We start from the raw sequence: 144,179 nt of genomic DNA on the forward strand, positions 1-144,179 counted from the left end.
AAAACATCTATTCCCAGTCTGGAGCCAAACAGAAGGTATGTGTTTGACCTAGCTATTGAATGAATTAAATAATTAAAGGCTAGAACTGCTTGGCTCTTAGGATCTTTAAAATTATGAACACGAATCATGAATTGTAAGAGTAAGCATCTAAAAAAATGAGAGAGAGAGAGAAAGAGAGAGAGAGAGAAGGGGGAGAGAGAACAGTCCCCTTGAGATACCAATTAGTCCATCTCTTTCCGAATCCATACGTTCTAGACTCTTTTTTAAAGCACCATCAAAACAAACCTTTCAGGACCTGCTAAATGAGGCAACCCTTCAAAAGTGTATGTAAAACACGGTTGTAAATCTAGGTTTTATGAGAGGAAATGACAGAAAGATAGTGTCTGTGAAGGCTAGACTTTGCAAAGCTGTTCTGTAAATGCTTTTTATTTTATGGACCAGTTTTATAATCTCCATCAGGCACATGCCTACCCTGGAATTACTCATGTGTGTGTGCATGTGTGTGTGTGTTCCAGCCAGTGGTTACCTGAACCAGACTGTATGAACTCATTAAATGATTAAATGTCTACCCGAGGAAAACAAATGCATTACTGATAGATGACTTTTGGGTCCATCTGGCAAATGCAAAAAACATCTTGCTCCTAAGGAAAATATATTTCTTTTATTCAACTTATATATTTAGAAACTACTGGGTTTTTTCTTTAAGTTTTATTTATTTATTTTTGAGAGAGAGCGAGAGAGAGAGAGAGAGAGAGAGAGAGCAAGTGCAGGAGGGGTAGAGAGAGAATCCCCAAGCAGGCTTCACACTGTCAGTGCAGAGCCCAGTGTGAGTCTCAAACCCATGAACCTTGAGATCATGACTTAAGCCAAGGCAGGAAGCTTAACTGACTGAGCCACCCAGGCACCCCACTACTCTTTGTTTGTTTTTTAATTCCTTGAAAGGGAGGAAAATGCACATTACAATATTTCTAAGGCCAGCCACACCTTCCCCAGGACCTTGCCATGCAAGTCCTCCTGGGAACATACTAAGATTCTTCCCCATCTTTTTTTTTTTTTAACGTTTTTTTTTTTAATTTTTTTTTTTTTTTGAGACAGTGAGAGACAGAGCATGAACGGGGGAGGGGCAGAGAGAGAGGGAGACACAGAATCGGAAGCAGGCTCCAGGCTCTGAGCCATCAGCCCAGAGCCCGACGCGGGGCTGGAACTCACGGACCACGAGATTGTGACCTGAGTTGAAGTCAGACGCTTAACCGACTGAGCCACCCAGGCGCCCCAGTTCCCCATCTTTGATTAATTTTCTTTTCAATCGACAGAGGAATTGCAGGAGGCTGCGCTCACGCAGACGACAGGCAAGCATCTGGAACCAGGTCACCTATTCTCTCCATCACTGTCCCTCTCCCTGGAGTACTGGGGCTTCTCACTGCTGCTATACATCTGATTTACTATGGGTTCTCCGGGGATCAGGCCAAAAATGGCTCCTCCCAGCAGCAGCTTCGGCCTATAGCTAAAGGCCCAGCTAAGGCACAATCCGTTAGCTAAAGCTTAGCCTTCAGCTAACTGACCGTGGCTTCCTATTTGCAAGTACGCAGCTGGAGAATAAGAAGGACAAGGCAAGGGCTGGCCAGCCTCTATATTTGGAGGCAAGGGAGCAGGCACTGGGGCCTCTGAGGCAAGCTCTGGGGACCAGGAAGGAAATGATTGGCATCTCCAGCACAGAAGCCAGTGGACACACACTCAGATCCTATCTCCTGTCTCTGGTTATACAAACGGAGAATGACTTTGTTGAGAGAAGGGCTTAATTTTCCTTTCTTCTCTGGCAGGTAACTCCCCTGCCATTTGGGGCATAGAGATGTTTGTGATGTATCACATTGCAATTGACATGTTTGTTTCAACAGTAAATTAAGTCATCAGACTTGATTAATGGGCTTGGGTTGAAGACTTGAGAGTCATGGAGCTCACCTGACATCCAGAAATAGCATAAGGATTTGCCCAGAAATTTCCACAGCTACAGACACAGCGCCTTCCTAAAGAACTATGATTACAGATGGGTAGGAGGTGGGGCCCAACCCGCCTGGGAGAAAATAGCATTTTTGTGTAATAATGAGCAACCTAACTTGCAAATCTGTGGCATTCTTCTTGCTTTGTGTCAGGCTTGGATGTGACCTAGTTACTTTTTCACACTGTGGGCTCTAGAAGTTTGTGGGAGTGCCAAAAACCACACATGGGGACTTGCTCAGGTCCTGCACTTACAACCCAGAACTGGATGGAAGGAAACAACTGTAACTCCTCCCCTGGCTTTTCCACACCTTCAGCCACCCTTTCTCAGGTTTTCACAAGCCTTCAGGACAGCCACGCCCTCAGCTCTTACTGGATCCCACTCCATCCCTACATCTGCTTTCATCTCGTGAATTCTCCCCTTCCTCCTGAGTTACTTTGTTCAGCCTGATGTCGCTGAAAGAACAGAGACATCAGTACCAATTCTAGCACTGTCATAAACCAGCTGTGTGACTGTAGATAAGTTGCTTAATCTCTCTGGGCTCCACTGTTGTCCTAGATAAAGACGAATCCTATCAAAAGCAAAAGTCCTAGTCCTAGGACTCTGCTCCGTCTCCCTTGAGTTGGCCTCAATTTGTACTTTCCAGAATCCTCACTTCTAATGCTTTCTCCTGCCAATTGCTGGAGCAGGTGGGCAGAGGGGCAGGGGTGTGTGCGTGTGATATTTTGATATGCATTCATGAAACATCCATGTCTTTCTCACCCTCATCCTAGTCCTAGTTAATGGTGTCTGAGAGGATAAATGATTCGCCAAGGTGTCATGGCTAGGAACTGATGGAGTTAGAGGGCTGGGGTTTGAACGAAGCCCAGAATCCAGTCCTCATTTAGAAACACACAGCTACTTGCTCCATACCAAGTAAAACTGCCACGGCCCTGTTAGGGGGAAGAAGAACGATCCACGTGTCTTTCAGCCATTATTTCAAGTTCACCTGCCACTCTAATGAACTGGATGGGGTTTGAAGGAGCCAAACATCATCACCATGAAGATTCAGAACCACACCATTGCCATTTGGGTAAAGGCTGTTGCTCCCAGAGGACTGAGGTCTACTGTGATCAAACCCAAGCATTTAGTTCAGATTGGAATCCAGAGGCTGCAAAATTCCCCAAGGGCTTCATTCCCACTGATCACCCTGCTGACGTGGGTCCAAACCGCTGCATCTGAAGGACTCCAAGCCTCAGGGATGCCTGCCACCAACAGCTGCCTCACATTCCTTGAGGGTCTAGTCACTGTGGTTTCATGACACGTCACACCAAAACTTAATGGCATAGAACAACCACTTGCTGCGTTCATGGATTCTCTGGGCTGGAATATACACAGGGGATGGGAAGGTGGCTTGTCTCTGATGCACCTTGTCTAAAGCTTCAACTGGCGAGACTCAAAGGCTGGGGACTGGAATCACCTGAAGGCTTGCCCACTGAGAACTCCAGCACCAGGACTAGGAAGACTCCAACAGCCAAGCTCTTGGAGCATCTCTCTCTTTCCCTCTAGCATGGTGGATTCAGTGTGGCTGGACTCCCCATAGGACACCTCAGGGCTCCAAAGGCATGTGTCCCAGCAGAGCCAGGCCGGGTGGAGGCTTTGGCACCATCTATGAAGCAGCTCCAGAAGTCACACAGCAGCATTTCTATCACATTCTATTCATCGAGCAGTCACAAGGTTGAAGGGGGCAGGCAAGGTGGCAGAGGAGCAGATAGGATCCATTTTTGAAAACTATATTCTGTTAAACTTCAGGATTCTCTGAGCCTGGCCCTGATCTCTGGGAGAGTAAGCCCTGGTCATACGGGTTTTGACCAAAGTCAGTTGGTACCAGTGGGGCCTTGGGAATGAAGTGAAAGCAACCGTTTTTGACTCTGCACCTGGCTGGATGTCTCTAGGCAGTCTCAGTGGTTCCAGCCCTTTGTGCAGGCACAGACACACACACCAGTCCAGATCATCTCAACTCCCACTGATTCTTGTTCCCTGACATCTCTCACACCACCTCTCCTTTCCTTTCCCATTCCTGCCACCCTAATCCCAGTCCTTTGATTTGTTGCCAGTGGCAAAGTCTGCTAATCGTCCCTAATATCCATTTTCTCTTTCTCCTTTTGAACACATCTCTCATTTTTAGCTGGACATAGGACCCCAAATAAAGATTACATTTCCCAGCCTCCCTTGCCAGTAGCAAGGTTTCTGAGGCTAGGCTCTACCTAATGACATCGTTGGTGGTTTTAAATCATGACCCCAGAATTCTTTGGTGGTCCTCTCTTTGGGAGGTGGGGTCTAGGTCCCATCCCCTGAATGTAGGCACTGTGATTACTTGACCAAATGTGATTCTATGCCCATCTCTGGATCTAAGTCTTAAGAAATGGGCAGTTTGGGGGGGACCTGGGTGGCTCAGTCGGTTAAGCATCCAACTTCGGCTCAGGTCATGATCTCGCAGTTTGAGCCATGACCTCACATCAGGCTCTGTGCTGGCAGCTCAGAGCCTGGAGCCTGCTTCAGATTCTGTGTCTCCTTCTCTCTGCACCTCCCCACATTCATTCTCTCTCTCTCTCTCTCTCTCTCTCTCTCTCTCTCTCTCTCTCTCTCTCTCAGAAATAAATAAAACATTTTTTTAAATTAAAAACAAAGAAAGAAATGGGCAGCTCCCACTTCTGCTCTTGAGACACTGCCCTCAGAACTCAGACACCAAGCTGGGAGGAAGCCTGGCAGCCTCACCGGACGTCCACACAGACATTTCCAACCATAGCGTCGTGAGGAATCAGGTAACAGCATTTGCCCTCAGGTGTGCAAGTGACCAAGCCTGCTGATGGTTCCAGATCTCACCTGTTGAGTACCCTACAGCCTTCGGGCCACCCACGCTGCTGCTGTCACGGGCAGAGACAGGCTGTCCCACAGCATCCTGCCTACATTGCAGATTCTTGAGGAAAATAAAGGATTGCTCTGTTTTAGGCCACGAAATTAGGGTGGTTTGTCACGTAGCCATTGATCACTGGAACAGCATTAAACAGATATGTGCCACCCTCCCTGCACGGACTACTGATCTCTGAGCTACTTCTTGTGTCTTGAGGACGGAATGAAAATCTACTTTGTTTAGGCTGTTATGTTATCTGCCACTCATAGCGAAACTTCCTCCTACAGGATATACCACAGCAGTCTTTTACCTGCTATCCTTGTGTCCACACACTTCCAATCCAGCTACCACACTACTCTAACATTTGGCTAATGCTCTATCTTCTGTACTGTGTCCCATTTCCAAGGGAACTCAGTCCAAATTTCTTTGCCTAGCACTCCACGGCCATTGTTATTCTAGCTCTCCTGACCTCTGTATCTCCTGCTACTTGTTTTATTCGTATTTTTCAAGCCATGGTATTTGTACCTCTGGGGATATGGGCAGGGTGCCAGGGGCTACTCAAAGCCCCAGGATAATGTACAGTATGGGGACTATAGTTAATAATACTGTACTGAATATATGAAAATTTCTAATAGATCTAAAAAGTTCTTGTCACAACAAAAACTACTTTCCAGAATCAATTTTACAATGTGGAGGAAAAAGGACTTTTAATTCTTTTCTTGATAACAATTTCAATATTTTTATAAATTAATATAACTGTCCATATATTAAGAATATTGTGTGTGTGTGTGCATGTGTGTGCGTGTGTGTGCGTGTGCGTGTGCGTGTGTGTGTGTGTGTGTTTCAGGTAAAATCTGAAGCCATTTCTTGCTGATGGAAGGCTAATTTGAGCTATACTGCAATGCTCCAGGTCATTCTACCTCTACCAATAGGGGTACTTTGATATAAAGTTTGAGAAGCATGCTTTTGTCACTTAGAAATGCATTCAACTGTGGGGCGATTAAGACTTAAAGTTAGCTTACGCAGTAGTAACTGAGGAGTTGGCAGTTGACTGTCCCTGATTCAGGCTGTCATTAACGTTGGAGCCGGGGACTGTGGGATTCCCTCACCCCTTCCTTCATACTTGTCCACAGGTCATTTCCTGGGCCTTTCCTTTCTGCTGTCACAAAATGGTTGCTGTAGCTCCAGACAGCAAATCCATGTTCAAGGCAGTTAAAAGACAAGAGGATAGAGGGTTGCTAGTCTCATATTCCATTCCTATTAGGCCAAGCAAAATCCTTCTGCAAGCCCCTATGAGATCTTTACTTAATTCTCACTGGTCAGAACAGTTACAAAGTCACTTCTGGATGAAAAAGAGGCTAGCAACATGAGTCCACCAATCAGCTGGGGCTGGGCAGCTTGTGTCATTCCTGTCACTCCCTCCCTTCAATTAGTGTTCTATCAGCAAAGAGGAAAGGGGACTAGATGTGGGGGAGGCACTTAGCAACTGTCACAGTACCCTTCTCTCCAGCCAAATTGGCTTTCTGGTTGACCCTAGAGCCTGACACGTAATAGGGGCCAAAGAAACAAGCCACTATCATTTGGGGGAGCAGAAATGGCAAATGTACAGCACACATGGTCTCCCCTCTCCCAAACGCACCCTTAGTCTCAGGTGGAGGGCCCCTTGCCCGCTGGAACCCAGTATTATTGTGAGCCGAAGGGAAAGCCATGTCCCTCCAGACACAGAACCCAGCATCTGGGAGCGACCGAAAGAACTCTCTGTCCAGGTCGCAGATCCATTTCCACTCACCCCCAGAGAAAAGGGGAAGTGTCTGTGAGGGCATTTCTCGAGGACACCACCTCTCAAATATTCAGCAAAAGTAGAGATTTCGACCCAGCCCAATGAACACCCTACTCGTGCAGCACAGTTTTCTTTGCATTTGCAGACTGAAATCAGAACTAAGGACTCAGAGCAGTTTGAGCTGTACTTCAATTACCCAGTCTGTTGTGTTCAGAGCGGCTGAAGACTCCTTGGAAATGGCAGAGGTGCTGCCTTAGAAGTAAGACGGGCTTTATTTTTTCTATAGGTGCTTTTTGAGACGACTCCACGGTCTGTGGAAGAAAGAAGTGAGACCGGAAGGGCTTGTAGTTTGTCACCTCCAGAGCTGGCCACTCGGCCTGTTGCTCTGACTTGGCACCACGAGAGAGAGGGAGGGGCCCCATGGTTCCTTTCCAGGTTTTCCCCATGCCTTCCCTCTGCATACAGGAAGGCGCACATGGGGCCAAGACACAGATCATTGAACTTGAGAAGGAAAACGCAGGAGCCCTCATCCAACCCAGAAGTCATAAAGGAACAGCAGAAAAGGTCTCTAATGTACGGGGTGGGTTTCCGTAGTCGTCTGCCAGGCCTACATTTCTGAATCATCTCTTAACACTTGGCAAAGAGGCTTAGATGTTGAAAACTCCCTTTTTGGCCAGAGAGCTGGAAGGATCATATCTGTAAACAACAATGGGTTTTAACTTTTTTGTATTATAGTAACTTTCACTTTAAATTAGTCGATGTTTTAACAGGAACACTCTCTTAGGTTGAAGTTTTTACCTATTCCTCAAGTCACCTGACCAAGCAGGTTTCCAGAAGTAACGGGACTTTCTTTAAATCCTTAATATTTGGACTCCCTTAATATGATGCTTGTAGGTGATCAGACTCTGTATTTTCTTTTTTTTTAATGTTTTTTTTGAGAGAGAGAAAGAGAGAGAGAGAGAGAGAGAGAGAGAGAGAGAGAGAGAGGGAGAGAGAAACAGAGCACAAGCAGGGTAGGGACAGAGAGAGAGGGCCTCTGAAGCAGGCTCCAGACTCTGAGCTGTCAGCACAGAGCCCGATGCAGGGTTCGAACTTATGAACTGTGAGATCATGACCTGAGCTGGAGTCAAACACTCAACCGACTGAGCCACCCAGGCACCCCCAGACTCTGTATTTTCTGATGCTCTCTTGGTGGTGGTAGCAAGTTCATTGGTATTTTTTGAATACTAACTTTGTGCTAACGGTGCTGGCCCTGTGGAGAAAAGAAAGGGAGTCTATGAGTCACCCACCTAATTGCATAGAATATAATTTCATGCTAATTATTAGGCTGAATTTCTTAGACCTATTTAAGATTGATTAAATAAATGATGATTAAGCATTCAATGGGTACTTCGTACAACTATGAAATGATACTGCAGATCTATAGAGATATGGATAACTGTGTTTATATCCGGGGACTGCTATAACAAAGTACTTGTCACAAATTTTGGTGGCTTAAAGCAACAGACATTTATTCTCACAGTTATGGAGGACAGAAGTCCAAAATTGAAGTGTCAGAAAGAAAATGAAAACAGTAATTCAAAAAGATATACGCACCCCTACGTTTATTGCAGTATTGCTTACAATAGTCAAAATATGGAAGCAATCCAAGTGTCCATCGATAGATGAAAAGATAACGAATATATAGTATATATATCATGGAATATTAGTAAGCCATAAAAAAGAATGACATCTTGCTGTTTGTGACAATATGGATAGACCTAGAGGGTATTATGCTGAGTGAACTAAGTCAGATACAGAAAGACAAATACCATATGATTAAACTCATATGTGGAATCTAGAACACAAAAATAAAAATCAAAAGAAAGCAAAAAGAGACCCCAAAATACAGAGAATAAACTGATGGTTGCTAGAGGGAAGGGGGAAAAGGGGAGGGGCAAAATGGGTGAAGGGGAGTGGGAGATACAGGCTCCCAGTTACAGAATGAATACATTCTCTGACACTCCCCCCAAAACAGTGGGATCTTTGTCCCCTCCCCTTGAATCTCAGTGAGCTTGTGACTTCTTTGACCAATACAGAATGGCAGAAATGATGCTATATGACTTCCATGGCTAGATCACAAAAGGCCACACAACTTCTACCCTGTTTACTCATAGAACCTCAAGGCACCATATAAGAAGTCTGACTACCCTGAGGCCACCATGTTGTAAGGAAGTCCAAGTCATGTGGAAAAGCCACAGGTAGTCAACAATCCCAACTGGGCTCAAAACTCCAATGAACTCAACCCAGGTGCTAGCTCTGTGAATGAAGAAAGAAGCCTGCAGTTGTTTCCAGACCCCAGACATTCCAATTATCCTCAGCCATTTGCGTTTTCCCAGCTGAGGTCCCAGCCTTCAAAGAGCTGAGGCAAGCCATCCTGATATCTCCTGTCCAAACTCCTCGCCCAGAGAATTCATGAGCCATAACGAGGTGGTTGCTATTTTGCACATTTTATGTCTTGTGTGGCAATAAATCATGAATAAACATTATGTACAGTATAGTCATATTTTTTAAAAAGTATGGATGTATGTGCATGCACAGGAAATACCTAGGACGTTTGACCCCAAACTGTTAACAGAGATTATTTGGGGGGGAGGGGTATACTCTTATTTATACTTTTCTCTATTTTTAAAGATTTTATTTTTAAGTAATCTCTACCCCCAATGTGGAGCTCCAGCTCACAACTCCCAAGACCAAGGGTCACATGCTCCACAGACTGAGCCAGCCAAGTGCCCCTATACTTTTGTATGTTTTTTAAATTCTTTAAAATGAGGTCATATTACTTAATCAGGAAAAAAGAAAATGATTTTCATGTAGAAAAAAAGATACCACTGAAATATGGTGGTTGTGTTTTCAGCCACAAGCAATGAAAGACTCCTGGTGAAGGCTGGGGCATCTCTGTACTGTAACCATAATCGACACACCAATTATTTTGCAATCAAAGCTTGTTTTAGCTAAGTAAACTACTAATCACAGGGCTGAGTCTAGTCTCTTCAGAGCTGTGCCTCATGGAAGTAGCAGTGACTGAAAAGGAGGTTCAGGCACTCCTCTGGCACTCTCCTTCTTCAGGGCCCAGAGCTCAGACAACCACCTTGTTCTTTGGTAATGGGGGAAGGCAGTGGTTATGCAGCGGTTTAGGGAGGGGAGCAGGTGGAAAGCACAAGAGAAGTGGGTGTGAACAAAGAGCCTAGAAGATGGAGACGGGATGCTGTGGCTTCCGTCTCCTGTTAGGGAAAGGGACAGTGTACACATTTCCAATGGCTTGGCATAGGGGGTGCCCCCACACGCCACAGAGCTGGGGCTGTGTGCTGCTGACGTTATGTCTGCCACTGCTGACGACGTTTCTAACATAAAGTGTGTCACTGGAGCACATCCTTTTCCTTCAGAGACGTAGTATTCAAAGGTTAACAACACATCCTGCCAAGAGCACAAACCCCACTCTTGGCATGACAAATGAGGCCTTGGCCCTCTTGAATGGCCACACTTTAGAAACCGAGGGAAAGCAGAGAGAAGCAAAAGGCCACAATTGAAAAGAACAGTCCTTGTGACTTCCACAAAAAAATGTCAGAATGGAGCCAAGGGTGAGTTAAGTATTATATGCACAGTTTCTACGGAAACTTGAAAAGCAAATAGTGCATCAGGGAGGAAGGCACTCATTACACAGATAAGTTCCCAATCCCAGGGACCAGCCCTCCCTTCCAGCTTCTATAGAACGCTCCATGGCAAGGTTCCCAGGCACAAAGACACCCAGGGGCCTCCATCGTGGTAGAGGGAATCTCAAGAGACCAAGAAAGAAGTGGGTGCCAAGGTGGTTTGCACTCTGCTGGGCCAACATGAGACACTTTCTGTGTAGCCCCCAAGATGCTATCACTCTATTAACTCTATTAACAGCCAATAGCCACTTCTGCTAAAATTGTAACCTTACGTGTGCCCATTTGCCCATCAGCAGGTAGTCTGGTTAACTAGTAACTAAAGTTAACTACTTAACGTGGCTCTGGTTTCTAGAGAGGAAGACACACAGTGGAAAGCAATGCAAGTACTCCCAGCTCCCTCCTTTTGTTCTTTCCATCGCATTGTCTTGATGAAATGAAACCTCTTCAACTCACAGGCAAGGCAGTGGGTATAGGGAAAGCCCCAAACCTACCAACTTTATAATTTATATGATATGATACTCTCTGCCTGTTCTGAGGCCCCTCTGATTGGCCTTCAGTTATTTATACATCTCTGACAGTTTCACACTCCACCCTCACTAACCTTTCTGGGGCCAGAAAAATCTCACTCTAACTCATTTCCCAGTGACCTTTGTTCTCACTCACAAGTCCTGAGGATCACAGCACACCCTTACCCCACCCCATTTTAGTGCATATGTGGGTGTATTCTCTTTCTTTAATATCCTTATGAAATTTCATAGCTTATTTTATATATATTTAATGTTTATTCCCATGTGTTCATTTTTTGCTATTAGTGTGATGGTTTTTTCCTCTATGTTTTATAACTGATTATTATTTGAATATAAGGAAGCTTGATTGAATTTCTTTGATAAATAAGATTTGTTTTCTATCTACAACTATTACCTTCCAGAACACAGTTGGGGAATGCTACAGGGGGTCAGAATGTTATATGTGGTGACAGTGTAATTCTTTATGAAAATATGAATTCATAGTAGTGAAATCTGCTTTATTCTGCATTTTGATATATTATACTACAAGTTTCTCTCCGATAGAAATAGCTCCTGTTTTCTCATTACAGGACACACTATCTATTTTCATAGTGCAAACACAACGTTCAGCTTTAGTAATGGAGTCACATATGTCTGTTCAAAGATTGAACTTGTTTCAATATGCCTTTGTCCACTGAAACTCTGCATCTATGAAACGTAAAATCCCTAATGCATTCATGTTTTTAAGCAGAAGATGAGAAGGCCTCTATGTGGTTCATCACTCACCAAAATAAAATAAATCATAATTAATTGTGGCTATTTTAGCACATATAGAATCTCTAGATCAGAGATAGTATAGTTATTTACCCATACCAACCCTCTTTCAAAAACCTATAAAGAGAACAATGGGCAAGAGAAGTATATCACCATCTGTGTACAAAGGAGTAAGCGACACATCCATACGTATAGAATAGCTCTACAATGATATACAAAAAACTGTCATCAGTGGTAGCCTCTGGGGGGGAGACTGGAAGATATAGGCAAGCAGGAGACTTACTTTCCATGGTGAACTCTCTTGCACTCTCTGAATTTTCTATCACACACAGGTATTGTACTACTAATAAGCTTCTGTGTCAAGAAGATACTGAGGAACAGTAATATTTTATGGGTAGCAATGGTATGGTGAGAATGAGATGGGAATTTCTTAAATTTGCAAATGGGACATAAGTTGGTATGATTGCATTTGACATGTCAGAAGCCTCAAAAAGTTCCTTTCTCTGCATTTCTGAATCTTTATGTAGGATAGACTCCTAGAAGCAGAATTACTGCCTGTGGTAGGCATAACAATGGTTTCCTCAAATGGTCCCACATGTCCAAATTCCTGGAACCCATGAATATGTTATGTTACACGGCAGGAGGGAATCAGGTTGCAGAGGGAACAGAGGCTGCTAATCAGACTGTTTTGAGATGGAGAGGCTATCCTGGACTATCCAGGTAGTTTCAATGTAATCACCAGGATCTTTATTAAGTGAAGGAGGGGGACAGAAGAGTCAAAGTAATGCAGTATAAGAAGTCAATCAGCCATTGCTGGCTTTAAAGATGGAAGGGGCCATGAGTTAAAGAATGTGGGCAGTTTCAAGGAGCTGGAAAAGGCAAGGAAATGAATCTTTCCCTGGAGCCTCCAGAATGCATGCAGCCCTGGAAATACCTTGATTTTAGCCCAGTGAGACTCATTTTGGACTTCTGCAGTCCAGAACTATGCTGTTTGTGGTTTAAGCCATCAAGTCTATGCTAATCGGTGACAGCAGCAATGGAAAACTAATACACTGTGTCAAAGAAATACTCATTTATAAGAATAAAAATCTGGAGAGAATCTAAATGTCCATTAACAAAGAAATAGAAAGTAAATGGTGCCATATTTATACAAAAGAGATTTTGAAAATTTTTCAAATGTTTATGAGAGCATATTAAGTTGAAAAAGCAGTTTATAAACCTGTATCTGATTCCAGTTATAGAAATTATATACTCATATATACATCACTTCAGTCAGGGTTCAGCTGCAGAAAAGAGAAATTACTCAAGGCATTTTGAAGAGAAAGAGACATAAAAAAAATCAGATCCATACAAAATCATGGGGGAAACCGTAGGAGAGGGGCTCATGAGGCCTCTTGAGAGGTCGGCCAAGCTACGGGGGTCCACCCAGATCACCAAGGGGAGTGCCAGATGGAGCCCTAGCCTGGAGTCACACATTCAAAGGCAGTGGAGAGATGGCCCCTTTTCTTCCCTTCCTTTTCTCATAACCACTGCATTCTACTCATATGGTACAAAGAATATTTAAGTGTAATCCCACATTTTTCTGCCTCCATATTTATAAACGAGAAACAAATACCAAAGAATCTATTGTTGTTAAGAATGCATGCTCTGACTGATGAATGGATAAAGATGATGCGGTTTATATATGTGATGGAATACTACTCAGTAATGAGAAAGAATGAAATCTGGCCATTTGCAGCAATGTGGATGGAACTGGAGGGTATTATGGTAAGTGAAATAAGTCAGGCAGAGGAAGACAGATACCATCTCTTTTCACTCATATGTGGATCTGGAGAAACTTAACAGAAGACCATGGGAGGAGGGGAAGGGGGAAAAAAGTTACAGAGAGGCAGGGAAGCAAACCATAAGAGACTCTTAAATACTGAGAACAAACTGAGGGTTGATGGGGGCGGGGGAGGGGAAAAGGGTGATGGGCATTGAAGAGGGCACTTGTTGGGATGAGCACTAGGTACTGTATGGACGCCAATTTGACAATAAATTATATTAAAAAATAAAAGAAAAAAAAGAATGCATGCTCTGGAGTTAGATGACCCAGATTTAAATCCAGCTTGATCTTGGGGTGCCTGGGTGGCGCAGTCGGTTAAGCGTCCGACTTCAGCCAGGTCACGATCTCGCGGTCCGGGAGTTCGAGCCCCGCGTCAGGCTCTGGGCTGATGGCTCAGAGCCTGGAGCCTGTTTCCGATTCTGTGTCTCCCTCTCTCTCTGCCCCTCCCCCGTTCCTGCTCTGTCTCTCTCTGTCCCAAAAATAAATAAACGTTGAAAAAAAAAATTTAAATCCAGCTTGATCTCTGCCTACATAACCCTCACTCTTGGTGCCTGAGCACCATTGTCAGTAAAGGGAAAGATTTCAGTGCCTTCCCCACAGGGTTTCCTGAGGGTCCAACCATATTGGGGAGCCAAGCACTCAGCAGAGAGTAAGGTGAAACTGCTCAATAAATGGTAGCCATCATTTTTATAATACTTTCCTATACTTATCAGGTATTATTTATCATGTATTAATTTTATCATCATAGAAACAAAAACCCCATTTTGGGAAAATCCAAGCTGGATGTTAAACTTCCAAAAATAATCATGGTCTGAAGAAAAAAATAGAAATTTTATTTTATGTTATTTTTTTTAAAAAATAGAAATTTTAAAACTTGTTGCCTTGCATCAGTTTCTGTCCACTGTATATCTGCTTCCTGTTGATAAGGGAAATAATAAAGACACAGGTTCTATTTAAAAGTAGAGAGTCCATAGACTATTTTCATTCTCAAGGCTATTCATTCTGGATGGCAAATGTCACTCTCAATCTTTTGCATAAAAAGAACCCTATTTTGTCATTTGACAATGAGTGAATACGTTTTGGGGGACAAAGGGAAGAATTTGTGATAATAAAAAGGGATAAAGAAGATAAATGGTTTTCGGTTAAGATTGATTTGCTACTTTGACCACTGGTTATACAGCCATCTAAATATGGACATTTATAACTGATTAAATGTAAACTCAGAGGCCACCCAGTCTGGTCCCCAGATTCAGGCACCACTATCTCTCCTTATGGGACAGGGATCCTGAAGGAATATGTTTGACAGTTTACATTTTCACATATATCCTTTGTCACTTGGTGCCATGGTCTGTCTCCCTTGGGTTAATCAGCTCCACATTCTCCTGCCAAAATGAGAATATAAATCCGGTGCTCTTAGCATTGTCCTCTGTTGCAGAGGATATCATCAAAGAGCCACAGGAGATGATTTAGTTTATAACAGCCATGCCTTTTAATTAATGTTAAAACTTCCATGCTCGTATGAGTCAGGTTTTACTCCTTCCAAATCCTCAGCACGTTTGTGAGTTGGAAATACATTCAGCAGAACATAGACAGTAGGTAAACCATGACTCTCACTGAATTTCAGCATGGCATATTTTATGGCTTGTCCTTTTCCTACCTCAAACAACCTCATGGTCTCCAGAGACGAAGAAGCATCCAAGTACATGAACTTTAACGGACTTAAGTATAAACCCCAATAGGAAGTGATTTTACTTTTATTTCCAAATTCCATTACACACAAGTAAAGGAAGTAAAGCTATTAATTTGGTCAGCATTACAGATAAGGACCAAGCAGGAAATGACTTCTCATATGACATCATCCAGGGCCCCGGTCAGAGCAGTGATGGGCGGGGCCTATCCTTTGGCCCTTACAGATCTTTCCCAGCCTTTTCTGAATGAAATGGTACAGGCAGGGCCAAATTTAATTAAGTTACCTCAACATGGATTGTACTGCTCTGTGGGACTGTAATGTAGACATTGATAATGAAAGAAACCAAGAATGAGAAAAGAGGAAAGGTGGGGGGAAGAAGTTAAAGCCCTAATTGTTTAGTAAGATAAACCTTAGCTGGAGAAGCCAGTGAATGTTCCTAGGAATTTTATATTCTAGTTAAGTAACTGTGTCCTTGTGTCATTTTTAATAAGAGCATTTCAACCTTAGAGAATACTTGAGATGGTGCTCGATGGAAATCACATTCGTCTCACACCTGCACCATTAATTATCAGGCATGAGGACGCAGGAGAAAGACAAGCGGACTCAAATCCCAGTTTACATGACTCTGGGCAAGTTACTTAGTTTCTCCACCTGCAACATAGGTCAATTAACACCTACCCCCACCCCTCCCCGGGGTTGTTGGGAGAATTAAATGAGACGATGCTGGGAAATGCCCAGCACACCTGGACCTCTATAATGTTTGCAGTTTCTCCCATGGCTGCTTAGTAGATAACCAATTGGTTTTTGTGAGGGTTTTTTAGATTTTTTCTTTAAATTGTGGTAAAAAAATATACATGACATAAAATCTGCCATCTCGCTCCTTTCTAAGTGTGCAGTTTAGTAGTATTAAGTACGTTCCCACTGTTGCGCAACCGACCTCCAGAACTCTTTTCATCTTGCAAAACCCAAACGCTATACCCATTAAACATCTCCCATTTCCCCCTCTCCCCAGCCCCTGGCAACCGCCATTCTATTTCCTTTGTGAATTTGACTACTCTAGGTACCACATATGAGTGGAATTTGCCTTTTTGTGACCAGCTTATTTCAGATAATCAGTTTTTTGGATCACTTGTTTTGACCTGACAAATACTGATGCTCAGACAAAAGTTTTGGCAGCTGCATGTTATATTGCAATATTGCACGATTATCCAACTATTTAGGCAACACGTGACTTTTCAAAAATAAAGGTGATCCATTATGAGTTAGACCGTGTAAGTTGCATGGATGGATTTTACACTAGTATGGTCAATTCCCAAATCACCTGCTACCACTTGTGCCTTATCCCTTTAACTGCTTTGTAAATTTCTGGAGGTCATGTGGTGCCTGGCATGTATTAAGAGTATGGTAGGGGCCCCGGGGAGGCTCAGTTGGTTGAGCGACCGGCTCTTGATTTCAGCTCAGGTCATGAACTCACGGTTCGTGAGTTTGAGCCCTGCATTAGGACTCTTTGCTGACAGTGTGGAGCCTGAGATTCTCTCTCTCTCTCCCTCTCTCTCTGCCCCTCCCCCAAGTGCATGAGCATGTACTCTGTCTCTCAAAATAAATAAATATTTTAAAAAAGAGTAATAATGGACTAATAAATTAATAAATCAATGGATTCAGGTCCAGTTTTATGAACTGTTAGCAAGAAAATGTCTGTCATAGGGTATTTCCTTTACTACTGATTCTGTACCACATCTTTACTCAACAACTGATGTTACTTACAGAATCCAAAAGAGATCAACTTTTGGATCATGGGCACTTCTGTGTCTCATCAGCTTCTTAATGTCAACACATGTCAGATTTGTTTAGTTTTCAAATTCTGTAGTACTAATTGATTTTTAACAGCAGGACTCGCAAAGATTTAAAACATTAAACTATTCAGAACTGGCCAGGGTGAAAAGAAATAGGGGCTCAAATACAGTGCTAGTAGAAATGTAAGCCTTTAAGAGGGCAATTCAAAACTTTTTGTAACTCCCTCCCCTCCCCTTAACTCTGCAAGTTAATTTCTAGTTAGTTTATTCCACAGAGATGGTCGTACAAATGTTCACAGATATATGACTGCGGTAAACTGAATAATGGTCCCCGAGAAACGGCTACATCCTAATCCCCAGAACCTGAGAAATTGTGAATATGTCATGTTCATGACAGGGGGTAATAAACACTGCAGACAGAATTAAGGTTGCTAATCAGCCGACCTTAATATAAGGCCCTGCTGGACTATACCAGGCAGTCCTAGTACTTAAATGTGTATTTAAATGTGGATGAAGAAGGCAGAAGAGTCCACGTAGGAGTGATTCAATGTTCGTGTGAAAAGACTCAGCCAACATTTGCTGGTCTTTAAGACGGAAGGGAGCCAGAGGCCAGAGGGGATGTAGCAGCTTTTAGAAGCTAAAAAAGGCAAGAGAAAGGATTATCCCCAAGAGCCTCCAAAGACAAAGGCAGCCCAGCTAACACCTTGATCTTAGCTCAGTGAGATCAGTTTTGGATTTCTGACCTCCAGAACTGGAAGGCTATAAATTTGTGTCGCTTTAAGTCACCAGGTTTGCGATAATTTGTTACAGCAACAATGACCAACACGATGACTATAGATCTTCCGAGTAACATCATTGTGACAAAATTTGTAAGCAACCCAAAGCCCATCAATAAAATCCAAATAAAATATTGTGTCATTACTGTGGATGCCTTTTAGCAAAGAGACAACTACTTGAGGTAACCTCTCTCCCTGGTTTTGGCAAGTGCTTGCTAATCAGTTTAAAATAAAAGAGAGGGGAAATAGAGCAAAGAATTCAGTTAATAAGTGGCCCTGCTTGTAAATGCACAGCAAATATAACACAACACTGAGATGATAGTACCTTTGGGTCAGCCAGTCTTATCTCATCCTTACGATAAATCTATAAATATGCCAAGCACTGTGCTAACCATGCGAAAGTACGGAGAAAAGAAGCTGACTGAGTAGAGAGGGGGGAGAAGCAGGCAAGAGAATTCTATTAAATGCAAGAAATGCCAAGGCAGAGGAAAGTATGGGCACCTCGGGAGCACAGGGAGGCGTACCTAACTAAGTCAGGGTGGTAGGTGGGACAGGGAGAGCTGCCAGGAGGAGGAAATGCCTGAACCCAGTCCCACTGGGGGAGCGGGAGTCAGCCAGACAAAGAAGACTTGGAAGGCCTTGCTGGCAGAGGAAACAGCTTACAAAAGGCTAGCTGGCATGATGTCCCGTGTGGTGTGTGGGTGGGGTGGCACATGAGAAAACCAGTAAACTCGAAAACGCTACACAAAGACGTTTACAGAATTAGCTGTTTTGCATTCTCTGAACCTCAGTTTCCACGACTTCATAATGGAATCATAAAACCTTCCTTGCAGGAAAGGATTCAGGGATCTGCCCAGAGTCTCGGGGCCAGAATAGGAAGAGCTGGCTCGTGGGGGTCCCTGCCCCACACTCTTTCCTCCAGGCCACGGCTGCTCCCAGGACAAGTCCCTCTGCCCAGGCAGGCTGGAACCATTTCTGGTTCTCTAAAGCCTCAATGGATAAAAAAATGAAAGACATTTTGTGGTATATTTTAATCATTTATATTTAACAGATCACTGCTCTTAACACATACAAAATACAATGAAATAAAATTGTGTTATTCAAATGGATGACCAGACTAAAATTATACTAATTCATAGTTCATTGCAGGCCATGTGTTCTGGTAATGGAACATTTAAATTTATATAATGAATGTTTTCTTCTTTCAATCCCTTCACTGATTGTCTCTGACTCTCCATAAAACCTCATTTAGAGAGAATCTTTGAGCGCCTTGGAGAATGAGAAGCCTAAGCAGCCTGCCAGTGCTAGGCCCTGTTTATACTGCCTTTAAGAAAAAAAGCAAAATTGTGCATCAGAATTAACGGGGCGGGGGGGGGGGGGTGCAAGATAGGGGGTGGCAGAGTGGAGAGCTTTTAAAATATACTAAAGCCTGTGCCCCACTCTCTAGATTCTGATTCAGTTGGTTTAGAGTGTGGCCCAGACACCTTTAATAGTTTTGGAAGTTCCCCAGGTGATGCTCATGTGAAGCCAGGGTGGAAAAATACCATAGCTGAATGTAGGAATGACTGACAAAGAGACTGACAAAGGAATCCTTTAAAGTTTTATCAACTCATTTGCAGGTATTTGTTAAGAGATAAACAATGGGAAAAAAATAGATGAGCAAAAGGAAGTTTCAATAAAAAGTCTCATGGAGGACAGACAATGGTACAGGCAGAGGAACCCTGGCCAGCAGGCAGAACACAAGGCACAATGGAGGCCCAACCACAAAGAGCAATAGACCAGATGTTTGCACATTAAGAGAGGAGAAGGAATCCAGAAGAACTGGGAAGTCTGTTAAAGTTTGCCCATTCAGTCTGCAGATGTCATGTGGCAGCATCGTGACCAGGCTGTGATGAGGTCCCCGGGGTGGATAGAGAGGCAACCACTGGGCCCTCAACCCGTGTTGGAGGTACCAGCGCTGGGCAGAAGGAGCCACTATGGCAACCAGGCAGACATAACTGCACTGAGAGAAGAAAAGATCCTCAGACCCTGACCAGGATGGCCAATCTACAGCTGAAATATGGGTAATGTGGCCCTAGAACCGTAGAAGTCAATTTTCTGTGTCAGACTTCTCTAGTCAGGCTACCATACCTCGGAGGCAGTGATGAGGTGGCCCCTAAGAACTTAAGAGTATTCTTAGAGCCGAGTTATAAAATTAATATTTAATAATCGAAAGAATCACTCTAAGGAGAACAAATGGCTCTTAAATCAGAGCAAGATAGATCATTAAACTATTAAGTAGGAAGTTTTCCACCAAAAGGGCAGTCATCAGCCACGGAGGCGCAGAAAACAAAAGAAGACACTGTTCTTAGGCTTGCTAAGCTCTACACTGGGCACATGGTTCCCTGGTCAAGGCACTCAATTCGACTGTCCTCAGTCTCCACTGCTTCCACTTTAGTGTGGGCCCCCATCATGTCTGGATTATCATGAAGTCTCCTAACTGGTCTTCCTGTTTCTGCCTTAGCTGCCTCCATAGATCATCCAAAGTGACCCTGTCACACATGAGTAAATCATGGTTTTTTTCTGCTAAAACCCCCCAGGAGCTCCCCATCTCAGAAAAGAAGCCAAAGTCCTCACAACAGCCTCCATATATAACCTTCTATGACCTGGATCCTCCCCACCTCTGGGATTCATCTCTTCCTGCTCAGCCCTGTACCCACCACCTCCTCTCCCCTCTGCCCCCATTCCACAGTACCTCCCTGATAGGCTTCTAACATGCCAGGTATGCTCTCCTGCCTCAAGTCCTTTGCACTTGCTGCTGGTGTTCCAGAATGTTCTTCCCCTAGGTATCCACATGGCTCAACTCTTGAGTCCTTCTGGTCTTTACCTCAGGTTAGAAGCCTATCCTGGCCACTTAAAATAATAAATTCTCCCACTGCTCACTACCCATACCTCCCCTCCCCACTTTATTTTTTCCCATGTCACTTATCACTACCTATATATTACATATTTCATTACTTTGATTATTGGATCTCCTTTCCTGGAATGTAAATACATGAAGGCAGGGATCTGGGTTGGTTTTGTTCACTGCTGTATTCCTAGTGTCTAGACCAATGCCTGGAAATTAGGAATTCAATCGATATTTGTTGACAAATGAACAAGTTAATCGAGCCAAGTGTCTGGGGTATCTCTGCTGTGCCGGTGGCTTCATCAAGCTTTTGAAGCAAAATGACTCAAATGTGAGTTGATGTTGGGCAACTACCTTTTCCACAGCAACCACTCAATGATGATACTTTCCCATGAGGTAAAGCAGGAGAAAATATGCTGGTCAGAAGACATGGGGTCTGGTCCCACTCAAAGGTTCTGCACTGAAGGAATAAGAGAACCAGCATGACAATTTATTAGTTTTTTGTCTCACTCAGGGCTTCAGGCTCCACAAACAGCTTTGATGGTGGTGAATCCCCGGTCTTGACCTGTGAGACGCCTCAGCCATCTGCTCAGAGGCCAGCCTTCCTCATGATTCGTGGAGCTCAGCTTGCGCTTTTCTTTCAACTCGCCCAGTTGTGTTGAGGGAGAGCAATCAGCAGTAACCGGGCATACAGGGATTTGACACTCAAAACGACAGTCCTTCACAACTGGCTGGGCAGGGCGTGATGTGCGGTCATGTGCCACGTCGCCGAGGCACAGATTTGAGTCCGGCAGGCTGGGGCACCGAAGCAGGCCCACAGCTGAACAAAGCCGGCACTGTGGCCCAGCTGTTGTCTCCTCCTGTGGCCGACTCCTCTGGCCGCTGGAAGTGTAACAGAGGTCTGTCTGTGGAAAACTGCCCTCGTGAGCAGCCCACTGCCGGTGCTGATGGTGCAAACATGGAGGGCTAGCATTTTGGCATTTCGTTTCCTTCTTAAGATGTGGTCGGTGTCGTTCAAAAACCTGGTGAGTCACCAAGATTGTCTGTTCTCCAGACCACAGTTTTTCGGTCTTCGCGGCCTGTGCCTAGCCCCTCCCAGGAAGGAGGAAGTCAGGAACAGGGCTTGTCCTCAAGGGGACTACCACACCGCCTCCTTGGTGCTCCAGCACGTCACCCTGTATTCTCAAGTAGGTTGTAGAGTGGTTAATAACACACGTCGCGGAGTCAGGTGCCCCTGGAGTCCGGAGGCCTGGGTCCAAATCCCAGCTGTGCCCCTCTCTGGCTGTGTGACCATTCTGTAATGTCTATAAGCCTGTCTCCTTGTGGGTAAAGTGGTTTTGCAAGAGAGTTCCCTAGATCAAATAATGCAGGTAATGGCAGGTTAACAGAACCAAACCTGGCACATGATGAACACTTAATGTCTAAGCGGTAGGAAGAAGAAGTAGATCTCAGCCCAGGACCTGTGGGTACTTAGCTGCTACATGCCAGCACCAAAGTGACAGGGGTGTAGACAGGGGATCAGACACTGGGGTTGGAGCACGGTGGAAGGCTTCGCAGGACAGGGGGTGAGATGAGGGGCTCTGATCTAGAAAAGAACAGCCCGCGCCACAGACAACAACAGACTATGGTTTCCCAGACTATCCCTCCCCGTACAGTCTACACGTTTTCCTGAACAGCACACATCCTAACGCTGCGGCATTTCAACAGGGAATAACACAATGAAGACTGACTTGGCCGTAACTGTGGGTCCACTGCCCATACGAGACTGATCCTTCTATGCTTGTACAATTTGCTTCCAGGTCTGGAGGTGTTTACAACTTTTTTTTTTTTTTTTGCTAATGCCTCTGTCAATTTTAAAATTTATCTTTAGTTATTTTTAATCCAATATTTATTTTTTAAATGGAAAATACATTCATTCAAATTCAAAAGATACGAAGGTATACAAGAAAAATCTTCTGCCTACCCTTGTCCCCCAAGCCATGTAGTTCCCAGATCCCAAAGCAAACAACATTACCTTGTTACCAACTGTTTCCATCTACTGACAGAAACAATCTATGAGTACATAAACAAATATATTTATTTTCTCTTTAAGTTTATTTATTTGAGAGAGAAAGAGTGCATGCAGGGGAGGGGCAGAGAGAGAGGGAACGAGGGAATCCCAAGCAGGCTCCATACCATCAGCACAGAGCCGGGCTCAAACTCACAAACTGTGAGATCATGACCTGAGCCCAAATCAAGAGTCGGACACAACCAACTGAGCCATCCAGGAGCCCCTATTTTCTCTTTTACTCAAGGTATAGCCTATAAAATATTCTTCTGCTCTTTTTTTTCTTGAAAAAATTCCATATTGGTATATAAAGAGCCTTCTTGTCTTTTTTTTTAAACAACTGACACCTACAGCTTTTAATCCTTCAGATAACTATGCAATTTATCATGAAATCACCTGTCAGCATGAGTACCTAAAAGGCCAAATTTTCTTTTTCGTGGATCTCAGAATAGGAGCCATTAAAAAGCAACATTTTTCAAGAAAGCCCTATTTCTGGGATTACAGGTTTCACTCTCCCTGTAAATACTTTGGTTCAGATGAAGAACATAAGCCCGTGGACTTGACAGCGTCCCCCAGGTGCAGCCGGGGGAAGATGTGGCTGGCCCCTGCTAACTCCAGTTGGCTCACAAAGCAGTTCACAAAGGGACCAGGTGATAAAGAATGATCAAAACTAGACTCGGGATGCCAACACATTACACTGAAACACCATCGGTTTTAGGCTGAATCTAATTTGCTACATCCTAACCTGTTCTTTTTTTTCAAGATTTTTCTCCCCAAGGGAACCATTCTGAATCAAAAACAAAAATTGTATTTTCTAAAACTGCTAGGTTGAACAAAAGCAGAACCAAGTGGCCTGATCAAACTTGGTCTAGGCCAGTATTTTATTTGATTCAGGGCATGGTTACTTCAACAGCCACCCAGAGGCATTAAATTCAACTTCCCAGACTGAATGCATTGACCATCAGTTAGAAATGTCTGTCAGGGGCATGAGGTCAGGGCTGAGATACTAAACACTGAGCATGCTGCCCTCAGAGTCCTAGGCGTATTTTTAAGGTGTGAAAGCAGCAGGTGTCAGTATAATCGCGATTCATCTGGTGAACAAAAACAGAATTCTGAGCTGTCCCCGGCAGATATTTCTGGTAAGAGCTCCAGGACAACTTTCTAAACCTACTGGTAGTTAGCTCTTTGGGACCAAGTGGAGAGCGGTATTGAAAAGAGGTTCCCTCTGGAGAGCTGAGCTCCTCACCACCCTAACAGGAGGAATTTGAGGAGTCTGGAAAGTGGTGAAGTAGGCTTCTAGGCGGAATATGCCAGGACGCTGTACGAGGGTTCTGGGAGCAGGAACCCGGAGAGGGGTCTGGACCTGGGGCTGGGCTGCATGGGGGCAGAGCGAGCCAAAGCAGGTAGAAGGTGGAAGAGCTGTGCCGAAGGCAGGATCTCCTACCTGAGAGCCATGTGTGGATTCCTCAGTTCTCCACAGCAGAGCTGATATGGCTAATGGCTAAAATTCTAACAGCTAAAATCCACCTTACCCCTTCTCACATCCTCACGGAGGATCTTTATTGTTCTTACACTTGGCATGCCTTGGGCTCAGGGATTTTTGTCACTCAATTCTCACAAGATTTCTGTGAAGGGGATACTATATCCCACTGCAGATAGAAAACGGTCACAGAGAGATTGACTAGCTCAAGGTCACACAGTGTCTGGGAACGTGGCTATCATCATTAAGTACCTACTTGCAGAATTTTTGTCACTTCCCATGTTTGTTATTTAAAAAGGGAGTACTGAGAAGTGGTTGAGGACTTTACATACTTATTAATCTAATACTCTCAATAATTTGATAAAGTCTAAGTAGGCCTATCCTACCCTTGAGGAAACGGAGGCTCAGAGGCGAGTTGGGTAAGCTGAGGTCTTTCGGAGTGGAGAAGCTAGGCTGTGACCCCTGGCATCGCCTCTCTTACTGTAATGCTGGGTCAGCTTCCCCACTGTGCTTGCAGATAAGTCCACTGACTCAGCAGTTATGAAGCCCTAAGAGACATTTCCTGGAGCAACTGAAAAGTTAAACCTCTATTCAAATAAGGTCTGATGCATCTGGGCCCTCAAAGTTAGAGAGCATTTCCAGATAGGCTTATGGGGCTCACAGAAACAGAACACCATGTTTTCTAAGTCCTTTTGAAGGTAGCTTCACAATTGGAGCTCGGGACAATTGGCCTTGTCCTAGGCAGACTTCTGGTACAAATTCACCCGAGGAAGTTAAACTGGTCTCAACCCACGTAGGCCCCTATAGCAGTTTTGGAAGCTCCATCTCTGCCACAGGCATGATGGGATTGAGACATTCTGGGAATAGAGCCAAGCGGGGAACTTGTGATCCCTAGAAAGGCTGTAGACATGACCCAATCCCAGATTCACTGCCCCCCCAAGCTCAGATGCCTGGGACAGAGGTAGACATTTGGCTGGTTTCTCCAGGTTTCCTGCTCCTAGGTCCCTAGCATAGCATCCTTCTGTACTCTGCCCAGAAGTCTCTTCCATTACTTCCCAGGCCTTCCTGCATGCAGCATTCTGTTGCTGCTACTTGTGACCAAGCGGAACTTGCCACAGCTAACTGTGACCCTGGCCAACTGGAATTAAACATTTGACATTAGTTCCTATGGTTCTGCCAAGGCCATTTTTATGGCAACTGAAACCTGTTTATGTTTGCACAGAGGTGGAGTTAGAGAGAGGGGAAACCATTGGGTTTTGGTTCCTTTTCTTCTCTCCCTTAATATCACTAGGGAAATATTAATACCTTGCCTGCTTCCCCCATTGAGACAGAGCAGAGCGGCGCATCGACAGCCAGGGACGCAGTGACAGGACCACAGACTCTCATCTTTCCCAACAGAAATGACTCCAAAAAGGAGACTTTCTAAGCCTCCCTTTGCGCCTTCGAGCCCAGGGCACAAAGAGCAGAATCCCTGTCAGTCCAGCAGTGGGTGGGGACCTGGGAAAGTGTTGGGGTTCCTGAAAAGCAGGGAAATGGCATCCAATGTAATCCAGTTTAAATTAGCATTGGCTTAAACCAGATCCCCATCTGACTCTCGGCTCCATCACTCAGTTGATGTAATCTTGGGCAAAAGATACGAGGTATCTCTGACCCTTTTCATTAATCTATGAAGAGGAGATGGAATCTCCAGGTTTATTGTGAGGACTACCAGATGAAGTCCGTATTGAGAGGTCCCAACCATTTCCTTTCTTCCCTCACACACACTTGCAGAGAACCCATCCCACCACCAATCCCACAGGTGATTTGTCCAGCTTGGGTCAGGTGTCCCCCACTGGCCTAAGGAACCCAAATAGATGTCTGGGCCATTTTAGACATACTGGAAGATACTGAGAAAGCCAAGCCACGGGAAGGGAAAAAAAGAATAAAACAGACTCATAAAGAAAAGAAGTTGACAGATTACAAACCCCGCATAGAATGCAAGCTTAGTTCCAGAGGGGACTTTGGCCTCATGTGGGATTCACCAGGTACCTGTACTCATCCATCCATGATCCTTTATATCTTGAATTAGGATGGTTTGAGCTGGCCTCTTTCTGGAAACCAACACAACAGACCCCAAAAGAGACTGTGTGAATTACTTTACTCATGCACTTATTAGGTATGTGTCAGACTCATACTCGCTATTATTTCAAAATGATTCACTCACCGTTTACTGCTATGTGCTTAATAGTTACATAAGATACTAACAGAAGCAGACCCAGTGGGACGACAGGGATGGCTTATGGTTTTAAACTAGTCAAACTAGCTAGTTTCACAAACATTTTCTATGACGGGCACAGATGGAAGCTTAAGACCATGAACACACTCTTCTATTTTTCTGTATAAGTCTTTCACATTAAGTAAATGCCTCCTTAACTACTGGAGAAAAGATAATTATAATATTCCACTGAAGCTGAGAAATAAAGCAAACTTTGTTTATTTCTTTAAAAGATAAGGACTGATCTCTACTAATCATAACATTTTGAAGGAAAAAAAATGTTCGACACTTTTAGTCTATAAATAACTAATACCCTAATTTTTACTTCTTCTGTTAGCCAAAGAGAAGGCTGCAAACGAGAAAACTGGATAATGCTTATTGATTTAAAAGTACCAGACATGGTTATTTGTTTCTGAGGAACTGAAAACCTAAGTGGAAAAAAAAAAAATACCTATAGCAACGAGCTTGGTAAAGAATGACATTTAAAGGTTGACACATAAATTTTACATGCTTGACTTGACAGACTACATTTTTCAAGTCCTTAATTATGAGAACAGCAGCAAAACTTAAGACAATTAAAAACCAGCACTGAAGAATCTGCTGTGTTGTTACAAATACACATAGGACATCTGTGTCAGTGAAGCCCAAAAAACGAATCTATTCTCAATAACAGGAAAACCTCAGATTACGAGTAACTCATTCTGCGAGTGTTTCACAAGACAAGCAAACATTCCTAATAAACTTTAACTTGATAAACGAGTGATGTCTTGCAGTATGAGTAGTCCGTGATGCTGAACAACACATGCTCACCACTGAGTCAATGGTTCTTGAAATTTGCTTTGATATACAAGTGCTCTGGATTACAAGCATATTTCTGGAATGAATCCTGCTCGTAAACCAAGGTTTAACTGTACTGTTCTATTTAAGCCAAAGTGCACGGACTCTTGTTTCACTTTCAAACGTGTTCCCTCGTTCTGGGTTTACACTGTGCCCTTAGGTACAACAGACTGGGCGAATAATGGGGGTTGTATATAATGCACGGCTGCAAAACCAGTCTCACTGCATGACAATCACAGCACATCAACAAGTCCGTCTGTAATTAGAATAGCAAAACCAGCTCAGGCGGACACCCTCATGTCATAAATACATCACGTATCGAAATTATAAATTATAGAAATAAAGACAAATAATGGCATGAAGGGCATGATAGTTTATTTTTTAAAAAATTGTACCACACTGATCATAATGACCAGCATACACATTATGATGGCTTTTCTCTTGGGTATTAACATTGCAGTATTTTTGTATACTGAAATGTTTCAATAGGACCAAGAACGTTAGAGAAATAAAGATCTTAGATGAAAATGAACACTAATAATTCTGGTGTCCTACCCCACAGAATTCATTTAAACCCCTTATGAATCAGTGGCATTATAATGTTATGTAGTTATGAAGAACAAAAGTTCTCTTCTAAGTAGGCAGCATGAACTTATACCTCCTTGTACTTTAATTTTTAGTTTTTATAATTTAAGCTATGTCCACCCTGGCTAAAGCACAATCATAACAAGACACCTCAGATAATTTCCATGCTACCACTGCACATCTTTAGTGACTTTACTTAAAAAAAAAAAAAAAAAAAAGAATCAAACCACCATCAAAATAAAGAGGCAAATAAAACTGATTTTCAAATCATTTGAAAAGCATAGTGCTTATCTGTCCAATACAGACTCAGATTTAAATTAAATGCTATAATTATAATCTCCAAACTTCTGCAATAAAATTAACATAGATATATGGGTTTTTTTTTTTTATAGAACTATATTTTGCAATCAACAAGATAAAGTTACTTTTTAGAGAACAATATATTTGGTTACAATTCCACAATTCCACATATCTGTAATAGAAACAAAGCCACATGATGTTAAATCTGGCTCTAAGTTACCTAAGGTATAAAAATTTCATCAAAATTACAACACTCTGATCTTAAAAATTCAACCCATATGAGATTATTTTTTTAGAATAAATGTGCTGTTGAGTAATTATTTCAATAACCGTTTCTTTTTTGAGTGTCTGAAAACTGACCCTGTCTTTTTTAATCAGTGTGACTCACCAATATTTCAAATTGACCTCTTTACTTCTGTGTTACCATTTCAATATCCAGGGATTTGTGAGGCAGCATAAGTTTGACTTCATAAAAACAGTAGATACTTTGACCTTTCAGTGACACTTTTTCAATCTGTAAACTCAAGAATCACATTACTTATAGCTCAGCAACTATAAAAACATGGAGATTTTGGCATTTGAAGCCAGAATCTCTTTGTGCTTTTTAAATTAAGCTGCTTTTGAATCTTTTTGGTATTTATCGGCCATTCATATTTCCCTTATAATAATAGAATATATTTAAAATAATTTTTAAGGTTAAATGTCCTGGGGGCTTACAATATGAAAAAAAAAAACACATTTTTTTTTTCCTTCAGCATTTGGAATAGTAATTATTTCTGGTCCCTCCTTAGATCAACCAACGCTACTTTCAATCACGTATAACACTGAATTTTACAGACATCCCTGAAAAGTTTTTGATTAAGTAAACGAGTGAATCACAGTGGAGTCTCAATCAGTTAACAGTGTAGATCATTAAAAAAAAATAATAACACACACACACACACTGAATATTAAAATCTTCAAGATAAAAAAAAAAAGAAAGAAAAAGAAAAGAAAACCCTCTTAAGAATTAAACCAGGTATGTGTCATCACTGATTCTGTGCTTGTGTCCCCAACTGATTAGACTCCTCCTTCTCTGTGTTATAAGACATGTTGGTTTCGATCTCCACGCCAAGTTTCTAGGACACTTGTGTGAAGAGGCTATGCTACTACAGCATCTAAGGAACAGAGTGGCACCATTTTATTCCCTAATAGACTTCATATTCCAAGATGAGCATCAGGTCTCCCTCGGTTGCCCTCACCAGAGTGTGTCGGGAGACAAAACTTGCCAGGCAAACTGATGACAGCTGACCGCCCACCCCGCCCCCAGCGCCAATATGAGGTTACCAACAGGTTTGTCATTGTATGCACTGCTGGCCTTTCACTCTTTCAATCAAGAAAAGTTGTGGTTACTTACAAAAAAAAAAAAAGGGAGGGGGTGGAGAAATGAAAAACCAAGAGTTTAAAGGCACAAAGTCGCATAGCTGCTCTAGTTGGAGTTTGTAAACAGAGAATAGGTTGAATTTAGGTAATCCCAATCTATGAGAGTAAAAAGGCATCCGCAGCAGGCTTTTATCCAGCCAGCTTCTTTGAGACCCTTCATGGGTTTTGAGGTCTACAAAGTATGCACTAAAATACCCATACTTCAAAAAGCAATAAGGCAAATAGTATAATCATTATTCCAAAAGTTACAATGGTAGTGTAGGCATACATAGTATAATTTAGTTACAATGTGTGGTACTGTTTCTATTATATAACCATATTAACTGTTTCTTTCCTACGTAATTATATATTCAGCAGAGCTTCAGTTGAACACAAAACCATCCTTGTACCACCACTGATAGTTGGCAATAGCTCTTTGATAGCAGTTTTTATTCTGCTGTAGAAATATCCTTGAACTGAAAAAAGTCCACAACCCAATGTCCAGTCATTAAACACTATCATATTTGTGAAGAGCTTCTTCCAACTTCTGTGTCACTTTTTGGAAAAATATTATTTGCTGTTGTAAGAAATGCTGCATCTGTGATTTAAAGTCTCTTACTCGAATTTGATGGAAGTGGTGAATTTCAGCCAAAGTGGCAAAAGAAATAGTGTTACAGCGATCTTGAATGCCATCAGCCTTTTGGACCTCCATCTTCCCTTCTTCCACGTGTCGCCTACTCTCCTTTACTTTGGTAAGAGCTCCTGTAGTTAAGAAAAAAAAAAAAAAATTAAATACACACACACACACACACACACACACACGTATCCTAACAACATAGCTACATAGCAAACAGACTCCTGCAGTATAAATACTTGCCTACACTATTTCAAGCCTTTTGGAACTTAAAGGGATGAGTGTTATTACTTATTAAAAACAAAGGAACCTGATAGGGTTACTGAAAACACCACCGTTGCTGCAATTTCACTTCTCAAAACTAGCACCTGCCATTGACCAAGTACCTATAACAGGTTTCATCTCTTCCAGGGAGAGATACTATACGGAACAGATAATAAACTGCAAGTAATGGTCTCTAAAAATACAAACCAAGAAACTGCGATTTTCATTTAAGAGAAAGGGTGTGACACCATTGCACACAAATATATTAAGAAAGCTATCTATAAACACAATGCCCCACAGAAGATGCAAATCTACTTCCTCAGAAAGTCTCACTGAAGAGATACCGTATAAGACCCTAGAACCACACTCTGAAACTTGTTAGTGCCAACTTGGGTTGTATTTTAGAAATTATTCATGTCATGAAGGGGACTTGGAAATGCGGACAGTGTACAACTGGAGGCCACCCTCACTGGGGCTGGCCAAACCTGTGTCTTATTGGCAATGAGGGGGCCATTCCGTGTTCTATCAGGAGACCCACACCTGGAGCATGAGGCCTGTGAAGTAAGAATTTGCCACCTTTTCTTCAGGGCTGTAAGGACTAATGAGTTTTGAGTCTGCCCTAATGATGATCTGGGAATGAAGCCAGAGGTGTCATAGCCTCTTGTCAAGAAATGTCACCAGAGGAGCACCTGGGTGGCTCAGTCAGTTGAGCATCCGACTTTGGCTCAGGTCATGATCTCACCGTTAGTGAGTTCAAGCCCCGTACTGGGCTCTGTGCTGACAGCTCAGAGCCTGGAGCCTGCTTCGGATTCTATGTCTCCCTCTCTCTCTGTCCCTCTGCCACTTGTGCTCTCTCTCTCAAAAATAAACAAACATTAAAAAAATTAAAATTAAAAAAAAAAAAAAAAAGGAAATGTCACCAGAGTATGTCCAAGGGAGAAGGAAGGGGACAATCACTCTGGCAGGTGCCACGTGAAGACACAAAAAGCCAAGGATATTTAGGGGTAGGAAACAAAGGACCTTCATGGGTTCTTGGAAAAGAATGATGATTAAGTTCAGATCATTTGCTCATGGCCACCTCAGGAATTCGGCCTTCCTGGCTCCATCTAGCACTTATTCTACTAAACCATGATGAAGGATGAGAGAGAAACCTCTACCACACCTGGCTGGGCAGTCTTCACCATGATGACACCAAGGGGGACAAAAGAAGGGAGCCTGTTTAGGAGGAGGTGAGAAAGCTGAGGAATTCTGTTTCAGAAATATTCAGTTTTAGCTAATGATGAAATACACAAAGGGAAAAGCCCTGTTTCTAAACTTCTTCAAATCTCCTAAATAATACAGAGTTAAACCTAGCATTACATAAAACCCTTGGAGGGTAAACAGTATGTTTGTTTTGGGGGGAATTTTTTGACACAGCTCAAAGACCTGAGAAATTAAAACCCAACGACAAGCGTCACACATACATATGCAGGTATGTGTATACATTTTCATTTATTTATTCTACACGAGGTCTTTAAGTGAAAAGCAGTAGAGACCCCACTTAACCCCATGGCAGAGACGAGGGGTCTCCTCTGTAGAGAGAAGTCATGGGCATTAACACGGCTTCAATTCCACCTGACCAATTCCACCAGGAAGCCGTCCCTTTAAAGTGTGGCACTTTTCACTCTTCTGCTGTTGCCCCCTGGCAGGGGAGCAAAGCCATAAAATCCGCCTGCTTGTCATTTATATCAAAGAGAAAGAACTCCTCCCCATAAAAGAGAAAGAAATCATTGTTCATAGCAAATTTATCTTTCTTGTGTGTGTCCATCTCTCACAAGTTACATACAAAAACTGAAGTGGAAAAGACCAGGAAAGCATAATGAGACAGAATTAAAGGAAACATTTTTTAACAAGACGACTGAGAATATGAAATTATGAAATGCATGTTTAAAATGGCAAAGAGAGAGAGAAAACAGGAAGTTAAGAGAAAAGTCTCAGGTAATTTGACTATTTTATGATGATTCCACTCGCAGGTGCCCAAGCCCACGGGGCACACACCAAGCACATGCAGCATCCTACCCTGTGCCTCCGTGACATGTCTGTGCACACGCTGCCACACTGGTAATATGCTCCAAGGATCACTCGTTCTAGTCATCAGAGCCTGCAGAGTAGAGCCCTGCATACGGGGGCTCCGAAGCCTGGCCCAGAGCTGGGTGAATGTCCAACTCTAAATGACAACCATATTCTTAGAAACTACCCCCATGATATGGCATTGCACATCGCGCATCTCTAAAAACCAACTTAAAAGAGAATGAGTCTCAGGTGTTTGCAATTTATCACATGGGCATACATTTTCAAAACTCCTGGACCCAACAGCAAGTATTAAATCTTGCTGAGGCCTAAGGACCTTTTGCCATTTAACACCTTTAAGTGTTTTAAGTGTACATCCTGAAAGAGCCAACGGGAATTTAAGACTCGTTTTTCTCCCAATTATCAATTTAGTAAGTCACACAAATGTTCCTACCTTCAAGTCCCAAAAGGCTCAGCTCTGGGCAAGGATTTGATTTAACAAATGTTTATGAAGGACCTGATGTCTACAGAGCACATTGCTAAAACAGAGAGATTCAAACATTTCAGCATCAAGTCCCTGCCCTCCCTCCCTTCCTTCTCAAGGAAGCCACCTGGCAAAGCCCACGGAGGACAGGCACACAACCAGGACATGAAGTGAAACAGGACCACAAAGTATGTAATTCTGCATGGGAGTTAAATATGTCTTTCTCAAGATAACATGTGAAATCGTGTCACGAGGGAAAATGCTCAGAGGGCCTACTACATGCCAGGCACTGTGCTGAGGACAAGGTTGGGCGTGGGAAGTTGGCAGGAAAACAGGTATATAAAAACAATAAATAGTAGCTTCCCAAACCAGCAAATAATATATGCTAAGAATTATTCTAAAATTTGTATGGAACCACAAAAGACCCCAAATAGCCAAAGCAATCTTGAAAAAGAAGAACAAAGCTGGATATATCACAATCCCAGATTTCAAGACATACTAAAGCTGTAGTAATCAAGAGAGTCTGGTACTGGCATAAAAATATTCACATAGGTCAAAAGAACAGAATAGAGTCCAGAAATAAACTCACATTTTTATGGTCAATTAATCTATCACAAAGGAGGCAAGAATTTACAATGGGAAAAAGACAATAGCGTTGGGAAAACTAGACACCAAAACAATGAGACCGGACCACTTTCTTACAGCATAAACAAAAATAAACTCAAAATGGACTAAAGACCTAAATGTGAGACATGAAACCATAAAATTCCTAGGGAAAAAAAAAACACAGGCAGTAATTTCTTTGATATCTGTCAAAAAATTTTCTAGATATGTCTTCTCTAGCAAGGGAAACAAAAGCAAAATTAAACTGTGACTATACAAAAATACAAAGTTTTTGCACAGCAAAGGAAACCATCAACACAAAAAAACAACCTCCTGAATGAGATAAAATACTTGCAAATGATATATCTGATAAGGGGTTAATATCCAAAATATATAAAGAACTTCTACAACTCAACACCAAAAAATTAAATAATCCAATTAAAAATGGGCAGAGGACCTAAACATTTTCCCAAAGAAGACATGTAGATGTCCAGCAGACACATGAAAAGATGCTCAACATCACTAATCATCAGGGGAAATGCAAATTAAAATCACAATGAAATATCACTTCATCTGTCAGAATGGCTAAAACCAAAAACACAAGAAATAACAAGTATTGGTAAGGATGTGATGAAAAGGGAACCCTTTTCTTGGAAGGAATGCAAGGTGGAATGCACCTTGGTGGAATGCAAATTGGTGTAGCTACTGTTGAAAATAGTATGGAGGTCCCTCAAAAAATTAAAAATAGAATTACCATATGAGCCAGTAATTCTACTACTGGGTATTTGCCCAAAGCAAATGAATACACTAATTTGAAAAGATATATGCACCCTTATGTTTATTGCAGTATTATTTACAATGGCCAAGATATGGAAGCAACCCAAGTGCCCTCGAGAGAATGGATTAAAAAGATGTGTCTCTCTCTCACACACACACACACACACACACACACACACACACACAGAGGAATATTACTCAGCCATAAAAAAAAATAATGAAATCTTGCCATCTGCAATAATATGGATGAAGAAGGTATAATGCTAAGTGAAATAAGTCAGAGAGACACAAATACCGTACGCCTTCACTCATACATGGAATTTAAGAAACAAAACAAAGGGAAAAAAGAGACAAACAAAACAGCCTCTCAAATACAAAGAACAAACTGGTGGTTACCAGAGGGGAGGTGGGTGGTGAGGATGGTGGAACAGGTGAAGGGGATCAAGAGTACACTTATCTTGATGAGCACTCAGTAACGTACGGAATTCTGAATCTCTACGTTGTACACCTGACACTGTAATTAATTATATTTGTATAAAAAATATATATAGGGCATCTGAGTGGCTCAACTGTTTGAGCAACTATTAATTTCGGCTCAGGTCATAATCTCAGGTCGTGGGATCGAGCTCCGTGTAGGGCTCTGCACTGAGCATGAAGCCTGCTTGGGATTCTCTCTCTCTTCCTCTGCCCCTCTTCCCCTAGGCACTTTTCATATACTATCACTAACCCTACTGCAATTTTACAACAGACATTACTCTTATTTTCACAAGGAAACTGAAGAAGCTACTCCACCTCTTTGAGCATCAAATTTGCCAGGTAACCAGGTAAGATATGGAGATGGGATGTGAATGCACGATTGACTTCAAAGTAAATACTATTTAGAAATATTTAGAAAAGAAATTAAAGCCTGAATGGGCAAAAAAGCCAGGTGGACCTAGGTGAGCAGGATGCTGGGGGATAAAAGTGGGCAGGTGAGGATCAGGTATTTCTCCTTCTTCTCTCCACCCACTTCCCACCCCCCCACCCGTGGCTGAGGTTCCTGCACCATAAGCCACCTCCCTTATGAAGTCCCTGGCTTCTGTTTTGATATACAATTCAGAAGGCCTTGTGAATATGTAAAAGAACTATATAGGTTCTGAAAATTTCCTTCTGGAATCTTATTTAACCACATTCAATTCACTAATTATGCCTGTAAAGCAATTTAATATTTACAAGATGTCTGATCTTCTTGTCTTGGTAACAACACTTAGGTGCCACAAAACATTGAAAAAGCAGCACATATTTCATGATTTTGAAAAATCTAAGCCCAAATATACACGGGCGGGGGTGGGGGGGGAAGGCATCTCTTTCTCTCTCTTGTTCTATCTGCCTAGATCGTATAAAAAGATTACATAAATTAAGAACTACAACCAGAAATAGTAACATACAATCCCTTTAAGGATATATAGGCTTTGCTTCTTTGCTCTGATGTAGTTAGTCATCCCAGAAAAAAATATTTATTTGGCAAACTAGGAAAGACAGAACAAATCACTGAGGAGAGTAAGTACCCAAAGGCCAATTCCACTTGGAATTCTGGTTTAACCCACTTAATGCAATTCAAATCCATTAGCATAATGTATCAGGATTACAGCAGCAAGATGACAGGAGATATAAGTGACTTTTTTTAAAAAAGAGACCTAGTTCCTGTTTTAGGGAGCTCAAATTATTTTTTAAGGTGACTTATGTGCCTAAAACAATGAAGGACCTATACAAAGTGGCATATATTAACTTCACAGAAGTACAAACAGGAACTGGTTTGTACACTCACTATACATAGTGAGTGCCATGTTTAAGCAAGGAAGATTAGTCTCCACAAAACTGTACCATAAATTTACAGCAAATTTATTTTAAAAAATATTTTTAATGTTTATTTATTTTTGAGAGAGAGTGAGCACAAGCTGGGGAGGGGGAGGGAGGGAGGGAGGGAGGGAGACACAGAATCCAAAGCAGCTTCAAGTTCTGAGCCTTCAGCATAGAGCCCAACAGACGCGGGCTTGCGGGGCTTGAACTCACTGAGCAGCGAGATCATGACCTGAGCCCAAGTCAGCCACTTAACTCACTGACCAGGCACCTCTAGAACAAATTTTAAAACAACCTCTTTTAATTGAAATGTAGCTGACTTACTCCCAGATCTGCCTTCAGAAGAAAGAAGATTAACAGTAAAACAGGTTGACAGCAATATACTTTTTAAAAAATCATTAAGAGTTCCTGAATATATCCTGAGTTGAAGTGACAGCAGCCTAGTTCCTCCTCTGAGTATACAGCAGCTGACTGTTAAAGTTCAGGATGAAAACAACATCCTAAACCAATTTTAAAAATAATAATAAAGTTACCTTTTGTAAAATATTTTGCAAAGTTTAAAAAAAATATTATTTCTTTTAAGAAGAAAACCATTTTGGTCTTAAATATTCATCTCACAACCTTCCAGCTAGTTTTTCCATAGACATTTAACACACAGGAAGGGTTTAGTGTGATTTCTTTCTTACAAGAAAGATAAAGTCAAATTACTCAGTAAACTAATTGTATAAGTTAACTGACCAGTTTACTGCCTGAGAATAAGCGGGAGAAAAAAAAAAGTGACATCTTTTAAACAGCTCAAGCTGTCCATGTGAACAAATTGCAAGGGTGTTTATGTTTAAATTCTTGGGGACTGACAAACAGAACTGCTTTCTGAAGACCCCAGAAGCTTCCCTCTACCCTATCTCTACCCACTGTGCTTGTAAACCCTGGGTCCTGTCAAGATGAACACAGGAACATATTTTTCCAATAGAACTGATATTACAAATACTGGTTGGAGGTGAATGAAATAGTATTATTAGAACTAGAATTTGGGTTTTGTCATAAGTAGCTATGTTCCCACAGCTGATTTGACAATTCTCAAACTGGGAATTATCTGTACGTATTTCTACACTTCACATATTTTCATATTGAGAATTTTAAATATCACAAGAAAGGCAGAAATAGACAAATTTTGAATCAGGTGTAGTAGCCCCTAAGGAGTGAAAGTTTGGAGAAAAAAAATATTGGGACAGAGTTAGATCAGTATACACTTGCTACTTTTAGGATCACTTTAAAAATTGGTTTGTAGCTGCTTAAGAAGCAACAGCAGAGGTTCGCTGTAACCAGCTGCGAGCTGTAACGAGGCATTACTGCATCATGTAAGCATTCTCTCAGCTGTACTGGTTTTTACCAAACCCAAGAGGAGCATAAATAAAAGCCAAAAGCGTTGCCCAGAATCTAAAGAACAAAGCGAACACACATTTTTATCATAGAATAAATATAAAAACAGGCAAAAGTTTTCAAAATCTCTACCTTTTAAGTGGCTGATTTAGGAGGAATCTGCCTCCTGCCAGCCCCCTCCCTCATAAACATCACACCGCCACACGGCTTTCAAAACAGAAAAAGGAAATGAAAGAATACAGCAGAGACATTACACAATAAAGTCTAAGGTACAAAGTGGTCACTGCTGGATTAAACAAGAGACCTGGTAATATTCATGGTCAGGACAACAGTTTTAAAACAAAAGAAAATTTAAATAGGAGTGATCAGAGGGAAAAACATTTTAAACTGGGGAATAGAAATACATCATTATGAAATTGTTTCTTGGGCTAACAGACATAGGTAGTTGCGTCTGGAATATGCTATGAACTGAGTAAGATTTTATTATGAAAAGAGAACATAGGCAAGTATTAAATTCTGAGATTAAATAAGAAGGGGCTGACCATACGGAGCAATGTGAGTACATTCTTCCCAGAAAATAAATAGCCAGTAGAATGGTAACATAGAAGGAAATAAACTTGTGAGAAGGTAACACATGAAACAGTGTATGTTCTTCAAACGTATTTTTAGGATAGGAAAAAGTTATTATTGAAAGCAAGGCAACATATTTCAACCATTCCCCATTACTATGCTCCCAAACAGGCAAGGGTAAGCCAGCTGCGCTCCAGGACAGGGGCTGAGTCTAACACAGTTGTTTCTCTCCCTCAGGGAGTGCTGTGGAAGGAGGCAGGAAGGAACACAGAGAAGCCTCCTCCCCAAAAGGCTTACAGGTTAAGAATGAACTTTCAATTGAGCACTCAATTATTAAATTAGCTGGGTGAGTATTAGAATTTCTCCACAAAACGGAAAGTTCACTGAGGAACCAATAACCCTAAGACTTGATTGCAAAAGGGGGAGCAGGAACCCTGAGGACTTCCTTCTCCTCACTCCACCCCTGACAAGATACCCACTGGAGAAGTCAGTAGGGCTGAGTCTGAGGTGACAAGGGCAGAGGCGGTCCCCAGAGTTTGTGAGTGTGTGTGTGGGGGGGGGGGGGGGGGAGCTGGCTTTGTTTTTATTGTTGTTGTTGAAGAGCTGAAAGGACCTTAGAAGAGTCTTTGGTACAATTTCTCTCAATCTTACCAGTAAGTGGCTAAGTGGTTTGTCCAAAGTACCACAGCTAGCTCATGACAAAGAATCCCCAACCCCTACCTGCCAGCCAGTCCTGCCACTTTGCATTTAACATTCCCTGCAGGGCCTCTGCTGCACTCCAGTGAAGAGGGTCCGTCCCTTTCCACACTGGGAGTGATAAAAGGAAAACTAAACCAGTATTTTTTCACTTTGCTTTGGGACCTGTTATTAACAAAATCTCCTGGACTTCTTTGGCATTGTTATCTACCTCTGCACATGCAAAATTCCCAACAGATTCATGCTTATACTTACTGCAATTGCCCAGGCTCAAAGAGAGGCACTCTGTCCCCTTCCCCATCGCCAAAGTTCTGCAGAACTCAGGTCCTAAATTCAATCCCACCCCTCTCTGACCATTTTCTTTGAATCTTACCAGTGTGAGCCATCTTGCACAGTTTTAAAGCACGCTCAGGCTGGAAAGAGCGAAGCATGAAATAACTACATCCTGGTTCATAATCCATATGTACTCAATTTCCAAGGGATTACATTATGCATGTTTCTAAAGAATACAAAATAATTACAACTAAGGAACTTAATCATATGACAGGGCTCATTAATATTATAACTCTAAAGGACTCCAACTCAAACAAATTTCATTTCATAGATTAATTATGATCCAGGAAGTCAGCACTATTTTCAAAAGCATCATATTATTTACATAGCATTAAATTATTTCCATCAGCAAAAACTGCTTAAGGAGCATTTCTGTGTCATTTTGGTGTTTGTAAAAGAGCAGTGAAGGTCTGGTGTCATCCAGCCAATGAGCACGAATCAAGGGCCCACTGCAGGCTGAACTAAGCCACCAGCAAATGTAGTCAGTCATAGTACACTACACTGTATTATCTCCTTCTGATTTCCAGAGAGACATCACTTTCCTGGCAACTTCTGACCCAGCAAAGTGAGATGGGCATGTGGGGTGGGGAGCCTCTCAAACACTTCCCTGCTTCAGGCATTTTAACCTGGGAGAGCCCTCAACTCAGTGGTAGAAGTTGTGTGGCCTCCTTTCAGCTTCCCTCTCTGTGTCCCTCTCTTCCACCTCCTGGGCCCTTAGGAGCTTGCTGGCTGCCCCAGCTGCCCCCCACCTCCAGCTGGGGCCAGTGTCAGCACCTGAACTTTGCCTTCCTTTCCTCAACCAAATCTCTTACACTCAGGATGTTTTGTCCCTCCTAAGACCAATTATACAAAAGGCCTAGTCACTAAGCAACAGGGATCCAAAGGCTACATTTTCTCCCTTTTAAAAAAAACAAGAGGAGGAGGAAAAAAGAAGCCAGCACTTTATTTAATTTTGAAATCATGAATGTGGCAAAAACATTAACTAGATTTTCTGTCTTCCCAGGGCCTTGCCCCAGAAAACCAAAGCCACGGTATGGGGGACAGAACAGGAGGCGGGCTGAAAGGCAACACAGCAAAGTAGAAGTTGCCCAAGACTGGACTAGGCCTGTTTTTCTTCATTCCCTCCAACACATAAAACTTTGAAAGAAAATGCTAATTTGGTCAACGTGGCCAATTTGCTCTTATTCTCTCATCACTGGTCCCCACACCCTCTCATCCCTGCTAACTCCCCATTAGCTTCTGCCCCACCCCCTTCCTTCCTCCCTTTAGGTCTCCACCCACCCACTGGTTGATTACTCTCTCCCCTTTCTGCTCCAATATTTACTTTTTGGTATTTTTTTTAATAAAACATCTCAAAAAATAAAGGCCAATATGCACTTAACAGAGAGAGGCAGAATGGCTGTCCATCCAGGCAAAATAGTCTGTGAATCATACCACTGTGCAAATCTATGCTCTGCACTTTGCATATCTCTTTTCCTTCTATTTAACCCCGAAAGAAAAGCAATTATCACTCCCATTTTCAGAGGTGGAAAGTGAAATTCAGGAAAAGTAAATAACTTTACTGAAAGTATCGGGCTGCATGTGACCTGGGTCTGCCCAGCTTCTCAACCCAAGTAGTTAGTTCCCAACTGAGACTGCCCCACCCATGACCTCAAAGACCCTCAGAGGAGCCCCAACACAATGCACAAGGGTAGCTCAGCGACAGGCCCCTCAGAAGCCACATCTCAGGGATAAGCAACCCACGAACCATCTCCGGGTTCTCAAAACTCGATTCCTGAGTCAAATCATCCCCAGTGGGCTCCTGGTTTAGAGGACAATAATAACCTCCAGGGGGTGCCAATAGTAACACTGAACTTAATTCAGTGAAAGCAATTTTCTGAAGGGACTAAAGGTCCCTACAGCTGAGAACTATCAAAATCCAAAGGTAAAATTAATATAAAATTCACTTTCAATTCATAAATATAATAAATGGCAAAAAGAACTTTTGAGTAATTTTTAAAATGAGGCTTCGAAGAGAGACACAAGGGTAATGAACTGCAAAAAGAAAAAAAAAACTGGCTGCCAGATGATGTAAGAATCAATCATTTAAAGAATCTAGGCCTCTGAGTTTGGTCTGTTCCTGAGATAGTTTGTTCTAGGGAAAAGCCTTGTGTCATGCCGACGAAGAGGCCCTTTCAGCTCAGCTCCATGCAGCAGTCAGCAAACGTGGGAGGGAAGGAATATGGCAGGAGCAATGGGAGCACTCACTTGAGTGCTGCTACTAAGCACATACCCCTGCCGTGCACCCTGCTCCAAAACTGAAGGGGGAACCACACGATTATACCTCTTGTGGCTTACTTGGCAGGACAGATGGCTCTTTGCGAGAAAATTTTATATAAAGCTTCTTGTGTTTCAGCTTATATAGAATATCAAATATATGACAAAGTTACCAGGGTTGTAGATTCAAGAGAACTCTGTAAACATGGTATGTTTTTACTTCAGAAGAGTCTGCATACAACAGTGAAAATGCTGACTTGCCTCTAGCCATGCAAATATAAATAAACACTTTAAAATGTGAGAATAGGAAAAGAAAAGCATGTATCGTTTCTTTTTTTTTTAAAGATTTTATACCCATAGAATCCTCACAGATAGAAAGGGCAGGCTTGATAATTATGAGCATACAATAAAACTTTTTAAAACAACCAATTTTGTAAAACAAAATCCATATGATGGTTTAAATTCAGAGAACACAATCGATGCCTACGGGCTGCAGCTCATAATCCCTAATTTCCTAATTCTTTTGTTACCTGATACACATACATGGATGTACAAATAGGGCAGCATTAGGTATGTTTGCAAGCTGCCAGCACTTTGGGTTTAGATGGCCTTTGACCTATGATAAAACATACCTGAACCAGGGAGAGTGAACTCTGGAAACTACCTTTAATAGTTGTGTTTTTTTTCTAGGAAGATAAAGGGAGACATAAGCTAAAATATCTAAGAGAAGCTGCTAAACAGACAAGCTGCTCCGCACAGGGCAGAACGGCGGTGAAATGGCATCAGCTCTTTACAGACACTGAGGAAGCGTGAGCCCCAAACTCAAAGCCAGGTCCTCGACCGGATGAGTGCCTCTGAGAGTGCCACAGTTAACACTGTACTTGGAAGAGTAATTTTAAATAACTGATTTCTTGCTTTCAAGTATTCTTCCCAAATAACGTCTCGTTTTTAACTTTAGAATTCTAATTGTAAGCCACAGTGTTACAAACTGCCACTCAGCTATGGTGGCACTAACTGGTGAGCAAGCAGCACAGCATTCATCACCGTCCTTAGTGCCATCCACTGTGGCCACTATGTGTGAAATGGGGTCACTTATGTCAAGGGGTTTTAAGGTGGAGCCAGGAAGCCATTAAGGAGAAGGGCCTCCTGCACGTCCTCCCGCCCTCACTGGGGGGAGCCATGAACTTGCGAACTGGGCCAAAGGGCCTGCATTCCAAGGACTCAGCCCAAACACCTGTGGCATGCTCCAGTGAGGCTCTGCTGGGTGACAGCCTTAGCAACCAATTATATTCAACCCAGATTTAGTTTTCTGCCACCAACACCAATAGAAATTCTTTGTAAGCCACATTTATAAGCATTCCTTTTTGATTTAAAAACCCTTGATTTTGTTCTCTGGGAGGCACTGTTTGGTTGCTGCCCAAATCTGTGTTCATGGAACTGTAATTCTGGGACCCCAAACAAATACTTTTGTTTTTATTTTCAGCTCAGCCTCTTTCTTCAGCTGACATCTAGCAGTTCACATCGCTTTACGATCACTGAGCTTTGGGGACAATTCCTAAATCAGCTGTTTCAAACTTAAAAACACCTCTGACCCTGGAGTTTTCCTGCTTCCTCATGCTGGCAGGGATCAGGTTTCCAGGGGTGACAAGTCTTCACTTGGTCTGTATCTGGGCTCCCTTGAACTAGACCATAAATAACCATCTGAAGACAAAACAAAGCACTCAGAAATACATCCTTTTTAAAAAGACCTGAAACACAAGTCATAAAACATGAAAACTTACAGAGGACCCATGCTGACACCCATGTATTTAAAGATATCTCACTGCAGACAACAGGTAGCTTTTGTGATTTTCACAAATGTCAATATACCTAAATACAATAAAGGCCCAGAAAATAGGATTTAAGACTCCCTTCAGCCCTGTTCCTTCTCTTTCCTTGTAATCCTGCTCATCTTCTTCACCTGCCTATTTCTCTTCCTGGCATCACTCCTTTCTGTCACCAAACTTAAAACGTGGAAGGTAAGAGTACATTCCTCAGGAAAGCCACTCCTCACCAAGTCTGGCCACTCTACTTGGCAGGTATCTCAAGCTCACCTGCTACTTTCCAAAACCACCCGCATGCCTGGTCTGCCTCGACTACTCCAACAGCCCTCTCATCTCCGCACTCAGCCAACAGGAGGATCTTCCGGACGGCCTGCCCTGGGGCCACGCTGCACAGCGGTGAGGGACACTTCTAAGAGCTCACAGTTAAATTTTGTGGCTCATCTCCTGTCTGCAAAATGGGGATAATGAGGGTATTTACCTCAAGATCTCCTATGAGGTTTATATGGATACAATGAACGTAAACATGAAGCATAATGCCTGGCACATGATAAGCCCTCAAAATATGTTTTCTTTTTTTTTTTTTTTTTTAATTTTTTATCATGATTCAGACTTCACTTTTCAGTTTCAAACCTTTAGTGGCCGTTGCCTGTCTACAGAATACAAAATGTTCTAGCAGGCATGCTAGTTACTGCAGCATAAAGAACACTAGTTTTCAATCAAGGCAAAAAATGAACTCAAATTCTGGCCCTGCTATTAGCTGTGCAATCCTGAAATTCACTTAACTTTCCGGAGCCTTAGTTTTCAAAGGTCTCACATGGGGATAACACCCCTTTGGGGAAGATAATAGCTGTACTGGGTTGAACAGTATCCCATCACCACCACCCAAATGCACATCCACCTACTGCCTGTGACCTTACCTGGAAATCGCCTTTGCACATATAATTAGTTTAGGTGAGGTCATCCTGGATTAGGGTAGGCCCTAAATCCAATGTGCCTAGTGTCCTTAAAAGGAGAGGAGACAAAGAGACAGGCACACAGGGAGAACATCAGGTAAAGATGGAGGTGGAAAGTGGAGTGGTGGGTACAAAGGCCAAAGAACAGCAACGATGGTGTAGGATTTCCCCCAGAGCCTTTACAGGGCACGTGGCCATGCCAACACCTTCGTTTGGAAGGTTGTCTTTTTAGCCATGTTACAGCAGCCCTAGGAATCTAATACAATAGCTAGGAATTCACGCATAGAAGTATTTGGCATGCAAAATGATGACCATGTTATACACGAGGAAACTGCAACCAGTTACACAGTGAAGCTGGTGGGAACTCCACTCCACCTGTTTGCAGGATGCATGCAGTCAGACCCGCTCCTACATGGAATTAGACACAGTGTATGTAACTGCCCAGAATACTGCTACTCACACAGTAAGTACTCAAAAGATGGTAGCAACTACTATTACTACTCATACCCCAGCTCCCTACCCTGCCTGACCTCCCAGTTAAGGGTAAACAAACATTTTCCTTAAGGGTCAGATAGTAAATATTTGAAGTTTTGTATGTCAAGGCAAAACCGAGGCTTTTATACCCATTAAAAATGGAATCATTTAGAAATGTAAACACCACCCTTAGCTGAAGTGCTGTAAACATTGGGTACATGGGTAGGTTTGCCCACAGGCTGTAGTGCAGACCCCTGCTCCAAGTATCTCTGTTGGTAGCTCCAGTCCCTTGTCTGCAGGTCATTTTATACCCCTCCCTGTCCCTTACCCTCACTCCTGCAGGCACACAGCCCCTTCTCTCTCCTCCTCCCCAACCCCACACACATGGCCACAGTTGAGGATTTCATCATGTTTTGCCTAAATCACTAAGAGCCTCCCATCTCACCTCACCCACATGCCACCCTTTACACCTGTCACTAGGACCTGTCCATCTAAAGTGCAGGCCTGAGCGTGTCAATACCCTATTTGATCTTTCCATGACTCTCCCCTCTATCCCCTCCAGCACGAGCTGTAAACCGAGTGGCACATTAAAATCCCACGGGGAGCTCTTTAAAGAACACCACCACTGTCTAGGCCACAGGTCCCTAACATTCTGATTCATTAGATCCAGGGTGGGGCAGCTGTAATCACTCAGGGCACAATCTGAAAGGCAGCCAGGATCTAGTCCCTGATTTTTGTACATGATTGATTCCCTCTGCCCAGAATGCCTTCCTGCCTCTGACTGCTAGGCAAACTTCCAATTTATTTTCAAAAAACTTCTTACAGTGAGACTGGAAAAAGCCACCCGTGAACTCTATCCTCTCCCCATAGTGGATTACTCCATCTTCTGTCCTATTTCACACCATGGCACATGCCCACGACTGCACATGCGTCATACTGTATGGTGACAGCTACTCAACCTGTCAGCTGGCCTCACTGACCTGAGCACTGGGCATGCAGCGTATCAGCTATTATATGCTTATCCTAAAGCATGTCCAAGATCAAGAATGCACTTTCTGACTATTTTCCTCTGAAAGTCAAAATATGACCATCTACTGAAGCGTACAGCTGGCTCAGTCAGTTAACTTTCTGACTCTTTTTGATTTCCACTTAGGTCATTATCTCATGGTCATGAGATCAAGCCTCAAGTTGGGCTCTGTGCTGACAGTGTGGAGCCTGCTTGGGATTCTTTCTCTCCACCCCTCCCCCACTCACATGCGTTCTCTCTCAAAAATAAACAAACGTTAAAAAATATATATCACCTTCATGGGCACTGAGGAGGGCCCTTGTTGGGATGAGCACTGGGTGTTGTATGTAAGCGATGAACCATGGTAATCTACCCCCAAAACCAAGAGCATACTTTACACACTGTATGTTAGCCAATTTGACAATAAATTATATTTTAAAAATACATGTATATATATTACTTACATACATATATATATCCCACCATCTTTCAGAGGAAGAAACCAAATGCTACCCACCTAAGCTCCTAACACAGTTGACAATGATTCATCCTCGGGACTCCTGTGCACTCTTACGATAGGCACTAAGTTAAGTCGACCTCCTGTCTCCCAGTTCTCTGCACACACATCCTATTTCCGTTATGGAACTGCACCTTCCATGAGGGCAGGCACCTACTGCTCAACATCTAAGCTCAGTGCTTTGTGAATCCAAGTCATTCAACAAGATGAATGTGTGCTCTAGATCTTGTGCTTGGAACTATGCGAAAAAGGGACCCCGACAAATGTGTTAAAATGAAAGCTTACCAAAGAGGAAAAAGTGTATACATACAAGTTTAAACATCAAGAATCAATACAAAGTGAAATCATGAGGTACATAATATTAATTTTTCTGGCACATAAAATAAAGCATTTTAAAACTTCCTCTCTTCTCAATAAGTTTAGGAAAGTTACTTCATAGATACTAAAGTTGAAGACTTTTTGTCTTCTTCATTTATTTATTTTTCAGAGAGAGAGAGAGAGAGAGAGAGAGAAAGAGTGAGCATGTGGGAGGGGCTGAGAGAGAGGGAGAGAGAATCCCAAGCAGGCTCTGCGCTGACACAGAGCTTGATCTCAGGACTGTGAGTTCATGACCTGAGCCAAAATCAAGTTGGGATGCCCAACCGACTGAGCACCTCAGGCACCCTGGGTGCCTACACTTTTAATTAAACAAGCATTTAATAAGCACTTAAATTATGCATGTAAAAAATAGTGGAGCTACATACTAGAGGAACATAAAAACATGACCCCAACACACTACCCCACAACTAAGTAATATATAGTCTTTGGCATACCAGTTAGCATTCTCCCAGCCACGCCTCAGAAAGGACTGGGCTCCAAGTAGGAAACTCCAAGGAGGGAACTAGATTTAAGGCTTGCCTGTCCATGCATGTATTGGAGTGGGGAGATGTCAACAGAATGTAGGAGCCCATCAACCTAAAAGGGTTAAATTCTAGTCCTGATTCCCATCCTCACCCCTGTTCCACTCATAGCCTTCCTCATTTCAGTGGCTGGAAACTCCATTCTATTGTTGGTCAGACCAAAAACTGCAGTTACCCTTGATGATTCCTTTAGCTCTCACATGCCCCTTCGGATCCCTTAGGAAAACCTGTTGATTCTAATTTCAAATTATATCCAACATGGGATATATCTCCTCGCCATCTCCGTTGTCTGCACCCTGGTCCCCACGTCCATTGTCTCTCACCTGGATTACTGGAGTGGTTTCCTACTGGCTCTCTGCTCCTACCTTTGACACCCTACCTTCTCTCCATTCTACTGTCAACCAGCAACTGGAATAAGTCTGTTAACAGGTCCAGGTGGATGTCATTCCTTGGCTCAGAGTCCTGCAATGGCTCCTATCTCACTAGGGCTTTTACTCCAAGCCCTGACAGTGACGTACAAAGCCCTACTAATTGAACCTTGCAAGACTTCATTTCCTACCCAGATCCTCTTAGCTCCATCACCTGGCCTCCTACTGCCTGATGGCACATACCCACCCCAACACCTTTGCTCTAGCTGTACCCTTTGCCTGAAAGGCTCTCCCCCCAGATACCTGTTTGGCTAACTCCCTCACCTCCTCCAGGCTTCCATTTAGACCTCACCTTCTCTTGGGATGAGCACTGGGTGTTGTATGGAAACCAATCTGACAATAAATTTCATATTTTAAATAAATAAAAGCAAAAATAAATAAATAAATAAATAAACCTCACCTTCTCAGTGAGGCCTACTTTGATCATCCTTCTTCATTCATTCATCCTTTTTCATTTACACTTCCTTCTGCCTCCCCATGCATACTTGCTCTGCTCCACTTTTATGTTTTCCCCTACCACATACATTATAATGTACTTACTGTGCTGGTTTTTCACTGTGTCTCCACCCTGCCAGAATCAGAATGTAAGCTCCACAAGGGTGGTGATCTTTGTTTTGGCCAGTGATGCAATTCTAGCATCTTTAAGAGTGCCTGAACTATGATGGGCACTTGCACATTTGTTGAATACAATCAGGTTTATCTCTGAGAGTTTATACTCTGAATAAATCTAAGATCTTGGCTCCCCTCCCTAACTGCTGTCTCGCTACCTGGCAAATAACACATAAAATTTCCTTGTCAGGAGAGGAAAGTCCAATCACAGTGACAGATAAAAACTTCTACGGAAAGGAGTAGAAATGACAAATGAACTAACACTCATTCACGCTAAAGTTTAATCACGCTACAAAGACGAGACCAACAATACAAGATTGTTTCCACCTTTGGAGAGGAGATAGTATTTTGAACTCAAAGTGAAGTACACTTTACAGGAGGAAAAACCCACCACAATTTCTCTCTCTGGTGGCCCTACTAATTACATCCCTTGTTCTCCAGCTGTCCACCACACCTCAGCCTCAGCCTCCAAACACCTGGGAGCTCTCACCAGCAGGTAGGAGACCAGGTATTTATCACTTTCACATTCCCAGCACCTGGTAGGCTAAGCCCTCTCAATCTATGCTTGTTGATCTGAACTAGAAGTGCACAAATTTTCTTTCACATCAGCTGATAAAGAATTTTCATGCTCGCAGGTTACAAAGTAACATAAGCAGATAGAATGCTATTGAAACTCGTCTGAAACAATGCCTACATGTTCATCATATATTTTCTAAATATTCTCTTTTCAGTGTACGGATGTTACTTTTTTTTTTAAGTCAATTAACAAGCAACACCTAGGAGATCATGAATCTCATATTGACAGGTGAGGGAATATAAGCTCAGAAACGTCAAAGTGATTTGTGCAAGGACACAAGTAATTTAGAAGAAGGGAGTGGCTACTGATAGGAAACGATTTACACAAACTCTTTAATGTGAACCACAAAAACCACTGACTCCAAGTAACACTGGCCTTTATTTCTGTTACCATTTCTTCTAGTGTGCAATGCAGGACAGCCATGTTAAAATGTAATACTTAACTGCTATACCAATGACTTCTTATAGTTTTTATACGTTTGCCTGCAATTCTGGGGGCAGGAGGCTACCAGAGGGAAGAGAAGATTACTGGAACTATCTTTTAATTTTTTTTTTCAACGTTTATTTATTTTTGGGACATAGAGAGACAGAGCATGAACGGGGGAGGGGCAGAGAGAGAGGGAGACACAGAATCGGAAACAGGCTCCAGGCTCTGAGCCATCAGCCCAGAGCCTGACACGGGGCTTGAACTCACGGACCATGAGATCGTGACCTGGCTGAAGTCGGACACTTAACCGACTGCGCCACCCAGGCGCCCCTGGAACTATCTTTTAAAGAAGAGTGTTTCCCATTTGAAAAGTCCTTTCTATTTTTCAAATTAAGCATTTAGTAATAAGTACTGAGAACCATAATATTTAATCCTTATGACCTTAGGAGGGAGCGTTCCCAGTTTACCAATGAGAAAACTGAGACATAGAGGTTAAAATCATTGTCCAAAGCTCCCCTCACATCCACACACTAGCCCCCCAGATTCCATACTGGCCCACAGTGAGGAGACTCCGAACATGGGCTCTTGCCTTGACATGGGCACCCTTTGTTTGTGGGGCTAACTAAGCTCCCCTGAAAGAGTCGGGCCAGCCCCGTCTCTTCTGCATTGCCTTGGAGGGCTCTCAGTAACCTGGCACATTACCTCTCTGCCACCAGTCAAAGAACGCAGTGAGGATCTAAGTCCCATCTGTCCTTCCTGCAGATGTGACTCTAGTCTGTGCTCTATAAATAGTGACAAATGGTACAGGTCCTTGGAGTACAGTCTCTCTAAACAAGAGCTAAGCATTACTGTGCCATTTTATTTGTGACAATCATTTAGTTGGTGGTATCACAAAGTTTCAGAAATAGATGGCAAATTAAATCTAACTTGGTATTAAACTTTGGTTTTAAAATGCTTTGGGACAATATGGCAGGAAATTTTTATTCAGCCTGAAGAAAAAGATCATCATTTAAAAGAAGTGTCATGTTCATAAGGGAATTGACACCTTCTCCCAGAACTTCTTCCTAGTTTGGGTTCTGATCTTCATGTTTGGAAATCCTAAGATGACCAGACAGGAAGCTGTGCGGATGACATTTCCTAATTAAGAGGGAAGTCCAACGAACTCCAAGAGTTATCCGAGGAACATGAGTGGGAGTGCAGGTTCCTGCCTCCTTTTGATTCTGCCGTCATCAGCCTAACAGACTGGGATTCCCCAGTGTAATTTCAAGGATTCATGCCTCAAAAAGAAGTCTGAGAAACCAATGAAAGGGTGATCTGAGCAGTATCCCTACCTAGCTTCATGACCAAGACCATCTGTGGCCAGTCACATTGTCATTTTAACCAAAGAACTCAGGCATCTATTTCAAAAGCCCCAAAGGTAACCAACCTCATTTTATTAAGAAAATACAGACAGGGACAAAGGTTATGGCTAGAACTGAAGTCTCCTTAAAAAATAGCTGGAGGTGTAAGTAGGGGAGAGGAGAAATGGGTTCAATTAAGACGGGGCTAAAACAAAACAAACAAAAAAAAAATGAATGACCTCAATTTCCAGCCCAGAAGTTTCAAAACAAGGATGCATTTGTAAACAGCCCGCTTATTAGACCTTTTCTCTATATTCCTGGCACCACCCTCTCAGTTCTATTTTTAGCCACAGGAGAATGGGGAGCAGACAGGGAAGGGCTAACTGTGGCCCAGCCTTACCTTGGGTGCCCTGCCAGGACTCTAGCTATCTTTAATTAATGTCTGAGGGACATAAGACGGACCCTACGCGTGGTGAAAGGAAGCACAATGGTGAAACTCTACCCCACAAGACTGATAAGGCCCACTACTGGTGTACCATTCCTGAGGTCCTGGGGCTATTTTTTGTTGAAAAGAAGGCGCCATCTGGAACGTTTACAGAGAGCAATGTGGACCCTGCATATTTAATTTGAGAGTACAGAAAACAGGACTGCCTGCCTGTTTGTTACCTACCTCAGCCACCCTCCTTCTCAGACTCACACGACATTTTACCAACAAATCACTTTTACGTAACATATCTCTTCTCAGGAATCAAGAAATTTCTCTTCAAGTGCTTCCCTCCCAGTACCTAGTCCATATTCATAAATAAAGATGAAGCCCACACTTTTCACCACACTTTCCCTTTCACAGTATTCCCCAGGAGATAAGCCTAAAGCTTTTAAACCACAGCAACTCACTGCCATCCAGAGTAAGCTTTATTAAACATTAGGGATTAATCATATCTTTGGAAACAGAACAGAATAAGCTAAGAAACTGACAGTGAAGAGATTCTCTGTACCACCCAACTCACCAACATCAGCATTATAAAAGCATACTATGGCAGGGAGGATAAAGAGGAGATAAAATGCTACCATTTCAAAAAAAGAAAATCAGACCACAGGGTTACAAAGCTGGGCAGTGACAGACATGTGACTAGACAGGAATCAATGAGCGGCCTATGAACAAAGAATTTAAGGGACTCCTGTTAAGACAGAGCAAAATATGAGCAACATTCAAACATATTCTGAATTCCCATCTACTGTACTTCAGACTATAACAAACTGCCTTCTTCCTATGCTTGACTCCATTAACCAAAATTGTCTGTTTACCGAAGACTCTGTTAGTTGATGAAAAAATATTAGAATTCTAGAATTCTCTTTTAGCTAAAGAAACCATATGGCTTTCTTCGCTTTTGCAGGAAGCGCTTACACTAAAACCATTATTAAGTTTAAGCAATGGTTTCAGTACTAAGTATAGTCAGAAAAATGCCAGTCCACCACATTTAAGAGTATCTGAGTTTTCCACCCTCGTTCTGGAGCTGGTTCCTCCCTAGTCTCAGACATCCACTCTGATACCAGTTAAATTTTCTGAATGGGAGATGAAGGCAGGATGCAGAGCAGATGAACATCCTCACACCACAGAAATATTACTCACTGACTGAGTGCCTGGGAAGTTCTGTAGAGAGGGGTCTAGCAGGGCCTGCTTCCCCTCCCAGTTTTTATTACTTAACATGGAAAGGACGGGATGCCAAGTAAAAAGAAAACTATCTGAAGAGTATGTGCAAAGATCATCAGCTTACTGGAGAAATTTGAAAGGACTCACAGTTAAACCACGGCCCACTGTTTAGCACAACACTGTCTAATAGAACCTTCAGCAGTGATGAAAATGGCCTGTTCTGTATCTGTTGTCTAATGTGCAGGCCACTAGCTACAAAGCACATGAACCAGAGCTAGTGTGATTAAGGAACTGAATTATACTATTTTATTTTATTTTAATTAAATTTAAATAGCCATATGTGCCTCACAGACCCAGCATCGAATACCACAGGTTTGGAACACTGGAAAAGCTGACCACAGCAGTCTCCTGGATAAGAAAAAAGCCCAGAGGAGACTAATGTTCCTGTCCTTTCCCCCCAGGAATTAAGGGGGAAAAAAACTTAACTCCCCTTCTTAACTGTGTTAGTAATTAAAAAAGCACTTTCTAATCATTTCTGTCTCACCTGAATGTGGACCTAATATGACTAGAACGTGTAAAACGTAGAACTGAAACTGCTTTTCTCTTCCTGTAAACAATGAGGGCTTAAGTGTTGAAATAATTATTTTGAATTTTTAAGTTTCTCCCTAGGTTGAACGATGAACTTTGAACCACATACTTAAAACAAAAGACTGTTTAAAACTGCTTAAAGATTTTTATCATTTTTTTTCTTCTTTTGGTTCTCCTCTCAAAAGTTACAGTAAAATCTTTGATGTGATTATACTCTGAGACCTTAGAGGGGGAAAAAAGAAAACCAACCTGTAAACAAAGTCCCCAAGTGCTCAGACTAAAAAAGACTCATTCCAACAGCAACTGTGTAGTTAGGGGAGGGTTAAGCTGCTTTTTACAGCCACAAGTTCTGAACATCCAGAACATGTTCAAAAAGCTTTAACATGACTTAAGAAATTTGTCTCATCTGTATTCCTAAAAATTGCCAACACTAGCATCCTTGATACACAAGCATCCTTGATAAAAACTGGTCGTAAGCAAATGCTTTTTAGCCTCCTGCATCGCACACTATAGCTTTAAATAGCAGTACATTCTAAAGACCTGCCACCTAGGGACACACATTCCCTGTACGTTACACACGAAGGCTACAGCAGAAACAAACTATACTTACTAATATTAACTGATTTTCTTTCTGAACTTCCTAAGGATTATGTTTAGTGCCCTTGAATCTGTTTAGACAACATAAAATGGTACTGGTTTTAATGAAAAAAGTTTCTCAAATCCCCAGAAGTAGATTACAATTTTAATTCTAGGATTTGAAAAAAGTAAACTATAGTTTGATAAACTACAAAAACTACTGCTGTAAACTCATAACAGACCTCAGAACAAATACCATACCTTTTCTAATAGTTTCAACAGCAGGGCATTTGACAAGGCTGTGTGTGGTCTGAAGGACAGTAAAGCCAGTGAGTAAACCTATGCCACCCTGTAGCAGCCAGTCACCTGGGTCCGCCTGCAGATGACTGTACCTGCCTCCACCCTTTCAACTATTTACCAACAATTTGCATAAACTCACAAAATATGTAAAAAGGCAGCATGGGTCCAGGTTGATATAACACAATGGTATTTAAACATAAGGTCTTGCACGAAAGGCTCAAAGAGTCAGTCCCACCAGCACCAGCCAGAAAGTCAAGGATTCACAGCAATTTACACACAAAAAAAGGCATAAGGAATATAGATGCAGGTTCAATATGGTTGTTCAAATAGCTACCTCAATCTTAGATTGCATTTACAAAATGTAAATTGCCAAGAAAGTTACTATTCTCTACCAAAATCAGTACTGCAGATGTTTCAGAATACTGCATTTTAGCAGGACCAAGGACAAATTCAAGGATTTGGAAGGATCCCCTCCTTGGTGGGTGAGAAGACTAGTCACACACTTGGAAGGCGGCGGGGGGAAGAACAGCACAGGGAAGGGAAGGAAGCAAGACTTCTGTCTCCAAAAGTGTAAAAGGCCAATATGTTGAGGAATAGAACAACTTTCTGTGGGTCTAGGGAACACAAAGACAAACAAGACAGGCAAATTTTAGTTCAAAGTAAGGAAGAATATGTCAAAGATCAGGGCTGTTCATAATTGGACTGGTGCACCTGGAAAGGCGGTAAGGACCTCCTTACTGAAGGCCAGACCTCATGACCCAAGGAGGTTTCCAACATCACAGGAAGTCAGATTAGGTAACTCCCTCCCCGCCACAAATGCCACACTGAACAGAAGATATTTACCGGCAAGACCACCTCCCTAACTCCAACACCTCCCCATTCTCTCACTCCAAGCTTGACGATTCTAATTTATTTTCTAAGAAAATAATCTGCAAAGGTTAGTGCTTTAACAAAAATTAGGGACACTAACAACTAACAATAATGAAACAAGCTCTGAGAGTTGGGCAGCTAACTCACTGGGAAACCAGGAACACCGCCCTCAGACGTGATACTCAGATGCTGTGCATTCTTTGTAGTTTCCCTACATCGTTTTCCTAGATAATACTCTTTTACCTTTAGTCGGTTAATAGACTCCGAATTCAAAATGACTGAGCTTAAAGAGATTTTCGTAAAACTTCCTGAAATTAGGGGCACCTGGGTGGCTCAGTAGGTTAAGTGTCCGACTTTGGCTCAGGTCATGATCTCATGGTTTTGTGGGTTCGAGCCCCACATCGGGCTCTGTGTTGACAGCTCAGAGCCTGGAGCCTGCTTCGGATTCTGTGTCTCTGGCTCTGGGCTCTCTCTGCCCCTCCCCCACTCACACTCTGGCTCTCAAAAATGACTAAATGTTAAAGGGAAAAAACTTCCTGAAATTAGAGTGAGCCTTTTTTTTAAACCTCATTCTACAAAGGTTGCAAGAAGCCTAGGCAAGACATTCTTAAACTGCCCCAGCTAGAACCCTCAGAGAATTAATTATAATTCCTCTACCCAACTAGGGATTGAGAGGTGTGGAAGGAAGATACAGGGCTTACTTTATTTGCAGATATCCGTTCTTCCCCCATTATCTCCATGCTTCCTGAAACCCATCACTAAGTAAGTGACCCTGCAGTGTTCAAATGGATGCCTAACATGGTTTGGGTCCTCTTCTAATTCTACCCTAGGTACAAGATTACAGATCCCAGAAGCTCATTACCCAACCATTCAAGTCGAAAATGATAGCACTGTCATAAAAAGTACTCTCAGAACTTTCTCTGAAGAGTACCCACTCACTGTCTGGAATTTCTTTAAGGAGGCAGCTACCTGCCCACAATCCATCATACACTCAGAAAAACAGGCCAGCTCTCCACATCTCTTCTTGATTCCCAACCCAGAGAACACCAGTCTGAAACAGAGACTGGTGTTTCTGTCCAAATCAGAGGCCCTTTCAGCCTCAACAACACATTCCAGACCATCTGCTCTAACGGCCAGGCTTTACCTTTCTGAACGTGGATGATGTCGGGGAAGTTGGCCAGGTGCCCCTGATACAGCGCTAACAGGTCCATGACGGGGTCCAGGTCCTGCCTGGGCTGCTCGGCAAAGAGCTCGCCGATGGCGTCATAGGCATCTCCGGTGAAGGCGATGGCCTGGTTCAGGCCGGCGGAGAAGGCCTGCTGGTCCAGCTCAAAGGCCTGGCTGAGGCCGCGGAAGGACTGGCCCACCTTCTGATACTCCTTCTTGAAGCCCGTCACCTGCTTGCGGGCGAACTCGTTGGCCGTGTGGTTGAGCTGCAGCGCGCTGTCGTCCATCTTCTTGGTGAAGCACTTGAAGCCATCAATCTTGCTCTCCACCTCCTGCAGGTCGAGGGCGGCGGCGGGGGGCGTGCTCAGGGTCAGGAAGAAGTTGGCGCCCACCATCTCATCCTTCTCGGCCTTCCTCTTGCCCTGTTTCCAGGCCTTCTCATCCGTGCTGCTGGGGCACGTCAGGAAGTGCTGGAAGACGTCGCACTGCGCCAGCACCGGGTGGCTGGCCATGTGGTTCATCCACCAGATCAGGCCCTTCCTGCGCTTGGAGATGAAGTCCTCCTCGAAGCGGCCCGTGGCCTGCTTCTCAGGCAGGTGGGGCACCGAGATGACAGGGAACTTCTCCGCCAGACGCGCGTACAGCCAGTCGAAGTGCTTGTAGCGCCGGTGCACCGGCACCTGCGTGTGCGTGGGCACCAGCTTGTAGGAGATGTAGCTCTTCATGCCCTTGAACTTGGTCTGTTTGGTGGGGTCGTCGATGGTGCACTGGAAGGGGTAAGGGTTCTCCTGCCACTCTGGGCCGTAGGGCCCCAGCACCACGCACAGCTTGTCCCCGTCCTTCACGAAGCCCGATGCTTCGCCCAGCACGAAGGCCTCACCGCCCGACTTGACGAAGGTAGAAAAGCGGTTGAGATTGCGGCTTACAGTAGCTGAGCTCTTGGCCCCCGACGGGTGGTGCTGCGGAGGTGCCGGGCCGCCGCGGGAGCCCAGCGACAGGTCGGAGCGCGTAGACAGGCGGTAGCGGCCGGCCGCGCCGCCCGCGGACGACGAGCCGTCGAGGTCCGGGTACGCGCCGCTGCCCAGCGCGCCGGGCTCGTCGGCCACCGTGGAGCTGTCGTCCCACTCGTCGTCCCAGTCATCGTCGCTGCCCTGGCTGGCCTGGTAGCCGCCGCCGTAGAGCTGCTGAGGCGACGGCTGCAGGGCGCCCCCGCCGTACGGGAAGCCCGCAGCCGGCGGCTGGAAGGTGCTCGGCGGTGGCGCCTGCTGCGGTTGCAGCAGCGGCTGGAAGGCGTCGGGCGGCGGCTTGAAGGAGGCGGGCGGCGCGGCGGGCAGGGGCTCGAAGCCGCCGGGCGGCACGTTGGCGTAGCGAGCTGGAGCTCCCGGACCCCCGTCGCCCGCCGGGCCGGGCTCAGGGGCGCGGATCACCTGCACGTACGAGGCCGGGAAGAGGCCACGGTCGCCGCGGCTGTTGACCCCCTCGAGCCAGCCCTCGATGTCCTGTTCGCTGCACAGGCTCAGCACCTCATGTTCCCGCAGCGAGATCTCGCCCGGGTTCTCCGACCTAAAGTCATACAGCGCCCGGGCGCGCAGCGCCATGGTCCCGGCGTCCCGGCGGGCGGCCGCCGACTCCCGGCGCCGCGAGCCCGGGGCCGGCCGAAGGGACCCGCGGTGTCGCCCGCGCCCCGGCGCGCGAAGTGGAGGCCAAAAGATAGCGCGCAGCTCCGCGCCCCGGCCCGCCGGTCGCGCCCTCCGCGTCGCTCGGCTCGCAGCGCCGACTGCCGCGCTGGGCTGCCGCCGCCGCCGCCGGCCGGGGGCGGGGCCCGCGGCCTCCCACGTCCCCAGCTGCGCTAATCCACGGCCGAGAGCCGCGCGCCAGGCGAGAGCAAGCGATGGCCGAGCCGCCGCGCCTGCCGGCGGAGCCCACTCGGCGGCCGCCACTGCCCCCTTCAGGCGGGCCCTGAGCCGTGAGGCGCAGGGCGAAGATTTCCACTCAGAAAGAAAGAAGTGAATTGTCTGAGATGTTTAGGCTCTTAGGTAAAAAAAAAAAAAAACAACGTATCCTAGAAAGTAAATTAATATTTGCGTTCCTGACGAACGTTCCCACTCGGAGCGCTCAGTGAATGCTTCTAGAATAACTGAACCACACATCTAATAAAGGAGTTTCAGTGAATATTAGCGACGGCACTAAGAAGAAGACAAGATGCTTGTGCCGGGGGCTGTCCGCTCCCTTTCGTCTTCCACCCGCTGGAACCTTCTGGCAAGAAGGGGAGAAGAATGACAAGAGCAAAGTAAGGAAGGTGTTGTGCCTGACAAATGAAGAGGCTAAGGGTGGTGTGGGAAGAGAGGCATCAGGGCGGGAGAGTTTTCAGTAAAATACGTCTGCAGGGAGAGCTGGCATTTTGCATATGTCCCTTCTGCTCCCTGAGCCTCACGTAGTGCGGGGAATGAGAGTTTACACTTCCGAGTCAGGCTACTGGGTTCGAATTCGCTTTCTGACACTACCTAGCTTCTGACCTTGAGCAAGTCACTCACTGGACCTCCCTCCCTCCTAGGGTTGTTGTGGGGATTCGATAATCATGTAATCCCTACTTTACAGATGGGGAACATGAAACAGAGGGATTCATATATGGCGAGTACTATACATGGGGAGCACAGTCAGGTGTTTGTTGCTGCTGTCGCTAATGTTACTGCTGTTGGGGAAAGCAAAAACCCCGTTCTCCTTCATAAAGAGAATGGGGTCCTAAAACCACAATCCCAGGGCGTAGCACCAGAAAGGACCCTCATGTTCACACCCCTACTCCTAATCTGAGATCAGTGACCATCTGTGTCCATTCATCTGTGTCTCACTGTATTTATATTATCTTTAAGATACGTAGATTCAAAAAAGAAAACTCACTTCCCGAGATACTAATCAGCTCCCATCTCCGAAGTTGCCTTGTTTCACATCTTTTCCTTCAGTGTATAATTTGCCCCAAGTTTTTTCTTCTCATAGTCCCCTTTTATTAAGTCTAGCCTAATGATTCCTTTAAAGACACCTCTAACTGGGATTCAGCGTTCATATGTCATTAATTTCAGCCTGTCCTCTGACCCTTTTCAAGCAAATCTGGGAAACGGGCCAGAAGAGTTTACAAGTATTGTGAGGAAGGGCTGTGGTATTCTAAGCATCTTGCGCAAAACCACCAACCCAGTATACCAGAAGTACTCCCACAGTGTTTATCCCTAATGCAAAAACCTTTATTCAATTCTGTAAGCAAATTCTGAATTACAACATTTTTAGTTGAAAACTCTGAGTTAGGATCCTTCTTACAGTAAGCAAGAGAGGTCATTGAATTTCATCGTCAACAATTTATGTGGTCAGAAACATGAAGTCGACATTCACGGAACATCTACAATACAATTGATTTTGTTTGTTAACTGTGAGAAGCTAACCTACCATATTTAGGATAAGTACGTTTAATTTCACCCTTACCATTCATCTGGTAGTTACTTTTTTAGGTTAAAGCGTTCACTAAAGTAACACGAAACCTGCAATGCTTCAGGTTTTGAGACAGAGAGACTAAAAATCTATTTCAGGTGTGAAAATTCCAGGACTTTGAGGTGATGGCTTTTAAAGACTGGTTGGGCTGCTCCTTAGAAACAGTAGTTGAGGAACTACTGGATGTCAGAGGTTGTTTGCAGTTCCAGAACAAACAAGCATTCAGTTGGCAGGAGTCTGATGGGAGGCCAGGCATCAGGCTTGGTGAAGGAGAGAAACGGGCTATCCATGGTGCCTGGCTCTGTGGCTCCTGGGTGACAGGAAAAGTTCCTTAGGGTCTTGGATATTTAGAAAATGTGCTCAAGTATTAGAAAATTATAACTCTGCACTCAGGGAAGTAGATACAGCAACACATTTTTAAAAGAGTTCTCTGGAAAATGGAGACTATTCATAATTTAGTTTACACAATCATTTTTATAACCATCAACTATTTCTATTTCCTTGTGCGTTTGTAAAAACACATCATTCCGGGACACTAAATAACTCCACACGACCGTATCTTCACACTTCTTCCTTTGGCCTGTGAGGCCTTATGTGGTGGCCTGGCCCTTGCTTCTCTTTCCATTCCTCTCTTCAACTAGAGTGAAACCACAGCGGTTTCTTTGCTATTTCTGGAACAAGCCAAGCACATTTGTGCCTCAGATTTATTTCTTTAGAGCAGTTTTAGGTTCATAGCAAAATTGAGCAGAAGGCACAAGAGATTTTCCATATAGCCCCTCCTCACTGTCAACATCTCCAATCAGAGAGGTGCATTGGTTTCCATCGATAAACCCACACTACCACACCTTTATCCCTCAAAGCGCATAGTTTACGTTAGGATTCACTCTCGGTGTATATTTTATGGGCTTGGACAAATGTATAATGACATGTATCTACATCTATGATTGTAGTAGCGTACAGAGTAGTTTCACTGCCCTAAAAATCCTCTGTGCTCTGCCTGTTCATCTCTGCTTCCCTCCTAACCCCTGGCAAACACTGATCCTTTTAATGTCTCCATAGTTTTGCCTTTTCCAGGGTGTTATATAGTTGGAATCATACAGTATGCAGCCTTTGTAGACAGGCTTCTTTCACTTGGTAATATGCATTTAAGCCTCCTCCATGTATTTTCATAGCTTGATAGCTCATTTATTCTTAGCCCTAATAATATTCCATTGTCTGTATGTATCACAGTTTATTTATTATTTGTCTAACTGAACAATATCTTGGTTGTTCCTAGAATGGGGCAATTATGAATAAGCTGTTATAAACACTCCAGTGCAGGTTTTTGTGTGAATATAAGTTTTAAACTCCTTTGGGTAAATGTCAAGGAATTCAATTACTGGATTGCATGGTAAGAGTATGTTTAGTTTTGTAAGAAACTGCCAACTTCCCAAGTGACTGTACCATTTTGCATTACCACCAGCAATGGATCAGAATGCCTTGTCAGCATTTGGTATTGTCAGTGTTCTGGATTTTGGCTATTCTGATAAGCGGGTAGTGGCACCTCATTTTAATTTGCATTTCCCTGATGACATATGATGTAGGACATCTTATTTGCCATCCGTATATCTTTTTTATGATTAATTTTTTTTAATTTTAGAGAGAGAGAGTGTGTGTGTGAATGGGGGAGGGGAGCAGGGGGAAAAAGAGAGAGAGAGAGAGAGAGAGGGAGAGAGAGAGAGAGGGAGAATCTTAAACAGGTTCCACGTTCAGCACGGAACCAGATGCGGGGCTTGATCTCCCTACCATGAGATCACGACCTGAGCTGAAATCAAGAGTCAGTCACTAAACTGACTGAGCCACCCAGGTGTCCCTGTATGTCTTCCTCAGTGAGGTAGTCTGTTAAGATTTTTGGCCCATTTTTAAATTGAGTTGTTTGCTTCCTTATTATTGACTTTTAAGAATATTTTGTACATTTTGGAAAAAAAAGAAATTGTGTACATTTTGGAAAATAATCCTTTATCAGATGTCTTTTGTAAATATTGCTGTCAGTCTGTGACTTGTCTTCTCATTCTCTTGATGTTGTCTTTTACAAAGCAGAAGTTTTTAATTTTAATGTAGTCCAGCTTATCAATTATTTATTTCATGGATAGTGCTTTGGAATTATAACTAAAAAGTCATTGCCATACCCAACATCATTTAGGTTTTCTTGTTATCTTCTAGGAGTTTTATAGTTTTGCATTTCATATTGAAGTCTCTGATCCATTTTGAGTTAATTTTTGTGGAAGGTATAAGGTCTGTGTCTAGACTGATTGATTGATTTTTGCATGCAGATGCCCAGCTGCTCCAGCACCATTTGTCAAAAAGACTATCTGTGCCTCTTTGTGTTGCCTTTCCTCCTTTGTCAAAGATCAGTTGACTATATTTGTGTGAATCTATTTCTGGGCTCTATATTCTGTCCCATTGATCCCTCTATTTTTCCACCGGTACCACACTGTCTTGATTACTTCAGCGTTAGAGTTAAGACTTACAGGTGCCTGGGTGGCTCAGTCGGTTAAGCGTCCGACTCTTGGTTTTGGCTCAGATCATGATCTTACATTTTGGAAGTTCAAGCCCCATATCAGGCTCCGAGCTGACAGTGTGGAGCCTGCTTGGGATTCTCTCTCTCCCTCTCTTTCTGTCCCTCCCCTGCTCACTCTCTCTGTCTGTCTCAGAATGAATAAATTTTTAAAAAATTATAGAGTAAGACTTAAAATTGAGTAGTGTCAGCCCTCTTTGTTCTTCTACTTCAGTATTGTCTTGGCCATTCTGGGTCTCTTGCCTCTCCAGGTAAGCTTTATAATCAGTTTGTTGATAGCTACAAAATAATGCTGGGATTTTGATTGGGATCACATTGAATCTACAGATCAAGTTGGAAGGAGATGACATCTTGAATCTTCCTATCCAAGAACATGGAATATCTCTCCTTTTACTTAGTGCTTTGATTTCTTTCGTCAGAGTTTTGGTTTCTCCTCATATAGATCTTTTACATATTTTGTCAGATTTATACCGAAGTGTTTCATTTTCAGAGGGTGCTAAGGTGAGTGGTATTGTGCTTTTAATTCCACTTGTTCATTGCTAGTATGTGTAGGAAAACAATTGGTTTCTGTATATTAACTGTGCATCCTGCAACCTTGCTGTAATCACTTTTGAGCTCTAGGGGTGGGAGGAGGGTTTAGTTGATTCTCTTGGGGATTTCTACATAGCCAATCATGTCATCTGCACACAAAGAGAGTTTTATTTCTTCCCAATGTGTATGCCTTTTATTTCTTGGTTTTCTTTATTGCATTAGCTAGGACTTCCAATATAATGTCGAAAAGCATTGATTCCATTTTCTCTGCTTTCTTACATATCAGTTAAACTTCTTTTTTAGTAGTTGGCCTAGAGTTTGCAATACGCATTACAAGTAATCCAAGTCTGCTTTCAGTTAACACTATAGTGCTTCACAGGTAGTGTGAGTACCCTCTAATAACAAAATAATACAAATTCTTCTGGCCCCTTGTAGCATTGATATCATTTATTTTATGTATAAAATATGTATAAGCACACATAAGTGTGTGTGTGTATACATATTTATTTATATCATTTATTTTATGTATGTATAAGCACACATAAGTGTGTGTGTATATGTATATATACATATATACATATACACACACACACACATATATACACACTCATAAACATACATAGTTGAATAAAGCACTGCTGTTACTATTTTGAGCAGTTATTTGTTAGATCAATTAAGAAAAATAGGAGATTTTATTTTACCTTTACTTATTCCTTCTCCAGTGTTCTCCCTTTCTTTAAGTAGATCTGAGTTTCTAATCTATTAACCATTTTCCCTCTCCCTGAAGAACTTCTAACATTTCTTGCAAAGCAAACCTACTGGCAACAAATTCTTTCCATTTTTATTTGTCTAAGAAAGTCTTAATTTCTCATGGCACAGAATTCTAAATTGGCAGCTCTTTTTCTCAACACTTTACATATTTGACTCCACTCTCCTCTTGCTTGCATCGTTTCTGAGGAGAAGTGAGATATAGTTCTGATTTTTGCTCCTCTATAGGTAAGATATTTTTTCCTTTGATTTCTTTTACGATTTTTTTTCTTACTCTTTCATTTTCTGTAGTTTAAAATTATGTGCCTAGGCGTAGGTTTTTTTTTTTTTTTTTTTTTTTTTTTTTTTTTTTTGGTATTTGTCTTCTCTGGTGTTCTTTGAATTTCCTGGATCTATAGTTTGGTATCTGACATTAATTTGAAGAAATTCTCACTTGTTGTTTTAAATAATTCTTCTGTTTTCTTCTTTCTACTCTCCTGTTATTCCTATTACATGTATGTTACATTTTTTGTAGTTGTCCCAAAGTTCTTGGATATTCTATGCTGGTTATCTTTTTTTAGCCTTTTTTTTTTTTCTGTATACTTTTCAGTTTTGGAGGTTTCTATTGATATATCCTCAAGCTCAGAGATTCTTTCCTCAGTCATGTCCATCTACTACAAGCCCATCGAAACATGCTTCATTTCTGTTACAGTGATCTCTAGCATTTCTTTTTGGGTCTTTCTTAGAATTTCCACCTCTCTGTTTACATTGCATTTATTCTTGCATGTTGTCTACTTTATTCATTAGAGCCCTTAGCATATTAATCACAGTTGCTTTAAATTCCTGATCTGGTAATTCCAACATCCCTGACATACATGAATCTGGTTGTGATACTTGCTCTCTCTTCCACCTGTGTCTTTGGGGTTTGTTTGTTTGTTTTGTTTGTTGTTGTTGTTTGTTTGACTTTATTTTTTGGCCTTTTAGTATGCCTTGTAATATTTTCCTCATAGCCAGGCATATTTTGCTAGGTAAGAGGAACTTTTGTAAATAGGCCTTTTATTATGTGTGGTAAGGTACAGTGGGGAAGGGAAGCATTTTATGGTGATTGTTGGGCCTTTAGTGAGCCTCTGCCTCTGGACTGTGAACTTCACGTGTACTTCTTAGGGCTTTTTTTTTTTTCCTCTTCCGTTAAGTGGGACACGGTGGTTAGAGTGTGCTGGAGTTGGAGATTTCCTTTCCTCTAGATCAATTAGGCCCTAATAAAATCCCAGCAGGTTAGGCTCAGGTTAAATAGTTTCTCCTGAGGTTGCACCTTGTTAGAAGAACACAATGCTCTAGCATGTTTAAAAATGGTGTCTTTACCCCTTCCCCTGCCAGAAGCAGTAGAGGATTTTTCTCCAGTATTCACTGTGAGGATCTGGTAGAGATCCAGGAGGTAAAACTCACAAAAATGTGGGGACTGTCTAATGGCTGGGTCTCCCCGGAGTTTTTAACTCTGAGTTGTCCGCACGGGTCCTCCAGCAATTCATCAATTACAGTTCAGATGTTCCCACCCCAACACTGTTTCCTACAGAGGCTTCTGCTCTGCCAAGGTGTGATTCTCTATATTCATCTGTTGGTCTCTCCAATATGGATGTAGTGGTTTGTGCTGTAACTTCACTTCTCTTATGAATCTAAGAATATTTGCTTTTTTTCAGTTTGTTCGTCTTTTTACTTCTCCTGAGAATGGAGTAACAACTTCTAAGCTTCTTACATGTCAGACCAGACACCAGAATTTGCCTCAGGTTTTGTCCTTGATGTTTTTTGTTTGTTTGCTTGCTTTTTCTGTCTGGAATCCTCTTCCCCCTGAGATCCACCACGCTGCATTTTCACTTTATTCAGAATCATTGTAGCTCCTCTATCCCTCCTTTCTTCTTCTGCCTTGGAGAACCCAGAAGTAAGGTGGAGACGGCCTAGGTCCCTGAGTGACCGACACCAATCAGACTTTCTGAGAAGAGAAACCTTTGTTGGTTCAGCCACTGAGATTGCATGATTTGTTTATTGGTGCAGCTGGCTTTAATTATCCTAACTAATACTTGCTCTCTCCCTTCCACCCCCCAGCCATCATTCTGTGTTTCTTTTCTGTGTAGCACTTACTACCTACCGTAAACACATCTATATAGTAATTGTCTCCCTTGTTGGGATGCAAACCTTTTCAGAGCAGGAAGTTTGTCCCAGGCACTGACGATATGGCAATGAATAAAACAAACATGGTAGGCAATTAACAAATACTTCTTCAGTGACTTTCCTCCCTGGAGGTCAGCTCTTCTCAGTAACTCTTCATGTATCTGGGTCTGTTTGCCTCTGCCCCTCTGTGTCCAGCTGTAAGGAAATGCTTCTAAAGCAATTAAATGACACTTCTCATTACGTTAGCAATCTTAAAGCTAGCTCAACAATCCAGAACAATACTCCAGATTTTCTGAGATTTCTGGGAATTTCACCATTGGTTGATTTGTATTTGCATTTGGCTATTTGTATAGTATTACAAATTACACTGTATTTATATTTACTTGGAACTTTTTGTATAATATACCAAACATTATACAAATATATACATAGGATTTCATAAGAACATTCACCTCTTAAAATCTTATTTCCTGCTGTATTTTCACTGCAACTCTTCCATGAACAGAGCAGGTATTATCATCTCTAGTGTCACAGGGCAGGAAATCCAACTGCAGAGGGAGCTCAGCTGAGATCACGTGGCTGGGAAGCAGGCCAGTGACTACTTAGCTGTCCTGAGAACTTTCATTGTCTGAGTCATAGGTCTGCCCCCTGCTGGCTCTGTAAAACTGTTATTATTAAAGAGTATTGGCTGCTTGCTAGAAGCTTTGTAGCTGAGAATTAATAGAAGGCCTGGATTCAAAGAAAGCGCCATGTCTGAAAGGAAGGCTACTTACTGTACTTCTGTGTCTACTTGGTTTCACAAGGATTAAAACTCTTTGAGGACAGGGATTTTGTCTTCTTTGTGCAGTACTGTATGCCCAGCATAGTAAATCAAATAAATGTTAGGGGCACCTGGGTGGCTCAGTTGGTTAAGGGTCTGACTCTTGATTTTCGCTCAGGTCACGATCTAATGGTCCATGAGATCGATCCCGGAGTTGGGTCCTGTGCTGGCAGCACAGAGCCTGGTTGGAATTCTCTCTCTCTCCCTTGCTCTCTACCCCTCCTCCACTCAGGCTCGTGCCCTCTCTCTCTCTCCCTCTCTCTCCCAAAGTAAACATTGAAAAATGTTTTAAATCCAATAAATATTTGTCAACTGAATGAATAAATGAATGAACAAATGAACCTTTCTCAACCTTAGTTTCTTAGTCTGAAAAATGGGAGTAAAAAAAAAAATCACTTCATGTGATCTTAACTGGATTTAATGAAATAAGTCCGTATTATGTTCATAAGTTCACACAATGCTCATGGTATAAAATTAATTTTAATATAATTTAAAGTATTGTCTAATGATTCAAATTAATTTTTTAAATGGTGTGATTCATTGTTGAGGTGACTTGGACATATTTTCACATTTGGATTTTATGATGTTCATTTCTGTAGTGATATGTATAGCTGAGACTGTACCCCAAGTCTCTAAAAATTTATCTACTACTATTAAAGAAATCCCTCATTTTTCAATACTGGACCTCTTTCACGGAGCTCATTCCTACTCCAAAATCAGACTAAGGACCTGATCCAATATTCATTACTTGACAGCCCCCTTTATAAATTGTCCTCTTTCCTCAAATATGTTTCCTAGATTAACTCAGCTAGTGGCTAATGAGCAGTTCTTGTAGATCTTTTCTGTCCCCCCTTTTGAATTGTGGCCTGTTTTTCTTCCCATCATCAATATATATGCAATGTCATAGTTTGTAAGTCTGCTTTTCTTAATGTTTTATACCAGGAGTCACAAATTGCCAAGCCACTGCCTGAATATGGCCCAGTGTTTAGTTTAAAATGTGAGAGACTTCTCACTCATTAAAAAATAGGGATTTCTGGCTCCTTTTGGAAAAAGAAGTCAGAAGATCTGGCTACACTGGGCCAGTACTTCTGCATAGCAGTTATAGCTGATCCCCTTTCGACACGGCTGTTATTGCTAATTCACCACAGTCCCCACTCTCTTTGCTGTCTCATACCCAGGACTGTCTCCCATCTCAGCCCCTATACACCTAGAAGAGTTTGTCCCTCACACATTTTCCAGGGTGAGAATGATCACCCCAGTGGCATCACCATGGATAATTCAGATCTCTGTCTGCCATAGCCCTCTTGTAAGCTCCATACTCATTTCCAAATATGTTCTGGACATTTCCTACAGAATATCTGCCAGTCTGTTCTTCCTTCTTTGCTAGCTTCCTTCCATCAAGCAAATAGGCACCAGGGTATAAAGAAGATACTGCTTTATCCCTCATGGAGCTGGTTGGTGAAATTGGCGCTCATGGAAACTACACGCTGTGTGCTATGGTTAGGGTGTATACAGGAAATTATGGAACTTAGCAGACCAGGGAGGTGGGGTAGTAGTCAGGGAAGGCTTTCTGAAGCAAATGGAAACTAATTTGATTAACTGAAGCTAAAGTGGGATGGGAGAAAGGTAGAGGATGACATTTTTTCCCAGGAGGGTTGACAGAAACCAGACACGTAAGAGCCCATTCTGCCTCATTCATTTACTGTACCAATATTTGAGTGCTATGTGTGAGCCACTCACTGTGTTAGTGGTAACCAAGACTGAAATGGTCGCATGGAACTTAGACTTGAGAGGAGTCAGAAACCAAGTAGATGGAGGGCCATTGGCTGAGATGAGACATCCATGAGAGCCAGGGAAGATGAGAGCAGTTTTGGATGTTGAGTTTGAAGTGCCTGTGCCCTGATGGAAATGTCCTAGGCAGTGGCACAAAAGTCTGGAACCCAGAGAAAGATTGAGGCAGACATGGAGTTAGAAGTTAGTCCATAGGTGGTAACTGAGGGGCTGTGAAATAGAAAATAGAGTGAAAGAGCGTAGACACGAGATAGGAACAGTGAACCGACAACAGATAGCCTCCCTCAGTCATTCCTTTTCCTCTGCAAGCCTGAGAAGGAAGGATCACATAGGTAAAAAGGAATGTAGGAAGGTGATGTATTAGAAAATAAGAGAAAAGCATTTCAAGGAAGAGAGGGAAAAAGTCATATCAGAAAAAAAAAAATGAAGACCATCCATTTGGATTTCACCAAAGAGATCATTCTTCAGACTCCCAGTGTCCCAGCCCTGCTGGCTGACCCCAGATGTGCTGCCTCTTGTGTTTTTCCCTCTGATATTGCTAGCGTGCAGAGATGCTCCCACAGAGGAAACTTCAGTTGTCCCTGACTGCTACCGTTCCTTCATCTTCCACCTGTACCCTGAATTTAGCCCCCCTTCATCCATTCTACTACCACCCAAGTTTCAGCTGCATTTCTTACTGTAATGGATTGTTGCAAACGTCCTCTGAAATGCTCTGGTATTACTATTCACTTTAGCCATACTAGCTTTCCCATCATTTCCTCAACAGGTTACATGTGCATCGAGATTTGGGCCTTTCACATAGGCTCTTTCCTCTGCCTGGAGTATCCACTTTTCTTCCTGTGTGGGCAAAACTAGTCATCCTTCAAACTCCTGTTCCTCTTCTCCCAAGAAGCTTCTCCTGGCAGAATAACTTATCCCTTCCCTTGAGTTCACAGAGCATTCTGTTCATACCTGTTTTGTGGCATCTGTACCAGTGTGTTACTTATTCATTACCAATCTGTCCATCTGCCCCATTTACATGAGTTTCAGGGTGAACACTCCAAGAGTTTGAGGTGGTGGTTTTCACAGACTGGCATTATCCTGGGTTCATAACTATTTCCCTGTGGCTGTCCTAATGGCAGGAATACAGGAGGTACTCAAATATTTCATGTTGGAAGTAATAAGATATGTAGTAGCTGTAGGAAATATAAACATGAACAGTAGCCAACTTTAGGAGAAGAATTGAAGGATGTGTTTCCAGATAAACATGGTAATTTTTAGTTCCTAGATGTGGCAGTGGAAAGAATCTGCTGGGTTTTTTTCCTTTAGTTAAAGAGAAAAAAAAAAAGTCATTTGTAAAGTTAAAATGTAGGAGATTAGGAAGAGGGGCGGGAAGGGAAGCATTCTGTTACTCCAGGGAAAGAAGCTAGTGCTCTGAGAGAACCCTTACTTCCCTTATTGCTGATAATGCTGGCTCTCTCTGCAGCAGCTGCGCCTGTCTTTCTCTGATTAATTCTAATGAGACCTTTATCTCATTAACATATCAGAACTCCATTCATTCACCTTGCCTGGAGGTCAGAGATTACAGCAGAATCTAAAATTCAAAGAAGTGGGGGCACCTGGGTGGCTCGGTCAGTTAAGCCTCCAACGTAGGCTCCGGTCATGATCTCAAGGTTCTCAAGCCCCGAGTTGGGCTCTGTGCCGAAAGCTCTCGGAGCCTGGAGCCTGTTTCTGATTCTGTGTTTCCCTCACTCTCTGCCCCTCCCCTTCCCTCTCTCTCAAAAATGAATAAAAATATTTTAAAAATAAGTCATTAAAAAATAAAATAAAATTCAAAGAAGTAAACCAACAAGCAAACCTAAAAGAATTACAAAAAAAAAACCTAAGTGAAATTTTACTAAATATTGATTTTCACAGTATAGTGACAACTCCTCAAAGACACCTATCAAAACATACTAGTGTCTAAGACAGGGAGTGACTTGGAAGAGAAATAATATGTACATAATAGAATATTTATCACAGTAAGAACTTAACAGCAATTTAGGAGAGTATTGCTAATTACAAATTAGATTTCTGTAAGGATAATCTAGCAATCTAATCTACATGGGCTGGGTAGAAATCAGACCTATTATTTAAACATGAGAGAGGGGTACCTGGGTGACTCAGTGGGTTAGGTGTCCAATTCTTTTTTCTTTATTTTAATTTTTTAATGTTTATTTATTTTTGAGAGAGAGAGAATATGGGAGAGGAGCAGAGAGAGAGGGTGGCACAGAATCTGAAGCAGGCTCCAGGCTCTGAGCTGTCAGCACAGAGCCCGACGCGGGGCTCGAACCCACAAACCATGAGACCATGACCCAAGCTGAAGTTGGATGCCCAACCGACTAAGCCACCCAGGCACCCCAGACGTCCAACTCTTAATTTCCTATCAGGTCGTGATCTAACTGTTAGGTTCGTGAGCTCAAGACCTGTGTGGGGCTCTGAGTGACAGCATGGAGCCTGCGTGGGATTCTCTCTCTCTCTCTCTCTCTCTCTCTCTCTCTCTCTGCCCTCTACCCCCACCCCACTTGCACACACTGTCTCAAAAATAAATAAACATTAAAAAAGTAAACATAAGAGATCGATGCTTTAATATGAGCTATAGATAACATTTTAAGTAAGAAGTCATCAATTCAAATGCCTGCATGGGACAGGCAAGTCATGTAAACAGGCCTAGTGGAGGGGTCCAGAGGGGTGGGGAGTCGGGGGCCTGTGGTGACCTGAGGAGAGTGCACCTCATCTAAAGAGGACCAAGACTCAGCCCCTGCCCCTTGGTGACATGCCAGAATACAGGCCCTATATTGCCATATGGCTTGATTTTTCTAAGAAGCAACTAATCTTCATTTGTATGTAAAAATGTCCTGATTTTTAAAATATTGTGTGAGTCAAATGACATGTGTCTGAAGGCAACATTTGCACTATTGGCTTCCAGTTTGCAACACTCATTTTGAAAGTCCAAGTTACTTCTTACCTGCCTTAATCCTTGCTGGAGAAAACAACTGAGCCCTGAGAAGTGATGCTGCGTTGCATGAACTGTATTTCTCCTGGAAATGCTTTAAGATCTTCAAGGAGGTCAGACCACAGCACAACAGACATCTGGAGGAGAAATGCCCATTTCCATTCAAGGTAGTATAATTGATTTTCCCCAGAGCAGGTTTGGACCAGCTCCTCCTTTGGAGAAAAACTCTGCTCCCTTAAAATGACAAATGTCATTTAAATGCCCCCTGTCATAATAAGAGAAGGCAGGCTGCTTAGCACTAAACATTTTCCCCATCCCATTCTATGCATATTGACCCAGCTGGGAGAACATGTTTATAAAAATCAGAGTTGGGGGGGGGTGTGTAGCAGAATGGATCAGATGCCTTTTCAGTGGCAGAGACAATACTGACATCAACAAATTTGCTTAAAGATCTACAGAGCCACTAAATGCCATTATGTCGAACCTGACTCAGAACTATACCTAGAGAAGAATTTTAAAAGGAAAAAGCATATATTAGATTCATTTAATCTAGGGTACTACACACGTACACTTACATCGAAGATACTCATTTTATAGCGGATAAATAAAAAAAATAAGATTCAGGTAAATAAAATATTTTAAGTGAACAAGGACAGTTTTCTTTTTAGGAAATCTTGTGAATGAATTCTATAGGAAAGAGTCCTTTTAATATATGAAGTAGGATATGTAGAGGGTCTTTATAAATTTATATTCACATATAAATTTATACAAATAAATTTATATTCATATATAAATTTATACAAATTCTATAAATTCATGTTTCTATATTAAATATCTGGAGATGAGTCTGGTGGCTAAATCAGGCATGCAGAAAAATTACCAACCTGAAATATTTTTTTAAACAGCATTGTTATCCTGGGAAGCACATAAGAGGCTTAAGCTTCATGCCTTGATGCAACGAGGCAGGACGGGTTGGGAGCCGGCAGAAGACATAACACCGTGTCATTTCTGTGTCTAGAAGGAAAGGATATTTGCACTGCCAGGTGGACTGTTAAAGCTGAACTCTCAGGAGCAAGAGACTAGCCCCAGTGAGCAAGTCAGGCTTTCCTGTACCCCAGCGGACTCTCAGGGGACCCAGCTTCAATGGTAAGCCAAACTCCTACTGGGAGGAAAGGGGGGGCACAGACCTGCCTAACTAAACTGAAGTTTTTCTTTTTAGAGGAATCCAAAGAATTCCTGTTTGTGCATTGCCTGTTTGTGCTGTTTATTGGAATCTGGGCTTCTATAAATTTTAAGCCAAGGGGATCAGCAAATTGAAGTGTGGTCTGGATCTGAAGTTTTTTAAGTGCAAGTACTTGGAGATGCTGCTTGCTGGGGGGAGCACTGAGAAGGGCAACTCAGGCACAGCATTTGTCCTTCATTCAACCCTCAACTGGTTCTAATGAGAACCTATGATAGAAAAGAATCTCCATCTCTGGCTCCGACTGGTCTATAAATACTTTTCTGGTCTTCATGGAGGGGCAAGGTATAGGGAGAGAAGAAAGTTGCAATAATACCAACCTTAGCAGTTAGTATGACTTGACTGAAAATTTTCAGGATATTTCTGTTGATTTTTTTCCCTGTGTTCAGAGAGTCTTAAGAACTGGCCACGCTTAGTTCACCAACAATTTAACAAATATTTCTTGATCACTTAAATGTGCCTGTACCAGAAATAAAAATATTAAGAAATCATAGAAGCCTGTGGGGATGGGGACAAGGAGAGTTGATGTGGAGAGAAATAGACACAAACAGATCATTTGATCATTTCAGTACAGTGTGTTAGTCAAATGCACATATGTGTAGATATATATGCAAGTGCATATGTTAATATAGACAAATATATATGTGTATACTTATATGTGGGTATGTGTGTGTGTGTGTGTACATATAAAATACCAGGTGCTAATTTTATGTAAGTCACTGTGTTAATTATATTACAAACATTATCATACTTAATATTCACTCAGAAGGGTTGTTTTGAGAATTGTCATTCCCAAATTATAAAGGAGGAGAATGATTTTCCCAAGGTCAAAAAGCTGGTAAGTGCAGGTCGGCCTGGTGCCAAGTCTCGGTTTCTGGCCACCACTCTGAGCTTCCTCTCATCTGAAGGAGACAGAAGAGTAGAGGTGATGGCTGAGGTTTTGTTTTTTCTTTTGTTTTTGGTGTATGTCTTTTGCATAGGTATCAAATTCACAGGATTCAAAACTGAACAACATAGAGTGTAAAGTAAGTCTTGCTCCCATACCGACTCTCCCATACTCTCTACTCCCAACCCTCTTCACTATCCCTATCCAAAAACAAAAACTTTTGTAGTACCTTGCTGTTATTCAAGAGTTCCCTTACACAAACATGTTTATCCCTCCTCCTTCATTACACAGATAGGCACACTATACACATTGCTCTGCCCCTTGTTTTTTAAATTTAATGATGTATCTTAGAACTACTTCCGCGTCGGAGTTTAGTATCCTCATTCTTTCTTACAGCACCATAACATCACATTATATGGATGTACTGTAATTTATTGAAATGTCCCATTCCCCATTTGATAGACGTTCCTGGGTACAATCTTGATCATGCTGCCTTATGGAACTGTCTTACTGCTGGTAGAAATTTTTCTGTTGTTTCTTTTGGGTTTTCCTGGATGACAGTATCCTTTCCAATATTATACTTCTGATTTCCTTTTCTTGTATCATGTCCTTGTCTATTACAAGACCTGAGTTTTTAAAGGAAAAGGGCTTAGTCAAAGAGAGGATTAGTATTTGAGGCAGAGAAAGCATCAGAAGCACAAAGATACAAAACACCATGGTGGGTGCTGAGAAATACAGGAAATCAGGAATGTTGTAGTGTAAAATAATACAAGGTGAGGTGTAGAAGGAGTGAAGGGGAACGCATGCTATAAGGAAACCGTGCTGTATGAGGATGGGAGGCGTTTGCAATGAGGGACATGAAAGGATCAGTCAATGTAAGACAGATCCATTGAAAGTGGCAAGCCTGAGGGAACTATTGAATGATTCCACGTGAAACATGATTAAGGTAAACAATGTCTGCAGGGAGAGAAAAGGATGAAGAGAATAATACTTAGTAGATAAAACTGGCAAGCCTTGGTGACACCGAGGCATGAAGATGGAGAATCTGGATGGATAGACAGTGTCTATAAGTGAGATAAAGAGAGCAGAGAGATAAGGAGAAATTTGACTTTCAAAATGGCAATCTTGAAGTGTAACTCACTAAACAAATGGGAGGTACTATGGTATCCCAACTTTACTACCTGAGTGGCCTGATGGGTGTGTTGGTCTCTTGACAAGTGGTAAACTTTGGACCTAAACACAGATTTGTTAATGCTAAAATCAGCAATCATTCCACTGTGTGTGCTGCTTTCTAAATAAGCAGAGCGTATGAAAGAACATAATTGAAAACAAGCACAACTGATTAAAATGAGGAGAAAAGCTTCAGGAGAGAATAGTAGAGTAAGTGAGCTAGATAGACAGACTGGGACCACATAGCAGAATCCAAACAGTTGGAGCTTTGATCCAGTCCGGCAACCCAAATTTAGAGAATACAACAGAAAATAATAGTTTTTTTTTAGATTATGCACATTTTAGGTAATCCATCTCCACCAGCTCTGTTGGAAAGGTAATCTACCATGAGCCCTGGACATCCCTGCACATACTTGCTTGGTATGTCAAGAAACCAAGGCCCTAAGGCCCTGGCCACACTTTATCTAGGCCATTTGTCAGGATGTGTTTGCAGAGAGCAACCTTGAGGCATGAGGTAATGTCTCCCTCTGGGACAAAGGGGAGGCTGTTTACTGCTGGCTATAAAACAATGGGTTACCCAAGCTCAGTGTCCTCTGCTGTAATGCAGTTCGCTGCATGTGCAGGTGGCCATCTGGGCCCTGCTGGATTGCCCCTGTGGGATTTGGTGGAGGTGGGGAACAAGAGGAACCAATGCAAATGTGCTGGTGGTGATGCTGTTTGCTGTGCCTTGAGTATTAAAGTCTTTTCTCTCTGAAGTATAAGTAGATGTCTTCTGCCAGCATTCATGAAACAGCAACAGGCTAATTTATTAGCTTAGAAATAAGATGAAGTCATATCCTAGATCCTGAACATCTCTGCCCCTGACACTGTTGAGTCACGGTATTCAGTTTGCCCTTATCAGCTTCTGGGAGCCCCGTTAGCAGCCAAGAGATAGATATATCAAGAAAAACAAGGCCAGGGAGCCCACTGGCCCAGGCCCTTTTGTGCCTGAGTGGGGCCCCCCTGAAGCCTTCTCCCTTCATCTTCATTGTTTCTTCATGATATGAGAGGACATCATAGCTTATGGCACTGTCATTATGAATGTTGTTTTTGTAAGCTGAGAGAGTGAGGCTAGACTGTTCAGGGCCTTTCTAAAAGCTCACCACTGAATTTCCACTCAACCATTTTTTTTTTAACATTTATTCATTTTTGAGAGACAGAGACAGAGCATGAGTGGGGGAGGGGCAGAGAGTGAGGGAGACACAGAATCTGAAGCAGGCTCCAGGCTCTGAGCTGTCAGCACAGAGCCCGATGTGGGACTCGAACCCATGGACTACAAGATCATGACCTGAGCTGAAGTCAGACACTTAACCAACTGAGCCACACAGGCGTCCCTTTTTTTAATGTTTGTTTATTTTTGACAGAGACAGAGACAGAGTGCAAGCAGAGGAGGGGCAGAAAGTGGGGGAGGGGGGGGAGACACAGAATCTGAAGCAGGCTCCAGACTCTGAGCTGTCAGCACAGAGCCCAACGCAGGGCTTGAACTCACACACCGAACCATGAGATCATGACTTGAGGCAAAGTCAGACACTTAACCGACTGAGCCACCCAGGTGCCCCTCCATTCAACCATTTCTATACTCCTGTCTCTCCAGTTTACTGACTGTGCTCCCCACCCTGACCTTTTGCCATGCCACCGGCATCAATCAGTAGCCCAGAATCACCATTACTGATAGGAGCAGAGAGAGATCTGAGAGAGGAAATACAGAATCAACTCAGGAATTCATAGCAATCCGTTAATTGCTCTCTCATTATTTTTATAACACTTTCTCCATGGTAAGTAATCCTTTGCTTTAGCCTGAGACCCAAAAGGCCTCTCACAGCCATAGGAGAAAGTGTAAATCAGAAATAAACCAGCTCATACAAGGCTTGGCTTATCATCATCTGGTGGTTCACAAAACCTCAAGGCTTGAACTTAAGTTACGCTGATCCCAGATAGCCAGCACCACTCAGAAGCAAACATTTCTGAGGATGATTCATAGAAGTCTCAGCTTCAAAATATTTCTATGAACTATTTTCAAGTACAACCCCAACATTCAATGATAGCCAGAAATATGAGGAGACAAGACCATGAATAAGAACCAAGGGAAGCACTAAACAACAGTAGACAAGGAATCTATGGGTTGGAATCATTAGACACAGCCTGTATGATGATGGTTTCCATATCCTCGCACAGATTTCCATGCTTGGCTGATGTAATCTGGAATGGCACATAAACTTTCCCCTAATCAGTCACTTGTTCTCTCCCCTCCAGTCATTCCCATCTTCTCCTAAAACTTCCCCCTTTCATTCTACCCTTTCCAGAAGCTTCTCTGTCTCTTTTCCCTCAGACATCTTCTCTTCTGCTTTCTAAGATACTCAGATTCCCCTGTATTGGTTAATTATGCAGGCTCTGGAGAAACCCTGTCTGAATTCAAATCCTGGCTCTATAGTTTCTCTAGGGTAAGTTGCTGAACCTTTAAGCCTCCTTTCCACATCTGTCATGTGCACCTACCTCAGAGGATTGTTATTAGGATTAAAGTAATTAATACAGGCAAAGTGTTTATAATGGTACATGGCATTGGACAGTGCTCAGTAACTACTAGCTATGAAACCCACAAACCACTAAGCTTTAGTGTTAGGGTTATATAGTCAGGGCACATAACCAGCTACTTCCAGAGGGAGCTTCTCTTCTGGATGTCATTTTATTCTTGGGCTTCTGTCATGTCAGTCTTCCCACCAACACTGGCCCCAGGCACCTACTGCCTCTCTAGAGCTATGGCACAAGTTTGGACGGAAATCCACCACCCACCCCACTCATCATGAATTTCCTTAACACCAGCGCCACATGAGGGGGTCCAAGTGTCTTTTTACTTTACCACAATACTGAAAGAAAACACAAGAGAAGGCAAATGAAACAAACCCTTCAGCTTGCGAGGTGCAGGTCCCTGTTCCTACCATAACTCTTAAGCCTCCAGCACCCCAGGTTGGGTGCCATTCTCCTGCCTGTCTCAGAGCAGAGCAACTCCCTCACAGCTTCTGAAGGCAGGGGATGGGAGGTTCTCATGGGCTTTTCTCCATCACCCTTCACTCTAGTTCTAGAGGCCTCTTAACATGCAGAAGAAACTATGTGCCTACCATGAGAACCACCATTGCACAACTTGACTGTTCTGTAACTGAGGCTGAAGAATGAGTCTAATTGGATTCTGGCAGGGGAAGACGGGTGACAGGACTCTGGTGACTGTCCAGAGGAACAGTGACTTCACCCAGGTGGGCGTTAGCTCCTCTGTATGAGGAGATCATCCCCACGTCAGACCAAACATTACAAGAGCACCATGCAGGTCCGGGACATGTTTGTCCTCATGTGCCCTCTTGCCAGGCTCCCTGCTTTGCTCTCTATCCTGGGGCCTGACCTCTGATGGCTGCATTTTCCTGGCTCCCCAGTCAGCTAATGTCCAACGGGGCTTGGCCACTGGATGTGGCGGAGGGAGACTGTTAAGTGGGAAGAAGAGAAAAACCAGAGTATCTCCCCATCTCTGTTCACCTGCTGCTCCCCCCTACAAGCCCACCATTACCAAGGTCTGTGGGTAAAACTGGCCTCTGACTTCTAGCAACACTGCCTCTTCCTCTTGACCCTCTAGACTTGGAATAGAAATGGCTTCCTAATCTCTGGGTTGCAGCCTTGGTGGTTCAGTGGTAGAATTCTCGCCTGCCTAATCTCTGGGTTGCCTCACTGGCCCCTGTTTGTCCTCCTCTCCTCCATCATCTGCATTAAATATTGCACGCATTAAATCACCTATTTCAAGTGGTCATCATGGTTTCTGCTTTCCTGGGGAGGACTGGACTGATCAAATACCTTCTCAATAATATAACCATGCCCTTCATATAGGAAAGAGTATACACATATGATAACATGGGCTAACATTAACCAGACATCCTTCTCTTTACCTGATGCAACAGTGTTGTAAGGGAAGAAGCCAAGCTTCATTTCCTCTCTTCATTGTTTTCAAGCTCACTGTTAAATTTCCTGGCTTTGTACCACCTCTTTGAACCAGCTGACCAGAACTTCTTTAATTGTGTTACCATTCACAGCACTATGTTGCCCACGTTCCCTCTTCCATCAATATTTCTTTTACGTACTTGTCATCTTTTTGTCAGGAAGCTTCACATCTCATGGTTTCAGCTCTTAGGTATATGTATAAAATCTCAGATTCATACCTCCAGCCTTGAATGTTTTCTAGGCAGGCCCTTGGAAAGAAAGGATGAGAACATGTGTTGCTGTGACCTGCCCATCCATGGCCCAGCCAAGGCATAAAGGATCAAGCTGTTTTTTCATTCTCCCATCTCCTCATATTCACACAGTGTCCATTCCCCCAAACTGAAACCCTTGAAATCTTTGGACTTCATACAATGAGCAATATAGAATTGTCCTCGAGCAGGAGCATGATAGGATTAATCTTTTCTTTTAGTCTCCACCTCCAAACCTCTGTGCCTGGCTTTTCAAAACCCCCATTTACCAGCCCCACCTACCTCTAAACTCAACTTACAGCCTCCAAAATCCCAACCTTCACTCTGATCAGGCTGGTCTCTTCTCTGAGCCCCTTCACAAGGAAGGACCACCACAACCCTGTCTCTTGGACTGAGAAATCACAAAGCAGAATGATGTGACAGCATGAAGTCCAGGATCAGACTGCCTGGTTTCAAACCCCTGTTCTAGCTCTTACAGACCTTGGACAAATTGCCCCTCTCTATGCTTTGGTATCCTCAGCTGGGAGAAATAATACTATCTCTATCATAGGGTTGTTGTAAGGAGTAAGCGTCCTAACACGTGTACTTAGAACATTCCTGACAGGTCACATGTGATTGGAAAACTAGGTGGCAAGGAACTTCTTTGCCACCTATTCTTTGCCATAGCTTGGCTGTGTCACCATGTAGTTATCAAGCAGAAATACGACTTTCCGATTTTACCCAATATTTTATGTCTTATTCCAATTGCACAGAAGTACAGACTCCTGTTAAGTCTGAGAAAAGAACTGCTCTGTTTACAGGATTCCTTTTCCTCCCTCCCCTCATCCAAATTCAGTCCCATCCTCTGAGAACCAGCCTGAGTCCCACTTCTGTGAAAGTCTCTCCCATTGCTCCAGCCTACTCCAAACTCTCCTTTCCGAAAACATTTGTATGGTAGGTCCACACCATACAAATTAGCAGTGAATTGTTTTTGTGAGTCAGGGTGTTCTGTTGGGGTTTCCAGGGGTCCCCTCAATAAATAGCTCTCTGCTTTTCAAACTGAGTTCTCAATAAATGAACAACTATATCAAGAGGTTTGCAGGTAGAGCCCACATTATCACCTTTATTTTTGGCTGAGCTGAATTGTAGGATATACTATTGAGTGATGGTCCAGTGGGCCTCTGACTGCATGGGGAAATGTATCTTTTCCTCATGTAGTTGCCCCCAAAGCTACTCCACTCCAGGGAAATCAGCCCACCTCTACCACAGACGACAAGCATGTGAGTGCCAGTGGTATATTTAAGGAAAAGTCCTCCTCCTACAAACCAAGAAGTGGGATAAAACACCCCCTACCACCAATCCCGCAAGGACTTTTGATGCAAACTGTTAAACTCTTTGAGGGCAGGACCTATATCTTAAGCCTCTCATGCAGTCTCTGTACTACTGAGAAAGATGTGCACATAACAGCTATTCACTAATAATAAGTTCAGGCTGTGTTCTAATCACTTTCCATATATGAGCTTAATCAGTCCTTATAACAACCCTACAAAGTAGCTGGTATTAACACTCATGTTTCATAGATGAAGAAACTGAGGCATAGAGTTCACAGTGTCAATAAGTGGTAAATCTGGAATTTAGACAAGTTGGGCTTCAGAATTCATGCTTTTAATCACTATCTGATACTGCTGTGATTGAATTTCAAGGGCAATAGTGTTGGTAGAAATGGCGATTGTGAGAGATCAGAGCTGGTTGGGAACAGCTCTGATAATAGCAAGTTAAGGGAATGATAATAGCAAGTTAAGGGATGGTGACTGACATCTAATACTTAGAATCACTGGAGAAGGTTCTATGGCACATTTACTTTTTTCTAAACTATCAGAAATCCTGTGAAATAACCAAATTATGTACTACTACATGAACGTGGAAGGAACTCTGAATTCATTCCACTGAACTACTGACATAATTTCTTTATGTAATACTTAATCAGGAGCACAAAAATGAATCAAAGAGGCTCACACTTGATTGAAAAAGAAATAGTTTCTGGCTCTATGACTTTATTGCTCATATGATTAAACTATAATTTGTATTTTAATAGACAAGGAGGTTTTTTTTTATTGTGGTACAGGATGATGTGAAAGTTAAAATCCTTTCCAGATATTAATTATATTTCACCTTATAGCTTTACATTGTATTTCCATGATCAATTGCAGTCTGAATCAAAAGAAAGAAAGAAAGAAAGAAAGAAAGAAAGAAAGAAAGAAAGAAAGGAAGAAAGAAAGAAAAGAAAGAATAGAAAGAATAGAAAATAGACTTCATGTATTTTGCCTGTGTACCACTAGAGGACACTATCTAGTCTTGTATCCCTAAGTGTTTTGCTTTGTTTCCTGTGTGTTTAAGGAGGCGAGGCGTGAAAGGAGCTAACATTCTGTTGCAGGTTTATTATCGTGAAGTCATCTAAAGTAGAAATAAATTTCAAATCAAACCTGCTGATATGCTTTATTTGATGGTGACCACTGTTCCTTCAGTGCCTACTACAGGCACCATTCTGTGCCAGGTGCTTTAGGTATATTACCTGTGAATTACACAGCATTAGCCTTATTTCACAGGTGAGGTGAGGTAATTGGAGATCAGGAAAGTCATATACCTTCCCCATGGTCACACAGTTGCACAACAAGGACTTAATTTAAGCTGTGAACCCAGACTAGGATTGAATAAAAAAAAGAAAATTTCCATAATGCCAGTAACTGATTTCCTGACCAGAGGCCCAAAGAAGTTATTCCATCTAATAGAGCATTTGGCAGTTCAGTTTGATGATGGGACATTATAAGGAGTGTAGGATAAATACCAGCAACAACTCTGAATGTCATTTACAGCTAAATAGAGTCCAACAAAACAGCTAGCTAGATTGCTTTTTTTAAATTCCACTTAATCCGATTAGTCCCCACCCTGTTTGCTTAAATGTGATGTAATAATTTAAGGGCCAGATATAACAAGATGGTTTAGTTCATAAAGGAACTATATTTATACCTTAGGCCTGTGGGTGACTGTCATCAACTAATTTTTTTGGGTGATCCTGACATAAGTGTTTATGCCTAGGAAAGGGGCCATTTTTACATGTAACATCGATGGATCTTGATAGTATTATTTCTGGTATGAAATTGTGCTATAATTCATTTTCCCACAAACATGGCTATATTTAGCAGTGATTTGCATTAAATTTATCCCATATACTAAATAATGACTCCATAGAAATAGATCAGGCCTCCACTTTATGCTATCAGGGTTAATATCAGTTCCAGTATTGTCCTGAATCTTCACCTGTTAATTAAGATCATAATGAGCTTAGAATTATTCATTATAATACCCGTACATTTCCTGGTCTAGGATCTGTTTAATAAGCAGCTTCTATTATTTTCATATGAGGAAACGGAAAATTTCAGTCCTGATGGTACCAATTATATATAGAAAAAGGCATCCAGATTCATCCTGTATGAAACACATCCCCAAGATGAAACTACTTAAACCTTAATCTTCAAGGATATGAATAAAGAGCACATACTATCAATCTGTGAGATACAGGACTAAGACTTATGTTTGTTCTGTAACCTTAGCCTACCAAGCCATTTCTATATTAAGTTTGTTCAATGGAAAGTCATAGAGCTAAAAACAATCTAGAAAAAAAAATACAAGGAAACTTGAAAGCTTTATATTAATTTCACATATATTCCAAACACTCATTTCAATTGAGTTAGACATCGGGCAACTTTCAGCAAAGAAATATCTTAGACTTGCATCAGATTTTTAATTCCCCTTCTCCTCTGGAGTCTTGGAGCAGCTGTCCTCCCCAAATGAGCCAAATGAGTTAATGTAGGTTTGTTTTTTAAATTACCCCCTATTCCAGTGATAAATAAGCCAGTTAATTCCATTAACTAAAAGCCTCTGAAAGAGAGTGACAGCATCTAAGGATTTTTAAATCTGTCTGTAGAAGCACAGCCTGCCATGCAGAGCAGGTCTATCACAGTATTGGTGGAAGAAGTAGACTCAGGCACGCACAGGAGACAGACCCAACTATAGTCTGTTTTGTTTCCCAACTTTCCAAGGCCTTGGGCCTCTCTCTTGGGCCTGAGATTTATCCTTTCTTATTCAAGGCAACAGTTGTCATGTTTGACAGAAGCAAGATCCAGGTCATAGCAGATCAGGTGACTGGAAGTTCCAGGATCTGTGTCAGGATTTCCCATGAGGTCGTAGGCAAGCTATCCACTAGGGCCATGGTCCTCTGAGGTGCCTGGAGCATCCACTTCGCTGTTGGTAGAAGGCTTCAGTTTCTCACTACCTAAGCTGTTCCATAAGGTTGTTCATGCCATGGCAATAACTGCTGTGTCAAAATCCCCTCTTCCATAGAATGTGGACTTCCTTAATGATTTTAGCCCAATGCTATAACTTTTCAGTCACTCTCAGTTTTTAGAAGAGTTACTGATGGCTGTTAAAACAATGACTTTCTATCTTCAAGATCCAGTGATTTGTTTCAAACCTCTACTTTCATACGCAGTTAATGGCTGTCTTCTGTCCCACCTCCTGTCCTAATCCCTACAGCAAAATGGGGGTGTGGATGTGGTCCAGCTCACACACACCTACCAGTGTTATTCCATCACATACCTTACAGATAATGGCCAGGGAGGAGGGATAAGAAAGGGAGTAGTGCCCTGTGGGACCCAGCTCATTGTCCTTGTGCTCAGTGTGGACAGATGGAGACTGACAATGTCATCTGACAAGTGATTTGCTCCCAAGAAGCAGCTCAAGATACTAGGGGCCCCTTATGAAAGGGATTCATTCTCAATTTCAGGCCCAGCTCCCGAGCTGGCAGCCTGGTGTCCTATTCCTCTGATATGTACCCCTTTTCACCCAATACTGTGCTTTCCCAGATAAAACCAGAGCTCTAAATATGATCTACTCACCCCAGCCAACTCCTAGGTCTTCAGGATTATGTATGATCCATCTTCCAAATCTCTTGGGCTTTGAGTGGGGACAGTCTTGCCCCTGCAGTCCCCCCTCTATGCCATCTCTTCCAATATCCTTATCCTCTTATCCTCTACCCTGGTAGCACAGGAACTGGACAGTGAGCCTAGCACCCCATAACTATCCAGACAGGGACTGAAACCCCCAAACCTATGAGCAGTCCTGTTGATAGCTCCCTCCCTTGACTTCGAGGAGGAGAAGCAACTCAGATCCACCCCTGCCCTTGTTTGGGGAATAAACAGTTCTACATGAGTAGTGTACTTCTACAAAAGGCAACAGCCTTCTCCCTTTCGACCTCATAGTAGGGTATGAGATGGTGGTGCTGGTTCTGCTTCCTGGTTCCTCTTAGGCCCTGTGGAGGGATAAAAGGCTCAACAGCTGTCTTCTTAGCAATTAAGAATGTGGGGTCTTTAGTCCACTTGATCCTCAGCTGTGAGCTTTAGGTCTGTGTTAGTCACCAATACTCAGCAGCTGTTACCCGTGTTTAACATTAATCATCTTTCCCCCTAGCCGCACTCTGATCCTTCACTGCCTATCTTGGATGGTGATGTTTCCCTGTAGGGTGATCACTTCCCCAGGGATAAGGGACCTGTTTCAGTATAAAACCATGATACTCCTTGGCAAATGGGAAGGTTTGATCACTCTGTCTCCTAATTTCCATGACTCCAACCACAACCTGTGAGTAATTCAATTCCTTCTCTGTCTTCATTGCTTCTGCTCTGTTAATTAATTATGCTTCCTCTACATCTAACAGCCGTGTATCTATGCGCCCCCTTTTTTCATTCTGCAACTATCTAAACTTCCGCTAGTGATTCTGAACCTTGGTTTCTCATTGGAATCACCAGGACAATTTAGAAACCTCTGACATCTGGATCCCATCTCCAGAGATTCTGATTCAAATGGTTTAGGGTTGGCCCTGAAAATTTACCAGGTGATTATCATGTCTATTATCCCACGTGAACTACTACCACTGATGATGATCTTCCCAGCTTAAGTCATCCTTTTCTCATCCGTCCTTCACACTGCAGCCAGAGTTCTCTTTCTAAAACACCAGGCTAATTATGTCACAGCCCTGCTTAAGACTCCCCTGTGGGCCTCCACTGCCTTGAGGCTAAAGCTCAAACTCCTCAGCAAGACAGAAGGGGAGCAGCGCATGGGAGACACAGCAGGAGAGGCAGGCAGGAGCCCAATCATGTAGGGCCTCGAACCCTTGGGCTAAACTACTTACACTGCTTCACACCCCCCCATGCTCTATGGCAACACCATCTGTTGTTCATTTAAAAACTACTTACTGAGCACCTACTATATGCAAGGCATTAGAGATACACAGGTCATAAAACAATCCTCATCCTTATCCTCCAGAGCTAGTAGACTAGATCATAAAGTGACCACAGACAGCCACAGCCCTCAGCCCATGTAGAACTGACCATGCCCTTCTTTGTACCTACCTTGTAACCTGAATATGCTTCTACACTAATATCTGTAACCCTTATTAAAGCTCTTTGTTCATATGTATGTAACTTTTAAAAAGCCTTTGTGTTAGTGCCTTGAGGTCAATAATTATAGTGCTTCCATTGTTGTATCTGCAACACCGAATATAGTGCCTAGTACGTAGCAAATGTTCAATCAGCAGTTTCCCAAATGAAAGCCAGGAAGGATGGTGTAGTCTGACTTCCCACATAACTGTGTTAGAGTCCTGAATTCCACTTCCTTCATCCGTTAATAATCCCACAGTTCTATGCTTTCCACAAGAATGAATGAATTCTAAAAGAATTAATCATGTATTCAGAATGGTCTAAGTTAATTTGTCAAACAGGCATTGTGTGTGCCTGGAAGCAGGAATCCTCTCTCACAGGGGAAGTGAAGGGATGACCAACTTATTCTTCATATGGCTCCTAAAAATAAAATAATACCTCAAGTCATCAGTTAAAATCTTAGCAGAGATTAGCTGCATTTTAGTATGGCCTTCTACCAGGATACTGGCACAATCGAACACAATCTGAAGATAAAAAAGGAACAGTACTTTTAATAGTAGAAAGATGTGGTGAAGCTTGTTTTGGTCAGGAGTTGTAGCCCCTTACTTGTGTAATTAGGAGGACTAGAAGGAGCCACAGAAAATCTTACGGCTCTGCTAAGCCCCTGATGGAACTTGTACTGGGAATTCCCAGACCCTGCAATCCAGACTGGTGGGACTCAGCCTTGACAATGCTTCCCAGGAGCAGGGAGAGCCATGCTGTTGCCCTCTTAGCCTCTCCTCCTGAGTTGTCAGTTACTCTGGAATACACTTCATTATCAGTACCATAGTTTTTATTCAATTCAAACTCCTCAGTGCAAAGAGTGTCCTATTTTCTCCAGGAGTAGGGCATAGATTACTCTGGGCTGTATACAAACCTCACAGCCTGTAGCTCTAAAGACCCAACTGAATCTCTCACACGATCTCCAAAGTCTCCTTGACTCACATACTTGTCTCTGGTCCTTCGGGTCATCTGAATCTCGCCAATAATTGGTTAACACCTTTATATGTTTTATTCGCATTTGCATTTTCTCCCAACACTTGATAATTTAAAAACTGCAGCCACACAGTTGAGTACTACCTAGTGTAGTTACTCCTCCCCTAAACTTAGTACCAATATATTCTTTCCCCAGGTTACTGGTTAAGTAGAGAGATCAACTATCCTGGTCATCCTGGGCCTGAGTGGGTTTTGTACAGAGAACTGAGACGGTTGGTCATCCTGTACCAGGCGTCTGGCCTGTAAGAGCCAAGGAGTAATTCAGCAACTCTAGGTGAAAAACTGGGAGGGAGTAAATGCTACAGAGAAAATGAAAGAAAGGGAAGCAGATGGGCAGAAAGTAAACACAGGGGGGAAATTAAGGCATTTATGGAAGAGGAGAATACAAGAAGAAAAACAAAGTAAGATAGAACCCAAGGCAAATGAAACCTCACCGATATAGGAACTGGTTAAAAACATCTGGGAACCACCGTAGAGAGAGTAGAGATAGAAACTAAGGACAAGCACTGTGCATGCCATGTTGATGAGCAGTGAAGAGAAAGGAAATGAAGAATAAGACTTGTTAAAACATATCTTTCCATACATAGTTATTTCTTTTCTTTTAGCATGTCCATTCTGGAAAGAACAGTGTACATCTTTCCCTAGTGTTATATTTAAAACATAGTATTGTGTAACGTTTGAAGAAAATAATAGCAGGACTAAATCACTTAAAATAATTACGTGCATGGAAGCAGTTCTCCCTTGTCCCCTCAAAGAGCGTGTTACCTGCTGGAAAATGACCAGATCAGCCTATATTCAGTCTAGCTCCTTAGGATATCTATATTGTTAAGTTAACAAACATGAATCAAGTGTCGAAGTGATCTGTAGAGTTCCATTTAAAATTCTAAGCAATGTTATCCTGTTTTCAGTGTTCTACTTCTGTGTGTTGTGTGTGTTGGCTCGAGCACCGCGTGATATCCTTGGCTCCAGGGCACTAAATGCTGAGAGGCACCCAGGCATAGGTGGAGAGCCATTTCCAATTTGCCCCATCATAAACATCTCTGGGGACAGCAACCAATTACAGATTCAAGGGCACCTCACCCTCCACCTGACTCAGAATCTCTATTGGAGAGACCTGGAAATCCATATAAGAGTGTCGGGTGATTTCTTAAAGCCAGACAAATTTAGAAAACAGTGACTAGGCCCTGCATCCCTTTTCCTTAATTTGTCAATGTGACCCCAACTGCTTTTGGTCAGCCAGAATTTGGTTACAGTCTGGGGACACCTGACAAGCGCCCCCCACTCCCACCTCACCCCACCCCCCAGTCTCTGCAATGCCAGTGAATAAGAACAAAAGAAATTTGTCACTGAATAAGGTTGACAGGTAAGAGAGACAAGAACTAAGCTCAGTCTCCCATCTTAACTAGAAATGTTCCAGATGGGAATATTGTCTCCAAAAACTTATATGCCTTAAATGACTTTTTATTCATTGTACTCAAAAGATTATTCTACAATTCATTTCTTATAATGACAAAGCTTTTTTTTTTTTTTAATTTTTTTTTCAACGTTTATTTATTTTTGGGACAGAGAGAGACAGAGCATGAACGGGGGAGGGCAGAGAGAGAGGGAGACACAGAATCGGAAACAGGCTCCAGGCTCTGAGCCATCAGCCCAGAGCCTGACACGGGGCTCGAACTCACAGACCATGAGATCGTGACCTGGCTGAAGTCGGACGCTTAACCAACTGCGCCACCCAGGCGCCCCATGACAAAGCTTTTTATCTTGCCATAGGTGTGCCTTTGGAAAAATACACTTTTGCATACTAATTCATAGTGCAATGTGAAGTTTTTTAAGATTTGGCTTCATAAGCAAAAAATAGACTTGTAGAATTTTAGGAATAACCAAGCAGACCTTAGAAATGGGCAGTGATACTGAGCCACTGATGAAGCTTTTTATTGTTTTAATTGTATGTTTTAGTTTCTTTATGAAAGATAAAGTCAGGATGTGCCCAATTAACCTGCGTAGAAAACATGTCCATGGGAATGTTCTCAAAGATACTTACAATACATGAAATAATGGCTCTCATTTACTGATGTCAGGCATTGTGAAAGTACCTGACATTTTATAGGGTGACCAACCATCTCAAGCTGCTCAGAATCTTGCACTCAAAATCTTGAGTGCACTCAAGATTAGCACTCAAAATCTTGCATCCCAAGAAACTCCTCAGGCCTGGGCAAACCAGGCCTACTGGTCACCCTTACATCTTCATCTCACTTAATCTTCAGAACAACCCTATGTGGTAGGTACTAGAATTATCCCCATTTCACAGATGAGGAAACTGAGGCATTAGGGTGTTTTGCTAACTAACCCAAATTACCAGCCTAGAAAGCTGCAGAATTGGTACTCAAACCCCTGTTTTTTGCTACATTTATTTGCTTTCAGAGTCTACTTTGCTAATTACTCTGGGTTTTGTTTTGTTTTGGTTTGGTTTGGTTTTTTTTTTTTGCCAGGAAGCTACAATCCTTAGAGGTTCAGTTATTTCTTCCTTGTCCCGGGGATAAAGTTAATTTATGGACTTAGCACCAAAAGAGCTTATTTAGAATTTCGTGGCAAATTAAAAATCAGTTTTATTCCACAAGAAATTAATTGTATCCCATTCAACAGCAACAGAGAATTAAAGCCACACTGAGTTCTCTAAGACTTTGAATGGTGCTTGGAGATCTGGGCTTGAGGAGACAAAACAAGGGCACAGGGAAATTCCACCCTCTTGAAGGGCAGTGTTTCAGGAGAATGGTATGTGCCTGACAGCTGCTTTGAGGAGCATAGCAACGCCAGTGTAGCATTTCACAGAGGGAAGTGATGGTGGCTGTCTCATCCAGTGGAGTCCACCAGGGTAGGGGAAGAAAGGTGATATGCTTTCCTGGCCTGCTGTTCAGCCAAGACAGCACATTTGATTTTCCTCACTAAGAAACTCTGAGCTTAATTGAAGTTCTGGCTGCATCTACAGTTCAAATTGGAAAAATAATTTGCAGTGCACTGAAATTGCAATTTTTCAGAAAATCTTTTGGGCTTATTGCATTTTATAGAATCATAACTTCTTAAGATTGTTGGTCCTGTAAGTTCTGATTTCTTTGGAATAACTCAGTAGAGATGGGATATGTACATCAAATGAGTAAGAACACTTGCTTTCTGCCGATATTGTAACATCCTTTCTAGGTACAGCCAGGACTTTATTTCAAGACACTATGCCGATCCTTTACTAAATGCTACATTTGTAGAAAAATGTAAACTGTATTTACTGTTTCTTTCCTAATTATTAAACAATTTGCTTTCTGTATTTCTACAGTGAAATATAAAGACTCTAAAATCCCAACTATATAATCACTTCTGACATTTTTAGATTACCCTTTGGTTCTTCTCTGTGTATAATAAATTACAGCATATCTATATGACAGAGTACAACACTGCCATGAAAATCATGTCCTAAAAAAAAACATATTGACATGAAAATATGCCCACTGAAATTAAAGGTGGGAATTTTGTGCACCTTTTGTAACTTGCTTCTGTCCTTAATTTTAGTGAGCATTTTTCCACTCCATTCAATATTTTTCTAGATGATTTTTAATGGTAGAATAGAATTTTATAATATGGATAGACTGTAGTTTGCTTAACAAATTACTTATATTTCCAATACTTCAAATTAAAGAATGCCTGACACATTTTTGTGCAAGGTATTATTGTATCATTAGAATAGATTCTTTAATTCTTGTTCTGTCACTCTAAAATTATATCAAGAACCTTAATACTACCAACAGAAAGAGAAACAAACCAGGAGCTAATAGGGTTTTTGTTGTTGTTGTTATTGTTTACAATATTCAGCAACATTGAAAGTCATGCTTTTTGGTCTCAAACCTAGACAGAATTAAATTCAAAGCGTCGCAAATCTTTTTTAATTCATAAAGTCTCCTTCTATGTTTTCCTGCTTTTTGTTGTTGTCTTCTTGTTTGTTTGTTTAAACAGGGCCTTTCTCATGCCACAAGAAAGATATTATAGGTGAAGACATCATTCAGAGTTCTAGAGGGAAACAAAAGGCATACTCAGCTTGGATTTTTAAAAAAATCTATAATAAAGGGATGATTTACAGAGATGTGAGCAGGGCTGAGAAAACAACAAAAACGCTGAGACACTAAGATGTTATGATTTCTGATAAGAAATACATATTTTGTCTTCATCCCAGTTTCTAGCCCCTAAAACACTTGGAATTTTCTTAAAGTTGAGTACTTCAGAGGTGTCTTTTGTTATGCTAATGGTGACTGTTGGAAAGCCCTTAAGTAACCTAAGGATGGGGGCTTGTTGCCAGGAGAGCCAACTCTGTGGTTAGTGGGCTGGAATTTCCAATCCCACCCAGGAACCTCTAAGTAGCGTAGAGGGGCCAGAGATTGAATTCAGTTCATCCATGACTGATGAGTTAATCGAGCATGCCTATGTAATGACGCCTCATAAAAACCCAAAAGGATGTGTTCACAGAGTGTCTGGGTTGGTGAACACCTGGAGATTTGGGGAAAGTGGTGCACCTGGCGAGGTCATGGAAGCTCCACACTCTTTCCCTGTATCCAGCCCTGTGCATCCCTTCCATCTGGCTCTTCCTGAATTACATTCTTTTATAATAAACTGGTAATCTACTAAACAAAATGTTTCTCTGAGTTCTGTGAGCCACTGTAGCAAATTAACCGAATCCAGGGAGTGGGTCTTTGGACCCTCTAATCTATGGCCAGTCAGTCAAAAGTATAGGTGAGAACTTGGGTTTGTGATTGGTATCTGAAAAGGGGGGAGGAGGGCAGTCTTGTGGGACTGAACACTTGACCTGTGGGATCCGATGCTCTCTCTGGGTAGATAGTATTAGAATTGAGTTGAATTATGGGACACCAAGCTGGTGTCCTAGAATGGCTTGGTGGTATCAGAAAAAAAAAACAAAAACCACACATTAAAATTGGTGTACAATTGTAGGCACCTAGAGAGCAGTAATGGTGGGAAGCCATTACCCTATTGAGCCTGAAGGAATATAGGGAAGGGAGACAGAACTACTTGGTCAATTTGGGCTAGAGCAGGGGAGGGGGGGGGAAGGGGGGGCTGCTCATCACAGCTGTACATCAGAGGGAGGCAGCCTCTGCCAGAACCTGGAACCAAAGCGGAAAGAGTCAGAGAAAAAAATGCCCCAATCTCTCTGTCATTCTACATGCTGCTGTCTTGCTTGTGCCTTCCATTGGGTGAATCCAACCTGAACTCAGAGGGCAGTCCCCTGGGGCACAGAACAGGGCTGAGGCAAAATAACTGTTCATCCACAATTTTAATACCTTCTAATATTATTCAAGAATGAAGCAGTGTGATACAGACTGAGATTTTTCCATGTACAGACCCTTGCAAAAATAACAAGGTGCCTTGGGAAGAGAAAGAAACCCAGAAGGTAAACTGTGGAAAACAATAAAGAGAAGCACACAAATTCATAAAAAAAATTTTTTAGTACTGAGATTTTAACAATCGATAGTTAAAGGTAAAACTAATATTAACAATGGCAGCAAGATGGGGAAGGGGATTCAGTGGGTTGTAAGGACACAAATATTCTTCAAACACCCAGGAGAAGGATAGAAACATTAAATTATTTTTTAAGTGTTTATTTATTTTGAGAGAGAGAGAGAGAGAGGGCACAAGCAGGGGAGAGGCAAAGAGAGAGGGAGAGAGGGAATCCCAAGGAAGCTCCACCCTGTCATTGCAGAGCCCGACATGGGGCTCTAACCAAAGGAAGTGTGAGATTATGACCTGAGCCAAAACCAAGAGTCAGACTCTTAACCGACTGAGGCACCCAGGCACCCCCAAAAATATTAAATAATTTAAAATGTCTATGTTTTTATGCTTTTATTATTTTCCTTCAAACATGTATACTAACCTATGAATTTTCTAACAACGTTTACATTTTAACACCTTAAAGGTGTTAAAAACAAGGATATAAGCTTAGAAAACTTGATAATCCAAAGACAGAAAAGGAAAAAAAAATCAAAGGGAAATCATGATAAATACACACAGTAAGAAATACATCTAAATATTTCATGCAGTAAGAACTGAGCTCGATTCATTTATTAGATTATCAGATTATATTTTAAAAATCAAGCTACATGCTACTGCTTCTAAGAAACAAACTTAAAACAAAGGTACATTGAATATGTAATAAAAAAGATGTCATGCAAAGCATGAAACAAAAAATGATATTATCAGGCAAAACAATTTAATGGTAAAAGCATTACATGGAGATAGAGTGGGCCTACATAATAATATAGGATATAATCCAATTGAGAGAAATCACAAATGTATAATCACATGACAACATAACCTGGAAATATACAAAAGAAAAAATGGACCAAAATTTTTTTTAATTTTAAACTGTCCTTTCATACTGAAGGATTTTTAAACGCCAATCTGTGTGTTTCTATTTGCCACAAACAGCCAAAAAAAGGAAGGACAGGTGAACCAACAAAATTGCAAATACATATATGTGTGTGTGTGTGTGTGTGTGTGTGTGTGTGTGTGTGTGTACATATATATATATATCTCTACACACTCCAAATAGAGAATTTGTATATAAATATACACACACTCTATAAATTATTTTCACATATATATGGTATATTTTTTAAAATAATTATGCATCAGGTCATGAAAAAAATCTCAACAAATTACAAAGAATGGGATCATAGAGACCATTTTGTCTTACTGCAATAGATTTTCCTTGTATTTGTCCTTGAAGTTAGAAGACATTAATACATAGGATTTTATAAGCATATTGCATATATACATGCATGCTCTTGTGTATTAAACAATGCTGAGGATATGTAGAAGAAAACATTTACTTAGCAGCATATATTACTTAGCAGCATATATTTTTCAAATTTAAAATACTGTCTCATATTTTGGGGAGGACATCTGGCTAACTCAGTTGCTAAGACAGAGTTATTTTCAACATGTAATATGTGAGCTGTAAATTAGCATACCAAACCAACATTTTTATTCTTTTTTCCAACTAATTATTTGAGAATCTCTGAAGAAACAGTAGTAAACTAGTTACAAATATTTTTGTTAAGCTTGAGGAAATGATTTGAGGTGTTTTGATTTTTTTCCACTGATGTTGTATACCATTTGTGGGTTTTTTTTAATGTTTATTTATTTTTGAGAGAGACAGACAGAAAGACAGAGCGTGAGTGGGGAAGGGGCAGAGAGAGAGGGAGACAAAGAATCCGAAGTAAGTTCCAGGCTCTGAGCTGTCAGCACAGAGCCTGACGCAGGGCTTGAGCCCAGGAACCAAGAGATCATGACCTGAGCCAAAGTCGGACGTTTAACCGACTGAGCCACCCAGGCACCGCACCATTTGTGTTTTTTAAAATCACAGTGACCACTGACAGCAATTCTCAGATCATCACCAGTAGGTGAGAAGTAAGGCAAGGTCACGTTCAGGATTCCAGTGCGGTTCGGACTCAGGGAGGTCAATGGGAACTAAAGTCTTCAATGACTTCTGGGCTCCCAGGATACGAGATGACAGCTTAAAACAAAAACAAAACTTTGATCCACAATCTACAGGAAAAGAAAAATCCTGGAGAGGTTTAAGAGAACTGATTTTTACACTTAAGCAAGTAAAAAATTAGATAAAAATATAAGATGATATTAGAATCCCTAAATTTTGAAAGCAGTCTGGGGTACATAGGCAATATGCTGTAGGCCTGTGTGATTTGCCTGGCTCCCCCTTCCTGCAGTTCTAGATTTGGGGTCCCGGTGGATACAAACCCTGTGTGCCTTTCCATCTGCCTTCTCTTTTCTGAGGGTGTCACCTGCCTCCCAGACCATGGTGCTGCCACCAGAGCCATTGCCAAGTCTCCCAAGGTGACTGGAAGCCAAGTTGAAACCCCGAGCCTGTGTTTCTCACCCGGAGTGAGCCCCGACCATGCTAGGTCATCCTTCTGCTCCCGGCATGGATGAAATGTCACACCGTGGGGCATGAGGTCTGGTTTTCTGAGCAGCAGCTAAGAGGTTGGGCGATGTACCCCAGAAGTGCAGGAGAGTCTACACCCTGTGAGCTAAAGGGGAAACAGGAAATAGTAGGGGCTGGGGCAAGCAAATTCCCTCTTCTTTCTTTCCTGTAGATTGCTTTAAGATTTTATTTCTTCTCAAAGATCTTCGGGAGAAGTTCCAGGTACTAAACCAACATCCTTGCCAAGAGCCTGCTGAGTCTCTTCATAGCTCATTGTGAAGTGGGGGCCAGCATGGCAACACATCACCTCACGTTGCTTCCCTTTTTTTTTTCTTGCCTCTTTCCCCCCTAACTTCTCACTTTTACCAGTCTGGGTGTGCCCTTCCCAAATAGAGTGCCAGCACTTCATTCCTTGTCTCAGGCTGTATTTTGTAGGACAGGTTTTTCTAAGAGAGCTATAACAAGAGTATTCACTTTACAGGAGTGCTGGATAGTTCTCTCCTTGCCCCCAGGAGTCACTCTCCACCTTTTTCCCACCCTGCCCTCTGCCCTGGGAGGCCTGTTGAACTGTATCAACAGGGTGCCTGCACCTTCTGGTTATCACTTAAGTCCCAATAGGGTGCCCTGGTGGGAGATTAGAGGGAGAAAGTATTTATTCTTCTAGCACCTGAGAGAGGTCACCTGGGGCTGGTTGTGTCCCTCATATGAAAGTCACAGCTGTTGGTCTTCTCCGTCTGACTTTCTTGATCTCTGAGACAAGCTTCCTCCTGCCATTTCTTTGGACCCAGGGGATATAACAGCTCCACCCTGCTACCCTCAGATTATACCCTATCCCTTGCAACTCTTCTTCACCCTGCCCACTCCTTTGGAATGTATCTCTTTATAAGTAAATCACTCCAATTTGAATGATTTCAGTTTTGACATTGTTACCTGTTTCCTGTTGGGACCAGTAGTGAAAAGGAATGGTTAAATTAGAATACTGTTTATCTTTGTTGGAATAGTGCATAGCCATTACAAATCGGTTAATGTTTGGTAGTAAAAGCAAGTGATGCACTTAAAAAAAAATCACTTAAGAAGTCTAACAGTAATGGGACACCTGGGTGGCTCAGTCAATCCCTCAGTGTAGGTTTGGGATTCTCTGTCTTTCTCCCTCTCTCTCTGCCTTTCCCCAGCTCTCATGCACCTGCTTGCTCATTGTCTCTCTCTCTCTCTCTCTCTCTCAAAATAAACTTTAAAAAAAAAGGAAGAAGTCAAGCAGTCAGAGTTCTGGCAGGAATCAGAATTCCGTCACCTGAAAGGACTTTAATGAAGAGACCATTTATGGGAAAGTGGACAAGTAAAGAGAAGCAGTAGGGGATGGTGAAGCACGCAGGACAAGAAAGGCAGAAAACATTGCCACCCCAAATGCCGAAGGGACAGAAGGAAGAAACTGTTAAGACGCCTGAGCCCAGCACAAGTGGGAGCCCTGGAGGAGTGGCCACCTCTCCAGAGGTGTAATCATCGAGGGACACAGGCCTGCCAACACCTCATCTGTGGCAGGTTGACAGAAGGATATGCCCTGCCCTTTCTCCCCTCCTACCCACTGATCTTCTGTCACTGGCTCACTGTCAGCACTCCCATTGGCTGAACCTAGTTGAAACAAGAATGATGTGGCCCATCGGGGTCAGCCTGCTTGGGCTCAGAGTGGGGCCGACGAAGGCAAAGGATGGGTTTGGTTGGCACAAAGTGAGGCAGGCAACAGACAGTAAACAGGACTACTGGGATTTCAAACTCCATGGAAATATAATCTTGTGAAAAGCAATACATGTATTTATGCGTAGGGGAAGACTGAACTAGAAATTTCACATAGCAACTTCATGATAATAAAAGAGTAAGAAATATTTTTTATTTGTTATAGTGTTTCGTATATTTTCCAAATCAAAAAAATTGGCTGCATAATACTTTAAAATTTATCTTAGAAACAAATAAAGTCTAACTGGAGGATGTGATTATTTTAGTATTCATTTTTAAAGGAAAAGTTTCTCTCAGTGGCTCCTCGTGGTAAGAATTTTACTTCCCGAATTTTCCCAGAAGTAGGACCTCATCTAGAGTAAGGTTAAGGCCAAATGAGAGGGGTTTTTTGTTGGTTGGTTGGTTGGTTGGTTGTTTTCTCAAAGCACTAGTTGGTTTTCACACCATCCTGCCAAACATTGGGAAAGAATAATCTAGTGTGGGACAAATGGTATCCCAGCTCTAATCATATTAGTAGAGGTAATCCCAATAACTACGATTATCTTTGTAACGTAGCGGAGCTGGTCCGTGATAGTCACTTTGTCAAACAAAATTTCTTAGAGTTAGATGCACAAACCTCAGTGGATAAACATTAACATACAGCTTCGTAATTCTTTCAGTTTAATTATATTGTAAACAAATGTCTCGGATCACATTTGTTTTCAAAACTACTTTTAGAACTGTTTGATTTCTTTTTCTATTGCTCCGTATCTCTCCTGTTTTCACCAGAACTACACGCCATGCACCATGGAGTAGCACAGGGGTGCTGTCAGTGGCCTGAGTCTGCCCTGGCTCTTTCCACACCCAGCCTCTTCTATTCCCAGAGCCGTGCACAGACTCCCCGGCAGCACACGGTGGGTGCAGGGTAAAGGCGGCTACTTCCTCCCGAGAAATATTTAGCGTGTACAGAATGAGATAGCAAATGTTTGGAATGACCCAGAGACCAGCTGTTGATGGCAGTACTCCTACTAAAGCAAATCCTGAACTCCAACGTCTCAGCCCTTCCCTTCAGCTGAAGCAGCACTCGGCAGTGCACTGTAGAAACTTAGCCCCCTGTGGGAGCCCAGGCCTGGGAACCTCCCCGACCTGCCAGGCTATTTAAAGCCGAGGATTATGTAGAGAGAGCAGATGCAGTACATTTTGCCATCTTCTGAAATCTAAACTTTTAAACAGCATCAAAGAACACAGATTAAAACTCTTTAATTCAGTAACTGTACTTTTAAAAGTGGTTTCTCAATACGAACTTATAAGGGTAGGAGTCAACACATATCTTTGTACAATTGCATAAATATCCACAGAACATATGCTGTTGTCAAAAATACATTCAAATAGGATTCAGTTCATCTTTTTTAAAATGGGGTACATATTTAGAGCTTTTTAAAAATAAAATTCATATCTGAACATTCCAATATTATGTTTAAGGCAGTGACAGCTGTAGTGAATCATAAATATATTTCAGATCCAATTTCGAAGTACTGTATTTTAACCTTCACACTCTATATTTACAAAGTTCCACTTCAATTAAAATTCACGGAAAAGAAGAGCTTGTCCAAGTGAAGGGAATCACAGCTTTTTTTTTAGCAATATAAAGAGTCTTCATAAAATGGATAAGATATCAGTATGGTTCTTTTGCCATCAATTATTACAGAAGCAGATTCTGTGGCATTGTTGGAGTAACAAGGAAATAATTCCGAGTCTTCACTAGTCTGAAACCCACCTCCTAAACTGTCACTGTTTCGGGTGTAAGAATAGCATCGCTTTGAATGGTAGGAACATTTAACAATTTTCCTCTCTGAGGGAGAACAACAAAAACAACCACAACATACCAGGAACTATGTCTCTACTTTTAATCTTCACAAAACCCATTTCAAATGTGGTTAATACAAACATTCCCTGTGGTACCACTGGCTGAATTCTAATCTTCCTGGAGCCGTGAGAACAGGAATTGATGTCAATTAGTCCCAACTGGATCCTTTACTTCCACCACCAGAATTCCATCGTGACAGAGGACGGCAGACAAATCTTTGGTCTCAATGCCATCTGGCAGCTTATACTGACGGGTGAAGCTTCTTGAGATAAAACCATGCTCATCCATTCTGGTTCCGTGCTGAGCCTTGATCAGCAGCCAGCCTTCGAAGGTCTGAATGATGATATCCTCGGGGAGGAACTGGACCACGTCCAGCAGGATCTGGAAGCGGGACTTGCCTTCTTGGGTCGGCATCTCCACCACTGAGTCCACCCGAGGAGCCTGGGCCGCCCTGGCTTTGCTCACGTCCACCGTGGTTGGCCCCGGCAGCGCGTATAAAGCATGATCCAGCCTGCAGTCTTCCAAACCTCGAGCTTCAAACTCCTCCTCGTAGCGCACCGGAGTCTCTATGAGGTGCCTCAAGATGATTTTTGCCATGGTCGGAGTCAAAGCCAGCATTGAACCGCTTCGCTTCGGTCTATGTGCCGTCAGGAGCAAACCCTCGCAGTTGCCTACTGACTGGATTATCAGTCGCAAGGGCTCATCGCTTGGAACCCTGCGCAGACGCAACTACTTAATTAGGCCTGCATCCTACCGCCGCACACCCACTCTTGTCTTTTCACACGCGCTGACAATGAACAGCTATTTATAGGGTATGGTTCAAAGTTGCATTTAGCACACGGCCGGCTGAAGCTGCCCAGGCAAGGATCGCCCTTACATTCTCAGCTATCCTTGGCAAATGTGTCTGCTTTGGTTACCTCAAGAGAAAAGGAGAATTAGAATCAGAAGCAGCATTTACAGAATTTCTGAGTGTTTGTCCTTGTGAACTGCAGTGATCTAAGGGACTGTGACTTCTTACCATAGTCCAGAGATGTGTACTCATAATATGAGCTAAGACTTCTGTCTCCCTTGTCTCCAAGTGCAAAGCTGGGAGGGATGAATGTAGCTATAGTTGACTAGGAATTAAGATACACAGACACATATTCAAATTTCAGACATTCACCAAACTCTCAGCCCTCTGTCCTACACATTTTCTTTCCTTTCATCTTTTTCATCACTTGTCCTGAAGGGACATCTGAGCCAAGTCATCTGGGTTTATTATATTTGACTCAGCAAAAATGAGATCAGTCGACTAAGTTAGATAATGATGTCAAACCTCAGATGGGGGTTGAGTGGGGCATAGAATGAGGAACTTAGTAATGAAAATAAAGCCACAGGGGAGAGGAAAATGTTAAAGCGTTGAACTACTTGATAGTTAGGCCCAGAAAGCTAAGGATGAGTCTACTTGTAGCTCCGCTATTAAAGTGGCAAAAATAAATGACCCATAATTTCTTAACGATCACACCCTTTATATTCAACTTATATTGAAAAAGAATGAGGCAACTTTTTACCCACTGCTGGAGAAGGATCTCCAAAATGTGCTAAGTAAAAACAGCATATGATATGCTACTATTTATGGGGTTTTGTTTTTGTTTTTGTTTTTTGTATAAGTAGGTATTTGCTTATATAAATAGAATCTCTCTAAAAGATATGTGGCTGAAGCTGGGGCTACCTCATGCAATTGTGACAGTGATTGGGAGGAAGGGGCTGGAGGGAGATTGGCTTTTCACTATGAACACATTTGTGCTTTTTATTCTAACAGTGTGTTTAACGTACAAATGCACAAGAAGGCTTAAAATATAGAAAACTTCCACTCCACGGAGGTTAGTATTTTCTAGATCAGGTAGACTCAGGAATAACTTTCCTTAAAAATCATATCCATTTTCTGGGGGGCCTGGGTGACTCAGTCAGTTAAATGTCCGATTTCGGCTCAGGTCATGATCTCATGGCTCATGGGTTCGAGCTCCGTGCTGACAGTTCGGAGCCTGGAGCCTGCCTCGGAGTCTATGTCCCCCTGTCTCTCTGCCTCTTCCCTGCTCTCACTCTGTCTCTCTGTCTTTTTGTCTCTGTCTCTGTCTCTCTCTCTAAAATAAATAACGTTGAAATAAATCACATCCATTTTCTTAGAATGAAAGAAAGATTTTTAAAAAATGAAACTTCAGAAAACAGGAGGGAATGATCTCCCTTAGCTCCTTTTTATTACTCTGAAAACCTCCACAGACATTTTGGTGGGTACTTAAGAACATGCCCTAATAATGCTGTGCACACTCAGCTTTTTTCACCTGCACTTTACAGGTTGGTGGCCCTGGAGGGAAAAATGTACTCTTTTAGACATGTCAACATCCTCTGACTCATAAAATATTGAGAGGTGTTTTCATCAGCGCTGCTCTGAGAGGTAAGAATTGAGCTCATTGCCCGTGGCAGGAAATAGACAAGATAATAAGGATTTGGCTTTAAAATACTAGACATAGTCATGGCAAAATTGAGAAAAAGGTACAGAGATTTTTCATATAACCCCTGCCCGCATACGTGCACAGCCTCCCCCATTGTCAGCATCCCCCACCAGAGAGGTACATTTGTTACAACTGGTGAATCCACATTGACACATCAGGATCACCCAAAGTCCACAGTGGACATTAGGGTTTGCTCTTGGTGTGGTACATTATGTGCATTTAGAAAAATGTGTAATGGCATGTATCCACTCTTATGGTATCATACAGAGGAGCTTCAACTGCCCTAAAAATCTTCTGTGCTCTATCTGTTCATCCCTCCCTCCCCCAACCCTGCTCTAAAAAACTGCTGTAAAAAAGAAAGCCTATTTAAAAAATTAAAACTGAAAATCTTAAAACTAAAACTGCCTAAAAAATAAACTCTTAAAAAAATTCTGTTAGGGTGGTCAGAGGAAAATGTATCCAATTAATCTTACAGTTTCTTGCCTCCAGGGACCTCTAAAATAGGCAAGGAGGACCGGATGTGAGTGGTGTTTCCACGTGGGATTGTGTGAGTTGCCTGGGTTAGGCATGAGCATCTGATGCAACATCCAAGACTTCTCCCAGCATTTTCCAAAAACTGCCCTTTGACCCTGCCCACCCCAGAACTGCCCCCACTCCTCATCAACTACCTTGGCCCTTTCTCCCTCTGGAGAATCTACCAGGCTTCCAAACTGGTCTTTCTGCCCCAACTCTTGCCCTACTGTCTCTCGGCCATGGGTTTTTTTGTTTTTGTTTTTTCTATAAATACAGTCTAGTACTATTTTCTCTTCCTTGTGATTTTCCTAATAACATTTTCTTTTCTCTAGCTTACTTTATTGTACGAACACAGTATAATAGGTACAACATGCAAAATATGTGTTAATCGGCTGTTTATGTTATGGGTAAGGCTTCCAGTCAACAGAAGGCTATTAGTAGTTAAGTTTTGGGGGAGTCAAAAGTTATACTTGGATTTTCAACTGTGCAGGTTATTGGCACCCCTAACCCCCCAGCTATTCAAGGCTCAGCAGTACTTGGTCCCTGCTGACCTCCTCCTGACCTCTCTCCCTTGATCCTATGATTCGCCCACACTGTCTGTCCTTGAATACTACAGTTTGTTTCTTCCTTGGGCTTGTTGTGCTGGAGTCCCTTTTTCTTTGAAAGTTCCACTCTCAGAATGTCTCAAGGTTGCCCTTTTTGTACCATTCAGTCTTCAGGTCAAAGGTCATCTCTTCAGACAGGCCTTTCCTGACCATCCAGTAGGATCTTCCATCTGTCACTCCATTACAGTACTCTATTTTTATCTTCATCACCATTACCAGTATGTAAAGCCATCCTACTTATGAATTTATATTCCAGTTGGGGAAGGCAGACAATGGCAGTTTGAGGTCAGAAACATAGGGTTCATGGAGCACCTGGGTGGCTCAGTCGGTTAAGTGTCTGACTTCGGCTCAGGTCATGATCTCATGGTTTGTGAGTTGGAGCCCTGCATCACACATCAGACTGTTCTGACGGCTCAGAGACTGGAGCCTGCTTCGGATTCTGTGTCTCCCTCTCTCTCTCTCTCTGCCCCTCCCCAACTTGCACTCTGTCTCTCTCTCTCTCTCACTCTCAAAAATAAACTTAAAAAAAAAAAAAGAAAAGAAACTTAGGGTTCACTACTGTATCCCCAGCACCTAAGATAGTGCCTGGAAAACTATGGGGAAAAAAACGTCAAACTGCTACAGACTTTGTACTTATTTCAGTTGGCCCTTGATGCCACTGGGCCATCCTTCTGTGTACTTCGACCAGCTTCTCCTATTTCTCCAAAGTGGATACTGCAAATGTCTTCCACTCCTCAGGCTTTCCCTTGGGTACTGGTCTCACTCTCCCAGATGAAATGACTTCCCCTGAGGCCCTTCTACGTTGATACCCAGACATGTCAGAAAGAGAGGAGCCTCTTTGCCTTGCTTATGATTCCCTTGTCCCCTCCCCCCTCCTCTGGGCTTTCATTCAGCCAGTTACCCCTTCCTGGGTATTCTCCAGTCTCTCAGAATCCATGCTCCATCAGCCTGAAATCAAGTGTGCCCCATCTTTTTAAAACAAGACCTCCTAGACCTTCTGTCACCTTTGAGCTGGTTATTCTCATCCCTTCACAGCCCATGTCCTTGGATTTGTGGTCTGTATTCAGTTGTCACCCTCCACACTGCTGCAGAGTGACTTTTGCCCTACCACTGACTCTGCCCTTGGTTAGGTCGGTCAGCCTCATTGCTAAGTCTGTACTTCACCTTTACCTTCCTTCACCTATTCAGCATTTGACATAAGCTTCTCATCAGGAAAGAGTGCACTGTTGTTTTTTTTTTTCTTAGCCCTTTCAAGAGGACCAGCAGAGTTTTATTCAATTCCATGCATTCTCTATGGGGGCAATGTCACCCACAAGGGGACAAAAATTGGTCCTTATAGAGAAAAAATTGCATATAATTTAAGATTATGTAAAATTTTAGCCATTAGATAATGGTTCCTGGCCCTCCAAAGGCCCACAGTACACAAACAGACACATGGTGTATCTGTGATATTAAATTTTCATGGGGGAGAAGGACGAGAATTGGATGAAAAAATGTTTTAAAATACCCTGGGGGGGGGGTGCTGCAATAATAAAACAGGTGGGAAAGAGTGCCGTAGTCGGCTTCATGAATTGCTCATCCAGACCCCTATGCATAGGGGCTCATTTGAGGAGTCCAGTAACAGCTAGGCTTGGAGTCTAAGAAGGTTCCCTAGAAAGAGCGGTCTCTCAACCTGGATGAGAGGGATGATGGAGTGGGGCAGATGAAGCTTTGGGCAGGGAAGGTAAGGGGGGAGTTGGAGTGTTCCCTGCAACAGAGTGGCATGTTGCAGGACCTGGAGCCAGAATTCTGTGATTGCAGGACACAAAGGACTCTGTGTGGCTTCAGTGCAGAATCCAGGGGACAAAGTGGGAACATGAGGCTGGAGAGGTGAGCGTGGAAGGCCTTGTGTGTCATTTTTGTTGGGACAAAATAACATTTTCAAAGCTGCTTGAATTTTTACCAGTTGCTCTAGGAGTGAACCAGAATTCTGGGGGTGCTTTCTTCAAGTTTTTTATTTAAAGTCTAGTTAGTTAACAGACAGTGTTATATTGGCTTCAGGAGTAGAACTTAGTGATTCCTCACTTACAGACAACACCCAGTGCTCATCCTGACAAGTGCCCTCCTTAGTGCCCATCACCCATCTAGCCCATTCCCCATCTAGCCCATCCCCCACCCGCCTCCCTACATCACCTGTTTGTTCTCTATTATAAGAGTTTCTTATTGTTTGTTTCACTCTCTTTTTTTTCCCCTTCCCACAAGTTCATCTTTTCTGTTTCTTAAATTCCACATATGAATGAAATCATGTATTTGTCTTTCTCTGCCTGACTTATTTCACTTTGCATAATACACTCTGCTCCATCCGTATCATTGCATATGGCAAGATTGCATTCCTTTTGATGACTAAGTAATATTCTAGTGTGTGTGTGTGTGTGTACATCTTTATCCATTCATCAGTTGATGGACATTTTTTGTCTCTTTAAAATCAAAAGTCCTGCTGAAGATTTTTGTTTTGTTTTGTTTTACTTCCAAATTAAAGTTTAAGTTCTATTCTAGAATATAGGAGTTACCTTCATTAAGACCAAAATAAGTGCCTTTTTTACTTTTTTTTTTTTTTTTTTTTTTTTTTGCTTTTTTTACTTCCTACTTTTCTGACTGGACCCACAATAAGAAATATAGTTAGCACCTCCACCCAATGAACACACATGTGCACGTACTGGCACAAAACACTTAGCTTTACTACATGTGATACAGTCTGATGGTCTCTATTCAATTCCATTTAGCTTAACACTGAGTCTTGCAACTCACTAAGTTGATTTCAGTACCCCCAATTGGTCATAAACCACAGTTTGGAAAACAGTTAACTTTTTATGTTATTAAGCAAGGTGGTTTACCATCTTTATGGGATGAATTACTTCTCTGCAGAGACTGTGATGGTCTGAACTGGTTTTTCTCCCACAGCGGTGGTGAGACATTGAGGAGGTAGGGAAGTGAGAAGTAAGGCAAGGTCAAACAGCATGGCTCATGTCAAAGGATAAAGAGGTTAAGGAAGATAAGAATGGAAGCATAGATTTAGGAGCAAGGATGTCTCTGACGTAACTAAGGGGAGAGTCAGAGGCAAGGTAGGGGCAGAAGTGAAAGTCCAGTGGGTCGGGGAGTGAATATTGCATACAGACTACAATTTCAAGGAGCCAGGTGGGAGGGGTTGGAAATAATTTCCTTGAGGCTGGCATAAGCTCTGAAAGGCTTGTTTTGTTTCAATAAGATGCTTTTAAGAAAATTGACCAATAGTCTGCTGGAAAGGAGAGAGCTGGTTGGCAAGGGTTTCTGAGGGGGCATGGCTGATAGAGCTGAGAACTAGATGGCCAATATCATGTCTTAAACATTTCTTTTGAAGAATTCATGAATAAGGTTTTGTTCCGCATTGGAGCCTGCTATCAACTAGGCTTTGGGGGAATTAAGAAAAGGGGCTGTATGCATGCTTTGGGTAAACCAGAGCCAAGGACCTCTGCTGCCTGGAGAAGCAGTCATGAGATGACAACAGACTGTAGCAGCAGTCTGGAAGGAGATAAAGGGATGGACACATTGGAACGTGCACCCAGGATGTTTGAAGGGATATTTGACTGGACCTCTTTACAATCTTGTAGGCTGGAGTCAGCTCTGCAGTGTTAGCTTTGGAGCCAAACTCCCATTAGGGAGTTTATACTTTATATAGGAGCCATAAGAAGCACTATTACATTTTAACAGGGTTTGAGAGGCCAGAGAAGGCAGTCTTCCTAAGACACAGCTTAGATGGCATCATCCTTCCTCTGATCAAGTACTTGCAGTGGTTTAAAGCTCTCTTATGGGAAAACTGTTGCAGTCATACAATCTGATCTTGACAATTCTGTCTAAAGCTACATTATAGGATTTCCTTCATCATATATTCCAAACTCTTTGGTCTGAGATTCAAGGCCCCCACCAATAGGACCAAAAAGATAGGTGGGGAGGGTTGCTCTGGATGGTCCCTATCCTCTAGACTAACTGCTCTGTTGTCCTCCAAGCACTCCTGCTTTTCCCCCCCTCATGCTATTTCTTTCATTTGAGATGCTTTAATAATATAATAATGGGATGCTGAATCATGGCGTTCCAAAAGATGTCCACGTCCTAATCCCTGGAATTTGTAAATGCTCCCTTACTTGGTGAAGACATTGCAGATGTGATTAAATTAAGGGTGTTGCCATGAGGTGATTATCCTGGGCCCCAAATGCCACCATAGGTGTCTTTATAAGAGAAAGGTAGAGGGAGATTCCATACACACATACACAGAGGAGAAAGCTGAGCACAAAGAACATGGAGCAGAGAGAGATTGCAGATGCTGATCTTATTAAGATTTGAGTGATGTGGCCGCAAGCCAAGGAATCCCAGCAGCCACTAGACACTGGAAGAGGTGAGGAATGGATTCTTCTCAGGAGCATCCAGAGGGAGTCAGCCCTGCTGTTGGACCATTGGTTTCCAGCACTGGGAGAGGGTAAACACCTGTAGGTAAGCTGCACAGTTTTTGGTCATTTGTTACAACAGTCACAGGAAACTATACAGATGTCCTCATCCTCATCTTACTGCTGATGCTCTGATGTCCTTCCTTTAAGGCGCAACACTCCCTCTCCCTGTTGACTGCCCACATAATTTCAGCAGAAAATAATCGTCCTGCACTTGCTGGGTTTGAGGTTCAACCTGCACGTTTGTTATAAACTCCTGGGTCTAATTTTACACATTATGAAGCTAGGTACTATGCTAAGAATCATGGGACATAGAGCAGGTGTTCAAGAGCTAGTGAATGAGAAATGCTTTGAAAGATTCTACTCATTCATTTGGTTTCTATGTGCTCATGACCCTTCAGGTCCACAAGTCTGAAGAGACAGCTTATGGTTCCTGATGGGAGTTATCATCCTGGAATCAGGTTTATCTGGCAGTGCTCAGGAATGGGCATGCTAGGGGAAGAAGTGCAGATTCAGAATGAACCCCAACTATGTTTACCCTGCCTTCCCCGAGTCCTTCTTGCTGGATTCACCAATGTACCCACAGTCAGGCTCATCACTGCTTATGTTCCTGAATCCACTGTAGCCAAGGCAAATGACTTACCAATAGCCTCAGTTCACTGTTGCAGTGAAGCCAACCTTCCCAGACCCTGGGGCCTAACTACACAACTGGGTATTGGCCTGCCCTCTTGAGTCTCCAGCCAAATTCCAAATCAGAGCCCTTCTTACTCTGGGAGTTAGCCCAATGTGTAAGGCTGAACATTGGCCAAGATTCTCTCCTCACTTTGATTTCTCCCCTGCCAACTTCCACAGCCCTTCTTAGGGCCTGGACCCTGTCCTGAATCTTAACCCATGGCTAGGGCTAGGGTACCTCTTTGGAGCCCACCTGTTCTTTCTGTAGGCATGGATCCTAGTTTCTGTGCTCTCCACCTGCTAGCCAGGCTCCTGCCAGACTGTCTGTCTTCAGAGTTCAGACACCACCTGGGATCATTGCCTGCCATGGAATGATGGTCTGTAACCATTGCCCAAGTGGCTGTGCCCTTGGACATAGTGGAGCCTGCAGTGCAGCCAGTGAGAACAGCCAGGTAGCCTAACCACCCCACCTCATCCTCCTTTTCTGGACATTGATTTTATGAGCACCAGGAGATTCTAAGCACCATTGATTTTCTGAGAACCATTGATCTTGAACCATGTGTCTGTTCACTTGGGCCCATCTAATCTCTAACAAATCTACTACTTCATGGTGGTTAAGAACATGGAATAGGGGGGAATCCTTTGGTGTGTTACTTCGCCTGAGTATATTGCAATTTCTTTGTCTCTACAATGGGGGTGTAGTGACAAAACATACCTCCCAAGGATGTTGGGAAGATTGGATTTGATTCTGGCCATAAAACACTTTCTCCATAAGGCATTGTGCTAAGTGATCAATAAATACAAGTGTTTGCAGTTGCCTTTCTAGATCACAAGGCTGGAAACTTGAAAAGTTATTTGTTTTGTATCAAAAACTTCAATCATTTTTCTCTGCTAATCTTTAGAATCCTCATGAAAAAGCATATAAATCTAATTTTTTTGAGCAATACAGTTTACTGAAACCAAATGGTATTTAAGTGAAATAAAGTATAAAATAGTGGACACAGAAGAATGCTTTTGACTGTCATTGAGTGTTTGGTACAAGATTTTTACCTCCAAAATAGGACATCTACAAGCATCTGTCTTTGGCCCGCATTAGCACTCCCATTTGAAGAGATGTTTTCTAAGATATCAGAAGCTCCTTTCAGTTGCTAGGCAAGAAAAAAAAAGCAAAGCATGACATATTAGCTTCAGATTTGAAATAAGCAGAGATCTTCTCAGGATCTGTACTGAGCTGTAAAACTAAATCCAGATGTGATGTGACTTGGTGGTCGGAAAGTGAAGCCAAGAAGGGTTGCATATTTTTATGTGATAACTGCCCTCTGGTGGGAAAGACTAGAATTACACTGATAAGAGAAAACTATCTGAAATTCTAAAGGAGCAATTCTTACTCATCTTGCCTTTTGACTTCATATTCCAAATAAAAGTCCTCATACACTAAACCCGTTTTACTCTTTGGTCTAAACTTTGAAGGTTTTAGTTCATTCTTATTGGGAGGGGGGAGCAAGATGAAGATTGGGAAATTTTTAAAGAATAAATGTTTAACCCTTGCTTTCTGATTGAAAACTGCCAAGCGTAAACTGTGCTGATTCTACATAAATATAGCTAAAGAGGCATAATAGTAGTGTGATTAAAGGAACTGTTTTTAGGAAAATAAAAACCTATATTGATTCCTCACTCCATTTGCTCCAGGGCAAGTCAGAACCTTTCTAAGACTTAATTTCTTCTATGCCAGGAAGATGGGAAAAATACATATACCTCCTAAGGTTGTTTTGAGGATTAGAAGGGATATCAAACACTTAGAATAGAACCCAACACATAGGAAGTGCTCAACAAATGTTAGATATTATTATTTGTAACACACAAGAGGAATGAAGCTCTTTGAGGGGAAAGCCGACCCATTTCGGTCAGTAGTGGCTATTTTTAAAAGAATAGCACGTAACATTGCCCATATTTCTTTAAACATTAATCAAGGTCTTGGCAAATATAAGATGTTACTGGGTAACTCTACAAGCCACTAATTCTGTGCAGATAAGGTTCAGACCAAACCAGACCCTGGGAGCAATGTACTAAAGCTGCACTATCACACCAGGACTGTCTTTATCAGCTAAGATCAAATGATTTTTTTCCCCTTTTGACAATTTGCTTTTAAGCCCTTTGGTGGTATTAACATTACTTTTTAGTAGCTGAGCAACTAAGCTTGAGAAACTCAAGCCTGCTTTTTTAACCTGAGGGAAATTCCAAGGAAATTGGAATTTCTACAGCTTGCTCACAAATGGTTCCTGGGGGGTTGTGAGATATTTCTGCCACAACATGGTGTAACTGAGAGGTCAGATAAGGATGTCGCATTAAAGAAAATGCAGGATTGGACATAGTAGGGTGGAGAGTAGCATGAAGAACCAGCAGTGAGGTGCAGAGATAGAAGCCAGGATCCTAATTAGCTTTGTAACCCCGGGAAGATCATTGTAAACTCATAAACCTCATTTTCAACTGGAAAAGAGAACGAGGGACTGCACTAAACTTATAAGGTCTCCTTCAAATTAAAAAAAAAAATTTATGAAGGAGAAAAGAAAAAGAAAAACAGAAAAGACTTAGGGAGTATGCTGATTTTTTATGTATATATATATGTGTGTGTGTGTGTGTGTGTGTGTGTGTGTGTATACACACACACACATATATATATATATATCTCGCCTGCCAGAGTGCTCTCCAAAACGTGATCATTTTCCTCCTTGTGCACCACTTCTGAACCCAGCAACTCCCTTCCTATCCATTTCACAGTATCATCCAGGATTACCTTATCTTTGGCAGTGCCTCAAAAGCACATTTTTTATCTGAGGGCCATCAGATAGGAGGAGTTAATTAATAGGTATTCATCCTCATGATGCTGTAAGAGAGACTCCCATGTTTCTACATTATTCCCCCACACTCTTGGAAGACCTGCTTTGTATGTCCCCTTCTCTGAATGTCTGATCCAATGGCACCCATAGCTGGGCAACTACTATGTGGCCTCATCCACAGTCCAGGTGACTGGACCCAGGTTGGACCCCTGACAAGAGCTGAGCCAAGCATGTTCTCTAGGGGATATGGAATCAAGATTCTGAGACAAGCCCTTATAAACCCTTGGACTGAAGTGTGCATAGGGTTGAAGTGGTCATTTCCTTCCATGAGAGGGCCAAGGCAGAGAAGGTCAGTCTGTATTTCTGCCTCACTCTCTTTCCTCTGTAAGGAATAGCAGAAACAAGGATGCACACAACCTCAGAGAGAATATTTTCCTTGCTGTTAGGAATTCCCTAGAAACCAAAAAATTGCTAAGAACCAATTCCCAAGCTGCGTGGTAATCTTGTGCTCTGGGAAACAATATTTGTGTCATTTGGATACAATTATCTCTATTTCTAGAGCTAGTCTGAATAGGTTTCTGTTAGCCTTTAAAAAGAAAAAACCTACTGGCAAAAGATCTTTGGTTATTTATAGTGGGGCTCAAGACCCCAATGAGTCCATGACTTGAAGCACTAACTCTAAGAAAGAGTATTTCAGACACAATACAGGCTATTAGAGACATATTTTGGGACAGAAGGATCTTCCTGGGGTCCATCAAATTCACAAGCAACTTCCTGGGCCATCTTCCTGGCCTTGGGAATTCTAGAGGGACATGCTTGGCTAAGCTGTGTCATTTGTAAAACAGAGAGTAAGAAAGATCTTATATCTCATAGATGGAAAAAAAAATAAAACTCAAGATGGTATTTCTATAGCCTAGACTCAGAAAATTCTCTTTGAAGGGCCTCTTGGAGGAAGAAGGAAGGCTTAGACAACTACTGTTCTCTGTTCCCATGTTCATGGCCCATCTATTCAAACCCCATGAGAGGAAGTGTTGCATGACAGTCAGAACACAAGCTGCCAAGCGGGTTGTCTAAGTGCAAATCCTGACTCCACTCCTAACCGGAAGAAGTTCCTTAGTATCCGCCCCACTGGATTCTTAGAACACCAAAACGGTTCATATGCAGAGTATCTTGTAGGTACCAGACACAGTTCTGTGTCTTCTACATAAAAATAAAAGCATGTATGCATGTAAAGCATTAGCTTATTGGTCACAGGGGGAACTGGAGAGACTAAGAAACTGGATGTGTGGGTTGTATACATGTGTGGAACCCATGGTTAGTACTTTATGTGTAATGTCCAGTGGCGATTAATGAAAATTTGTATTAGAAACTTACCACCTACAACAATTTGTCAGTAATAATCAAAGGACAGAACACAACCCAATGGTTTATTTACCTCTATACGTGTCAGACAAGAGCCCTCACAGTGGACTGACTATTCTGATGATGTCTTTTTCTAAGTCCCACAGCAAAATGCACCATCTCATGGCAAATTCATGGGCTTCATAGATGGAAGGATGCCAAGACAGCAGATGGTCTCCTCAAGTACAGTGTCGTATCAGCACACTAGCTCAGAGTAAACACTCAAGTGTTCATTTCTTCTACAAAACATTAACTTTACTGTGTCACCAAGCAGCATTGCAACAATCTAGCCATCTCTTAAGCACCTCCTTGCGATAACATCTTGGTAGTTATGGCATGTGCTTTTATGAAATGTGTTACATTCACTTCTCACAACACTGTGCATTACTTCTCCCAACCCCTGAAGAGTGCAGACTTTTATACTCCTACCGCCTTCAAGAAGACTGTACGTGCAAAACCCATCTTTACACACTCGCCACCTGCATCTCCTTCTCCTCCCTACCCTTCCTGCAAACACACACATCCCACTGACCTTTACCCACTGAAATGTTTCCCCAGATTTCAAAGCCCCTTTCCTTATTCAGGTCACTGCATTAGGTGTGTCAGCCGGGTTCCCAGCAGGAAATGTGTCATCTGCAAGCTGAGTGATTTAAGGAGAGTCCAAAAAATGGACTACGACAGAGGTGGGCAGAATTGAGGAGAAGCACAGAGATAATGTGATGCCCTTGGGGCTAGCAAAAGCAGGAAGCTCTTATAAGCTTTAGGCCTGAAGAAGCCAAAGAGAGGAGATAGCTACTAAAACTGAGGGTGAGGGCTGTAGAGAGGCCCAGCTGACAGGAGCGTGGGCCCTTACTAGAAACGGGCAGACTACTGCGACCTGAGGGAGGAGGAGCTGGGAGAAAAACTACTCTAACCTCATCCCCCTCCAACCTCAGTGCCTCTGATTGGCCAAGCCTCTCAGGAAGCCGGAGACAAGGCGCTCATTGGTGCAATCCATGTGGTCAGTCTCCCTGAGCACAGCACAGGGAGAGGGGCTCTGGAGGGCAGTGAAAGAGACCCAGCAAGTATTCATGGTGATAAGGTTTTGCCCACTACCACGATGCTCAGAAGTAATAAGTCAACAACAGACTCAGTTGTGACATGTGTATTCCCAGGCAGCTGACCCTGAGGTAGGCATTAGCATGCAGGAGATATATTCAGGGTCAACACCTATGGTTCAAGACCTCTGGGCATCAATACCTGTGGGAGAGAAGAGCCTGAAATCTATCTTGCTGTTTCTTTGTCACAGTGGCCCAAGGTCTCTACCAGAGAAGATTTGGCTTTGCTTCCCAATAATGGAGTATACTGACCTTGGCCCTTTCTGGGCTTCCATGTCTTACAAGTTTAGGAATGCCCATATTCTCCATACTTGCCAGTAAAAATGCACTACAGTATGTAGAGCATGTGTGATATCAACCCCTAGAAGGCAAAAATTGATTCTTGACGGGAAATGTGGGGGAAGGTGGAAAAATCTTAGATATTACTATGGTCTGTGGCCCTTCAAAGGACACACAAACAGATGTACAGTGTATCTGAGAGAGTAAAACTCCATGAAGTGTGGAATGGGAGGAACAGAAGTAGGGACTGGGAGGAACAGAATTGAAAAAAGGCGCACAGCGTCACTAGACAGGTAAAGCATAACTCCACAGCCCCTCACAGCGACCCAGCAGGCACAGGCAACATCTCCAAGCCCAGTCTCCAACATCACCTGCAGGACTTCCTAGGTGCCTAAGTAATAAAGCTTTCCACTGTTTTACTCCCTCTGATAGGCGCATATGTGGCCAAGCCAAACCACACAACTCTGTAGCCAATGTGAAGGAACTAAAACTGGCCAAACCTGTCGCATGATCCCATGAATTTATAAACTCTTGCTTTGTGACTCAAGACATATCAGACTCATCTGATGCCTTCTGTGACCCAAACCTGGAATAAGCCATTACCAGGGTGCCTGGCTGACTCAGTGGGTTAAGCATCTGACTTTGGCTCAGGTCATGATCTCATGGTTTATGAGTTTGAGCCCCATATCGGGCTCTCTGCTTTCAGTGAAGAGCCCACTTCAGATCCTCTGTCTCCCTCTCTCTGCCCCTCCCCCCTCTCAAAAATAAATCAAGATTAAACAATATTTTTTAATATTGAAATAAGCCATTACCCCAAAGAGCCCATCTTTTTTTTTTTAATTTTTTTTCATGCTTATTTATTTTTGAGACAGAGAGAGAGAAATAGAGCATGAGTGGGAGAGGGGCAGAGAGCTAGAATCAGGCACAGAATCCAAAGCAGGCTCTTAGCTGTCAGCACAGAGCCCGATACAGGACTCAGACCAACAAACCACGACGAGATCATGACCTGAGCCAAAGTTGGACATCGAACCGACTAAGCCACCCAGGTGCCCCACAAAGAGCCCATCTTTAATGGGGTAACAGTATTTAGAGACTTCAGGCTGGAGGCTAAGGGTGCTCATTGTGTCTCGGCCATTTCTACAGTCCATGCTGGAATATACATAAACCAATTTTAGAACGTTTTCATAATCCTCAAAACAAAACCCTATGCCCATTAACAGTCACTCCCCATTCCTCCACTATCACTCTAGATAAGTTTTTATTTCAATTTTGCATTGTTTAGATTTGCTGAATGTGGCATGCATAAAACATAGCCTAGTTTACGATACATTTCACTTTGGGCAAGTTCTAGAGTGCCACAAAAGAGATCACAAGTACTCTCATTCCTGCCCAGGGGACATTTTCACTCTATACTCTGCCCCACCCTCCAGAAGAAGGTCCTTTTGTGGAATAAAAGACAGCAGGAGGTAAATCTCTTAGGGTTATCTTCCAAGCCCACCACCCCTAGCTTAGGCCCCCGGGGGCCATTGTATACATGAAACCATACCCCTGGCCGCAGTTAATTGAACCAGAGTTGGACATCCAACCCAGCTAGGCCAAAGCCCTTCCTTGATAATTTGGAGAATCTGAAGGGGGTACATTGTGAGAGAAAGAGGTAATGTCGAAGGGAAAGATATTTTGTCAGTTTTCCAGCACTCACATTGAGTCCATTTGTGGTGGACAGAATTCTAAATGGTCCCTAAGATTGCTGCCCCTGGCATGTACCTATGTAACACCCTCCTTCTTAAGGTGGACCCATGACTATGAGGTATCTCTCCTATGATTTATTATGTTATATGATGAAAGGGATTGTATAGATGTAATTAAGGCCCCTAAATCAGTTTATTTTTAGTTAAAAGAGACATTATCTCTGGTGGGCCCAGCTTAATTGGGCAAAAAAACCTTAAAAACAGCAGAGATGCACCTGCTGGCTCAAGGAAGAAAGCAAACATCACGCTGTGAACTGCCCATGGAGAGGACTGTCCTCCAGGAGCTGCGACCTCAGTGCTACAGCTTTAAGGAACTGAATTCTGCCAATAAACAACAACAACAGGAGGATGGAGGAGGGTCCTATGCTTTAAGTGAGGGCCCCCGCTGACTCACTGATTGTAGCCCATGAGCTCCAACTCATCTGCACCCAGATTCCTGAGCCACAGGAATGTAAACTTGTGTTGCTTAAGCCATCAAGTGTGTGGCAGTTTGTTACACAGTAGCAGATACGAAATACACCATTCTACTCGCCTAACTGCATTGTTCCGTTAAAAACAAGCAAACAAACAAAAAAAAACCAGCCTGGCACACTTTTACAAATTACTCATTTTTTACTTGAGATAGTTAACAATGGTTTATTTTCTTTCAACCAGAGAGTCGTTATATAGGTCTAGTTCCTAACTTAGGGTTCTCCAGAGAAACAGAACCAATAGCAGATTATCTATGAAATATGTATAATATCTATATAACACATATACACACACATTTGTGTATGAATACATATATGTGTGTATGTATGAAATGAGATTTATTGTGAGGAATTGGCTGACATGATTATGAAGTCCCCCCATCTACTGTCTGTAAAATGGAGGCCCAGAAAAGCTAGTGATATAATTCAGTCCAAGTCCAAAGGCCTGAGAATCAGGGAAGCTGTTGGTATCAATCCCAAAGGGCAGAAGAGATAAGATGTCCCAACTCACAATGAGTCAGGAAAAAAAGGGAGTGAATTCCTTCTTCCTCTGCCTTTTGTTCTGTTCATGTCTTCCATGGATTGGGTGATGTCCACCCACAATGAGGTGGGTGATCTACCTTACTGAGTCTACCAATTCAAATGCTAATCTCATTCAGAATCACTCTCACAGACACGTCCAGAAATAATGTTTAATCTGGGCACCCCATAGCCAGCCAAGTTGACACATAAAATTAACAATCACAAATTCACCCTTTGTCAATTTGACCTTCATATGCATCTCCTTAAACCATACTTAATCTCCAAATGAAGATAATAATAATTCCACAATTCCATTAATTCCATAATTCCATAATTAACATGATACAACTATCCTATATATAACCACAAAGGCACTAACCCCTTTCCCAGAAGAGCAGGTAAAGTCCTTGAATGATGTTTATTCTTCTCCTTGATCTCCTGTAACTTAATTACTCTGATGTAAAATTAACAATACTTGGATACTGAATATTTGATATGTAAAATCAAGATATCTTTTGTTATATCAAAAGGGGATGAGAAAAGAAAAAAAGATACACACACATGTACATATGTACATTCATATACACACACAAATGTATCTATACTAAAATGAGGAGGAAATAATTCATGACAATTACAGGCCTTATTTCTGTAACTGGTATACATAACTATCTTCTTCCACTACCCATTCTGTATTCCTTTTGCCTTCAACAAGCACTTCAGCTGATTGATGTTCTTTACCTGGGAGGGTAACCCAATCTTTACTAAAAGGTCTGGACCATCAGTAGTTTCACCTGGATTGGATTTTGTTTTCCACTGATCTCAATCACAGGGCTTGGTAACATTAAGAGTTTCCATAAGGGATCTTCTGTATTCCAGACATGCTCTCCTACCTCCATTATGGAGCAGGATTCCAGTCAGAATCAGTCAGTTACTGCCTTCTTTACTTATTGACTCAGAGGCATGAGGGGCCCAAAGTGGCCAGGTGGCAGTGTTAACTTCCAGGTCAGTGGAATCATTGTGTGTGGCCTGGTGAGAGCCTCTGGATTCTTCCTTCTGGAACTATGACCTCTAGGCCAGCACACAATAAAGTTGTGGGAAAGGAAGCAAAATTGTGCTGATGAGGCAGTAGTGGTAATAGCAAGTTGTGCCACTCCCAGTTCCCCCCCACCCCCAACCCTGGACTTGTGAATCTTGGCTGTTGGTGAAACAACACCATATATTGGATGCTGATTCAGAGCATAGCTTTATGAAAAACCTTTCCTCAGCCCTCAAGGTATTGTTACCTAGCCGGCACTGTAATGGGGTCTTCAAAAGGCCATTCCCCCATTCTGTTATGCCACATGCTTCAGTATGGTGGAAAACATGGTAAAACCAGTGAATTCCCTGAGAATGGGCCCATTGCTGTGCTTCTTGTGCTGTGAAGTGAGTTCTCTGATGAGAAGTAATGCTGTGTGGAGTACCATAACGGTGGGTAAGGCATTCTATTAATCCATGGATGGTAGTTTGGCAAAAATATTGTATGCAGGGAAGACAAATCTGTCTTCAGAGTAAGCATGTATTCCAGTGAGAACAAAGTGCTGCCATTTTGGAAGCGGTCTAATATAATTAACCTGTCTGTGGAACATGGTGCCACATCAGGGTTTTGGTGTTGAGCTCTGCTGCTGGCAGATTGAGCACTCAGTGGTAGCCAGAGCCAGGTCAGCCTTGGTGAGTGGAAGTCCATGTTGCTGAGCCCATGCATAACATCCATATCCACCACTATGGCCCCTTTGCCATAAGCCCCTTGGGTAAAGGAAGCCCATTGGGTGGGAAAGAGTCTGACTGGTTTCCACATGATGGGTCATCCCATCCACCTGATTACTAAAATCCTCTTCTGCAGAGGTCACTCTCTGTGAGCATTCACATGGGACACAAATGTTTTCATACTTTTTGCCCATTCAGAAATGTCTTTCACATAACTCTACCCAAGATTTCTTTGCCACTAATTTTCCAGTCACGTTTCCATCCAACCAAGCCATTAGCCCCAGCCCATGAATCAGTCTAGAATTGCATAGCTGGCTATTTTTCCTTCTAGGCAAAGAGAAAAACTAGGCATATTGCCTGAAGTTCTTCCCACTGGGAGGATCTCCCTTTACTACTATCCTTCAGGGATGTGCCAGGGAGGAGCTGTAGTGCTTTCTCTGTTCACTTCTGGGTGGTGTCTGTGTATCATGCAGAACCATCTGTAAACCATTATTCTCTTCCTCTGTCAACTATCAAAGGGAACTTCCCCATGAGAGAAGGAAGTACAGCAGGAGTGGGGACAATGGGCATTTGGGCCACTTCTTCATGTGCCTTCTGGACCTTCTCATACCTGATTATGTACATACCCATTTCCATTTGTCAATGGAGTATTGCTGTGCATGCCCAACTTTATGATGTGGTGGGTCAGATAACACCCAGTTCATGATGGGCAGCTCAGGTCACATGGTAACTTAGTGGCCCATGGTTACACTACTAAGGCCCAGTAGTAGGCCAAGAGTTGTTTCTCCAAAGGAGAGTAGTTACCTGCAGATGATGGCCAGGCTTTGCTCCAAAAATCCTAGAGGTCTGTGCTATGATTCACCTATAGAAGCTTGCCAAAGGCTCCAAAGAATATCTTTATCTAAAACTGATACTCCAAGCATCATATGGTTAAGTTTAAGCTAATCCACTCTCATTCTCCAAGATTCCACTGTCTTCTGCACAGGCCAAACAGGAGAGTTGGATGGGGATGTGGTGGGAATTCCTACTCCTACATCTTTCAAATTCTTGATGGTGACACTAATCTCTGCAGTTCCTCCAGGAATGCAGTATTTCTTTCCCTTTACGTATTTCTGCCAATACTACATTTAATTTACCTCCACTCTCCTTTGCATGATGAATGATATAAATCTGAATAGAATGGGTAAAAAGAATCATGGAAAAATTCTAAGAGGGAGACGTGGGGCCAGGAGCAGAAGGAAGAACAGACTATTTATGATTGAAGCAATTAAACATAAAGTCAAAGATAATTTTCCATAAGATTATTATCACAGAGTAACACATTTGAACAGAAGTATGCTTTCTTCTAATGAGGTTACAAAAAGGAAAAATAAGGGTTTTTTTTCAAAATAGTCTTCATCATGTCTTTTGGCACCAAATGGATAAAGTAGTGAATGTATTCCTCTGTTTGTTGACCTCCAACCTTCAAATTTTATCCAGGTTTACACTGACAGTATCTTGTGGAGAAAATTCCCAGCCCCTCATCTTCTTAACCATAGCAGTGGGCCCCAGAGGCCATTTTGTAAAAGATGAACCCACCCTTCTAGGCCCAGCTTCTTCCTTGGTGATTTGGGGGGCAGATACACACACTCTCCCACAGGTAAGTTCTCTACAGAGATGCTCACAACAGGGAAACTGATTTCTTGGTGACCACTGCAGCCATAGAAGTGTAGTACTCACTTCTCTGTTCAAGAAAGGCATGGAGTCAAGAAGTGCGCGAGTAGAGTCAGCTGATAGCCTCCAAGCTGTTGACAACTGCAGAATCTGCCTCTGCTTTCCAGCCCAGGCCACCCTTATTTCAGACAACCCCTACCTAAGGACTAAGCACTACAGGGTACTAATGTCTGGACATTTCTGCCAATACAGAGCACCTCTAACAGATAATCTTCATGCTGGAGCTCTTACTGTGTCTACATCATAGTCTGAGGCTTCTCCTGCCTGATCCTGCTTCCTCCCCACTTTCCTGTAACAAGGGTCAGGTCTGCATCATGCTGTGAAGACCTCTTCTGTCCAATCTAGCTTCCTTTTCCTTTTCTCTTCCACAGGCATTATATCCCAACAAACTCCTGATGTTGCTAACTCCATCTCAAGGTCTCCATCACAGAGGACCCAATGAACTCAGTGGCTATACTTGGCCATGGGATGGAAGAGAAGAGGAAACCAATCTGTTTATAGATAAAAAGAGAGGAGAGGAGAAATTTGGGTCCTGTTAGCTTCTCAGTACTTGTTTCCACTTCCTTCCAGAGATTTGACTGCTTTTTCATCCATGAGTTCCATGGGACACTATTACATTTCTTATATTTTCTTGAGTTAGGTTTTTACTCTTTTGTCATGAGAGTACATAATTAATATGTTCTTGATAGGCTCTTCAAAAAAGAGGGGAGAGTTAGGGCCACCAAACCACCACCCTAGGGATACCCCTTATATAGCTCTATCAGTATTCACCTCCAGCCCATCCACCATCCACACCATTACATCTGAAAGGGAAGGAAAATCACCAAGAAAATTTCTCCAAGACAAAGTGGAAGAAGGGACATGGGGAAGGAGATCATTAACACTAATTGAGATAATCATCTTATACTATGGAAGAAAGGGTCATTTTCAGCTAAGTTAATCAACAAAGAAAATATATATATATAAAGATGTAACTATGAAGCAATTTTTAAAAAGCTATTTTAAGAAATGTGCAGCACTGGCTCTGCAGGCAGCAAAGGGGAGAAGATACAGGATATATTTCTATGTATGTTCAGTGACCTCTAATATGTTCAAATATATTTTAGCAGCATACATTAATTCAGTACTTACTATGTTCCGGGTCTGGAAAAAGTATTGGTTACACAAAGATGAAAGACTCATCTCTTGAAATCTCAGAAACATTCAGGAGCAAGTAATGAAAAAGCAGCTTGGAGAGAAACACTCAGGGATGACATTTCCTTCACTTAGGTTGTATTATCGTTAGTAAAGAAAGGCAGTAGCCAGGGACAAGAGAAGTTTTCCAAAGAGTCACTGAAGTGTGGGAGCAATAATAAAACATACTATTTTTAGGGGCGCCTGGGTGGCTCAGTTGGTTAAGCGTCCGACTTCGGCTCAGTCATGATCTCACAGGTCGTGACTTCAGGCCCCATATCGGGCTCTGTGCTGACAGCTTAGAGCCTGGAGCCTGCTTTGGATTCTGTGTCTCCCTGTGTCTCTGCCCCTCCCCCACTCATCCTCTGTGTCTACTCTGTCTCTCAAAAAATGAATAAATGTTAACAAAATTTTTGTTAATTAAAAAAAACATACTCTTTAAAAAGAAGAATGGTTAATTCTTTGAAAATTAGGCACATTTTGAAATGAGTGAGAGGAAAAACATACTAAATGTCATTACCAAGATCTACCAAGAGAAGACTAAAAAGATCCCACACTAATGTCAACAGGTAATTACCTTGAGCCATGTCTCCTCAGAGTACCAATTCCAAGCCTGGCCTGCCTAAATTCCTCCTGAGAAGTTCATGTGGGCTATGCCACTGGTGAGAAGTCCCCAAAAGCTAGGCCCTCCATGGCCATTTCCATATAAGCTTTCTCTAGCCTCACAGACAGAGCCCACAGTCTAGCCACTATGGTCTACCTCCCTCCACTCTGTTTGAATTCCATCTCAGCTTATTTTGATTGGTGGGAGTCAACAACCAAGATAGCTCCCAAAGATCCTTGGTATTGCACCCTTGGTTGTGTTCTGCCACATTAAATAAAGCTGACCTGTGTAACTGATGGGATATTGCAGAAATGACAGTGTGTGATTTCTGAGGCTGTTACAAAAGATATTGAGGCTTTCACCTTACTCTCTCTCTAATTACTCTCTGTGAGGGAATCCAGCCCCCATCATCCCACACTGGGAAAAAACTGAGGACTCCCTCCAACAGTCAGAACCATGCGAGGGGACCATTCTGTAAGTGGATCCTCCAGTCCCAGTAAAGTCTTCGGATGACTGAGGCCCTGGCAGCATCTTACCTGCAACCTCATGGGAGAACCCGAGACAGAGCCACCCACCTAAGCCACAGCAGTCCCTTTCTTTCTGGGCAGTGTAACCTGGAAACATGACTCTCTTAAAGAGTGAATCTCACTTTGTCTGAAGATTGGTCTTGACTGAAGTAGTTAGTTTCTGCTCCTCCAGGTGGCTGGGGTGACTCCCACTTGGCTCTGGCTGTCATTCCTCTTTGGTCATTTAAGAGTCCCTCTGTGGAGTTGCTATTTACCTACTGTGGCACTCTAATCTTCTTGAGGCAAACATGAATAGAAAGATACTTGGTGTGAGGGGCGCCTGGGTGGCTCAGTTGGTCAAGCGTCTGACTTCGGCTCAGGTCATGATCTTACGGTTCATGCGTTTGAGCTCTGACAGCTCAGAGCCTGAAGCCTGCTTCAGATTCTGTGTCTCTCTCTCTGACCCTCCCCCGCTCACACTCTATCTCTGTGTCTCTCTCAAAAATAAACATTTAAAAAATTTTAGAAAAATACTTGGTGTGATCTCACAACTGATGGAATAGATTTTTCCAGGGTTATATGAAGAATGATTCCTAAGAATAGTTTTATTACAGTATACTTGGTTGGTAGACAGAAAGAAAGGAGGAGTAAGGATGACACAAAGGTCAACAACCCAGACTCCTGTAATTGTCAATTGCTATGAAACAAGTTGCTCAACACTTACTGGTCTAAAACCATAAATACTTATTATCCTAGTTTCTGTGGGTCAGAAATTCAGTAGTGGCTGAGCTGAGTGGCTCAGTTCTTCCCCATGTGGGATGACGGTGGCTGCAGAGTGAATAGGATCCCATTACTACTATTAAAATAAATCCACCACCTCTCCTCTCACATCCTCTGCATCATGGGAGGGACTTCTTTGTTCTGAGAGAGCTGGACAAAGCCTGCATGGTCTGCCCCTGACTGTCTCTCCGGGATCAGCTATTTAAAATGTAACAGGTTCATATACTTTGCCTCGGCAACAATAACATCTAATGGCCTATAGCCCTCAAAATGTCCCTGGCACTGTTCTTAGGAATTTATTAACACCTCATGTAATCCTCACTCAAATCCTATGAAGATCTTTTACTATAATCCCAATTTGGGGGGATGTGATTGGAGATTAGTTTTCAATATATGAATGGGAGAAGGTATAAACATTCAGTCCATTGCATTAAGGTCCTCATTCATAAACTACAGCAATCTCACTTAGTTAAATTTAAGTACTGTCCCAGATTGGGCTTGATAGAAGCAGATGCTGAGATAGAGTCTGGTGTACAAGATGCTTCCTGGGGATCAGCACCTGTGAAAAGAGATGAAGCAGAGAAAGAAGTCAAGTGAAAGAAGCAGACACTCAAGATGGTCTGTTTTAACATCCCTGCAGCTGGATAGCAAGTCCTGCCTTGAAAAGGGATCTGGGTGCTGCTGCTCCATTGTCTCTCATATAAGACATTTTGAAATTATGTTCTAGAGCACCAGCCTTCTGCCAGGTATACTGACAGTCTCCCAAAGCTTTTTGTCCGCGGGGTTCCCATTCATAGCCCCCTATCGGGAGAGCCAGGCCACATGCATGAGCATATTAAAGTCTCTGAGGGCCACCTGGGTGGCTCAGTCAGCTAAGCCTCCGACTTCAGCTCAGGTCATGATCTCGCAGTTCTTGAGCTTGAGCCCTGCATCAGGCTCTGTGCTGAAAGCTCAGAGCCTGGAGCCTGCTTTAGATTCTGTGTCTCCCTCTCTCTCTCTGCCCCTCCCCTCTCCCTCTCAAAAATAAACATTAAAAACAAGTCTCTGAGAGGTAATCTTGCAGTAATCAAACCTGTTTGACATTAACTCATTGATTCACTCATTTAACCTTAGAACACTTTGGGAAAACTAATGACATTTCTTAAAACACCAAAAGAAAAATGCTGTTGAGCACCATGGACTCAGCAGGTATGTTTTGGTTAGAAACCTCAATTCTTTCTGGAATGGAAACACGTCCCTGGTTGGGAAGAATGTCAAAACTTTGTTTTATATGTTCTCTAAACCTCTAAAGAGAAATATGGCTTCTATTTTCTTCCATCTCAATTGCTTTAAAGTGGTAGTAAAATAAAACAAGTTGGTTAAAACAACCACTTTCTATAACTAATCATCATAATTATAGCTACTGCCTAAAACCTGGAGCTCACAAAGAAAGGCCACATGAAAATAAGCCGGATACTCAGTAGAGCTGCTTAAACCCACACGAATGAGCCAATTTCACACAGGATATTCATATTCACTCATGATACCCACTGATTTTAGCTTAAGGATTAGAGGGAAGTTAATCACTAGGAGATCATTTATTCAGCATGCTGGAAGTTGATTTCTTTTGTGCATCTGATCTATATTTGGAGAGTAACTAAAAGCAGCCAAGAACAGGAGTCAACAGAAAAGGAAACAGATTTCGTGACTTTGATTTAGTGAAGTTACTAAAGACATGTTAGTTTTCTGATCGTAACCTGAATGTTCCAGACCTCCTATATTCAAGCCTCATCCCTATGCTGTCCAGCTGACCTTTCTTCCCACTTTGCTGGCCCATTGCCCCCACCTACCCCTATAAGACTCGAGTCTTAAAGCAAACCCAATACCCCTTGGGCTCTCCCAGAAATAATCTTGGAGGTATGGCATGGTGGTGGGCAGGTCTCCTCCTACTGTTATCTTCCACCCTTCTTGTTGGTATTTGTTGCTTCTGGCTACTTCAGGGAGCTTGCCCCCACTGCCAAAGTACCCCTGGGTTCCCAAAGCTGCAGGAGATGTGCTGAAGGAGCTTTTGTCTTTATTTCTCCCAAACACTGTACAAAGCACAGCACAGAAAGAGAGAAAAGATTTCTCCAGCCAAGTCACACTTGGCCCTCTAGATCTGGCCATCTTCTCTTTTCTTCATGCAAGTCAGTCATAATTTGAAGCTAGGGGACAAGCATTAGCCCAAACAGAAACATAGTTGGGGGGTTGTACCCCTGCTCAAGTGGTTCACAAAGGGCTTTTCTAGGATCCAGCACCCCCTCTTCTGGGTCTATATCCAAAGGAAATGTAGTTAGTACCTCATCTGCGTCCCCATGTTCATCGCAGCTTTATCCACATTAACCAAAATACGAAAACATAGATCGAAGGATGGATAAAGAAATTGTGGCATAGATTTGTCTATGAGTATTACTCAGTCTTAGAAAAGAAGGAGATCATGCCATTTGCAACGTGGATGAGCCTGGAGGGCATATGCTAAGTTAAATAAACCACATACAAAAAAAACAAAACCTTCCTGACCTCACTGACATCTGAAATACAAAAAAGTCAAGTGTGTAGAAGCAGAGAGTGGCACGGTGGGTACCAGAGGCTGGAGAATGGGGGGAAATGGGGAGATGTTGGTCAAAAGGTACGAAGTTGCAATTATGTAAGATGAGTAAGACCACAGATCTGATGTAAAGCATGGTCACTATAGTTAATAATGTGGTATTACACACCGGAAATGTGCTAAAAGAATAGATTTTAGGTCTTCTCACCACACACATGTGACTATGTGAGGGGACATGTTAATTAGCTTGACTGTGTAACCATTTCATTACATGTATGTATATCAAATCATCACACTGTACACCTTAAATATATACAATTTTTACTGTTTACTTATTTTTGAGAGAGAGAGAGAGTGGGGAAAGGGCAGAGAGAGGGGAGGACAGGGGACAAAAAGCAGGCTCTGCACTGACGGCAGAGAGCCTGATGTGGGGCTTGAACTCATGAACTGTGAGATCGTGACCTAAGCCGAAGTCAGATGCTCAACCGACTGAGCCACCCAGGTGCCCCTCTATTTTATTAAAAAAAAAAATTCTTTTCAATGGGAAGAAAAATCCAACTTTTTTTCTTTCCAAAGACTCAAAGGAGTCATTTCCATTGCCCTTGGGAGAAAGAGTGGGTTGATAGCAGAGCAAGATAGTAAGGCTTAGAAACTGCCTCGAAGAGAGGGAGGAGGTTGAATGCACTTCTATTAGGCATCAGAATCCTGGAGGGGGCTAGCCAGGGCGGGAGACTGGGCCTTCTCCTAGTTCTTATGGATGACTCCAACTGGGCTAATGTCTTAAAGTTCATGGACAATTGCTTCACATCACTGGAAGACATGGGACAATATGAAGCACACGTGAAAAGGAGAGAGATCAAGGTTTCACAAGCCTGTTGTGGAAGGCAGCACAGGAGGGAGCAATAGAAAGGGGTCTGAGAAACCAGGCCATGCGGGAGCAAACTTTAAGGTGCTCCTTCCAGGCACCGTGGGATCTCACTCTGCCTGGGAGAGCAGACTGCAAATTGTCACTATGCGGTGGAACCAAGAGAGAAAGGTCCTTCTAGAAGGAGACCTAAGGTTCACTATTCTGCCACCAGAACTGTGAAGATGGGCCTAAGAACGTCAGCTCTAGCCTCTAGGTGAACCACTTTCGGGTGTTCAAGGCACCAGGGTGGAAATGGGGCACATCTGGAAAAGAGCCCAGAGCTCCAGTGGACAGTGTGAACTGCACTTGCAAGGGAGTCAGAAGACACAGCATGGGCCCTGCTCTGGGCCTGGGGGCCTGAGAGTCTAGAAGGGACATTTCCAGTCCTAGAAGGGGAAAGCTCCAAGATTCGGTGCAGTACACCCGGCCACAGTTATTTTTTAACATCACGGGGAGAAAGACTATTAAGTGGGAAAATGAATGACCATGCCACCAGCGATTCAGAAGCTAAAGTCTTCTTAGGAGTAAAGAATACCAGGTGGAGCCAATACACAGCCACCAACTAAATGTTAAATAAGTTTCTAAAATAGATACCTGGGTTTTTTTTCTTTCTCATGAGCTGTGAGACCCTTGAATGTGCCAAGTGTCTTCAGCAAGCCCCTCCATCCTGCTCCTGGGGGATGAGCAATAGGGATTATATCACCTGGCTTCCAGAGAGCCCATTTGGGTTCAGCCTGTGGGAGTCCCTGGCAGGAGATCAGAGAGAGAGCAGAGAAGAAGGCTGGGTTGGGGGAGGGGGGAGTCCCTGACTCTCCGCAAGGTCCCCCCAGGCTGGCTGTGTATCTCACTGGAGATTACTACTCCTCTCAAGGGCACCTGCTCGACAGGACTCCCTCATTCCAAGTTTGAATCACCTCTCCCTTCCTTGTCTTACCAGTCCTTACCTTGTCACGTAATAATTCTATTGCTGCCAGCCCTGCATTTCAGTGTCACTGTGGCTCCTCTATATCCCACCTACTCCTTTATATTTGGTCCTTATGTAAATAATCCCTGTTTGAATTAGCCCAATTCCAATATACCATCTGTTTCCTGTTGGGGCCCTGGCTGCCGCATGGCAGCAATGGCGGGGAGGGGATGAACCGCAGGAGGAGCAGGGTAGAGAGAAGTGTCACCTTGTCAACACCAGGCTCTTCATAGACCTTAGAAAGAGCAGACAGACAATTCATGTCAGGTCCAAAGCAAGACCCTGGAACAAGGTTCCAAGCAGGAGCTCTCGTTATGTCTCTACAGCTGCTCTTGGGAACAAAGAGAGTAACGCCCAAACCTGAGGATGAACAGGGTGAGTCTGGAGATGAGAATAGAAGAAATGAACCCAGCCATGTGGCCAGTAGTCAGCTCCAATATGCTGTGCATTTGAGACAGTAGACTCATCCCTGTCTTGCCACACCTACCTCTTACACACACACACACACACACACACACACACAGCCCAGGAGCTTCCCCAGGATCAGGAGCACCTATGAAGGGCTCAGTGCAGGAATGGAAGAGGTGCTGCATGGGGGTCAGCTTCTCACTGGGCAAGGTTTGAACTCTCCTCAGAAGCCAAACTCATTTGGGTCAGTTTTAGAATCTTCAAGAGTCTACCAGCTGCTGACCATCTCTCGCCCAGAAGCAGCACCATGCCCTGGTTATGGGCTATTCATCTATTTGTCAGACAAGAGACCCAAAAGGGCTGAAAATATCATAGGGAGAATAAGGACTGACTGGTGACACAACACAGCAGGGGATGTAAGGCTAAGCTGAGTCTGGCCAAGAGGCTGTGGATCACCTCCCCAAGAGGATAGTTTGCATGAATGAGGCAGAGGGGAGGGAGGTGCTGAGAGAGTTGCCATGGGGGAGAGGCAGGACAGTGGCAGGCTCAGTCTGGCAGCAGGTGCCCAGCTCAGGTTCACAGAGGAGCTCTGAACACGGACGGAGCAGGGATTGGACCACTTCTGGTCCAACAAAGACTGATGGGCATGGTTTTCCACTCGGCATCTGGAAGCTCTTGCAGCCCAAGACTCAGCACCCCAGGCAGGGCAGCAGGCTCCAGGAGGTGAACCGTGACAAACAGGAAAAACATGACCTACCCAAGGAGGCCCAGCAGGCACAGGCTGATCTGAGCACAAATGAGACACTGCCTAGGGTTCCTTAGAAAGGTTTGTAGAGAAGATCCTCTGTAGGGGGATTGAAGTGTCCCCCTAAATGATCACTAAGAGTAATGAGCCAACAAATATTGAACAAAACCTGTTCCCATTGGCTGACGCTACATAGAAGTGCCATATGAGAAAGGGGTTCTAGCTTCTCCAACACATTGGTGTGGAAGAAAATAACTAGGGAGAAAGGCATGATGGAAAAGAAATACATAGTTAAGAACTCAGTCTTTTCTAATGGTGTCTGAAGTGAGTGGAGGCCTAGGGGAAAGCCCCTTTAACGGGTTTCCCAGAAGGCATCAGACTTCCTCAGTCTGATTCTCATGAAGAGAAGTCCTCAGGAGCCTCAGATATCCTGGCTCCAGCTTCCAGGCACTGGGCCTCTGCTAATACTGAAGAGTAGCAAGTAAGTGATGCAATTACTTGCCATCTGGTAATTGCTGTAAACAAAAGTTAATTTTTCTAAAACGTCACCACCAACTTCTATCAAATACATAGAAAGAATGACCTCCAAATCAGAAGTTTACCCGCCATTTTTTATTGTGTGGTGGTTTTCTGTTGCGGTTATACTTTTGTTGGAGCTCTGTGGGAGAATGATGTCTTCTGAGTGGCTAAAAATAACACTGTGGTAATAATAGTAGCCGCTAACTTCAGAGAGCTTTATATGTGCTAGCCATATATGAAGCTCTTTATATGCAGCTCTGGTCTTTAATCTGCACAGCAACCCCATGACCTAAGAACTATGACCAAGCCCATTTTCCAGATTTGAGAAGAGGGAATAGAAATAGCTTGCTTTAGGTAGAGAGATGGGGTGTGAGGATCAGCACCTTAAAGACCAAGTTCTTAACCATTGGGCTACACCCTGGAGGCGGCTGTTTGCTTTCTATACCCTATACACTTCATATGAGAAAGGTCTTTGATAAAGGGGACAAGGAGTGGGAAGGGATGGCTGGCAACTGGTATGTGCATTTCGTAGAAACTTTCAGAAATAAAATAAGGAGAATGTATGTTGAAAATGCACTCACCAAACCAATTTTAATCTAGTAAGGGTTGGTTTGAAATCTTCTGAAAGAACCCTCATCATGACCTCTGCACTCACAGTTCCAAATAGCACAGGCAACCCAGGGGAGGAAAAGCCCACTAGAGCCAACGCCATCTAGAATTTGTCAGTTCCGTTCTAAATGTCCTTTTGTTCGTCTTGTCTTGAACACAAGGGATTTACACCGTTTAGTGCACAATATGAACTACTAAACGAGTAATTGAAATCACTGGTGATCAATGAAGTATGTGGTGGGGAGCCGCACGAAAGCACGAGAAAATACTTCCACCTGTGCTATGGCCAGAAGCGTGATGTGAGGCATAGTGAGCAAAATCAAAGCTGAGTTTAAGCCAGGTTTTCTCCAATTCTCCTTTGTTGAATTTGAAAGAAAATAGTAAAAAGAGTAAGAAATTAATACCAGGTATTTTGTGTACATAAACATCTGAATGTACCTCAAATCATTATTAGCAATCAAACACACCTTTAGGGCAACAGTACTGTTTTCTCAGAATTAAGGGCAAAGTTGGAAATACTCCTTCCTCCCAATTGTGACAGAAGAGAAAAAGGTGAGCGGCTTTCTGCCAAGAGTCCTGCGTCCTATTTCTGAAACCTAACCCTAATTTCTCTTCATTCTTTAATCTCCTGGACTCCGTCCCCCTAACTATCCTCTCTTTCCTTCTACACCCTTCCCCCCACCAGAAGGGAGCCATGAATTCATGAACATCGAAAGATTGCATTCTTCTTTCCATCCTATTCGTGTTAAATAGTGAACCAAGGAACTGATTTATTAAGAAAGAACCAGACCCAATGTAATAAAGCATCAGTTTATAACCTAAATAAATAACTAGAGACCACATTAATAGCATATTTAACCATAAATCTTTTTTATAGTTTTTTTTTAAGTTCAGTTATTTTGAGATAAAGAATGTTAGCAGGGGAGGGGCAGAGGGAGAAGGAGAGAGAGAATCCCAAGCAGGCTCTGTGCTGTCAGTGCAGAGCCCAATGTGGGGCTCTAACTCATGAACCGTGAGATCATGATGTGAGCTGAAATCAAGAGCCAGTAGTTTAACCCTCTGAGCCACCCAGGCACCCCTAGCCATAAATCTTAATTAGAACATTAACACCCAGCAAATATAGAGGACATCTAGACCAGTAAGAAAAGCCACATAGGTTTGCCTGATTATTTACATAGGAGTAACAAAGATATTAATTTATGATATGGACCTTCTCAGGTTTCGTTGCCCGTTATTGTAAGCAATCTAAGATGGACTTTATTATTTGCTATCCTGAGGTTAACCTCTTAGCCAAACTGAAAAGTTTCTCTCCTCCAGATTTTACTGGCAGTACCTATAAATGTGAACAAATTCTCAGTTTCTCTGTTCTTGAGGTCCCCCAAATACCCCAAGCTTGTTGGCCTGCCCAGAAGTGATCTTCCTTGCTCCCTTGTGCGACTAGACCCTGCAAGCCAGGTACCAGAACAGTTTTTCTGGGAAGCTACCTATTCCCTCAAAAGCGTCTGGTCATATCTGATTAAATGGGCATCTTTCCCAAAGATGACATTCTAGGCAAGGCTATGATTGTTCAATCAATTTTCCCAGTGATAACTTGGTAAAAGAACAGGTTTTTATTGAACCTTTGCAAATAACCCTATTGTTGTGAAAAGTAAGAATACTCAACAATAGTTTCTGAATTCGAGAGATAGGAAGTGAGGTCAATGAGAAAAACATATCATTTAAAAATGTTTTATTTCAGTTTATAAAGTCAACTAAATTGTTATGGGGTACAGATAAGCATAAGAGGAAGAGTCTTCCTTGTATATGCAGAAAATACAGCATTAAAACAACATCAACAATATTCTGAACATACAACTACAATCATGCCTCATCAGTTGATTCAGTACAATGTGACCAATTCTCGTTCTGTCATATCTTGGGTTCGCAGCTTTCAGAAGCCATCTGCTTCTCAACTATAGAATTCTGAAAGTCCTGATTCAGTCTTTAGGGATAGACTAAAATTTGCGTAAGCAAAACCCAGAGGAGCATGGACCCAAGAGTCTATTCTTTGAAGTATCATTAATTTAAAGTACCTAGAAAGTACTTTAATTTTACTTTCTATGGCGTTCTGGGGCAGGTATTGTTTTTACTATTAAGCAAATATGAGAAATTCCAGAATATTCACGTATTTAATTGTATTGTTCATCGTCCCCTATAGTGAAAGGATCATGCTTTTCTTTTTAACCGTAGGTTAAGTCTGTTAAATTTGTACAGGTAAAACGTTATCAATATAATACTTTAGCAATTTCATACTTCATGGGAAGCCCCAGAAGATATGTCAATATGCTAATTTTTCAATAACATGTATGAAGCACGGGGAAAGCACAGAAATAATATGAAATAGCTCTGATGAGATTTCCTGTATTTATCAGAAATTGCTGTGGTATATACCAAGAATATAGAATAAGAGAATCAGTAAGTCTGGAGCAAGCTCTAAAGACTACATTTTAATAAAATTTCAGAGGCAAGTCTAACATACATCACCAACTAAAAACCACTGGCCAAGAAGATGCTAGGTTCAAATTTAAAGTCAGGTTGTGGCCAAGTTTTAAATAATAAATGAAATTATGACTGATAACCCTATTGTGCTGTTGACTTATAACATCAGATAAAGAACCACTATGTGTGTTTTCATTAGTATGTGGGAAAATATATACAAAGTTAACCTATACATGAAAAAGCGGGCCCTGTGTTAGAGAATTGTGCTGAGCCACCACTAGAGGGCACTAAAAACAGAGTATGGAACAAATCCCAAGCACCTGTCGTCCCTTACAGAGCTAACCGCAGCATTTGTTTGCCTTACAGAATCTTACACTGTTAGTAATAAAAGTGAGAAGGTGTATCTCTCTGAGACTTGGTGAATTTGCACTCTCATGTCTCATTGCCATACCAATTTCATGGTTATTATTTAGGGGATTCCTGCCAGGGCAGAGGTGCCTAACGTAATATTGCAAGGTTCCTCTTGTCTAACGTCTAGTTTGACCCTTCCCCTCAGGCTTTATTTACTCCAATAACTTTTCAAATTTTTTATTATACAACATCAAATGAAAGAACATACACAGCTATGTACTCATCCCAAGGTTTAGTAAGGAGATAAAGGTACTTGCCTCAGATATTTTCAAGAAACCAAAAGCAGTACAGATAGAGTGGAAGCCATTTTGAATGCTCTCCCAGCTCCATTTGCTTCCCTCCCTGTGTTTAACAATTCCGGAATGAACCACTATTCTATCATTGATAGGAGCTGTTCCACCATATGTTTAATGCTTATATCACATATAAAGATGCACCGTTTATATTATAATGTATTGTTGTGCTCCAGTGGGAACTATTCCTTCTTTGTTTTCTTTATTCCTGCTACTAGATTGGAAGATATGTTTCTTCTCACTATTTTAGTACTACATTTTCGAGCCCAGGTACACACCACATTTAAAGTCCTTAGACTCCTAAATCTGATCCTCTCAGTTCCCATTCTTCATGTCTTCTATCATATTGTTCCTTTTTACCATCATTGTCCATCACCCATTAATATTTGATCCCACATTTCTGAGCAGTGGAAGGAGCATCTGTCTGCATCAGCTCAGTTTATTATGCTGCTGAAAGTCTGCAAAGAACCTTCTAATGGGTCTTCCTTCAAATCTCTCTAAACCCCACTATCAGTATTATTTTTGCAAAGCACAGCTTCCTTTCATTACACCTTGCTACCACCTGTGAACACTGTATTACTTTCTAGCTCAAGTGTCCACTGATAATGTTTGAAAACATACAATATGTCCTATCATATTTTTCCAGCCTTCCCTCACTGTTGCCAAAAATTATATGCTCCCCAAATCTAAATCATGACCTTCTCCAGTGACCTGCAATATCGTCTGTGTGTGCTTCTGCCTCTGTGCTTTTTATTCTACCTGTAGGCAACTTTCCTCTTCTTTTGCTCTTCAGATCATGTCCCTCCTCCTAAATCCACTTAGAGACCCATTTGTGAGAAGTCTTATGCCAACTACTCCATTTCCATCTTTATCTCTTGCTTCATCCCTGAGACTCTTAAAGCCTGTCGCACAAGTTAACACTGATCATATGTTCTCTTAAGCTCTCTGTATTCCTTAGAGGACCATTCCCTCTTGATTGGAAAATAGCATTGGCTGTTTATTGGCTCTTTCACTTAACTACAGATGCAATAGTATTCATTAATTTCAGTTCAACTTCAACACACTTTAGCAATTAAATACAAAGCATTTGTATACTGTGTGTAAGAGAATTTACTAGGCCGGGTTTATAAAAGATTTCTGATTCAGTGTTGTCTTCCTTGTTATTTCAGATCACTTGTTACAGTCATTCAAATACTTAGAATGTATGTGCAAGCCTCTATTCTACACATCATGGGGATATGCAGTGACACACCTACCCACTAGAAATCATGCACAAGAGATGGTAGGGTCTGGGCTACCTGGGTTAACAATCTCAGTTCTACCACTTACGGATTATGTGACCTTTGAAAATCCCTCATGCTTCAGGTAATCATGCAAATAAAGGCAAATGGCCAAACTTCTGAAGCAGCATCGCTGGGAAACACTAATGGACATAGGAAAACAACTAGGTGTGTGAGTCTCCAGTTACTCATTCTAGGACAGCACACGGCAATCTGATAGATCTGGACATCAGATTTCAGGAGAGGGGCCCTCTACCCTTGGATTATGGAGCTTTTAAGCTGAATGATTAGGAAAGATCAGGCTTCTCTCTAGTGTCATGAGAGGCTGCAATGCAGTAGCAATGTGGTGGGGTAGGGCTTGCCTCTAGCCCTATTCTTCTAATTCAGCAGTGGTAGTTGAAGGTCACACCAGCCCTTCTGTCTGCAAAATCAGGCAACTGGGGTACAAGCCTGTGGAAGAATCCATCACCTTAACATCGATGGCTGGGAATGTACCAGTCCCTCCCTGATAAGAAGAGGGGTGCACAGAGGTGGACTTTCTCTCACTTTCCTCATCTGTAACATAGGCATAATAATTGTATCTACCCTCAATGGTGTTGATGTGGGTTCACTTGGGTTACATGCAGTATACATGAAAGAATAGTGCATGCAAAGTGCTCAATAAGTATTAACCCTAACTGTATGTGCATATAATTACGGCACATGTGCCTTTCAAGTGATACCATGCTATGCAAGTTCAGAGTGAGTCACTAACTAGAACTTCCAGAAATAATCATCTACATCAATCCATAGTTTGCCCCCTCTCAAATCTGCCTCTACAGAATTTCAGATCATGTTGTCAGCTTCCCTATCTGGATTTTATACTCTGCTTTTCTGTCTGCTTGTTTTGATCCCTGGATCCCAAGGCCTTTCCACATCTGGACCTCACTTCTGCCTATGAGCTAGCTGGTCTGAATGACTAAGCATCACCTGGCTCCTCCTTACTTGTGGTCATCCCAGAACTCCCAACGACCTTCACTTCTCCCAGGCCCCTTACTGCTGTTGGTGTCACCATACCCTAGAACCTCCATTCACCCTGGACTGAGGTCTGCCATTCCATCCTCCTCTAAAGCCCTGTCCTTTACCTTCCCTTCTTCTTTCTGAGGTCATGTATGACCCTTCAACGAGGTTGTCTTAAGTTCAGGCTGCTGTAACAAAATGCCATAGACTTAAACAACAGATGTGTACTTCTCACTGTTCTGGAGGCTGGGAAGTCCAAGATCAAGGTGTTGGCCGATTTCGTATCTTTTTATGTTTTTCAGATGGCTGTCTTCTTGCTGTTTCCTTATATAGCCAAGAGAGAGGTCATTTCTTATGTTTCTCCCCATCAGGGCACTAATCCCATCATGAGGCTCTACCCTCATGGTCTAATCACCTCCAAAAGGCCCCACCTTCACAAAGGATCATACTGGGTACTGGGGCTTTAACATGTGAATTTGGGGAGGACACAATATTGGGTCCATAAAAAAGTGCTACCACCTGATATAACTTTTGTTCCTACTTTTTCTAGTCTCTCAATCTTGTCACCTCTTACAGCATTTCTTTTGGGAGCAATAGAACTGAGTCATGATATATTTATAGGTAGTATGAGGCACACAGTAGTGCTTAAAGATAAATAAGACAAAGCCCTTACTACCAGGGGATTCAAAGTTTGCAAGAGAGACAAACTATAACAACGTCATAAATTCATTTGTAGTAGTTTGTATAGGATAGTCAGCAAATATAATTATCACTGAGAAAGGGATGTATGGGTCAGAATTCAATTTTTGGCATACCTCATGCGACAGATTCTGCGTTTAGGAAAAGGGAAAAAGACTGTTTCTTCAAGAGTGACATAATTGGCGCCTGGGAGCACAAAGCATGTAGCAATAAAGTAGAAAATCCTACAAGCATGTGTTTGCTTCAGGTATCTATCCTTTCTTTCCTTCTATCTATCTATGTGGCTGAACCATTTCAAAATAAATAAGACATTATGGGGGAAAAAAGACATGACATTCCATCCTTTAATACTTTAACATGCATTTCAAAAAACAAAAAAGAATCCTGAGAACATTCTCTTATATAACCACAGCACCATTATCATACCTAACAAGTAACAAGAATTCTCTAATCTAATCTACTAGCCAACTGTGCTTGTCCGTTTGCTACCCACCTGCAGAGGTATGATCCACCTTCTCTGCTGGGCTCTGAGCCCAGAGAGGGACTATCACAGCAGGCTCCCAGTTGGGTTCAGCCAACAGTAGGCACCCACAGGCCCAAAGGCCAACAGGAAGCACCAGGAAGAGATGAGAAGGGCGGAGGTGGCTGGGACACTTTTACTCTGCTCTTCCCTGCCAGGTTGCTGGTCTGGCATTGGCTGCATCACATCAGGCTTCCCTATTAATCCCGGGTACAGGGGCACCTGGGTGGCTCAATGAATTAAGCTTCCGAGACTCGATTTTGGCTCAGGTCATGATCCCACATCTGGTTCAAGCCCCACATCTGTGCTGTCAGTGCAGAGCCTGTTTGGGATTTTCTCTCCCTGTTTCTCTGCCCCTCCCCTACCCTCTCTCTCAAAATAAATAAATAAACATTTAAAAAAGCATCCCTTGTTGGTTTCTCTGGCCCTGACCACATCTTCCAATAGTATTTAATCACCATTAAATACTTCATGATTAAGTTCTTTGGAGTTTCTCATCTGTTTCCTGTGAAGATCCTGCCTGATATTTGAACGACCCATATTTGAATGTTCACCATTGGCCCAAGGTATTTTTTTAAGTTTCTTTTTTTTTTTAATTTTTTTTTTTACATTTATTTATTTTTGAGAGACAGAGTGAGACAAAGTGAGAGTGGGGGAGGGGCAGAGAGAGAGGGAGGCACAGGATCCGAAGCAGGCTCCAGGCTCTGAGCTGTCAGCACAGAGCCCGACGCGGGGCTCAAACCCACAAACCGTGAGATCATGACCTAAGCCGAAGTTGGATGCTTAACCAACTGAACCCCCCCACGTGCCCCAAAAGTTTTGTGTTTTGTTTTGTTTTTTTTTTAACTAAAATCCGATCAACGATCCTGAGTTAGACTTGGTTCTGCCTCATTAGTCTTTTAATATATTGACTCCTCTTTTTTCTTGCCACTGACTTTTTTAGGAGACCAGTTGCCATAGAAGTCCCACATTCTGAATGTATCCAATTGTTTCCTCATTGTGTTACTTAATTTGTTCTTCTCTGCCTTGTATGTTCTTTAACTTGAATCTAATCAAGCCTTCAGATCCAACTTCCATTGTAAACACTGTATAATTTATTAGGCATTATCTTAGGAGTTGCATAGCATCATTAGTAGCCAGAAAATTGGATAGTTTGATTACCAAGTGATGATAGCTCTATTTCTCTATTTTAAAACGTTTTCTTTCCCCCACTCACTATTAGCAAGTAAACTGTGGGGGTGATATTCTAGTAAGTATCTAGGGCTCTGTCCACCATTCTGCCAACAACTTTAACATTCATTATTGGTCCTTGTCCGGATTAATTATTTCATTATGTCTCATAAACTTATTTTCTTTTTCTATCTCTACTTCTACATTTATTGCTAATGTTCTTCTTTAAAAGCTTTACTTTGATGACAAGGGCTATTTCTTTTTTCTGACTGTGGTTGCTACAATAAAAGCAGAATACACCGTAAGTTCCCCCGCCCTTCAATTCCTTATTCTGAAATCAGGAGATCAGTGTAATACTATTGCTAGTATAAATTCTCTACATTGTGCTTCATTAATGAGGCCTCAGAATTCTGTATAGTTAAGCTTGAATTGGTTATCAGGGAAACTGAGCACTACGCCTTCCGATACATGCTACATTCAGCTCCAGTTATTGCTACAAAGGTATCCTGGCTATCCCTGGTCATCCATATAGTTCTAGCCCTAATAGATGCAGACCTCAGGTAGCACAAGCCATAGGGAAAAAAACATTATCAGTAGCTGGCAATTATACCCCAATTAGATTGTACGTCTCATAGAAGCACTCAAAATGCATTCAAAAGGGCTATTATCTCTTTTCTGTGTTAGCTATTAGTTTCACAAGTCTTTGATCAGAAGATCTTGAAGCTTTCCTCTATTGTTACATTGCTTTCTCTACATGTATACTGAAATAAGCCATTTTTCCCCTTTAAGTGCTTCTGTCTGGGAGAAATAATGGATTTTTAAAAGCTAGGGTGAGACTTCTAGGTTCTGTTTGGATTTTTATGAGCAATCATTTGGGGGCTGGCCTTTGTTATACTTAAACGCATCTCTGGTTGTCTCAGTCTCCCTGTGTGCTGTCACAGATACTTGCTATGGGTAGCAGCAGCTGGTTACCAACCTTCCTGTAGGGAATACTCAGTGCTATTCATCTGCATGGCCCTGGACTTTTCTCTGCATCCCTTACCTCTTAGTAGCTCTTCCTCAATTATAAACATCAAAGCAAATGGAGAGAACCAGTCTGGGGGTAGAAAAAAGGCTTACATGGCCATCGTCAATTAGTTAAGTCCTTCTCCAATAAAACTAACAATAATCAACTGAAATTTCTAACACTCCTATTGTTATCACAAATAAAGCCTCATCCAATAGTTGATGATATCTTTATAGTCATTGAGAAAACAGAATCATCTGTATTTGCCAGCCAAAAGCATCTAAGGTAGAGGAGGTACTCAAGAAAACTGTGATATGGTTCATCTGGTCACTGGCTTCTTTGCTCTCAGATCCATTCTCTCTTTCTCATCTGTTCTGTGTCACATGGGCTGTCCCTTGAGAACAAGAATTCCCAGTGCATTCATTTTGTGTTGCTGGATAACAAAATTACAACAAACAAAGTGGCTTAAAATAACACCCAATTATTATCGCATAGTTCTGTAATTCAGAAGTCTGGGTGAGTTCAGCTGGTTCTCTGCTTAGGATCTCTTAAGGCCCCCTCACGGTGGCAGCCGGGCTCTTAATTTGCAGGCCCTCAGGAAGGATCCACTCTGTAACCCATTCAGGGTGCTGGCAGACTTTGATTCTTTCCAGCTAGGTCCCTTTTCCTTGCTGGCTGCCAGTGGGAGGCTAGACCTTGCTCGGTCATTGACTGGGGGATACCCAAGGATAGCACAGCCTAGGCTCAGGGCTGAGGTGGACTGTGGTGAAGCTAACCACTCAAGGCCATTAAGGAATACTCCCACAGCTGGACAGCGAGTTCTTCCTTACAGGAGGATCTAGCCAGGGGGTGACACAATGTGGCCACAGGCCAAGCCGGGATTATCACCTGTTTTTTGTAGAGTCCTACAAGCTAAAAATGTTTTTTTTATAGTTTTAATGGTTACATTTCAAATGATTAGGTAAGTAACTTCATAACATATTGATTACTTTACTGCTTAGCCTACAAACGCTAAACTATTTGCTATCTTGCCCTACTATCTCGCCAAAAAGAATTAGTGGAGGCATGAATTCTGTGCAGAGTATATTTGATGCCTCTTCAAGTCTGGCAGGTTAGAAGAAAGGGCTTGGTCAGAAGAAGAGGTGTCAGGGAGGACAGAGCTCTGATACTGGGGGAAGGGAGGAGATAGGAGACACCCCAAGTAGAAAAGAACAAAATCTTGGAATCATGATAGCAAAGCAGGCCTATAAAATGAGACTGTCATTTAAATCTCCCTGGAACAGAATATCATTTTTTAAGTCTTTGTTAATTTGTTGTAACAAAAATGCTTTTGTTTTAATTTGCATCTCATTTGGTTACTAATAAAGTTGGAGTTGGATTTTTTTTTCTTGTGCTAATTTGAAGAATTGCAAATGACTACCACAAATAAAATGAACAGATTTCTCAACCAAGGACAAAAACAAAATATCCATAAAGCTATCATAATCTATAAAACAGAAAATATATTAATGTCCCAACCAAAAAAATGAGCAAAGCGTGTTAAGGCTTATTCTTTTAAATGTGTTAATATTCAATGGGCGCCTGGGTGGCTCAGCTGGTTAAGCATTGGACTGAGGCTCAGGTCATGATCTCACAGTTTGTGGGTTCGAGCCCCGTGCCGGGCTCTGTGCTGACAGCTCAGAGCCTGGAGCCTGCTTTGGATTCTATGTCTCCCTCTCTCACTGCCCCTCCCCCACTTGCACTCCGTCTCTCAAAAATAAGTGAGCATGAAAAAAACTGGGGGGGGGGGGAAGTTTTAATATTCAAAAAGAAAACTAAATTTTGAAGCATAACTTCTGAGTCCAAAACTTCATAATGGGACATTTTGAAATACTTAGGGGTAGTTTCCTAGTACTTGCTACCAGTTCACTTCTTTATCTACTTGGCTAAACTGAATCGTATTCCTAAGACTCATGTTATCAAAGAGCAGAACACAATTTTTTCACCATGCAAACAGAGTCAAACTACGAAGTTTCAATTTGCGAGAAGGATATTTTCCCTTGAAGAAATCAATACAAAGTTTCATAAATGCTAGTGCATAACTAGAAAACCTATTATCTGATTGCATCCAGCTCTGTTCAAGAGTAAATTCTCTTTGACGACCAAATTAATATCTTCAAATACTATTTTCTGCTAAAAGTTACTCCTTTTGAGAAAAAGTTGATTTCAGGTCCACATCAGGACATTTAAAAAATGAGTCAGACACGTTTGTGTGCCAGAAAACAAGGAAACAATCAGACTGTGAAGAGGTCACATCACGAGCACACAACTAAACTGAAAAGACTTCTGGCAAAGTTTGGGCAATTTGAGCTAAAAAGGAATGCTTAAAACATCAATATATAAAAATTCAGTACTTTTTCAGGGAAACACCAGTCACCATCTGAGTGTTCCAGGGTACCACCTCTTTATTCTCAAAATTGATACAAAAAAAAAAAAAAAAAAAGAATCAAGTCTCCACCTTCCCTGAACGAGCTGTTTCAGTTTACCAAAGAGCTGATGAGGTCAAATTCTTCACAAAAAGAATTCCAGCTAATTCATACAGAAGGAATAAAGACCTAGAAAATCGTCATTTTTCAATCTTAGTGAAACAGCAGATCTGAGAAATGATCCATGGATGATAAATCATTAAGTTCTAAGTTGCTGGGAACTTTATAATGGAGGGATCCAGCTGCCACCTCCTAATAAACTGGTCTAGCTTAGCATCACTAAGATTAGCCCTCAGCATTGTCCTGCAAGATACAGGGCAATAGGAACTATAAAGCCCCATTTTTGAAATATTTTTACCAATAAAATGGAACCCAAACCTAAATCATGCTTCCAGATCTAACTACCAGTTTATAGGTAATAAAAATGGAAAATAGAGGAACTACCCAAACACCATAAGAAAGCAATCCACCAAATTCAAATAGTAGAATGCTCCATAATACAAAGGAGTGGTTTCTCCAACACGTGAAGTATATTTAAGAGGAGCAGGAGGGTATAGAACAAAAGATAGAGTAGATATAACAACCAAATGCAATAAATGGGCCTTGTCTGGATCCTAATTTGAACAAACTAGCTATAAATAGCACTTGAGACTATCAAAAAATTTTAATGTGGGTGGGACATTAGGTGAAATTAAGAAACCACTGTTAATTTTGTTAGGTCTGCTCATGACGTGGTGATTATATAAGAAAAAACAGCCCTTATCAGTTAGAAATGCTCCAGCCAGGGTAAACTTTCCTCAAGTCCAATGAGGCCTTTCTAGAACAGGAGACGGGGGGGGGGGGGGGGATTGCATGGGCTTTGAAATGGGATTTTCTGATCCCAAACAGCTCTCATTCACTTTGATGCAGTGCACCTCATAAGTAACCAGGAATTTGGGGGAATGAAAAATGTGATTCAGTAGTTATGTTTCTGAATACATGATTTTTGTGATGAAGGTAAGCTTTCTTACATTTAGGGAGAAAGTCTTAGAAATATATGAAGACTTTAGGGAAAAACTTGTATGTCTACACAGTGAGACCTTTGGTGAAGTAGTGATTCTTGAAGCCCTAACCCGCCACTAAAATTTTCATCATAGTAAACCTGCCGTGTTGAACGGCAGGTGCAGATGAAAATGTGTCCGAGATGCGCCCCTCTGTATTCAAACCCTGGATCAGATCTCTAATGTTGACTCAGACATCCTCTACTGGCGGCGAATGCCCTGAGGTCGAGCATCGCTAGGAAGAAGTCAGCCCCAGGATGTAAGGCTGTAGAAGGACCACTGTGATGCTAGTTGCAAACACTGATGGGCATTCAGGTGTGCTCGTATTTCTGTCTGTCTTGTTATTAGGATTTTAGTTTCTAATGATAAAGTTTTCTAGCACCAACCCCATTTCTTCCATAACCCCTGTTATTTTTGGCTTACTGTTTTATCAACTGCAAGGTTTTTTAAGGATGCATATGAGATTATAGGAAAAATAACTATATACTAGAATTGCCACGTTGACCATTTAGTAGAAACCTGATGTTGAACAAACCACTAAATTTCTCTGGACCGCCTGACTTTTTATGTCACAAATGGGAATACCAGCTGACTCTACAGATTGTTAAGACTGTGTGTATAAAGCGCCTAATGTTGTCTAGCACACGAGGGCCACTGAATAAATAGTGGCGATTATTGTCCAAGGACAGGTTGATTGTCTACCTACCACCGCTCAGCCAGGCAGCTTTAGAAGTAACGAGGCCAGTTGCAGAGATCCTGACATGAACACTCAGTGATTATCCCACAGTCTCATCTCCAGCTGAGCCAAACCACAGAAACACAAGCAGTCTTTCATTGTTCCTTCCTCTGGTCTGCAGCTCCAAACCCCAAATGAAGCCACACCCTGTCCCATTGTCTTGACTGTTGCAGACAAACCGTGCTAAGTTCAGGAGATGGTAAGTTCCTGCTTCTTGTGATGGTAACTCGGGTTAGTATCTGGTATGTTGAGAAGTAATCCTGGGGCCCACCAGTGACCTTTCCAGGCATCCCACTGCCAGTCTGTGATAAGCCAGTGCCTGACATCTCTTCTCAGAGTCCAGTGCCAGGGCCTCAGTCTCCATGCCGTCACCCCCGTGCCCTCCTCATTGCTTCTGGTTGCCAAAGCTTGGTCGAGGGGAACCCCAAAGGGGTTCACACAGCAAATTCTTCTGTCAAAGGAAACAGGTATGGAGAGAACCCGGTCAGAAACTATAGTCAATGCGGCTATTTCATATGCATTTAGTCAGACTTGAGGAGAGTTTTAAAAAGCACGGGGCTGAACTGACAGTAAGGTCCTGGATCTTCCCTCATGGAGCTCACAGAAGCTCCCCTAAGACTCAAGAGCAGGCTGCTGGGAACAAGGCCCTAAGGTTTCCTCTGTGAGACTGCCTCAGATTCACACCCTGTCTGTCCCCACTGGTGCCTGAGAACTAAACAGCCTCTTTAATGATGCCTCAGCCCCTTTGACTCCAGGCGTCCCCAGACTGCACCCAGCACCAGATCTCACTGAGGGTCCCTTCCAGGATGGTGGCCTCGTCTGTAAGAGAAAGGAGAAAAAGCAGAGTAGAGTGAAGAAAGTAGGAACAAGAAAGGCAGGAATGATACTCAAATACTAAGAAGTGGAAGAGGACTTATTCATGCCTGGGAGTGTCACATATTGACATTAGCATCATGTATTTCTTATATTTTAATTTTTAAAGAAATCTAAAAATAATAAAGAACTGCAAGGGATTTCTTGCAGTAGGGAATAGGGGCAATGGGTAAAGGAGGTCAAAAGGTACAAACTTCCTGTTACTAAGATAAGTAAGTCCTGGAGATGTTAGGTCCAGCATAGTGACGATAGCTGACAATGTTATATATTTGGAAGTTGCTAAGAGAAAAGAATTTGCAGGATTATATCCTGAAAGGATTAACAGTTTTGTTGTAGAAGTGTAGCCTCTAGGGGCTTGTGTTTCCCATAAAAATGCATGAACTATGAAGGAGGGAAGTTTTTAACCAACTAAGAGATCCTTAGGAGTATTTAGGTTTTAAATCAACCTTCCTCACTCTGTCCTCATTTTTCCAAGTGCAGTGGTCATCGGGCATTTAATGTCAATAAATGAAGTGACATTCAATACCATTCATGTTGCCCATGTAGTAGCAGCTATGCCCTGCACAGAGCTTTTCTTTCCAGACAGTGTAACATTCCCATGGAATGCACTAACAGACAGATCTCCAATTGTTTCTCATAAAACGCTTCCAGACTTGGATCCTCAGAGAGTGTCTTCTTGCAAGGAGTCTGAGAACAAGCTTTCACATGTTCCAGAAAGGAGGATTTGAAAACATGGGGGCAGCCTGTTTTCCAAAAAGGGAGAAGAAAAGCAGATGTCCAGTTGATTAGAGAAACTAGTTCTAGGTAGAAGAAGAATGTGAAATGTGTAGGAACTTGAGGGTGACATCAGTCATGCCATGAGGAAGGTGGGTTTTGATCACTGTGTATGGGCTTTGTGGAAAGAGCATGCAAATGTTAGAGCTAGGTCATTTAAAAATTCATTGCCAGGGCGCCTGTGTGGCTCAGTCCAGCATCCAGCTCTTGATTTCAGCTCAGGTCATGATCCCAGGGTCAAGGGATCGAGCCCCGAGTCAGACTTCATGCTGAGCATGGAGTCTACTTAAGATTCTTTCTCTTTCTCCCTCTGCCCCTCTCCCCCACTTGTGTTCTCTCTCTGTCTCTAAAATTAAACACTGCTTTCACCACTACACCCTACAAGAGTAAGGAACAAAATACAATATCAAAATTCACACAATAACTTAGAAAAATAGACAAAACATAGACAAATAGAAGTTATGAGTGACATTTCCCTATGCTGACTGTCTAGAGCTCATTTGGATATTTTAAAGATACCTCCACAAAAACTAAACCTAATAGAATTTCCAACAACTTACTAGACTCTTCTTTCAAGAAACTAAAAGAAATTGAGTAAGATTATTGGGTAGAGATTTGGATGAATTCCACAATATGTCCATATTCCTAACAATAAAACCAGTCCAATTTAAAAGTTGCATAAGGGGCAACTGGGTGGTTCAGTCGGTTAGGCATCTTCAGCTCAGGTCATGATTTTACGGTCTGTGGGTTCCAGGCCCCGCTTCAGACTCTGTGCTGACAGCTCAGAACCTGGAGCCTGCTTCGAATTCTGTGTCTCCCTCTCTCTCTGCCCCTCCCCTGCTCACACTCTTTTTCTCTCTCTCAAAAAATAAATAAATAAATAAATAATTTTTAAAAATTTTAAAAAGTTGCATGAAAACTTGACTGGAATTGATTCTAAATTAAGTCCAAGAAAATTCTCAGGTTGATTTCATCTATTTAGAGTCGCCTAAAATAAAGAAGTGTGAACAATACCTATTAAGACTTCTGCCAGATTCAAGTTTTTGCTATCAAAAGGATTATACTGAAGGAAACAGAAGAGCCCTCTTTGCTCCTTCATGCTTGAAAGACTTGTTCTCAAAATATAAACCATCTATCCAAACAAATTTAAAAATTGCTCTTCTGTAAGATCTTATTGGATGTGGTATAAGTATAATGAATGCATTGGAGGTACATATTAATTATGTATTGTCGCATTTTTTTAAACGTTTATTTATTTTTGAGACACAGAGAGACAGAGCATGAATGGGTGAGGGTCAGAGAGAGAGGGAGACACAGAATCCGAAAGAGGCTCCAGGCTCTGAGCTGTCAGCACAGAGCCCAACGCGGGGCTCGAACTCACGGACCATGAGATCATGACCTGAGCTGAAGTCGGAAGCTTAACCGACTGAGCCACCCAGGCGCCCCTATTGTTGCATTTTAAATTGCCCCCAAATGTAAGAACTTCACGTTTATTATCTTACACAGCTTCTAGGGTCAAGAATCCAGGAGTGGCTTAGTTGGATAGTTCTGAGTCATGAGATTATAGGCAAGCTGGCAGCGAGGGCTAAAGACTTCTGAAGGCTTGACTGGGGCTGGAGAATCTGCTTCCAGGCTTATTCATGTGGTTGTTGACAGTCCTCGGTTCCTCATCGCTTGGAATGTTAATCACATGGGCTAATGTTCACTACACAGTGGCTGGCTTCCATCAGAATAATTAGGAGAGAGGGACAAAGAGATGCTGCGGTGTCTTTTATATCCTAATCTTGGAAGTAGAGGT

At 42.5% G+C, this 144,179-nt stretch overlaps 2 protein-coding genes and 1 long non-coding RNA gene across 3 annotated transcripts; 1 reads left to right on the forward strand and 2 right to left on the reverse strand.

Annotated features, from left to right (window-relative positions):
• Window positions 1–27,588: 27,588 nt before the first annotated feature.
• Window positions 27,589–57,414, reverse strand: SNX18 (sorting nexin 18). The gene is made up of 2 exons (XM_015086141.3): window positions 55,583–57,414; window positions 27,589–30,278 (listed from the first exon to the last, which is right to left on the reverse strand). Exons 1-2 carry the CDS (start codon window positions 57,201–57,203, stop codon window positions 30,025–30,027), a joined length of 1,875 nt encoding a protein of 624 aa, XP_014941627.2. The 5' UTR covers window positions 57,204–57,414; the 3' UTR covers window positions 27,589–30,024.
• A 145-nt stretch (window positions 57,415–57,559) lies between these two features.
• Window positions 57,560–108,688, forward strand: LOC106987826 (uncharacterized). The gene is made up of 4 exons (XR_008289376.1): window positions 57,560–57,895; window positions 70,642–70,835; window positions 71,574–71,814; window positions 99,639–108,688. It is a non-coding gene; the product is annotated as an uncharacterized LOC106987826 (long non-coding RNA).
• On the reverse strand, window positions 96,682–98,113 carry HSPB3 (heat shock protein family B (small) member 3). The gene has a single exon (XM_015086142.3). The coding sequence runs from the start codon at window positions 97,920–97,922 to the stop codon at window positions 97,449–97,451; it is 474 nt and encodes a 157-aa protein (XP_014941628.1). The 5' UTR covers window positions 97,923–98,113; the 3' UTR covers window positions 96,682–97,448.
• Window positions 108,689–144,179: the final 35,491 nt, after the last annotated feature.

This window comes from Acinonyx jubatus, chromosome A1 (genome assembly GCF_027475565.1).
Source record: "Acinonyx jubatus isolate Ajub_Pintada_27869175 chromosome A1, VMU_Ajub_asm_v1.0, whole genome shotgun sequence".
NCBI lineage: Eukaryota > Metazoa > Chordata > Mammalia > Carnivora > Felidae > Acinonyx > Acinonyx jubatus.

What these genes read in the sequence shown, in the direction of transcription:
- SNX18 (XM_015086141.3), bottom strand. Translation starts at nt 57,203, where the DNA reads ATGGCGCTGCGCGCCCGGGCGCTGTATGACTTTAGGTCGGAGAACCCG. An exon ending in CATCATCCACGTTCAGAAAG is followed by an intron (nt 30,279 to 55,582) that starts GTAAAGCCTGGC and finishes TCTTAACTACAG; the next exon opens with GAGCTCTTACCAAAGTAAAG.
- HSPB3 (XM_015086142.3), bottom strand. Translation starts at nt 97,922, where the DNA reads ATGCTGGCTTTGACTCCGACCATGGCAAAAATCATCTTGAGGCACCTC.